At 41.5% G+C, this 119,141-nt stretch overlaps 3 protein-coding genes and 1 long non-coding RNA gene across 12 annotated transcripts; 2 read left to right on the top strand and 2 right to left on the bottom strand.

Moving 5' to 3' along the window:
* Positions 1–3,797: 3,797 nt before the first annotated feature.
* Kpna1 (karyopherin (importin) alpha 1) lies at positions 3,798–57,646 on the bottom strand. 3 transcript variants are annotated; one of them, XM_030248989.1, is made up of 15 exons: positions 57,426–57,645; positions 40,619–40,752; positions 37,984–38,091; positions 31,519–31,618; positions 27,947–28,041; positions 24,925–25,047; positions 21,545–21,676; positions 20,690–20,778; positions 20,147–20,246; positions 19,286–19,449; positions 17,681–17,759; positions 11,287–11,412; positions 9,637–9,764; positions 7,504–7,682; positions 3,818–7,213 (listed from the first exon to the last, which is right to left on the bottom strand). In XM_030248989.1, the coding sequence occupies exons 8-15, from the start codon at positions 20,737–20,739 to the stop codon at positions 7,026–7,028; spliced, it is 1,014 nt and encodes a 337-aa protein (XP_030104849.1). In that variant the 5' UTR covers positions 20,740–20,778; positions 21,545–21,676; positions 24,925–25,047; positions 27,947–28,041; positions 31,519–31,618; positions 37,984–38,091; positions 40,619–40,752; positions 57,426–57,645; the 3' UTR covers positions 3,818–7,025. The 3 variants fall into 3 exon arrangements, with proteins under 3 accessions (XP_006521877.1, XP_030104849.1, NP_032491.2); XM_006521814.4 differs by lacking the exon at positions 24,925–25,047 and having other exon boundaries at positions 3,798–7,213; positions 57,274–57,646; NM_008465.5 differs by lacking the exon at positions 24,925–25,047 and having other exon boundaries at positions 4,772–7,213; positions 57,426–57,571.
* Positions 57,605–74,183, top strand: Gm15564. 3 transcript variants are annotated; one of them, XR_003951858.1, is made up of 3 exons: positions 59,085–60,210; positions 73,414–73,447; positions 74,064–74,183. It is a non-coding gene; the product is annotated as a predicted gene 15564 (long non-coding RNA). The 3 variants fall into 3 exon arrangements; XR_001781900.2 differs by lacking the exon at positions 59,085–60,210 and adding an exon at positions 57,605–57,882 and having other exon boundaries at positions 73,414–74,183; XR_876052.2 differs by having other exon boundaries at positions 59,087–59,688; positions 73,414–74,183.
* Positions 68,313–102,464, bottom strand: Parp9 (poly (ADP-ribose) polymerase family, member 9). Of its 5 annotated transcripts, XM_030249338.1 has the most exons (12): positions 101,874–101,964; positions 99,799–99,901; positions 97,532–97,565; positions 94,982–95,165; positions 92,580–93,433; positions 87,156–87,371; positions 83,909–84,127; positions 80,873–80,930; positions 76,570–76,959; positions 73,148–73,284; positions 71,169–71,343; positions 68,331–69,099 (listed from the first exon to the last, which is right to left on the bottom strand). In XM_030249338.1, exons 5-12 carry the CDS (start codon positions 92,781–92,783, stop codon positions 68,705–68,707), a joined length of 1,794 nt encoding a protein of 597 aa, XP_030105198.1. In that variant the 5' UTR covers positions 92,784–93,433; positions 94,982–95,165; positions 97,532–97,565; positions 99,799–99,901; positions 101,874–101,964; the 3' UTR covers positions 68,331–68,704. The 5 variants fall into 5 exon arrangements, with proteins under 5 accessions (NP_084529.1, XP_006522818.1, XP_030105198.1 ...); NM_030253.3 differs by lacking the exon at positions 94,982–95,165 and having other exon boundaries at positions 68,313–69,099; positions 101,874–102,464; XM_006522755.2 differs by lacking the exon at positions 94,982–95,165 and having other exon boundaries at positions 68,329–69,099; positions 97,424–97,565.
* On the top strand, positions 101,907–114,419 carry Dtx3l (deltex 3-like, E3 ubiquitin ligase). The gene is made up of 5 exons (NM_001013371.2): positions 101,907–102,240; positions 104,307–104,557; positions 107,135–108,658; positions 109,344–109,561; positions 111,566–114,419. Exons 1-5 carry the CDS (start codon positions 102,057–102,059, stop codon positions 111,633–111,635), a joined length of 2,247 nt encoding a protein of 748 aa, NP_001013389.2. The 5' UTR covers positions 101,907–102,056; the 3' UTR covers positions 111,636–114,419.
* Positions 114,420–119,141: the final 4,722 nt, after the last annotated feature.

The raw sequence follows: 119,141 nt of genomic DNA, 5'->3' as shown, positions 1-119,141 counted from the left end.
ATAATAATAGCTGCCTGTGTGTGTACTTTGCGAATGCAATACCTACCCTCAGGGTCAGGAGTCCCATCATCCTGGAAATGGAGTTACAGATGGTTGTGAGCTGCCTGTAGGTGCTGGAAGGTCCTCTGGAGAACTGCCAATGATCTTAACCACTGAACTACATCTGAAGCCTGGACTACGGTGACTTCTGATATAGAGATTATATCATCAATTCAAAAACTTTCCATTTTTATTAACTCACCTAAAGCACATTGAATAACAAATTTTAGGCTTTATTTCAAGTAAATATATATTTTTCTAATGACTAGAAAACCAAAAGGATATAATGGGTACAACCTAGGAGCTAAACCAGGATGGTGATGGACCTTTAGTTCACTACACACACAAGCACGAGGGACAAAAGATGCGCAGACTTGGTACGTTGGTAGGATTAAGACATGACTTGAACTTTGAAGGGTAAAACGCACTTTTTGATGTGTAGGATACCTTGTGTATAAATAGCATTGGGGACTCCCAAAAAGAAAAGGCTGTAAGTAAAACTGTTTGTCGTTACTCATGGTCTAATATTAACAAACTGTCCTAACAAATTACTAGGATCTGCTTAGCTCTCAGGAAGGAGATTTGGTGACAGTGTTCACCAGGAAATAGTAATCCTAAATGGCAGCAAGCAGAGCAGGATCCTGAGCTCCTAAGCAGTAGCATGTCTTCCTTTAAAAAAAAAAAAAAAAAAGATTTATTTATAATATGTAAGTACACTGTAGCTGTCTTCAGACACTACAGAAGAGGGCATCAGATCTTCTTACAGATGGTTGTGAGCCACCATATGGTTGCTGGGATTTGAACTCCGGGTGCTCTCAACCACTGAGCCATCTCACCAGCCCGCATTTCTTCCTTTTACAACAAGCTACCCTTCGCGTAAGGGGACCTCTAGGTTTTGCTTTGTTCACTGAAAAAAAAAAAAATCAAAAATCTGTTTCTCCTTTAAAAAACCATTTAAAAAAAAAAAAAGAAACATGTGCCAGACTTATATGGTCTTCGAAGATTACTCCTATCTGGACTGTTTTAACTGGTTTCCTCAAAGCAGCTTTTGGGAGTAGAAATCCAGTTCCCAAGCCTCTACCCAATCTGGAAAACCTATTCAGACTAAACAGGAAGGACTGAGCACCGCCTGTAACTGAGTAGCTTTAAAAAGCTGCGCTCCCGCGCGCGCGCGCGCACGCACACACACACACACACATATCGTGCTATCCTTGTAAAACCACATGCTTATAGCTTGCTGCCCACACCACTCCCCCCGAGCCCTGCACTATTTTGTCCTCAACACTGGTCTTTTGTGTTTTATTTCTCCTTACCTACATAGTTCAAATTGTTGAAAGCCAGTGTTCCTTATTACAGTCCCTGTTCTGGACTTCACTGACTTGCTTGGGCTAAGGGAATATGGGTAGAGATGTGTAAACACTCTGCAAACACTGCAATCACAAACGAGCATGTATACTCTGTAATTTTCAAATGTGGGTCAAGTTGGAATTATGGATCAAAAAGCAGAATATTTGCCTAAAATTCTCAAAGCTGCAAATTCGGCTCTCAGCAGCACTCAAGAGTTGCGTGTGGTGGTGCCTACCTATAATTTCACCACTCCGCATTGGAAGCATGGGGGGCCAGTTCAAACTTAACAGCTACAAAGGAGTTAAAGCTAGCCTGGGCTTCATGAGAACCTCACCTAAAAATACTGTCACACACACACACACAAACACACACACACACACACACCCATACGGAGGTGAATAGTAGACAAAAAATCATTCAAGCTTTGTAGTAAATCTATAGAGTCCACAATTTTTGTATTGGATATGAAACAAGAGTTCACAGAAACTGAAGCTGTTTTGATTTAAAGTTCTTTTCACAAAAATACTGGGCCAGTAAACCTCACAAGGAGTGAAACTGTCAGAGTAAAGAATATACCAACTTTTTCTTTTCATTTGTTTTATAAGCCTAGAGGAATAAAAAAAGCATTCTTCTGCAATATATATAATATGTGAAAACCGGAAACCTCAACAGCCTAGCCACTGGGCTCCCACCTCAGGTGGACGTACAGTAACAAAACTTGTATCAAATGCACTGCAGTGTGTGCTACTTGCAGAATAAACCAGCAGCTTTTCCTCTTCCTTACTGCTTTGATGTCACAGACTCCTGGTGTGAAAATGTTTTTCATAAACTTCAGGACCCTCTCTCTATCCTCAACAGTAACTACAAATGAAACACTCTGTTGATACATTTGCTTTTAACAGTTGTCAATTCTGGATTCAGCTGTGCACCCATTACTACCACAGGTGTATACTCCTCATCCACTATTTATTGAAAATTGACCGTGTGCAAAGCATTCATTCACCCACGGCTGGCAGAGTGCATTCAGTACAAAGTATCAATAGCCATTCTAGATCAAGTGTACAAACACTCTGGAGAAAGGGCACAGGATCTATGTTTAAGAGCAGGCTGGGCTAGTGTCACACCCATGGTGCTGATCAGAAGAGCTGTTACTTTGCACCCCAAAGAGTTTTCCTACGTCAATATCTGTTTTCACTTCTGTCACTAAATTCACAATCAACTGCCTGAATTTCTTTTAAAGTGTTGCACTTGTCTGAATGTTAGTACTGCAGAAGGGGAAGGATGCTTAGGAACAAGGGAGTCAATTCATCTATCAGAATATGCAAATCAATGGCAATTGTGATTATGAGATGGAGCCACTTCAAAGTATCGCCAGTTAGGAACAGTTGGGAACAATGGTCTGATGCAGAGCTTGCAAGGCTCTCTCCTCTGGACAGCCACCATCTATCTAAGCCAAGTACTCCATTAAGTTTTGAGCCTCTATTTATAATACAGTCGGAATTATCCATCTTAAATAGCAACTAAAGGACTGATTAAGGGAATGCCCTGAAACAAAATAGACACTAAATATGACTTTTTTATTATTTGACCTAAAGGAGGACAGAAATTTGTCTACACTTAGCTGAAAACAGGACCTAGTATTCCTTCATTCTTTCTTACCTCAAGCTTCTGGATGATCTTATGACCAATAGTAATTTGGTACTTTGAAAAAAATTAAGGTTTGTTTTTATCTGGAAGTGCTTGCTCATAGGTATGCGTGCACACCATGTGTCCCGGGAAAGCCAGAAGAGAGCTCCGGATCCACTGTAGCTGGAGTCAAAGCAAGATGGGTGCTGATGTGGGTGCTGGGAGCCACACTCCCATCTTCCTCGAGGGTAGTGACTTCCCGTAACAGATGACCTCCTAACACAAGAGGTCTCCCTCCAGCTCTAGCAATGTGATATTTTTAAAACATTAAACCTCTACTTTATTAAACATTACCCTGATGTCTTAGTACTCATAAGCTGTTCTTTTGTAACAATAAAGAATATAGAATATCATTTATATACAGGCAAATATTATATTTAACTAATTTTGAATGATAGGAGTCTAAATACTTCCAACTCTGCAGACAGATAGTTAATTTGTCTACCTCAAACAAAAAAAAATGGCTCTACTAATTTAGGATTTCAAAATGAAACTGCAAGTGAGCAAACTTTCTAATTTGGAAGGTATGTATGCACCCTGAAAAGAAACAATCCCCGCTCAAAAACTGACTCCTTTTTCTTATGGCACATTACTCAACACACTTTCCAACTTAAATAAAAAGTTCCAGCCCCTAAAAACAGCTAAAATGGCTTGCTTACTGATATGAAAATTTCCCCCAAATTTAATCAGACATAAAATAAATCCCATAACCCAAGGAAAACCTGTTTTACAATACAGCCCCACGTTTGGGGTCAGACAGCTGAAATGTTTATTTAGCACTACAGAAATCAATCAAAGTTGCCGGTAGGTAGTCATGTACAACAGAATTTGGTTGACAAATTATACTTACATATGTTTTCTTAGGCATAGTCAGCAGCAACTGGAATAATTCAGATTTATTATAGGACAGTAAGGCTGAGAAACACCCGGAGTCCAACAGCTTAGTCTGGTGTGTGGAAGAAACAACCCTGGTGCAGCAGAGTTTCCAGCAGGGGGCTAACGAGGGCAATCTAAAGATGGCTTTGACTGGTGGCAAGAACCCGTGTCCCACAGCCAAGTCTCCTAACTGTGTTCTGTACCTGGCATCTGAATGTTCTGGGGTGTTTCTCCACCCGGCTCTTTACCTTTTGGTGCTTCAGGTACCAGGTACCTTTACATCTCAAAGTCTCTGAATGCTTCTTTAAAAATCAAAGTTCTCAGTATAAAATACATACTTGGAAAGTCTGGAAGGAGACAGAGAAGGAAAACAACAAAGCCACTTTGCCCTGATCACTATCTAAAATCCTTAAGAGGTTTTATGTTATAAATACTAACATGCTTCTGTAATAAGTAACACCTTTCTGATAAAAATCTTCAAAAGATTAAATTAATAGACTTTGCCAGGTGAAAGACTAAAAATAGGATTTACAAGTAACCCCTAAGATTCCACTTGCGTTAAGAAACAAAAGTCTTCTTTGTAAGTACTCAGTTCCAGAACATCTGAACTTGCCAGGGTTTAGCTGAATGCCATGTTTACACTGAAACAATCATTTTACTATAAAAACAAAGTTCAGAATATTTAAAGTTCATGAACTTCTGGTCAGGCTTAAGATAAAAGAGCTCACACTGATTAATGGACCTGAACTCATTGGGCCACCCTGATATTGCTACAAAAGTTCCAGCTGTATGCTCTTGGTAAGGTGAGGTGACAACTCTGTGTGCTTTCTATTTCTTTTCATTCAAACTCCTTTATAAGATGCAAAGGTTTTAACTATCCAATAGAAGGTACATAATTTAAAACATTCTATAGAAATAACATGTTACCAGTAATTTACAATTTAAAAAGAAATCAGCCACAAGAAAAGTCAAAGCTAAAAACAAGATTTTTACTATGAATCAGTGCTTCTATTACCTTCTCAAAGAAGTGATACTGTAATGTGATGTAAAGGCAACATTGAAAGTTCATCTTTAAATTAACCACCTAATTTAACCCTAAAATTACAAAGAATCAGTCTTGTACAGGTCAAGTTCAGTAAACTAACATGTTCTCTCAGCACAAAGCAGCACTAGAAAACAACAGGACAGACGGGAGTTGACTAGTTTTGTGGTATCTGCTCCATTGGTAACAGACATCAGACAGCATCCATCCCAGAGCAGACACAAGTAAAGACTAGGGCAAGAATGCATCACACTCTTGGCTGAGAAATGTCCTTTGTCTCTGGAACTTTCTAGTTTGAATGAAACAAATTTTTCAAAGTAAATCAGGTCGTGTAAATTGGCTGCTTAAATAACATCATGATGAGGTATGAGAGCTCTGAATATTCCTTACATTCAGCAGGATTTACCAGAGATGTGCAATAGCTTGTCAGGGCAACTTCTAGATAGCTTTTATCTATTTTGGGGTTATGATGAATTCTAGAAGAGTAGTCTAAAAAGATTTAAAAGGGTATGCTCTGAAACAGACATGAGCAACTTTTCCTTCAGAATTCATTTTGAACAGAATATCATTGGGGAAAAAAAAAAAGACTCCTCTCTCTGATAGTGTGTCCCAACATTGAGCCAAGATGGCCAACTAGCACCGAGAAGTCACATTGAACTCATTTGCAGTTCTCTTGGCAATTATCCTTTTTTTCTTGTTTCTTTCCCCTTCTAGTCCAAGCACAAATGTCAGTGAACACAGTACTGGAAGCGCCATTTGCAGGTACATTACAGTCATCATTAAATAAGCAGGAGGTGGGCATGTTCTTCCTAGGGGAGGTAGGGTACTAGTAGGAGATGAAATAAAAACAGGGGATACTGAGGTTATTGGATCACTGCCCTTTTAGTCTAGAGGTCACACTGAGGAGACTAGTATGCTTTTAAAGATAAGGATGCTGCACAGCAAAAGCATGTATGCAGCATGATTACATTAGAATCGAGCTGCACTCAACAAAGGAAAAAAAAATCCCTAAGTAACATTTAAATATGTGTTATCTGCCAGTCACGAAGAGGAAAAGCACCTAGGGTGACTCCAATTTACCAGGCCCTTGGTCAGGACCACAAAGCCTGAGGATCATTTGTAATGCAGAAACACAGCCTCTCGTCACACCGGTTTAAACAAAGTGATGGGTTTTATGTTCTTAGTCTTTAATTGGATTTTTGAACATGGTTTTACTTAAGGACTTTTAGCCTTCATACCAGCGTTAAAACTGAACCACTTCCAAATCCTAAGAAACAAAAACAAAGAGAAGCAAAAGCCATACAAACTAATATATGCTTCTCTCCTTCCTGCTTTAAGGAAATCTGCCAAGCCAGGATCACATTTAAAAGTCAAAGTGTTAATTCTTCAGCATTCCTGACAACTAGAAGCACATTCACTGAAGGCTGAAGGTGAGGGATTGGATGGTTTAACTTTAATATCTGAAGAAAATGACTCCATTAGAGGAAAGAAAACCATCCCATCTCAATAAGGATTAATGCAAATGTGGCTAGAAAAAGCCACCAGGTACTCCAAGGGTTGATTCACTGTGGAAGAACTCGAGAAGAGTACTCTGATGTATACACAAGTCTAAATATCTCCCTTGTAGTTGTGTAAAATTCAAGATAAAGGTTTTAGTTTTATCTTTCAATGTCATTTTCCCCACTTTACGGAATGAGGAAGAGTCCTCTTTTTTCCCCCACAAAAAAGGGAGCCACATTAGTATGTGTATATATTCCCATGACTCTAATGTAAGTGCGGATCTCCAAAGCTTAGGGATTTTTCCATAAGAGAGTGGGCCGTTCTGGTTACCCTTGTAATAAAAGGGTATTCCACCACAGAGAGCCAGAGGTTTTCCAGATGTGTGTAAGAGAGCAGGTGCGCAAGGCAAGCAAATGAGCGCAAACAGTATTATGGAAAACATTTGAGAGATTAGCTCCATGAGGACTGTGGGCTCCACAAGAGGACTTGACTGGATAGCCTGGTCTGACACAGGAACAAGAAGGAGAGGATTGCTTCAAAGCTGGAAACCTTCCATAGGAGCTTCACACTGCTGGAAGATGTACTGCTGCTGGCTAAGATCAACCTGGGGTGCGATGCTGCTGTCCTCATCTTCGGTCCCAAAGTAATGCTCAATAAGATCAAAAGCCTTTTGATAGATCTCCTGGTTTTCATGACTCTGTAAGAACTCAATTTTATCCAGACCTAAAATGAAGGATAAAGAATCTTTCTTGAAAACCTCAGTAACTACATTCTTAATTCTACTTTATTGATGTAAAGACTCTATACATACGCATCAGAAATGATTATTGCCATTACATCCAAAGCCCAATATTATAAATTAACATCTTAAATTAAATGCACATTGCAAGCAGTTTCTGGCCCAAGGAAGCAAAGTCTCACTACTGTTGTCTCTGTGTCACCCACTACTCCCATGTTCATGTTTTCATATGATTATTATTGTTCATTTCCCTCATTCTCAGCCAAACTCTTACCATATGCTTCCTCAATCAAAGCACAGTAAGGATTAATGCCTGAGCCGTTTCGTTTGGCTTCTTGTTCTCCAAGCCTCAGGATGTTTTCTAAGCCATTTAGGGCAACCTGTACAATTTTTGCATCCATGACAGTGAGGAGATCACAGAGTGGCTTGATACAACCCAGTTCTACTAGGTACCTGAATCAACAAAAAAAGGACAATTTAGTCATATAAAATATTTAATTTTGTGATTTTTATTGAACTGTGAGGCATCTTCAAGCTTGCTGTAGAAATAAAAATAAGCTGTCAACTATGGACCTTTAGAGAGGAAAGAGTTAGCTCACATATCTCAACTATAGTCTGTTATTGAGGGAAACCTCTACCTATATACCAAAAATACCACTTCTATGTACTGGTTGGGGCCATCTTCCTCAGTCCCAACCAGTACATAGAAGTTTGAAGAGTTATTGTAGTCATTATTTCTACACGTAAGCACACTTCTCAAATACAGGCTGTGTGAACTTAAAGAAGAAAACAGATGCAGGACTCTACAGCTCTATGTCTTTCAACTCCAGCAGGGAGTAACGTGATGCAGACAGTATAATGAATATAAGACAGACTACTACATCACACCCAGGGCAGATATGCACGAAATCCCCATCATCCTAATCTCTCAAGTTGTATATGGAGAAAACAGAGATAACTGAGGTAGGTGAAACCTGTATAAACGAAATGTCACTGTGAAACTCAGTACTCATCTTTATATCCTTTCCACACTACTTTAAACTTAAAATACATATATAGATCTCTAGAAGGAAGAGAGAACACATAAAATAACATTATACTCTTACATGATAAAGATGAAAATCACTTCTGATGATATGGAGACTAAGAAAATAATCAAAACCTATTATTGATTATTAATTTAAAAAAGAAAACACAATAAACTAAGGATAGAGGAAATATGATAAAGAGCCTTAACAAGAAGTGTTTACCTAACTAACATCATATTTGAAACATTGCATATGCAAACCTAAGCATTATTTTTAAAGAGGATTTTAAAAGGAGTATAGAAGAATGGAAGTAAAGTCTTCCATTACTGTCTATGCAGGTTAGGAAACACACGCACACGCACTGATGAAAACACACCTGGATAATAAGTATAGAAAGTCTATGATATAAGGCATGATATAAAGCTCATACACAATTTAACTGTTTATACTCCAGTAATGAACACCTAGAATCTAAAAGTAAAACCCTAATAGCAGTGGTGTAGCATTAGCAACAGTAAATCTGGTAGGGCATGGTGATTACACATTGAGACCCAGGCTTGAGTTCCAGAACAGCCTGGTCTACAGAGCAAGTTTCAGGAAAGCCGGGGACGCACACAAAAATTATGTCTTGAAAAAAACAAAACAAATAAATCAAAATGAAAACTGAAAATAGATGAGGAAGGCTGTATGATGAGACAGCTCCACATCTAAGACTGTTTGCTACTCTTCCACAAGGCCCACGTTCAATTCCAACACCCTATATTATATATAAGGTAGCTCACAAGTGCGTGTAACTCCAGCACTAGGAAGTATAAGGCCCTCTTCTGGTCCCCATGGATGTTACAATTATGAGGGAGGTTCACACACACACACACACAGGGGGGGGGGGGGTTGTCTTTTTTACACACATAGGAGAGAGAGAGACCTTTTTAAAAAACTGAAAAGAGAGAGAAAACAAGTATTAAAAGCTAAATGTAAGGGCTGCATAGATGGCTCAGAAGTTAAGTGCACTTGCTACTGAAAGACCTGAGTTTAGTCGCCATCACCCATACCAGGTAGCTCACAATCACCTGTAACTTCAATTTGTCTTGTCTTCCAGACACTTCCACTACATGCACACACATACCCACACACATCACTCATACATGAATAATTAGAATTGTAAAAATATATCTTAAAGACTAAATGCACTTCTGAGTTTAATTATAACAATGATAATTTCCCAAAGTGCCAGACTTCACATTCAAGAAATTCCTTTCACATTCACAGTCAAGAAATTCCTTTCTTAGTGGTCAAGGTTTTAGATTATATATTGGGGATGGGGAGAGGTTAAACTTGTTTTCCTTTAATTTGCAAGATGCTACCTGGACAGTACTTACTTGATCTGCTCAGCTGATCCTCCAGAAGTTGCATTTGTGATGGCCCAAGCAGCTTCCTTCCTTGTCCGGAACTCTGCTGTTTGCAATATACTAATAAGAGCTGGGAACATGTTAGCATCTATCACAGTCTGAAATTGAGAAAAAGTTAAAAGAACAAGGAAGTTACATGATTTTTAAAAATATTACTAATTGACATTATAACTTGTTTTATTTTTTGTTTTGCCTTTTGAGACCAAAACCAGTTCTGACCTGGAACTTGCTAAGTAGACAAAGTCCACACTTCACAGTTCTAACTGCCTCTGCTTCCTGAGTGCTGGGATTAAAAGGATAACTTTGAACTAACTTGACAAATGATGTTTGTTTTTCCTGTTACCATTTTTCAATCTTTATTTTATTAATTATTTATGTATGTGTGAATGCATAGACCCAGCTCTGGCTCTCTCCTTCCACCATGGGTTCTGAGGATCATATCCAGGTCTTGCGGCTCACTCAGCAATGCTCTTACCTGCTGAGCCATCCCACAAGCCCTGTTACCTTTTTAGGAGGCTTATTTATTCTTACACCATAGATAATACTCTTACGGAGTGTGTGGTCTTAAAAAGTCATCATAAGAGATGGTTCAGTAAATCAAAGTTCTTGCTGTACAAGACAGGCCGAGAGCTATAATTCCTAAAAGCCATTAGAAATAGCAGATGTGGGGGCAAGCTCAAAATGAGGTCACAGTATTGCCTACCTGTGTATGAGACAAACACAATAAACAAATAATGGTGAAGTGTATTTAATTACCTGGGCCAGGAAATGTTGATGCAAGCATTTAATCACAATACTAGAGAGGGCGAGGCAGACAGACTCTTTGAGCTTGATGGTAACTTGGTCTACATAGTGAGTTTCAGGCCAGCCATGGCTGGCTACACACTCACACCCTATAATAATAGTATTTCTTTTTAACTAAATGGCATATTTTACTCAATTCTGCAAAAGGGTATATTTAAAGAAAACAGACCCTCCTGGGCCTGGTGGTGTTCATCTTTAATCCTGGCATTCAGAAGGTAAAGGCAGACAGATCTCTGGGAGTTCCAAGGACAGCATGGTCTAAACAGTGAGATTCAGGCCAGCTGGGGTTACAAAAGGCCACTAATAGTCAATAAAAATTTTAAAACCACCTAACACATGGGTTCACTGGAAAATATAATTTAATAAGTAAAGCAAATATATTTAGCATAAAGTCCATTAAAACACTTTGAAAACACAAGTACTTTTGGGGGCGACCTTCAGTAAATCACCAAACTTTCAAGGTAAAGAGAAAATGCATGGCTAAGTAAAAACAGCAAAAGACTAACATCAGAATAAAGAGAAAACAGACTGAGAAAGTAACACTGGAAGTTGACAGTTCTACAAGAAATGTTGACATCTGCATATTAAAGGCTGACCAAAGGCTGGAGAGAGGGCTCAGCTGTTTACTGCTCTTTAGAGGACCTAAGTTGGGTTCTAGTCCCCACAGATACTTATGACTGCCTGTAATTCCAGTTCCAGGAGATTCAATCCCTTCTTCTGGTCTCCAACAACATCACACACACAAACAAACAGTAAAGCAGGCGCACACAATGAAGCTCTCATACAGGGATAGAAGAGCAGGGACGGCAGCATTACCTGGATCTGTGCCCTATTTCCAGCTGTAATATTAGAGATTGTCCAACAGGCTTCTTTTTTGATAGATTCCTTTGGGCTACTCAGCAGATGCAATAAACTTTGAAGAGCTGAGCAATTCAAAATTACCTAAAAGAAAGAAAAAAGTTAAGTTTTAATTTTGGCATTGTTCTCAATATATCATTTGATTTTGCATTTTTGTTATTTGATTCTTGAGACAGCGTGTTATGTAGCAGGATGGCCTCAAACTCAATGCCTAATATAAGAGGATCTTGAAATCCCAGATCTTCCAGTATCTACTTCCCTGAGGGTTAGTAAATACATCTTTAATTCAACAAACTTATTTTAAGACAAATGTAAAAGGAAAAAAAAAAAAAAACCCTCTAACATTTTAAAAAATAACTTTATATGCATAACGTATTTTTAACTTGCATTGATTCATGTATGTATATAGGCTTGAGTGAACCACAGTACATATGGAAATCAGAGAAAAGTTTGCAGCAGCTGACTCTCTCCTTTCATTTTGTCCTAGGAATCAAACTCTGGCCAGCAGGCTTGGTGGCAAGTACCTTTATCGTTTTAGCCAAATCACCAACCCAATTAAAAAAAAATTAGTATGAGTCTGAAATACATTCTAAGGTTATTAAACTGGTTTCATTGTGTACATTCACAACCACGGGGACATGTGTGGTGGTACACATCCCGTAATCAAGCACTTGGGAGGAAAACATAGGAAGATCTTGAATCTTTGAGTTCCTTGAGGATAACTTTATCATTATAGTCAACTGGCTCTCCAAGAAAACAAAAACAAAACAAAACAAAAAAAAACTAAAAAGAAAGAAAACAAAAACCCATAGTACAACATCTACAATAATGATAGTATTTAAAAACTCTAGCTCTTCGCTTCTTCGTCTCTTCCTCTCTTTCTCTTCGTCTTTTCCTCTGCTCTCTTCCTCTGCTCTCTGCCTCTCTCTCTCTCTGCGTCTCTCTGCGTCTCTCTCTCTCTCTTCCTCTCTTGCTCCTGAGTAAGCAATAAAGCTTTGCCGCAGAAAAAAAAAAAAAAAAAAAAAAAAAAAGGGGGCTGGTGAGATGGCTCAGTGGGTAAGAGCACCCGACTGCTCTTCCGAAGGTCCAAAGTTCAAATCCCAGCAACCACATGGTGGCTCACAACCACCCGTAATGAGATCTGATGCCCTCTTCTGGAGTGTCTGAAGACAGCTACAGTGTACTTACATATAATAAATAAATAAATCTAAAAAAAAAAAAAAAAAAAAAAAAAAAAAAACTCTAAAAGGCATTGGAGAGATGGCTCAGCAGTTAAGAGTGTCAGTTCCCGGCATCAGCATGGTGGTTTACAGCCATGCACACAACTCCAGTCCAGAGGATCTGATACTTTCCTTCTTGTCCTCAAGAGGCACCAGGCTTTCATATGGTACACATACATAATGTGCACACAAAACATACAAAATCAAATGAATTAAGTCTTTTCTAAAACAACTAAAATTGGGGTCAGGTGTGTGGCACATACCATTAAACCCAGCACTTGGGAGGCAGAGGTAGGTGGGTTTCTACTGAGTTTAAACACAGTTTAGTCTATACAGAGGATAGGATTATAGGGCCAGCCAGGGAAACGTAAAACGTCTCCACTGAAAAGGAAAGGGGGAGGGAAGCTTTCCTGTAGGCCTATTATGCTAAATAATGACATTCTAAGCCTTAGGGGCTGATCTTCTAGAGGTCCAAGAGGGTTTGACCTCTGGACTCTCTCTCTACCTTGTACTCAATAAACCAATATATACCAAAGTCTACAAGTTACAAAGAGTTAAAAACCAAAACAAACCTAAATAAAACAGCTTTCAAAAGCAAAGGAATCAGATCAGAAACTTAAAATTATATAGATTTTATCTATAAGTACAAAATAAAAGGTAATCTAATGGTTTTACTTATTATACAAGTAAAATAACCCAAATGGATGGAATGCATATTTAAAAAAAAATAAAAATAAGAAACTTACCCACAAAGTAGCAGGAAAAACAAAACAGATCAGCACAGTTCAGGCTGATCTGGAGACGCTGTAAGCCTTTTCAGACATACAGCATTAAACGACAGGCAAAAATTAACATTCCATCTAATAAAAATTGCACGTCAAAAAGCCTAAAATTAAAATGTACACCATATCATATGAAAAACTACTTGTTACATGCACTGGCAATACAGCTAAGAGAGTAAGGTATTTGCTGGCAATTGGCCTGATGACCTCAATTCAGTCTCCATGACCCATATAGTAGGAAAAACAGAGACTCCCATTAAGTTCTCCTCTGACTACCATGTGACATACACAGATATCACACCAACACATGCACACAAAGACCCAAAATAGATGCAAAATAAAACTACAACAAATAACTTATCTTAGTTATATGAACTAAAAGGAAAAACCTAAAATAGAAAATTTCTTTACAAGTACCAATGAATCAAAATTAAAAACAAAGCCATGCATTCCCTATTAAATGTACTAACTCAAACAATAAAACAGCTAAAAGTGTCTTTCAATTACAAAAAGAAGAGTCTGGTGGTAGTGGCGCATGCCTCTTAATCCCAGCAGAGGCAGGTGGATTTTCGAGTTCCGAGGCCACCAAGGTCTACAGAGTGAGTTCTAAGACAGCCAGTGTTACACAGAAAAATCCTATTTGGGGGGACAGAGGAAGGTCAAGGAAGATAAGAATTGAGGGAGGGGGAGAGGAGAGGAGGGGGAAGAGGGAAGGGAAAAAGGGAAAAGGAGAAAAGCAGAGCAGGAAGGGGCAGGGTGGGGCAGAGATTCATTTCTCATGTTGCTGGGTATCAAGAGCCTTCTTACTGTGACCTCATAGCACAAAGATGAAGAGCCAGTGGGGACAAAATTCTATTCTTACACGACAGAAAAGTAAAAGACTAAACAGAACTTTCTAAAATCAATTTTGTCACAAATATTGTTTTTATTTTATTTTTTATTATTTAAAAACCTTTCAAATAAATATTACCTATCAAAATTAATGAAACCTGAAGTCTATCAATCTCAATAAACCTCTATGTAGTTAAAGCAGCCATTCTGAAGCTATTAGTTTCACACTCTCAGTACTAAATATGTTATACACTCATTCACCACCACAAATCCACGGCAAAGTTAGAATAAGAAAACAATTAGCTTTATTTATTCTTTCATAGCTTATGACTGAAAATCTGGATAACCTAAAAAAAATATCTTAATGTAATCTACCAAAATTAGGCCCTTAAGATATAAACAAACAGACCCTTGATGAGCAATCAGACTGAAACTGTTTTTAAAAGCCTCTCCTCAAAGGAAAGCCAAAGCCAGATGAATTCATTAGTCCTAGGAAAAGATCAAGGAAGACTTCATAGCAGTTTCTCTTTATTTGTTCCATAAAACATAAAGGAACACTACCAAATTTATTCTACAAAGCCAGCATTATCTTGACATCGAAACCAGATCAAGACATAAAAAAACCAACCAAACAAACAAATCAAACAAAACCCTACAGAGCAACTTCCTTGTAGTAAAGGATAGATATGCAACACACCTATAGTAACATGAAATGGAGACAGACTGAGAGATTTCCTCAAAAATGAAGGACATATGTACACTTTCCCCTCTCTTTTGATAATTGTGCCCAAAATTTTAGCTAAAGCAACTCAACAGTACAAAGACATAAAGGGGATTGGAACAGGAAGGGAAGAAATCAAATTCTCCCTATTTGTAGATAGGATTCTGGCTTGGTTTTGTTCTTCTGTGTTTTTGTCTTTATTTTGTTGTTTTAAAGCAGGGTCTTACTGTGCTCTAACTGGCCTAGAACTTCCTATGTAAACCAGACTGTCCAAAATTCAGAGATCCACCTGCCTGTGCCTCTCACACAATGACGGTGTGTGTCATTGTGCTCAGTCCTGGATCTAATAAATACATTAAAGTTGCAAGTTACAAATTCAATAGAACTAAACAAAGAGCATTCACTTATACCAGCAATCTACTCTCATTCGAGAAATTAGAAAAAATACTCCATTCAAAATAATACCCCCTTGCATACGCCAGCAAGATTTTGCTGAAAGGACCCTGATATAGCTGTCTCTTGTGAGACTATGCTGGGGCCTAGCAAACACAGAAGTGGATGCTCACAGTCAGCTATTGGATGGAACACAGGGCCCCCAAGAGAGGAGCTAGAGAAAGTACCCAAGGGGAACAACAATATGAACTAACCAGTATCCACAGAGCTCATGTCTCTAGCTGCTTATGTATCAGAAGATGGCCTAGTCGGCCATCATTGAGAAAAGAGGCCCCTTGGTCTTGCAAACTTTATATGCCTCAATACAGGAGAACGCCAGGATCAAGAAGTGGGAGTGAGTGGGTAGGGGAACAGAGTTGGGGGGAGGGTATAGGGGACTTTCAGGATAGCATTTGAAATGTAAATGAAGAAAATACCTAATAAAAAATTGGGAAAAAAATAACGCTAAAATCTATCTAGGATAGTATTTAGCCAAGGAAATGTGAGACCTCTACAATAAAAAGTCCAAGACAACGACAAAGAAAATTTCAGAAGATACTAGACAACGAAAACAGACTCTGGATGGGCAGAATAAATGTTGTGAAAATGGATATACTACCAAAACTAATTTCAAAATTAATGCAGTATCTACCAAATCTCTTATGCCGTGTTTCTCAGCTTTAGAAAAAGCAATACAGGGCTGGAGAGATGACTCAGTGGTTAAGAGCACTGACTGACAAAGGTCCTGAGTTCAATTCCACACAGTAGCTCACAACCACCTGTAATGGAATCTGAGGCACTCTTCCAAAGAATACAATGCTAATATAAAAAGCACAAAGAATAAAGAATCATTAGCAACAAGAGTAAGGTTATAGTTATGGGGAAAGCAGTAGCCAGGGCAAAGATAGGGGATGAAAGAAAAAAAAAAAAATCCATGTGTTAACCTCAGAGCTAAAAGCAGTCAGGCAAACTGCAGTGAACAAATAGGGCAAGAACAAAGACCATGGGTGCCACGGGGAGACAGTGAGAGCATTCTGTTGTGTGAGGCTAGGACTTGGACTCAGGACTGCATACACACTGGTCAAGTAAGTCTATCACTGAGCTGTATCTAAGCCCTACAAACTTGCCCCAACCCCAACCCAAAGTAAATACATTAACGTGGTTAAAAAATCCAAGATATGAGCTGGCGAGATGTATCAGTGCATAGAGTCATTTGCCACAAAAATCTGCAAACCTGGGTTTGATCCCTAAAACTCATTTTAATGAAAGAATAAAACTAACCCAACAAAGATGTCCACCCAGGAGCTATGGCACAAGTATGCACATGCACATAATATACAGACATACAGTATTTTTAAAAATGTTTAAAAAAAAATAAATTTTAAAAATTTAAAAATGTATAAGGACTGCCTAGGTAAGATTCCTTTCCCTTCCTTTCGTTTCCTGTATTCCAACAACCCAGTTATCCTCTGAGATCATCAAAGATAACCATTTCCTATGTATTGTCCCAGAGAAATTTTATACAAGTACAATCAAATATATATTTCCTTTGCCTTGTCTAAGACATCTACACTACACAATGCAAGGGATGAGCAATGATAGAGTACCAATGATAGATCTAGCAAAAGAGTGAATGAAGAGTAGAATCAAGCTAGTACCTGCATTACTGGCATGGGCAACTGTTAAAGCCAAATACTGAGACTGGAAACTAAAACAGATAAAGATAAAGAGGGGGGAAATGAGTTCCCTTGTAGATAGGATAAGCTCAAATTAAAAACACTGTAACTATAACATCTGAGAACACAAATCTAATTGCGTTCCTTTTAGAGATTAGAAAATTGAAGTTGAAGCTGATTGATACAGCTAAAACCTAATTCTGATTCTTATAGCCCATGTACATAAGGGTGATGACTGAAGTTACAGAACCCAGGAATGAGGCTGAAGAACTGCTCCTTAGAACACGCCCACAACAAAGGAGAACACGGAAGGTTACTGTGGATGGCCTGTCTTGTTACTAAAAGTAGAATGGACACTGGGAACTATGAGGAAAGAGTCTTTCTTACAAAAACCTTAGCATATACAAAAGGAGGGCACTACCAGAAAGCATATATACTACTAGAAATCCCATTTGGTGCTTCTAGGATGTGCTACAAATAAAAGCAGAAAGAAAACTGGCTTAGGAAAAAAAAAAACTTTTTTTTTTTCATAAGAGAACCTACAATTGCTACAAGTCACAGGACTTGTAGATACTGAGAATATTAAACACTGTGTCAGTGGGGATGCTTGACAATACAAAATTCAATAACAGAACTATGTTTGTGAAGTCAATGGACTCACTTTACAGAAATCTTACCACTTGTTCATACCTGTGTCTGAATATCATCCCCTGTGACAATGTTTCCCACAGCCCGCAAAGCAGGAGAAACTACTTTATAGTCATTATGCCTGCAACCATAAAAGAAAAAAAAAATGTTAGAGACAACAGTTCTATCCAAAATCTTTTCTTTGGGGATGAAAGTCAAATTAAGGAAGATGTGATTCAATTTTAGAGCAGAAAGGCACTTTATGATTACGGCTATTTAGGGAATCCACCACGGCAGCAGAACTGACCATCACCTTAAAAAGCAATCATTCTCCTTATTTTTAAAATTCTTTTCTAGTAATCTTTACCAGGTACTTTAGCACTGAATTCCACACTTTTACTCTTTGCTACAGGACCTCTCTCCCCCTTACTTGGTCTGGAGCTGCTGAGGTGACCGGGGAGGCACAGGCAACATTTATTCACTGCACCTATTTCTACACTTCAGCAAACTTCAAAACCCAAGTGAGATTCCCATCTCAAATACTTTACTGTTTCCACTGAACTAACAGGCTGCCTTAATGGTCAAGAAAGCTTTCCATAATGCCTGCTGTGTATATGTGGAGACAGATATTGAGGACAGACACCCATGTACCTCCAAGACCAACCCAAACTCTCTTGTTTCACATTTAAGATCTAATGACTAAAATGACGCATGACAAATGTTTCCCAGATTTTTTTTCTTTTTGTTAACTTGTGACAATACTACACTGCTGGTCTACAATCAGTCTTTGATCACTATAACATACAAAACTGTTTTGTACATCAATTAATGTCATGTGGCTTATAACTTTACTATTTCACCATCATAGTATGGCTACATTTTCTTCTAAGTATTAGCTAAAGATTTGGTTAATATAGTCTTAAATTATTTATGCCAAGAGTAAATCTTCCATGCTATCACCAAAAGCATTACAAAAATATGATCTAGTCTGTTTTTTAAGTAAGAAATGGCGATTTATCATAACAATATGCCTTTGATTTCTAGTACCTGGCCTTAGGCCTTCCAATGTGAGTGGAATAACAGAAACATACAGACAACGCTTTTCAAAACATTCTGCTCAAGGACTAATAATGGTAGAAGAATACAGTCTTCATTAGGTCTCAAAAGGGAACTAAAAATGGCATCAATATAAACAAGAGGCAAATGGCCAATGCATAATAAATCAGTAAGATTTATAATCAACTAATACCAGAGTGCTAGGGATGTGGAAAAATATAGTGTACTAGTTAGCATCAGCTGCTAATTTTTAAGTCTCAACTGAGGGGCCACCTGGATCAGAGTATACCATGCTGTGGCTGTGAGATAGATAGTCTTGGCTGATGACTGATCATCAGGAGGGCAGGGCCCAGTCCACTGTGAACAGCATCAACCCTAGAGGTAAACTGGCTGAGCATGAGTTGAGCAGCAAGACCGACATGCCAGTAAGCAGCAGTCATCCAGTCTGTACTTAGTCACTTGTCTGGCTTCCCGCAGTGACAGACTGTGACCTGGAGGGAAAAGTTAAACCCTTTCCTCTCCTCATCTAAGGTCACTTCTAAGACTTTGAGTCATGGCATCAGGAGGGAAAACCTAGGAGTGCAAGAGACACTTTCTTAAAGATCATCTTACATCAGAAGTTCCACAAGCCTCCTGCAGACTCCTGCATCGATGACTGCTTGGATTTTATCATTGGGTCCATCTGACAGGTATGAGAGAGCCCAGCAAGCATCAGCTAGTACATCAGTGTCACTGACAAACAGTAACCAAGAAAGGACATTCAGACAGGGAGAAACCTAGGGGGAAAAAAAGATGATTACAACTTCTGGAGTGAGCTAAGACACTCATGAAGCCTACCAGACAGACAGACGCTGAGTGAGTTATGGAGTGGTTTACAATTCTAGCTAGGCACTGTCAAGTGTCTGAAGAACATTTCTATCTCTGACAATGTAGTCAGTAGGTATTCAGTTTACTACACTGAGGAAGTCAGAACACAAGACGAATTATTTCAGGAAGAAAACGTTTATGCATTTATCCTTAGAACAAGGAGGTAAAGAAACTTCCACAAATACTACAGCTGAGAATTTCTGTTGCAGAACTTCGTTATCCACAAAAACTGCTAAAGCCCTAAAAGTAATAATAGACCCTCATACTGGCACTGAAAAATTACCCTAAATTAAAGCAAAAACAAACTACCAAAAGCATTTTCTATACAAACCAATACATTTTCTAACATTCTAAATAATTTTATCAAAAATTATCTTAGCCAGGTGATGAGGACTCATGCCACCCTAGCACTCAGGAAGCAAAGAGAGGCAGACCTCTGTGAGTTCAAGGACAGCCTGGACTATGAAACAAGTTCTAGGACAGCCAAAGCTACAAGAGAAACACTGTCTTGAAAAACAAAACAAAGCAAACAAAAACCCTTTTCTGAGAACACTAGTATTTAAGAGCATTTTTCCTTTAATAATTTCCCACAAGCACACGGTTTACCTTAGCAAATTCTGGAGGTGGGCTCTTCCCTCTACAGAGATTAGATAAAGCCCATACTGCATTCCGGGTCATGGTCAAGCGGTTTTGCTTTGAAAATAACCTACAAGTGTAATGGTTCCATGGTAAGTCTTAAGATACTAATTGTCTATAAAGGAAATAATTAATACTACTGATAAAGAATGTCTCTAGCTTTTCTCCAGAACAATAAAGATTAACTCCCTTTCTTTATTATTCATTCTCTGAAAATAAACTTCACTAATTTTAATTCAGTATTTCAGCAAAAGACATTAACAGTATAACAAGAAGAAACTTGCTGGGCAATGGTGGCTCACGCCTTTAATCCTAGCACTTGGGAGGCAAAGGCAGGCGGATTTCTGAGTATGTTCCAGGACAGCCAAGAATACAGAGAAACCCTGTGTATTCCTTTCTTGAAAAAACCAAACCAACCAACCAAACAAACAAACAAACAAAAACAAAAAAAAAAAAAAAAAAAGAAGATACTTATGACATCCGCAGATGTAATAATTCTGAAAAGATACTTACTGCAGAAGAGGAGGAAGGATATTGCAGTTTAAGACATAGTCCCTGCACATGGTACTATCTCCAGCAATGTTGCCAAGAGCCCAAACTGCCTATAAAGGAATCATTGATCAATAAAGTTGCATACTTTCATTCCCTCATAAGTCTTTAAAAGAGATGCTGGCATACCACAGTAACATTTTACAAAATCATATAATAATTCACCAACATTTTATATAAAGACTATTATTAACTCTTAAAATTGTTCATCAAGGAGTCAAACCAGTTCCTGGATTAGAATTAGAATTATGTGACTATGTGGAACAAGTAAAAGGAGCAATTGCTCCATTAAAGTAAAAGTTTTACTAGTAAAAGAAAACTTTTTCCAGTGCTGGGAATTAAACTCAGGACTTCACACAGGCTGAACAATTGCTCCGCCTTCTAAGCTATACCCCCAGTCTGGAGGCAATTATTTTTAAAGAATCCTATTCTCGCTTATAAGTAATATTTTATAGTCCTTTGCAAAGAACAAGGATTTAAATGGCTTACTTGGTAGACTAAAAATGTACTTAAGGTTGTTTTTAGTAGAACACTCTAGCGTGCAACCGAAATAAAAATATAGAGATGTTTATTAAACTTGTGAAGGTTTAATAAACAATGGTTTCATAGGTGTACATGCCATACTGTACACTTTTATAAATTAAAAAAAAAAAAGTGAGCTAAAAGCTGCAAGAACCCCATGGTTGGAAAGGAAGTACTAGAGACTTTATTTTTCCTATTTAAACCAGTTATGAATCACTGTCATGGAGTAAGCTCAGTGAAGCTGGGTATGACTGGGAGAGTGTGAGCTCTCTCATCTGTGTGATCCTGGGGTCTTACCTGCTCCTGGACATCTTCAAACTCTGAGCTAAGCAACTCGATGAAAATAGGCACAGCTCCTGCCTGAATCACATTCCGGGTCTGAAGAGAGTTTCCTGAAGCAATATTTGTCAGGACCCAAGCTGATTCAAACTACAAAGACAAAAGTTTCATTAACTTACTAAAATTTAGAAGGTTATTTACATAAAGCGATACAATATTTTGCACATTAAAAAAAAAAACCTGAAATCAAACTGGAACTATTATTGGCATATTGTAAATTCCATGTTCATCTAAAATAATTTCCAGAATATCTCAGTCTATAAAGGAATAATCAAAGGTATCTAACATTTCAGACCAAAGTATAGTTACCATGAAACCACAGGGAAAAAACGTAGTTCCTAAGTTGATAGGAATGATCTCTAATGAAAGGAACAAATGACAAATATACTTCTATACAGTTAACATACCATTTCATTAACTAAAGGGCTAAAAGGGAATAAATAATTTACATACATATTGCACACATAATCTCTGGACAATGGGAAATGACCTGGAGCTCTCTATGTGGACCACACTGGCCTTGAAATCAAAAGGTCTGCCTGCATCTGCCTCCCAAGTACTAGGATTAAAGACAAGTGCCACTATGCCCAGCTAAAGATAAGTTTGCTTATAAGAAAAAGGAAAAGGGGGAAAAGGAAGAAGATGAAGAGGCGGTGGCAGAGTTGAAGGGAGTAAAAGTTGATCTAGTATTATAGCACTGGTAAGCAGAAATGAAGTTATTGCCAACAACAATTACAGCATGTTACAAATTTCAGAGATCCCTAATTTTCTCTTTAGCTTAACACTAAGAAATCAAAAATGAATATATCCCTATATTCGATCAAGACCACTGAATTTTAGGTTAAATCCTTCTACCATTCTCTATTCTTTAATGAATAGTGTATGTAGTAGGAAAAAAAAGTCACATTTCTATTTAGAGGTATAACTTTGAATAAAAAAAAATCAGTTACATGACATCAAAAATATACTTGTGGATATTTTCTAAGATTTAAATCAGTTAAAAGGCATCTGTCATAGGGAAAATTAAACTATCAATCATTGAATGCAGCAGAACAAATCCATGTGACTGATGGGTAAGTTTACAGCAGAAGAAACAAGAAGGTGAAACCTGTGTGTCTTTCTTGTCCCTTAGGGTTCTTTTATTTCCTCATTTTTAAGAGTAATGTAACCAGCAAAGGGTTCCATCTATGTATAATGACCTGATTTGGTCTATAGTCGGGAAAATGTCACCAGAACTAAAAAGCGGCCAAAGACACTCTGAAAGCAGGAATGTTTGGCTAGTACTATATAGCATACATACATGCAACTACATCAGTAAAAACTGGGGGGTTGGGAAGATAAAAAAATTAAAGCCGAAATATCATGGGGAAAAAATAAAGCACCTCATATATTTATCTGTAATTAAATTATTAATTGAAGAAATGTTCAAACTATTTTCAATCTCTCTGAAATATATACATAGAAATTTCATTTGCTTTTAGTTCTACTACTACTACCTAGGGAAGGTTCAAACAGCATACCACATTATTTATCCTATACAGGAGGGGTTGTCTAAAATGTAGTTTATATAACTCAACTTTTAAAATTAATTGGTCAGGGGCTGGAGAGATGGCTCAGAGGTTAAGAGCCCTGTCTGCTCTTTCAGAGGTTCTAAGTTCAAACCACACGATAGCTCATAACCATCTATAAAGAGATCTGTACCCTCTTCTGGTATGCATGCATATATGTATCAGAACATTGTATACTTAATAAATAAATCTTTAAAACTAATTGGTTAAAACACAAGTCAAATGATGTAAGAAAGTAGCAGAATGTCCTATCAGAAGGCAAGCTTAAAGTTCAAAAATTAAGGGCTGGTTTAGAGCACTGACTACTCTTCCAGAGGTTCTAAATTCAACTCCCAGCAACCACACGGTGGCTCACAAGCATCTCCAATGGGATCCAATGCCCTCTTCTAGTGTGTCTGAAGAGAGCAACAGTGTACTCACATGCATAAATAATTTTTTTTTAAAAGTTAAAAAATAATTACTATAGAGTTCAAGTCAAAAGAAGTTGAAAGCTCTAAGGAAAAGTGATCTGGAAAGAATAGTCCTATCTGGATACAACAAATCCAAGAGAAAAACCACTACAGTCAGATTTTGATGAAAATCACACCAATACCCTGATATCATCAAGAGCATGTTATCGGTGGGGGGGAAAAAAAAATCAATTCCAACTGTTGTCAGGGTTCATACTGCTGGCTTAGTTTAACATCAAAGGTCTCTGGGAAAAATAAGATTAAAAAACCTACTTGGATAAATAAAACAGAAAAACAGAACTGCAATGATGATTAGAAAAATGGAAAAGTGATCAACAGCTAAACATGGATGGTAAACAAGAGATATGCTTGTGAGAGCTAACGTGCCAGTTACGCTTGTATCCACTACATAATCATAATGGGAGCCATCTTTGAATGCAAAAAAAATTCCACAATGAAAATGAAAATGAAAGTAAAAAGTAGTTTTGGATACCAAGCAGTCCCAGCACTTGGGAGGAAGAGGCATGCAGATTTCTGAGTTTGAGTCCAGCCTGGTCTACAGAGTGAGTTCCAGGACAGCCAGGGCTACACAGAGAAACCCTGTCATGAAACCTCCCCCCTTCCCCAAAAGGAGTTTTCGTATTTATTAAAATGAGGTGCAGCCATGTGTGTAGGAGATATGAAATGAGAAAGACAGAACTCACTTCAGGAATGTAAGCCTGCTAATGTCAACCACTATCAAATGTAGGTAAATATTTTTTAAGCTTGGATGTGAGCTACCAGATGTCATTCCCTCATAGTACTATAAGCTCCATTTCACTGAGATAGGAAGCTTTGTCTTTTAGATTTCAACCTTGGATGCTAGGTAAGACTGCAACCAGAAAGATCTCATGAAACAGGAAAGCTCACAACTAATGGTGACTACAAATACATAAGATGACAGAAACAAACAGTAATAATAACTATGTAAGTAATTGCATTAACTCAAGAGAACAATAAACGGAAAAGTGAAAGGGAGTAAGTTTCTAAGAAATGTTATCACTAAAAGGAACAAAATCATTACAGCCTTATACTACTGTATTCTTAGCAGTCCAAAAACTGCACCACAGAAAACAGCCTACTGTGTAGCTACAACTGCTTATAAATTATTAGCTACTGATGTTTTGCACAGGAACTTGCTAAATAAGAACTTATTGCTACAACTGCAACCTGTGCTCTTCAGGTTTGAGTTTTCTCTCTGTCCTCTTTCTGAGTCTCTACCTTCTGGTGCTTAGTTCCTTTAATAAGGAAAATGAGAATCCAAAGCTGAAGTACTTCTGACCTCCTATCAAGTTTCCCACTCCAGGTTGAGGTACGCCTGGCTCCCTTTCTCCATTTGGATCAGGACTCTGTTGCTGGCCACTTTGCCGGTTCCACTCTGGTTCCTAGCAAATGCCAGGCTCACCTGGAGAGCAAGTGAAAAGAAAGGCTCACATCAGAAAAATAAACCCAGGTTATCAAACTCTGCAGAGAAGAGCACCTGAGGTTCTGAGCAACCCTCCAGGAAAGGTAGAGATCAGTAAAGATGGGAGGGGAAGAGGGTGAAGCTTACTGCAGTTTATCATACTAAGTTTCCAGACGGGACAAGAGAGTCGAGAAAGGGGGAAAACTAGGCCAACTTCATTCAAATTTGCAACTTTTGGAGGAGTGGCATCTAATGTTTAGAAGCAGGAAGCAATTTATTATATCTAGGATGTTTTTATATAGGGTTTGACAACAGTGTCAAACTTACAGAAGATAGTATTAATATGCTAGGCCTGAACTCAAACAAGTGAGCCCATAGACACCTCAGAGAGCAGACTAGTGCACACCAAGGTCAGAGGGAGTCACTAAGCTTGACCATACTCTTAAGCTAAGTAACAGAAATTCCACAATCCTAGATTCTACCCAAAATTCATCTCCAGTTTGAATGGCAAGAGAATATCTGGGTAGTGATGTCAAAAGAGAGGTATTTTTAGCTCCCTTATTAGAGATACTATACTGGTTTGAGTAGACAAAATGGTAGTGAAGTTCACTAAAATTCAATTTAGCTATGGGATGAAAAGAATTAAACGTGGTCCTGGGATTTATTATTGAACCATGCAATTTCCTTTGTGCCATGTACTACCAGTCTCTTTTTAAAAGAGAAATGGCAAAAATCTTATCCAAAGACACGCTATTCACATCTCGAGAAAGCAGGCAGGTATAAATATGCTACCTTATATTTAGTGCTCTCCATAAACCACAAAGCTTTCCAGAACACATCTATTTATTTGAAGCCATAGCAGAGCAAGTATGTCTCCCTGACATACTTAAATCTCGTACTGCTTTAGAGGTGATGGGTGTTACCCAGTACTCACACTAGAGAGAGAATAGTGTGCTGTGCTTCACACGCAGAAGGAAAGCTGGAGACAACAAGCACAAACACTAGACTGGTTACCTCTCAGTCTTAGAGAGTTAAGGCAAAAGTTTATGAAGTGATCACTTGAGAGGAATCATTTTTTAGTCTCTGATCCTAATTACTAATCTGAATAAGGGTAGAATCTAGAAATTTAGATAAAAGCAAATCAGGACCCTTTTTTTTGTTTTGTTTTTCGAGACAGGGTTTCTCTGTGTAGCCCTGGCTGTCCTGGAACTCACTCTGTAGACCAGGCTGGCCTTGAACTCAGAAATCCACCTGCCTCTGCCTCCCAAAGTGCTGGGATTAAAGGCATGTGCCACCACGCCCGGCTGCAAATCTGAACTTTTAAAGACGTGCACCTAAACTCTAACCAATTATGAATCACAAAATGATAGAGGACTTTATGTGTCAGTCAGGAAAGGGAGCTATATATGAACACACTACACTTCTTATAAAGTACAGGAGAATGTACAAACAGGGAGATTTGTTTCTCAAGGATTATCATTTTAAGTCTAGAAGACTCTGCCTTATTTTGTTAAGTGTATTAGTTAGTGGGCCTCTACAATCATCTAACAAAAACTAAAAACTGCCGATCTGATGGTGTAACTGGTACTGTTCAACTACACTCATTCCCAGATACTGGGGAGCAACATTTTTATAATTAACAAAATGGCTACCTTCCCTACCTCCCTTTTCCCACAACCCATTTCTAATGATAAACTGCAGTAAACTCCTCTTGTGGTCCCTCTTGGCAGGTTGCTTAGGGGCTCAGGCTCTGTTCTCTGCAGTGTTGGTTGTCTGGATTTCCTTTTTTCTGAGAAAATCTCTCTTTCCTTGCTCTCAGTGTAAACATGATTTTTCAACTGTCTGGCGACTCTGGTCTTAAATGGAGACCAGAATTATAATCCAGGAGGCAGCAAGCAAAACAGAATCTTAATTCAAATAAACACAGGGATTGGCAAAGGTCAAACTGGAGAAGAGAAACTGATAGGACAGAGAAGTACTCTACCTTTTCTGGATTTCTTCCTTCTCCTCTAGAAGAAATTCACCACTGTAAATAAGGATGTAAAGTAAAGAGAAGGATGGAGCAGAAAGAGAGAAAATATCAAGACAAAGCATTAAGACTCAAGAGGCATCTGCAATGGCCTAGCCAATAAGGAGCCAGGGACATGAAATATCATTTATAAAACGCCTCAGTCATGAGTAGACCGAGGTGAGAATTAAGTCTTTCTCCCATCTTGTGATCTACTTGTGATTTAACCAAATTTTATAGCTGTCTGAGCCCTACTTTAGTAAGAACTTAGGGGTTATAGGTATTTGTCAATAATTCAGATATTAAAGGAATCCTGCACATACCAAGGATATACAGCTACTGAACAATCAAAATAGTAGCAAAAGTCTAGCTTTACTCTAAGAATAAAGTAGTATTTTTAGAATTCCAGATACTCAAAAACGGAGCTTGATAGTTGGCCTCTGATACTGTAAAAATGATTCAATCCTAAGGCGGTAAACTCTCTGTACAAAGTTCTCATGGTAAAGTCTGTCAGAACTTTTGGTGTAGGCAGGGGATAAATTAAGACCAGGTCTGATTACTGAGTTTCTGGGACAGTCCATGTTATGTATATCATCTTGAGAAGGCTAACAAGTAGTGTGTCTCTTGTCTTTCTTTGTCTCTCTATCAAAACTTTACACAGTTTGCATAGGATCCTCTCATGCAGACTCCTACTGCTAAAATTCAAATAAGATACAAATTCTGTAAATATCAATTACGACCTACATAGTTTTAACAAACTTATACAAGATAGTTATCACCAATACCACTTTAAACAAACAAGCCTTCATATAGATTATAATAAGTAACTCATAGACAAAAAGGTTTCTAGAAAAAACAAAGTTCTACCACAAGAAATGAAAATATCCGCACCTGCAGTGTACAATTTTCTTTTCGTTTGAGGAACTCCACAAACCTGGCCACTACTCCTGGTGTGTTGATGACTTCATCAATTGGAGGATTAGGTTCTGTTTCCCCATAAAATAAAATAAGAGATCTCAATATAATGACTGTATAGATCAAAGTTAGTCATAATACCCCTCTCTTCATTCCCTGACCATCTCTCATATTAAAATCTATCTCCCCCCCCCCCCAATAAAAACAAAGGTTAAAATTGAGTTTGGTCAAGTTACAGGACAGCTTGTGTGCTACAATAAAGCCCTATGTTTTTATGATTTAATTAGTTAAATGTTGATTTGGAAGGAAGGAGTTTTGGTAACGTGTCCTTTGCTTGGTTCAACATTTTTATCAACACTCAAACACAGCAAACTTGATAAACACTAAAAATATACTAGTTAATATTCTGAATTACAAAAACATTGCATAAAAAAGGAGGAATAAAATTTTGGTTGGTTGGTTGTCAGTATAAGATATAAACCCTAGGCCTTGTGTGCATCGCAAGCAAGCAGTCTATAAATAAGTTACTTCTAAACAGCTGATTGTTTTTAATTATATTTTAAGATGTGGTCCTTCTATGCTGGGGCCTAGCAAACACAGAAGTGGATGCTCACAGTCAGCTATTAGATGGATCACAGGGCCCCCAATGGAGGAGCTAGAGGGATCTGCAATCCTATAGGTGGAACAACAATATGAACTAACCAGTACCCCCCGGAGCTCGTGTCTCTAGCTGCATATGTATCAGAATATGACCTAGTTCGCCATCAGTGGAAAGAGAGGCCCATTGGTCTTGCAAACTTTATATGCCTCAGTACAGGGGAACGCCAGGGCCAAGAAGTGGGAGTGGGTGGGTGGGGGAGGGGGTGGGGGAGCGTGTGGGGGACTTTTGGGATAGCATTGGAAATGTAAATGAAATAAATACCTAATTAAAAAAAATGTGGTCCTTCTATATTACCCAGGTAAGCTTTAAATTCTGAGACTCCCACTTCAACCTCCTAGAGTGGTAGGCAAGTCCACAACCATCTTAACAACTACATATTTTTTGGACCTATTTTAAATTTACTTATTTATTTCTGTTTGTCTCTGTATGGACCCACTGGCATGGCACATGTGTGGTGGTCAGAGAATAACCCACCAGAGTTGGTTCACATCATGTGGGTTCCAGAGATCAAACTCAGGTCAGCAGTCTTGGAGCCCGGTGCCTTTATCAGCCCAGTGGCCTAGCCACTGTAATTGTCTAAAGGCTTTTTTAAAAATTCTGTTATGTTCATTGTCCTGATTAAACTGTCAACTAGACAGAACCTAGAATTTCAACTGAAACACTGCCCACAACAGACTGACCTGTTGGGAGAATATCATGATTGTTAATTGATATATGGGGATCCTGCTCAATGATACACAGCACTGTTCTCTAGGAAGGGAAGGTGGTCCTGAATAGTGTGAGAAGCAAGCTTAGCATAACAAGCCTGCTGCCAGCCAGCAGGTCCCCCATAGCCATGTGCCACACTTTTTTCTTTTTTGAATTGTGTTCTTTGGCATGAAACAGCAAAGCAGGCCTGCCTGCCTTCAACTCCTCCCTTTACTCCTTTCTACAATGAACTGTAGGCTGCAGTGACTTATCCCCCATAAGTGTTGCACATATGAACACTTGATCCTGAGCTAATGACAACTTGAAAGGATTAGGAGGTGTGGCCTTGCTGAGGACAGGCTTTTGAAACGTGAGGTGTAAAACACATCATGTGCTCTCTGCTTCTTCTCTATGGTTTGAGATGGGAGCCCTCAGCTACTACTCTAGTCTCCTGCTGCACACCCTCCCTCCATCATCATGGGTTCATCTGGATCTGTAAGACCCAAACAAGTTCTTCCTAAACAAAGTCTTAGCACAGCAATATAAAAGTAACTAAATCATATAAGCCCTTTGTCCCTAAGTTGCTTTTGATCAAGAAGTTTTGTCAAAACAACAACAAAAACCTAAATCATTTAAAACTACAGTTCCAGAAAAGTTTCTTTGCTAAAAAAGTCAGATACATAACTATGCCATAACCACTACTGTTCTCTCAAACTGACACTGAAATGGAGTCTTCTCAGAAGAAAAAAGCAAATCTCTTGCTATCAATTTCAGTAATAAACACATCTAAAGAAAACATTCTAGTTATTACATTTTAAAGAAGGAACCTGGCAAACAAGAATACATGTAGGAAAGCAATGGTCATAAAATGCCTTTATATGGAAAAACCATGCTAAAAACGGACATGACACAGAATTTTACTAAACTGTCATACTAAATACCACTTCCTTTGTTGTTGTTTTTTAAGCACATTGGTGTTCTGCCTAGAACAGGAGCTACAGATAGTTGTGAGCTGCCATGTGGGTGCTGAGAATTGAACCTGGGTCCTCTAGAAGAGTAGCAAGTGCTCATAACCACTGAGCCACTTCTCCAGTCCTAAATACCACTTCTTTTACGTGACAAATTACAATGGTCAATTTTTTAATACAGTTATCTCAAGATATAAATACTTTTAAGGACCCAGATATAGCTGTCTCTTGTGAGACTATGCCGGGGCCTAGCAAACACAGAAGTGGATGCTCACAGTCAGCTATTGAATGGATCACAGGGCACCCAATGGAGGAGCTAGAGAAAGTACCCAAGGAGCTAAAGGGATCTGCAACCCTATAGGTGGAACAACATTATGAACTAACCAGTACCCCGGAGCTCTTGACTCTAGCTGCATATGTATCAAAAGCTGGCCTAATCGGCCATCAATAGAAAGAGAGGCCCATTGGACTTGCAAACTTTATATGCCTCAGTACAGGGGAACGCCAGGGCCAAAAAGTGGGAGTGGGTGGGTAGGGGAGTGTGGGGGGAGGGTATGGGAGACTTTTGGGATAGCATTGGAAATGTAATTGAGGAAAATACCTAATAAAAAATATTAAAAAAAAGTTAACTGCAAATACTGAGATACATGTATACATATTTCATGTATTATATAGTCTATAAGCACATATAATATATATATTTTCTAATTTATTATTTTCTGTGATTTTTAAGTTTTCTATAATAAACATATTTTTACACTTGGAAAAAATAAATAAATGCTTTTAATAGCATGATTTTAAACAACCATAATTTAATAGTATGGTTCACTATTTATTATCAGCATTTTAATACTGCTCAGAATTATTTTTACCTGCCCAGAGTAACAAGTACTATATACCAATTCATTCTAATTACAATAAAAAGGATTTATCCCATTCCATAAAAAAATCTATACTTAACTTTCAGTGGTAAAATGCTAACACTAAAATCAATAATTACCATTCAAGTAATTTTTTATAAAGAGCAGAGCTTTTCAACTTCATTCAGCATAAGCCATTATTACTTACTATGACAATTCCCAAATGAAAGTAATGTTCCTTTCTGGTAAGATCCCAAAAATAAGGAAGGAAGTATTTCTACTTAAACAACATACTCCAAAGGAAAGCAAAGGGAAAGCCTGTAGAGGAGAGAGTATGGACAAGGAATATATATATATATATTCAAGACTTACCTTTTGAAAGTAGTTTCCTAAACTTCTGTGTTGCAGAGAGCTGCTGCTCTGGGCTATTCGAGAATATCATATCAGTCATGTCAGAGGTGATGACACCCCCCTGGATTATAGACAAAGAGCAAACACAACACAATATTAACTCAGGTCAGTGGAAAGACAACATAAAATGCTATCAAATTAATAATACATTTTCAAAAGTTATACAAGTACACAAAAACCTTTAAATCCAAAACTGCTAAGAGCATACCGACACGACTCTAGTATTAAGAACATCTTTAATCCCAACACTCGGGAGGCAGAGGCAGGCGGATTTCTGAGTTCGAGGCCAGCCTGGTCTACAGAGTGAGTTCCAGGACAGCCAGGGATACACAGAGAAACCCCATCTCAAAAAAGAAGGAAAGGGAAAAAAAGGGGAAAAAAGGGAACAGGGAAAAAAAAGGGAAAAGGGGAAAAAAGGGAAAAGGGAAAAAAAGGGAAAAGGGGGGAAACGGGGGAAAAAGGGAAAAGGGGGGGAAAGGGGGAAAAAGGGAAAAGGTGGGGGAAGGGGGGAAAAGGGGGGAAAAAGGGAGGGAAAAGTGAAAAAAAGGGAAAAGGGAACGGGAAAAAGGGGGGAAAAGGGAAAAAGGGAAAAAGGGAAAAAAAGGGGAAAAGAGAAAAAAGGGAAAAAAGAAAAAGGGAAAAAGAAGGGAAAAAGGGAAAGGGAAGGGAAAGGAAAAAGGGAAAAGGGAAAGGAAAGGGAAGGAAGACAGACCAGCCAGCCAGGAAGGCACTGATAGTAAGAAAGCCATTTAATTAGTAGATACTTAAGAAGACATTATCATTGTTCACGTAGCTCAGCATATGGCTATTATTGCTATCAAAACAAAATACGAAAAATTTAAAGGTTGAATTAGAGAGATGGCTCAACAGTGAAGAGCACTGGCTGCTCTTCCTGAGGACCCAGATTCAAGTCCTAGCGCCCAAAAGGCAGCTCACAAGCACCTCCAGTTCAGAGCCATTCCTCTTCTGGACTCCCTGGGCACCAGGAACCCAAGTAGTGTTTAGGCATACAAACAGACAAAACATTCACATGCATAAAATATAAAAAGTTAAAGTTCTTTTTCATGACCTCTAAATCTAAAGCACCGCCTATGTGTTCTATCGGTCACTTCTGTTCTGTTCTTTTTATATATGAACAGGCAGCATGCACCTCAGGCTGGCCTCACACTCTCTATTTACCCAAGGGTAACCTTGAACTTCTGATCTTGCCACCAATTTCTGAGGGCTGAGCTTATAGTCATGGCCACCAGACCAAATTTATGTGGGACTGGGGATTGAAGGCAAGGCTTTATAGGTAAGTACTCTGCTACCTAAGACATCCCACAGCCCCAGCCTATTTAATCACATACCAAACTCCTATTACTAACAGATAGTTTCCCTAATTATTTGTTAATATCTGGGCTTCCAGATTAGTGCTCCTACCAGAAGCTACAACAAACATTCCATTGAACTTGAAGCTCAGACTTCCCCCTGGTCATTTTGGGCTTCTAATGCCCTTAAACCAACAGGCTAAAAAAGGAATAACAGTGTTAGGAGGGGTGATAGATCCAGATTACCATGGGGAAATTGGATTACCTCTTCACAATGGTGGTAAGCAAGATTATGTCTGGAGTGTAGGAGATCCCTTAGGGCGTCTCTTAATACTACCATGTCCTGTGATTAAAGTCAATGGGAAACTACAACAGCCTAATCCAAGCAGGATGACAAAGGACACAGACCCATCAGGAATGAAGGTATGGGTCAATCCTCCAGGAAAAGAGCCAAGACCTGCTGAGGTGCTGGCTTCTTGATACCCAATAACCCTGTCTTTTGTGTTTATTTTTTCCAACAGATGTATAGAGATATAAAATTGTACAATTAATAGGGTAGCATTAAGTACTTCTATACACATTAATCACTACTACTGATGGTTGGTTGTCATTCAAGAAATGTCCCACTAATACTTAGTAAAGGAGGTTGTAGTGATCTTGCAGAAACCACAGATTCTAACCAGTGCCAAATTAAAAAACTGAGTCTGACTCCTGAACAAGTGTTTAGGGTCTGGAGAGATAGCTCAGCAGTTAAGAGAACTAACTGCTCGTCTGAAGGTCCTAAGTTCAATTCCCAGCAACCACATGGTGGCTCACAACCATCCGTAATGAGATCTGATGCCCTTTTCTGAGGTGTTTAAAGACACTGCAGTGCACTTATGTATAATAAATAAATCTTTGAGTCGGAGAAAGAAGAAAAAGTGTCTGAAGACAGCTACAGTGTACTTACATATAATAAATAAATCCTTAAAAAAAGAAACAAGTGTTTAAGGGACTACTACATGTCTTCATATATGCAAAATATGTACACCTATGTGTACATAATAGTGTTATATACAGTAAACAACTATCTTTTTCTTCCTTTTTATATACCCTCACTTTCAGATTTATATGATGGTATTTAAGTTACAGGACATCAAGAAGAAGAGTGAACATTACATAAAGATTTTTGCATCCTCTCCTAGGAAGAAGGTTGGTTACATAAAAGCTATACCATTTTAGATGAAAGCATGTCTTCCTTATCTTCCTTATCTTTATTTGAAGCTTCATATGGTTTAGGAAAGTATATGTATGCCTAATAAGTAGATTCTGATACTAATTTAAGTGTCAACCAGGTTACCTAGACAAATATTAGTCTAAATGTTACTCTGAAAGTATAGATGTGCTTAATATTTAAATCAGGACATTTGAATAGACCAGATTATGATTGCTTTTCCTCATGTGGGGTGAAATTAATTAGCTACAGGCCTTTTAGACTGAAGTTTTCAGAAAGAAGAGAATTCAGTCTCAGACTACAACAAGACTTCATGAGTTTCCAGCCTGCTGACCTGCCCTCTAAACTATTTGGTTGCCAGCTCCCATCATAAAGTCCCTCCCTCCCTTTCCCAGCCCCTCTCCGTGGTTCTTTCTCTAATAAACTCTGACTAACACATCTAGAACACTGTTCTCTGAAGAGATGACTGAGAAGTTAAGAGCTCTTGCAGAAGCACGCAAGTTCTGGTCTTAGAACGCACATGGGGGCACTCGCAACACTTTTAACTCCCACTCCAGGGAATCCGATGCTCCTTCTGGCCTCCTTAGATACAAGTGTGTACTCACACAGAGAGACGTCTCAAAACCAACACTACTACACTCACTTAGTATCCCTTTTAGTAGTTGGAAAGACAGACTGCCTGTCGGTTTGTCTGTTTTTCAGTGTCACTACGGCTGGCCTTGAACTCAGAGATCTGCCTGCCTGCCCCACCAGAGTGCTGGTGCAGCAGACAGATCTTCTAAAGGTCTGAGAAAGATTTATGGCAAACTGATTAAAATGTTGGCCACAATTTCTATGTTTGAGGAAAATCCAATCCCTCTTGGCCTAGGCAACTGTAACGTTTCTCACATAAGTCTTACCAACAATCCCTTAATACATTCTCATCAAATTAATGTTTGAGATCACCATTTGTGGAGCCTGGATGCAGCTCATTGGCTGAGCTATTTCAGTATACACAAGTTCCTAAGATCATCAATAAGATGCAAAATTGTTCCAATTGTTTTCTAATGAAAACTGGATGGATATAATTATTACTACTCAGTCGGAGATAAATATTAGCATTCTGAAATACTTCCTTAGTTATAGCTAATATATATATACATATACACACACATATATATACATATATACACACATATATGTATGTATGTGTGTCTATATGTGTGTATATATATATATATATATATATATATATAAATATAGTTTAGCGCTCATCCATGTCTTTATTCATTTTTTTATTTTTTTCCACTTATACTTAACAATGACCTTCTATTATGAAAATAGTCTGTCTTCCAAGCTGTGGTCTACATTGAGTTATGTTTTATTTTATAGTATGAATATGGCTTGAATTTATTTTGAGACATATGTACAACTTTGGGCCCATTTTCTTTTCATCTTTCAATTTTAACTGTTTCAGTGTTATATGATCAGAATGGTACATTAGTGAGCCTGTGTTATCTGTGATTTACTTTGGAGTTCTCTCAATTTATTTTTATAAAACAGATATAATTGGTCAGTGTGTCATCACTTCATCTTGAGGTACCAATCTCAACCTAAGCTGCATCATGGACACTTAAGCTTCTCTCTGTTCAGAGTTCATTCACCTCAGATAAGTTTCTTTCTTTTGGTGGGAGGGAGGTTGGGGTAGGGAGGGTTGAGACAGGGTTTCTCTGTGTAGCCCTGGCTGTCCTGGAATTCAGTTTGTAGACCAGGCTGGCCTCAAACTCAGAGATCTACCTGCATCTGCCTCCCACGTGCTAGGGGGTTATTATAGGCATGCACCACCAATTTATATCTAAATTTATATCCAATAAGTTACAAAAACATGAGCTCATAACTATTATTGTCTCATAAGTTCAGGCCTTATCTGCTTCAAGATTTATTTATCAGAATATAAAACTCAAATGCCATTTTACCACAGAAAGCACAGTTCTACAACAATGATATAAAGAAAGAGTACAGTTCCAGTGAAATGGGGTGTAAGCCAGAGACAGGAAAGAAATAGAAGTGCATCATTACCAACTGAAAGGCCAACCTCAACAGTCTACACAAGATGTAATTCTAACCATGCTATCCTGGCACAGGCAAAACTATGGAGAGAATAAAATAATTGGTGGCTTTGGGGGCGGGGTGATAAATAGAGGAGCTTTAAGGCATGATCCTACTAAGAGAGGACCTAAAAGTAAACAAATCCCAGGCTCCAGGTAAGAAGGTATGCTAACAGTGGCCCATTAACTAATGTACCACTCTGATACTTGGGCTAAGGAAGGGAGACGCTATACACGTAGGTAGTCAGAACAGTACAAAGAAATCTTGTACTTTTGGTTTGGTTTGGTTTTTGCTTTTTATTTTTTACTGTTTTGCTGTGAAGCTAAATTTTCTAAAAACTTCACTCTATTAAAAATTCCAGAAGGAATTATATACTCTGTCAATCTAAAAGGAACCTTCTTTTGTTACATAACTGGAGAGCTACACAGTGACATAAAACACAATAGTGTACCACACACCATCATTTGTATAGGAAAAAGGGAAAACATGTGTTTTCTTTCACACAGAGGTTCTCATAAAGAATAAATAATGAGTATTAGTGACTACCAGGAGAAGATATTTGGCGACTGAAATGGCAAAAACTTTAAAAAAAAAAAAAAGCCATATACAGGGCTGAGGTGGCTCAGAGGCAATGCTGTTTGTCTAGCCTGAAAAGGCTGATTAAATCCCCAGCACTACAAAGATGTATTTTATTAAACTGTATTAACAGCTCAAAATAAGGGGCTGAAGAGATGGTTCAGCGGTTAAGAGCACTTGCCTTTCTTGCAAAGTACTTGGGTTCAACTCTTAGCACCAACATGGTGGCTCACAATCACCTATAACTATCTCTAAATCCAAGGAATTCAGCACCTTCTTCCAGCCTCTAGGGACTTCAGGCACACAGATCATCATATGTGCAGGCAAAACTCATATACAAAGGTAATAAATATATCTTTAAAATATATAGACTTGCCATGCAGTAGTGGTCCAGGCCTTTAATCCTAGCACTTGGGAGGCAGAGGAAGATGGATCTCTGTGAGTTTGAGCACAGCCTGCTCAATAGAGTGAGTTCTAGGACAGTCAGAGCTACAGAGAAACCCTGTCTCAAAAAAACAAAAATAAGAAAAAAAAAAAGAAGAAGAAACAGGAAAAAAAAGAGAAAACATATACTAGTTGCTCATTATAAAGGGATCCAATGACATTTTCATAAATACATATTTTATATAATTAAAATTATTTTATTATAATGCCCAGAAGCTCCGCAGATCTTAGTTTCTGTCTAATTTCTGTATCTTTTATGTAGCACCCAAAAAAGTTCCAACAACACTACCTAATGCTTCTGATACAGAATCTAGTTTTCCAAATGCACGTTGGTTCTATTATCACAACTTTGGGGAGGGTGCACGTGCCATAGGTGCGTGTGGAGGTCAGGACAAGAAAGAGGGAAATCAGTGCTCACTTCCACCTCATGAGTCAGAGACTGAACTCAGGTTTGATGGAAAATGCCCTGGAAGTCACGGAGCCACCCCGCCTTTCTGAACTTCCACCTAGGATGTACTTTCTGTACAGCACACACCCTTCACTGTATACATTATCAAGTACAATGAGATGTTTCAACACACGTGTTTTACAGTTTTGTTTTGTTTTTGAAACAGTGGCTATGAGGCCAATGAGGGCCTGGGACTATCCTCCTCCTTCAGATTCCCTAGTACTGTGATTACAGACAGACATCACGAGGCCCAATTAACTTAACCTTTCTATTAAACTGGAAGGAAAAAAACCCACTATCTCTTACCTTCATCACAATACCAAAGAGGTTTTTATTCTCATACTTACTGGTGCCATCTCCATGTTATTTATCTGGGCCTCATGAAAGCCACCATCAGACATAACTTCTTCTTCTGTTTCTTCTTCTGCTGTAGCAACATTTCTTCTCTTGAATAACTGAAAAGTAAAAGAATATTAGTCATATAATTTTAACAAGAGAATTCAACACCTTTTTAATTCTAAAGCTTTGTGCTGCCTTTAGTGTTTCCTGGTGAGAAGACTTCAGACTTCTTTCTTTATAATCTTACAACTGAATCAATTAACTACCACACTATCTATGCCAGTACCCAAGAGCATAAAACTTAACCAAGAGAAACCTAATACTGCATGGCATAAGTAAGATGACGACGACGACAATGATGATGACGTCAACAACCCACATGGATGAAAACAACTTTTTGGGCTCGTTGAGGCCATTTCCCTCAACACTTAGTAAGAAACAGCACAAGGCAGTCTTCTAACAGTTCAAGAAAAAATGACAAAAACACTATTAGAATGATTCAATACTTCATCTTAAAAACCTTCAAGGATAGTATATTGAGGTTTCTAGAGTTGCCAATCTCTAAGAATCAATGACAACAAAGGATGACTATATGAACAGTATCTTTTAAAGTCTCATTAATTTTCTGAGGCAATACTTTATGCTGTCTAAGTCTTCAAAACCTACTACTAAGCTTGTACCACACATCACAATTTGAACTAGCTACAAATTAATTGTAACAACCATACTGGACAATCAGCTCAAAAGTTTAGGAATTCAGGGAGATAAAAGCAGTGTTAGATGCAGCTAGAACCTGAAGCTCTACAGAACACACTTTCAACATTACTGGTTCAGGTGATGTTAACCACCTATGCGACTCGGGATAAGTAATTCATAAAATGCTTAGAATGGAGCTGGGTACTCATGAGATAGAAGCACAGAGATCTTAGTGAGTTCAAGGCCAGCCTGGCCAGCCAGAGCTATACAAGGAGACTACCTTCACAAAAATGCTTAGAATGGTACCTGATACAGCAAATACTCAAGAGTTAACTATTATCCACACTTCAAAATATTAATTGGTTCACTTCACTAATTGAGAGCTGTATAGTCATTTATAACAAAAAGTTATACTAATTTTCCTTGTATAGTCAATAAAATTTGCAAACTAAAAAATGTGACTTTTCTATGATAAGACAGAGAAAAGTGACAGAGTGAGGCTTTTCTATGCGTGTAACCTCAGAAACAAAATCCTGTTGTGGCAGGTGTAGTGGCACACACTTATCCCAGCATACAGGACACAGAGGAAGGCAGAACTGCTCTATGTAGACAAGCCTAATCCAGGGCTATACAGGCTACATAGTCAGGGAAGGAAGGAAGGAAGGAAGGAAGGAAGGAAGGAAGGGAGGGAGGGAGGGAGGGAGGGAGGGAGGGAGGGAGGGAGGGAGGGAGGGGAGGTAAAGGGTAAGGGAAGGAAATAAATTACAAGGAAGGAAAGAAGATGCAGACTCAAAGTTTCCAACATTCAGAAATTAAGCACATCAGAATAGTTTAAAAATAAGAAAAGAGAAATTAAGACCATATAGTTTGTCATCTGATTTCAAAGATGTGAATTGTTAATTATGCCTACCACAATGAATAAATTTTCTTTAAAATATACCAACATTTATCATTATAGACTTCAGAATTGGGGGAAGTATTTAAAAAGAAAATGCACAAAAAAGTGATAGTAGCATTTAGAAACCAGTCTGAAGGAAAACAGTTTCAACATTCTAAGAGAATCTGTTTGAGGGGCTGAAGTTGAAAGACTGACAGGAGTTCAAAGACAGAATCTACACAGTGACTACCAGGCCGGTTAAAGCTATGAGGCAAGACCCCAGTTTCTACATGACCCCTACTCAAAAATCTACTAAACTCCTAACTTTAGCAAAAGGAGGGAGTTAATGCCTCTAGAAAAGCCATTCTCACCTGTGAGTCTCAACCCCTTACACAGGGGTCACCTAAGTCCACAATGAAATAAAAAATACTTATATCATGATTCATAACAGTAGCAAAATGCAGTTATGAAGTAGCAACAAAATAATTATATGGTTAGGGGTCACCACAGCATGAGGAACTGTATTAAAGGATGGCAACATTAGATAGTTGAGAACCACTGCTCTAAAAAACAAATGAGAGTAAGGAGAAAAGGATCATTGTAAGAAAAAGAAGAAATTCCCAGTAAAAAAAATCTCAATACAATAGCTACATAGCAAGTCCACAGGATAAGCAATATTAACTGATCCAAGAGAAAAAAAAATTATGCTGGGGAAGGACCCACCCCACCCCCACAGACACACACACACAAATTAAAGCCAAAAATCTAAAGTTTACAAATACAACAGAAAAGAAAAGTTGTGTTCCCTGAAATTTTACTTCAAAACATTAGGCATTAGAACTGTACAGAGACATGAAGCATCCACAGCACACAGATGGTAGTCACTCAGGTTAAGATATGGGTTTAAGTTCATAAACCCTCAAACTCTGTTTATCTTCAAACTTCTCAAACATTTTGTCACACACAGGAGGCAATGCTCTGTCATGAGACTTCAGTAACACACACAAATGAGAAGCACACCGCACTTTTAGAGGTGACTGACAGCTGGGAACGGAGCATCACAGGCTTACCTGCTCTTCTCTTTTCTGCTTCCGTAACTGCAGTCCTTCTTCCTCCCTCCTCCTGCGCATCTCATCAGGATTCAGAGATTTGTTCTTGTAACTTTTCAGGCGAAAGTTCTCTTTTCCTGGTGTGGACATGATTTCTAGTAGAAAAGAGAGAAAACAGATGAGTTTTAAGAGTTTTATTATTCAATGAGCTCTGCGTTTAACTAACATACATACATACATACATACATACATACATACTATAGGCACACACTCAGGCTCACCAAAAAGGTTATTTTCAAATTTTCTTTCACTTGTTTCTTGGAGAGCGGACCCCAGCACACTATATGGAGGCCAATCAGCCTACACATGGACCTTGGGTTGCCAGGCTTAGTGGCAAGCATCTTACCCCACAGTCCCATTTTATATCTAATAGCTTTATTAAAGTATTCGACTCAGCTGGGTGTGGTGGCGCACACCTTTAATCCCAGCACCCCGGAGGCAGAGGCAGGCAGATTTCTGAGTTCAAGGCCAGCCTGTCTACAAAGTGAGTTTCAGGACAGCCAGGGCTATACAGAGAAACCCTGTCTCGAAAAACAAAAAAAAAAAAAAACAAACAAAAAAAAAAAAAAAATCAACTCAACAGTTCTTACTACATTAATGGGTATGTACAACCATCATCACATTGAACTTGAGTATTTTAGATATTTCATTTAACAGAATCATGTGACATGCAATCTTTTGTTGACAGGCTTCTTTTAGCCTAATGCTTTTTAAGACTGATTTTCACTGTAGCAAATTATCAATATTATATTCTTTTCTATGGCTAACTAATATTCCATTGTATATCTCTATAACAAATCTCTCTCATCACTAAGGAACATTTGGATTGTTTCTACCCTTTGGTTATTATAAATTACACTTTTATAAACATTTATGAAGGTTTTGTACGGATATATTTTCATTGCTTGTGCATATATAGTTATGAGTGGTCTTGTGGGTCACAGTAATTCTATGCTTTAATCCCTTGAAAAACTGCCAACTGCTTTCTGGGGTGGCCTTATCATTTTATATGCCATCAATGAGCTACGATTTTCTACATCCTAGCTAATAAAACTAATTTAACTTCTTTAATTTAATCACCCTAATACATATAAAGTGGTATCTCATGGTTTTGATGTGCAATCTTCTGATGACTAATGAAGTACCGCAGATTTCACAATTATTATCTAAGTATGTATCTCTCAGAGTCTTTATTTCTAAACTGGGTTTCTTGTCTTCTCATTCTTAAAAGCTGTTAAGAGTTTTCTGTTTTTGGGGCTGGTGAGATGGCTCAGTGGGTAAGAGCACCCGACTGCTCTTCTGAAGGTTCGAAGTTCAAATCCCAGCAACCACCCATGATGAGATCTGACTCCCTCTTCTGGAGTGTCTGAAGACAGCTACAGGGTACTTACATATAATAAATAAATAAATCTAAATCTAAAAAAGAGTTTTCTGTTTTTTATACATTACAGGTAAACTTTTTTTAAATTTTTTTTATTTTTTTTAATTGGATATTTATTTCATTTACATTTCCAATGCTATCCCAAAAGTCCCCCACTCTTAAAATCTGAATTTTATGGGGCTGGTGAGATGGCTCAGCAGGTAAGAGCACTGACTGCTCTTCTGAAGGTCCAGAGTTCAAATCCCAGCAACCACATGGTGGCTCACAACCACTCGTAATGAGATTTGATGCCCCTTTCTGGTGCAAATAAAGATAGCTACAGTGTAAAAAAAAAAAAAAAATCTGAATTTTAAGATAGTTTGGCGGTTAAGAGCAGCTGTCGCTCTTGCCAAGGACTTGGATTTGGTTCCCAGCACCTGCGCAGTGACTAGTGTCCACAGTCCCAGCTCCAGCCCATCGGAAGCCCTCTTCTGACTTCCCAGGGCACCAAGCACCCACATGGTCACGCAGACATACATGCAGGCAAAACATTCATACACATAAAGTTTTTATATATTCATTTTAATGAAAGGTCTAATGTATTTCTTTTCTTACTCATACTTTAGCTGTCATATGTAGAAATCCTTAACCTTACATTCCTATGAGTTTTATATGGGTTGTTTCTTAAAGTGGTCCATTTCAAGTTAATGTTTGCACATGATATGCAGTTGAACTTTATTCTTTTGCATGCCTATACAATTTTCCATATGTTATTTGGTGATCTTTCAATGATCTTGGTTGGCACTTGCTATAGAATGCATGCTTGTGACTGCCCAAAATTTGTATAAGAAATCCTAAGTTCCAGTATGAGGTGAGTCCAGTATGATTTGGTCATGATAGCAGACCCCTCAGAAAAGAGATCAATTCCTCTATAAAACACACGCCTAGTTGTGCATGGACAGATAGATCTGTGAGTTGAGGCCAGCCTGGTCTACATACTTTGTTGCAGGACACCAGGGCTACAGAAACTATCTCTGAAAGATGTGACCAGGCTTTACTTGTCCCTCCTGTTGAGTGAAAAGACAGCCATCTATGAACCATGACACAACCTCTTCCAACAGTTAAGTGTGCCAGAACCTTGACCTTGTACTTTCTAGCATCCCACACTATGAGAAATGAATTTCTGTTGCTTGTGAAACATACAGCTGCCTGACAGTACTCTTGCTGGTAATTAGTCTGTCATATATATACAGTTTAGTTTTATGCCTTTCAATTCTATTCAATTGCTCTTTGAATTATCAATACCTTATGTAAGTTTTAGAACAAGGAAGTATATGCATTCCTCCTTGTGTTCTCTTAGAGACTGCCTTGGCCATTACAGATGTCTTGTACTTCCACTTCAATTTTCAGAACCAGTCTGCCAAGTTCTACAAATCAGCTCAGATTTTATCAGAACTGTAATGAATATATAGCTTGTAATGAAGATCAGCTTGGAAGAGTATTGCTACCATAACAAGCTAAATATTCATTTATTAAGCAAGTTAATTTTCTATGTATAGTTTTGATTTTTCTAATAATATTTTTTTAATCTTTATTTCAATGTGTATGTGCCTACTTGTATGTACACCATATACATGCCTAGTGTCTCCGGACACCAGAAGAGGGGGTTGGATGTCCTGGAACTCAAGTTACAGACAATTGTGAGCCACTATGTAAGTGCTGGAAAACAAACCCAGGTCTTCTGCAAGAACAAGTGCTCTGCACTGCTGAGCTATCTCTCCAGCTCCCTATATATAATATTTATACACCATTCTGAGTATAAATTTTATTTCTTTTGCTAAGCATTCCTCAGTATTTTTCTTTTTTCTTTTTCTTTTTTTCCCTAGTGAATCAAATTTTAATTTTATTTTAGGTTTTCCACCAAGCATCTATAGAAATATAACTTATTCTTCTGGGGTTTTGGTTGGTTGGTTTGTTTGTTTGTTTGCTAGTCTGTTTTTGAGACAGTGCTTGAGGTATCCCAAATTGGCCTCAAACTCCACTTCCTAAGGACTGAGATCCTAGGCATGGACCACCACACCCATCTTCAAATGATCCTTACATATTAACCTAAACCATTCTTCAATATTGCTGCATATATTGGTGTTAACAGTATTTCCGTAGGCATACAAGATCTTTGCCTGCAGAGCTCCCTTTACCTATACTTACTAATCTTGATACCTTTACTTCTTAACTCTTCTGGTTAAAGCTGTCAATACAAAGCTGAACATAAATAGGACACAGACATTCAAGGAAGGCAGTCATTAAGCATGACTGCCTACAAAGTATTTTTTTAAAGGTTTTTCTTTTAACTTACACATACTGTGTTATTGTGTTTGTGTGAGTGTATGTTATGGTACTTGGATGCCCAAAGTCCAGACAAGGGCATCAAAACCCCAAAAGCTAGAGTTTTGAGTACTGGGACCTAAACTAAGGTCCTCTGGAAGTGCTCTTATGTTTTAGTGTGAGCTCAGCCATGTCTCCAGCCCAGGAAGTGTTCTTAAGCACGACAGCCTCTGCTTCCCATGGACGTGCTCTACTGCATTGAGAAGCACCTTTCTATTCCTACACCGCGTTCCACTGCTGAAGGAATCTGGATTGTTTGCTTGTTGTTTCGAAACAGGGTTTCTCTGTGTAGCCCTGGCTGTCCTGGAACTCACTCTGTAGACCAGGCTGGACTCAAACTCAGAAATCCACCTGCCTCTGCCTCCCAAGTGCTGGGAGCCATCACGCCCGGTTTGTTTTTTGTTTTTTGTTTTTTTTAATTTGGATTTTTGTCAAGTGCTTTTTCTACATCTACTGAGATGTACTTTTTGGTTTTATTTTACTAACATACTACACTAGCATGTGTTAGACTTTAAACCATTCCTGCATCTCTAAGAAAGAAAATCCCACTTGGTGTTAAGTCTTTTTCACTGTTGGACTCCATTTGTCCTCCCTCTGTTGAGAATTGTGTTCAATTATGATACTGGCCTGTAGTTTTCTTATGACTACCTTATCTGGCTTTGGTATAAGAGTTTAGTATGGTCTTTATAAAATGAAAGGCTTTGTAAAGATTTAGTACTGAGTCTTCAGATGTCTGGTAGAATTAGGAGTGAATCCAGAAGACCTAAGCTTTTCTCTGTGAGCAGCTTTTCTATAGCTCCACACCTTTTATGCTTTCATCTAGCCTTTGTTGTGATACAACTGCTGATCATATTTTTATAATCCCTTTAAAGGTAGCTAGCTAGTAATGTCCCCAACTTTGCTTCAGTTTTTTTATACAGTAACCACCCCCCTTCCCATGGTTTTGCTTTCCCAAGTTTCAGACACCATAATCAACCACAATCTGAATCTAGAAAATTCTAGAAATAAGAAATTCATACGCTTTACACTGTTCAATCATTCTCATTGTTGTTCAAATCTCACACCATCTCACTCAATATTGTCAGATGAGTAAATCACTGCTTTGTCCAGTATATATGGGTATAATGCTATATTCATTACCTACTTGTTAGTAACGAAACATTTTGGTCATCACATCAACTGTTGGTATACTGGTTCAGTATTACCCAGTTTCAAATGCCCATTGAAGGAAAAAGAATGTCACCCCACAAGGCCAGGGAGGAACACTATACCTGATTTACAGTTTATTTCCTCACTGACCTACTACCTAATAGTTCTGTCCACTACTGAAAGTCTAGTAATGAAGTATCCTCACTCTGTAATTTTTCAGTTATCCTTTCATTTATCTCTCTCTCTCTCTCTCATCCTTTCATTTCTTTCTCTCTCCCCCCCTCTCTCTCTCTCCTCTCTCTCTCTCTCTCTCTCACACACACACACACACACACACACCTCTTTACTATAGACCTAGTAAGACCTTGTCTTTGTTGGGGTCGGGTGGGGCCGGGGGGTGTACAGCTAAGGAGATGATTCAGTGTTTAAGAATGCATCCTACTCTTACAGAGGATCCCAGAACCCATGTCAGATGGATCACAACCACCTATAATTTCAGTTCCAGGCTATCTGACAACCCTGGCCACCACTGCAAGCATCTACACAGACAGATGCCCCAGAGACTTGTGATCCCAGAACTTGGGAGGCAAGATCAAGATTTCAAGGTCACCCTCAGCTACATAGCAAGTTCAATACCAGTCTGTGCTACAAAAACAGAGCCTGCTCCAAAACAAATTTTTCCAATTAAATTTCTAAAAGTAACTATTTAGTCATTCTTTTTCCTAAAGAAAAATGCTAACTTTAGCTGAGTAGAAATCTTTTAAAAATCCTAAAGACAAAAAAGTCAGAACTTGTTTGTAGGCAGTAATAAAGACTGTACAATGTGTGGCACACACCTTTAATCACACTCAAGAGGCAGAGGCAGGCAGATCTCTGGCCTGCCTGGTCTACAGAGTGAGCTCCAGTACAGCTTGGTCTATACAGAGAATCTCTGACTCAGGAAACAAAAAGCATACCTATAATGCCTTTGCCACTGCTTTGAGTAACAGCTCTACTCTCTGCCAATCTATATCCAAAACTCACTGTCTAAAGATGCTATTTTTATTTTATTCAAACATTATATACTTCCAGCATGCTAAGTCAGCCTATCCCTCCTGTAAACCTAAAACATATCCTAAATGGGCTAAACATTTAATAGCTACAATACCAATAATGGGACACCACGAAATACATTTTTAATGCATATTGATATTTTATCTGCATATATGTCTGAATATCTATCATATGTCTGCTTGGTGCTCACAGAGAAAAGAGGGCACTGAATCCATCCCCTGGGACTGCAGTAATAGATAGTTGTGAGGCATCATGTAGGTGCTGGGAATTGAATCCTCATGCTCTGCAAGAACAGCCAGGGCTGAGCCATCTCTCTAGCCTCCAAATGCAAACTCTAATTACATTATAAGAAATGACATACCATCTTATTAGAAAATATTTGACTTTAACATGGAAAACTAAAACTATAAGAATGCACTGCTACAAAATCAGAAAGACTTGAGTTACATATAAACCCTAAGAAGTATGAAGCATATATAGACTTCTAAAGAGTTGTAGGTTCCTAATAATGCTGAGTGTAGAGAACTATGAAGCTGAACACCTGCAAATGCAGAACACACAAGATGATTAATACTACCCACCAATCAGGGAGCTTCACAAGGCCTTCAGGTACCTCTTAAGATACAGAAGCTAAAAACTAGGCTGCCAATTGAAAGACACTGAAATCATCAGACTGTTTCACCTGTTCTCTGAAGCTCAATCAAGCCATCCTCCTAACCCCTGCAGATGCTTTCAGCGAAACTAAACTACAAAGTCCGAAACACTGCTTTTCAGTGCAAGCTGAATAAGCCACATCCACAAAGCTTCAAATTTGGTTTTGGCACTACATTCTAAAGTGAACAGATGGGAAGTCTCAATAGAGAAATACAAGAATGGAAACATAAGAAATAAGAGAACAAAAGAAAATGTTACCATCCACGCACACACAACCCATAATTAATATTCTCAAAAGGGGACTGGAGAGTTTCCCCAGTGATTAAGAGCACTTGCTGCTCTTACCCAGGACCTGACTTTGGTTCCCAGCATTCATGTCAGACAGTTCTCCACTTCTAACTGCAGCTCCATCCAGGAGCTCCAACATTCTCTTCTGGCCTCTGAGGGCATTTCACACACATATGCGCTCGCTCTCTCTCTCTCTCTCTCTCTCTCTCTCTCTCTCTCACTCACACACACACACACACACACACTGGTTTTTTCTTTTTTAAATCTTAAAGATTAAATACCAAGAACAAAACTAACAGAAAGATGATATACATCTTTTTTGAGTTTAAAATCAACAGACCATTAAAATACAATGTCTTCCTCTCTGAATGGTGCTACATGCCTGCAATCCCATTTGCTGGAACAGGGGAAGGCAAAATCAACCCCTAGTTTGAGGCCAGTCTAGGTTAAACAACAAATCTCACATCCACAAGGAATTTCAACAAATCAGAAGGCAAACAAGGAACAGCCAAAAACAAAAGGCACAATTAAAAACAAAACTAAATGGATGAAAAATCTGCTCAAATTCATCAGCTGTAGGCATTTTTTTAATTAGTGATTGAGTGGGAGGGACCAGCCCACTGTGGGTGGAAGAAACTCCTAGGATGTTGGTCCTGTGTTCTGTAAGAAAGCAGGCTGAGCAAGCCATGAGAAGCAAGGCAGTAAGCAGCACCCTCCATGGCCTCTGCATCATCAGTTCCTGTCTCCAGGTTCCAGCCATGTGTGAGTTCCTGTCCTTCCTTCAATGAACTGTGATATGGACATGTAAGCTAAATAACTGCTTTCTTCCTTTTGGTCATGGTGTTTCATCACTGCAATATTAACCCTAGCTAGGACAAATGGCAAATGCTCTTAACGTCTTTGCCATCTCTCCAGTGCCTGCTGCAATGTTTTACTAAACATATAAAATCTTCTGCTTTTACAGGAAATATGATTTATTTTAGAAAACAAAGACTTGTAATATTTTTATGTAGTGCATCCTGAGCAGATATTAAGACAATGTATCTCTGCACTGTATCAGAAGGCTTGATTTTTAAATTTGCTATGTAAGTCAAAAAGAAAAATTCTTCACCTTGAATTTTGGCTTGGTAGAATCAGGACAGAATTTCCAAGCACTTCTGAAAAAACTATCAGCATAGTGCTACCGTTTTGTACTAGGTATTTACATGAATAATAGTCTCCACACTATTAATTATAAAATCAAAATAATCAAGCCAGCGCGGTGGCGCACGCCTTTAATCCCAGCACTCGGAAGGCAGAGGCAGGTGGATTTCTGAGTTTGAGTCCAGCCTGGTCTACAGAGTGAGTTCCAGGACAGCCAGGGCTATACAGAGAAACCCTGTCTAGAAAAAAAAGAAAAAAAAATGCTGAAGATGTTCTACACCTTACAACATCAAACATTCGGCCAAGATTTAATATTTCATATAAAAATAAACACACAACCGACTCATACAAATTTGCTTTAGTATTTAATAAATGGTAAAAGTATATTTATGTCAAAGAATCATTTTAAAATAATTTCTGGGGGCTGGAGAGATGGCTCAGTGGTTAAGAGCACTGACTGATCTTCCAGAGGTCCTGAGTTCGATTCTAAGCAACCACAAGATGGCCCACAACCTAATGAGATCTGATGCCCTCTTCTGGTGCATCTGAAGACAGCTACAGTGTACTCATATACATAAAATGAATAAATCTTTAGAAAAAATTAAATAATTTCTTTGTGATTTATTATTAGAAAATGCCTGATCTGTCTTCCTTTTTGTATTATACCTACATACTTTGACTGCATAAAAATTTCTTGGGCAGGCCAGGCGTGGTGGCACACACCTTTGATCCCAGCACTCAGGAGGCAGAGGCAGGTGGATTTCTGAGTTTGAGGCCAGCCTGGTCTACAAAGTGAGTTCCAGGACAGCCAGGGCTACACAGAGAAACCCTGTCTCGAAAAACAAACAAACAAAAAATTTCTTGATCAAAAATGGTCTCTACCGGAGTTATACACATACACCTTGATATATATTTTACAACTGTGACTATTCACAGCTGAACCACAATGAGTACTATGATTCCACAATGCTACAGCCAAGAATAAAAGTGGGGCTCAGGAATTCAAGGCAGATAATTTAAAGTGTCCTGTATAATCTGGCATGTCAAAGTTGAGATGCAATCAACTTTAAAAATTCTTCTTACCTAAGGGACAAGAAATAATAAGTTTTCCAAACCTCGGAGATAAGATAAATTTCCAGTTTTTAAAGGTCCATAAAATGCTTTTTAAAAAAAAGATTTGGGGCTGGTGAGATGGCTCAGTGGGTAAGAGCACCCGACTGCTCTTCCGAAGGTCCAGAGTTCAAATCCCAGCAACCACATGGTGGCTCACAACCATCTGTAACAAGATCTGACTCCCTCTTCTGGTGTGTCTGAAGATAGCTACAGTGTACTTACTATAATAATAAATAAAAAATCTTTAAAAAAAAAAAAAAAAAAAAAAAAAGATTTATGTAAACATGTGGATGTTTTCTCTGCATAGACATTTGTACCCAAGAAGATGGTATCAGATCTTAAAGACTGCATTGACAGAGTTGTGAGCCACTATATGGGTGCTGGGAATTAAACTCAGGACCTCTGGAAGAACAGCCAATATTCTTAATCACTAAACCACCTCTCCAGCCCTGGAATGCTCTTTTAAAAAAAGAGGAAAGAAAAGAAAAAAGTAGGAGGGAAGGGGCTGATGAAAACATAACTCAGTTCTTGTCTACCATGTTGGGGTTCCAACATTACGAAAAACCTTCAGGTGCTGGAAAGACAGCACAGGGATTTGGAACACTGATTGCTCTTCCAGAGGAACTGGGATCAATTCTCAGTACCCTCTTCAGATGGCTCACAACTCTCTAACTCTAGTTCCAGAGAATATGACTCCCTCTTCTAGCCTCTAGGGGTACCAGGTACTACACAGACATACACGTAGACAAAGAAGCACCCATACACATAAAAATAAAATTGAAAAGACACTGGAGAGATGGCTCAATGATTAAGAGCATTTGACTGCTATTGTAAAGGTCCCGAGTTCAATTCTTAGCAACCATATGGTGGCTCACAACCATATGTGATCTGATGCTCTCTTCTGGCCGAGATGAAGCTACAGCACTCATATACTAGTATACATAAAATATGAATAAATAAATTTTTTTTTTTTTTTTGCTTTTTTCGAGACAGGGTTTCTCTGTGTAGCCTTAGCTGTCCTGGAACTCACTCTGTATACCAGGCTGGCCTCGAACTCCAGAAATCCGCCTGCCTCTGCCTCCCAAGTGCTGGGATTAAAGGCGTGCGCCACCACGCCCGGCTTGAATAAATAAATTTTAAAAACAAACAAAAAACTGACACACACACACACAGAGTGTATGAAATGTCAAAGGTTAAAAGTAGTATCCTAAAAGTTTTGGGACATTGAGAAAAGGGGGAAACTAAACCTCAAAACTGGGAGGTTGGGGAGATATTTTCAAGCATGAAAACTTGAACTTGGATTCTTAGCACTCAGGTAAAGGCCAGATATGAAACACAAATCAGTAAGCCCAGGGCTGAGGTAGAGTGATTCTGTCCCAATGTTTGGCTCCTGGTCCAGCAAGAGACGCTACCTTTAAATACGATTGAGGGCTGGGGCAGTTAAGAATGTGCTCTGCAAAGGGCACAAGTTCAGTTCCCAGCATCCACATACAACATTGCACAACTGCCTGAGACGACTACGACAAGGACTGCAAAGTCTCAGGAAACTACCACCTGTTCTCACATGCAAATACCTAAAAAGACTCACACATAATTTAAAAAAAAAAAAAAAAGTGGGCTGCAGAGATGGCTCAGTGGTTAAGAGCACCACTGCTCGTCCAGAGGTCCTGAGTTCAATTCCCAGCAACCACATGGTGGCTCACAACCATCTGTAATAGGATCAGAAGCCCTCTTCTGGTGTGTCTGAAAAGAGCAACAGCATACACATATACATTAAATAATTTTTTTATAAAAGAACATATTCCAAAGAAATTAATAAAGAAAAAACAGGGAGAAAACATAAGGACGACATACAGAAACATCCCTAGACAAAAAAACACCAATCCAGACTGGGTTAAAAAATAAAGGAGCAACAACTTTTTGGAGCACACCTCTAGTCCCTCCCAACACTTGGAAATGAGAGGCAGAGAACCTTGAGTTCCAGGACAGCCTGGGCTTAATAGTGAGACTACCTACCTCAAAAAGCTAAAAACAAAGGATAATGATTCCAAGAAAGAGCTCAAGAAATGAAGCCACTCTACACCCCAAAACATACTAACTCCTATCAACTGGTTAGTGGCAGGAAATTATCTCATAGTTAGTCTATATGGTTTGGCTGTATTTACAGTTGTATTAACAGATCCTATGATAACTACATTGGCAAGGGATAGACAGTGTAAGTTTAGGTGAAGCTGGTAATATAACACCAAGGAATATTTTTTTCTGAGGAAAATCAACACGAAAACTATTCAAGCAAGAAATAATCCAGAGCCTGGCATGGATACAGACACCTTTAGTCCCAGCGCTTGGGAAACAGAGGCAGGTAAGCAGATTTCTGAGTTGGAGGCCAGCCTGGTCTACAAAATAAGTTCCAGGACAGCCAGGACTACACCTGTCTCAAAAAAAAGAAAAAGAAAAGAGGGGAGGGGGAGGGGGAGGAGAGGAGAGGAAGCAAGCCAGGCTTGGTGATGCACATCCTTGAGTGAGCCCAGCACTCTAGGTTGCAAAGACAGGTGGATCCAGGTCTGTGACTATGAAGCCAGCCTGATCTACATAGCAAGTTCCAGGCAGCTAGGACTACAAAGTAAGACCATTAAAGATAATTAATAATAATAACAATAACAACAACAATAATAATAGCAATAGGGGTTAGGGCTATAACTCAGTGGTAGCTCATGTGCCTCAGCATGCCTAAAGACATTCATTTAAGCCCCAGAAATAAAAGAAGGAAAAAAAAAAAGAGAAGGGGGTGAGAGGAACAATAAAACTAGGCAACACTTAACAGAAAAAAATAGCACATAAAAGTAGAGACTGGAACAGGGGTGGTAGCTTTTTCTTGTTATCCTATTTTAAAATTGAGGTAAATTTAATGGTCATAAAATAAGGAACTTAAGACAATCTCTTAGCTGTAAATAAGCTCGGACTCTAGTCTACTCTAGTGTAAAGACTGAACTGCTGATAAAGCCAAGCTTTAAAGATTGGTATAAACATATTAAAACAGCCTTACAGCTTGAATCTTGGCCCACCACTTACTGTGAAGTGGGACAAGTTACCTAAACAGACAGTAAGACAATCTCCTTCTCAGAGTGATTTTGCAAGGATATCTGATGTACACAAGGTTGACCCAGAATGAATTTTACTACTTTCTGTGAGTCTATTCCTCAGCGAGAAGCCCTCATCCTGACCCCAAGCTGTCTTGTTGGTCACAAAGCATAAGAGACATGGACAACTCAGCACATATCCTTATTCGTGCTGGAAAACTATTCATGATGAGCAAGCAGACTTATCTTTGTATATGAAGGGCAGCATTATTCTTGTCATATGAAGAGGATTATCCCCATTATCCACATTCTGGATTATTGCCAGCTCTCAAAAATTATTCCAATTAGTCTACAACATTGGGGCAGAATAAGGTTTTTTTTTTTTCATCAGTCCTCATTTCCACATTTTCAGTGGACAACTTCACAATCCTAACACAAGTCCTATCTGTACTGCATTAAGGGAAGAGAAAAAAATCAGCTCAATTCAGCTAAATGAATTGTTACAGCCAATGTTTTCTTCGTTTATTGCACCTAAATTCACAAGCCCCACAAAGTACAAAGATAACAAAACAAAAACAAGAATATTAAAGGATTATTTTTATCAGTAAGTCAGTTGCTGAACCAATAAAAGGTCTTCCTTTTGGTTTGATTTATGTAAGCCAAGTGGGCCTACTTTGTGCAGAGGATAACTCTGAACTTCTGATTTCCTATCTCCTTCCCAAATGCTAGAGCTAATCCTAGGGATGAAAGGATATAATCCTACTCTCCATTCATGGGAAAGATAAAATGATAAAATAATTGAAAGCAACAAAATATCTCAGAAAAATGACTACTGGTATAAAACAATTTTTGACACAGTAGAAACTGAAGAAAATTACAAATATTGAACCCACTGAGCCTACCAGTCAACACAGAAACAATACTGCTTACAAAAAAACATTAGTTTAATACAAGAGATCCTGCATTTAAGGGAGAGGGGAGGGAAGAGGCAATGACTGGAGGGGGTAGCTCAATAAAGAGACTTCGCTGCTCTTCCAGAGGACCCAAATTTGATCCCCAGAATTCATGTTGGACAGCTGACAATTGCTTGTAATTCCAGCTCCATGGGATCCAACACAACCCTCTTCAGGCCACCTCCACAGGCAACCCCACACATGCAGCATACACTCATATGCACATAATTATTTTTTAAAAGAGAAAGCCAAGGCTGGGGAGATTTCTCAGTGGGTAAGAGCTCTTGCTGGCAAAGGATGAAGATATGAGTTTCACTCCCAATATCCAAATTAAAAAAAATAGGGGTATGGATGTACATGATGTAAACCCAGTATTGGTGAGCAAAGATATGCAGACCTCTGCTCAACTGCCTGACAGCCAGCTTAGCTGACAAGCCACAAGCTTCAGATTCAAGAGGCCCTTTCTCAAAGCAAGCAGGAAAGATTAATACAGGAAGATGCCCAAAGTCCTTCTCCAACTTCCACATTCACAGACATGAGCACAGGAACCTAGACAGTCATATGCTTGCAACCCTCATGTATATACCCCACATACACACAAAAAGAGCCTACCACTAGAAACAAAGTTTTTTATTTTGTTTTTGGTTTTTTGTGGTTCCCTTTGGTATGTGTCATGTCTAGTTAAAGATGTGTAACATTTCATGACAACATCCAAAAAGCATATAATGCAAGGACTGGAGAAATAATCCTGCAACAAAGAACTAACCTAGTATGTATAAGACCAAGAAATGGATCCCTGGCACCACAAAAATAAAAACAGCATAATTGCCTGGCAGAGGAGGACACACCTTTAATGCCAAAACTTGAGTTCCAAGACGGCCAAGTCTACATAAAGAGACCCTAACAAAAAAAAAAAAAAAAAAAGTATAATCCAAGTGTAGGTAATATCTTTATTCTCTTTACTTGACCATAGGTTTTCTAGGTCTGATTTTGTAGACCTTTTGGGAGGGTTAACTACAGGCCTCTGGCATGCTATACTCCTGCAGGTTTTGCTTTCTTGTTTTGTGACAGGGTAAAGTTCTAGGCTAGCTTCAAAACTCAGGATCTTCTGGCCTCTGTCTGTGCTAGGATTATAGGAACTAGCTACTATCTCTTACAATGCATTTTGAGACAGGGTTTCTCTGTATAACCCTGGTTGTCCTGGAACTCACTTTGCAGACCAGGATGGCCTCGAACTCAGAAATCCGCCTGCCTCTGCCTCCCAAGTACCGGGACTAAAGGCGTGCGCCACCACACCGGGCTTTACAATGCATTTTTATCAGCAAATATTTTTTTCCCTAGAACAAAGTCTTCTTCTAGAGGTTTCTGGACTAGAAAGATGGTTCAGCTGTTAAGAGCACTTGCTGTTCTTGCAGAAGACAGGTTTGGTTCCTGGTACCCAAACTCAAACCATCTTCAACTCCACTTTTAGAGACTCTAACACCCTCATATGGCCTCTGCAAGCACCAGGCACCATCATGATGCACTTACAAACATTCACACACTTAAAAAGGAAATAAAATATTTATAAGAAACAAGCTATTCTTTTTTTTAAAAATATTTGTTACTATACATAAGTACACTGTAGCTGACTTCAGACGCACCAGAAAGGCACCGGTGTCAGACCTCATTACAGGTGGTTGTGAACCACCATGTGGTTGCTGAGATTTGAACTCAAGGCCTTTGGAAGAGCAGTCAGTGCTCTTACCCACTGACCCATCTCACCAGCCCAAAACAAGCTATTTTTAAAACTAATACTGTGTTCTTCCGTGCTTTCATTTATGCTAGGAAAAGCTAATATCTGCTTCAAAGTTGCTGTAAATTTGCTTTTATTTCTTTACTTCTTCTCAGGCCTCCATCTTAAAATTGTATATCACATAAACGATAATCCGCCAAGAATAAGTTATTTCAGCAAAACTAAAAAGCTAAACCATTCTCAAGTTCCTTTCAAAATTTAGACCTTTCAGCCTTTAAAATGGAGAAAGGAGGTCAGGTGTGACAACACACGTCTTTAATTTCAGAATTCCAAGAGCAGAGGCAGGTGGATCTCTGAGTTCAGTGGCAGCCTGGTCTATGTAAGAATTCCAGAGCTATGTAATGAGACCCTATCTAAAAGTAAGTATATAAATAAGTAAATGTTGTACACATCATGAATACAAATTTATACTAACACCCGCACGTGCAGGCATGCTGTAACCCCAAACACTTGAGAGGCTGAGGCAGGAGTGTTTTGAGTTCAAGACAACCAATGTAATGCTAGGCCAGCCATGACTAAATAGTGAGACTTGTCTCAAAAACAAAGAAAAGGCAACCTACAGGCAAGAAGGTTGGGACTAGTTAGTACCTACTTTGATATCTAGACTGATGGAAATTTTGAACTGACTGTGTAGTTTCTGTGTGACTCTGAAATCCTGCCACCCCGAAGGCCAGGGCAGGATAAGAAGCTCAAAGCCAGCCTACCAAACAAAACCCAACCTCAAAAAAAAACAGGCTGGGCAGTGGTGGCGCACGCCTTTAATCCCAGCACTTGGGAGGCAGAGGCAGGTGAATTTCTGAGTTCCAAGACAGCCTGGTCTACAGAGTGAGTTCCAGGACAGCCTGGTCTACAGAGTGAGTTCCAGGACAGCCAGGGCTACACAGAGAAACCCTGTCTCGAAAAAAAACAAAAACAAAAACACAAAAAAAAGAGGAGGAGGAGGAGGAGGAGGAAGGAGGTGTTTGACGGAACTCTTTTAAGAGGGAAAAGGCCAGACAATAGTGTTTAATATCTCAAAAGCATTTCTCGGTGGCTGATTCCTATAGTAATTTACCAAGCCGAAGTTTAAGCCTTAAAATCAATTCATGTGAAACTTTTCATTGAAAAGTGGTTTGGAAGCAGCTGCATTCAACCCACACATTCTTTCTTGCCGATGTCCCTGATCCCAGTCACCCTCCAGTTTTCTGCTCCCAATGCGAGCCTCAGCTAAGGCTTGGCGGTTTCCCTCGCATCGCCGGCTCACACAGCCGACCAACTTGTCATTGCTATAATTACCACACCCCCGTCAGCAGCTCCAGGCCCGCGTAGTTATGACATCTGTAAACTGCAAGCCTCCCGTCTCCACCCCCACCTCCCTCCAAACACCGGCCCCGGTGGTAACCTGCCAACTCCCCGATCGGCCCCGCACGCCTCGGCCTCAGCCACCGCACTCCGCGCCGCCCGCCCCCGCCCTCAAGCTAGCGCGGCGCGCAGACTCCGCGCCGCCGCCCGGCGCCCCGCAGTCCCCGACGCCGCTTCCACCGCCGCGCCGCGCCGCGCCGCCCCGCCCCGACCGGCGTTCCTCACGGCGAGCACCAGCGTTCCCCACCCCCACCCCGCTCCGCCGCCGCGCGGCCGTTAGGACCGCCGGGCCCGTGACGCACCGGAGCGACGCGAGGGTCCGGTCCCCGGCGCGCCCGAGCCAGCTCCGGCTTCCGCCCGCGTCCGCCTTCGCCCCGGGGCCTCCCTCGGGTCCGCGGAGGGGGACCCAGAGCCGCCCGCCGAGGGGGAGGGGCCGCGAGGTGCCCCCACTCACCGGCTCCAGGCGACCGGTCCCGGTGCCACTACGAAGAGGGAGACGCTCGCTCTTGGCCCGCCCGCTGCGCCTCTTCTGCGCACAACCTTGACCAGCCGGCGCGCACCACGGCGGCGCTCACCAGGCCTCGCTCTCCGCTGCCGCTCACAGAGCCGCGAGACCCAGCTCAGCCGGCGTGCGCACTGCGCCTGCGTGCGGGGGCCGGCCGGCGCGCCTGCGTGCGCTTCTCCGCCGCCTGCCGCAGGGGCTGCCGGGAAGCGGAGTCTCCGAGCGTGGACGCCCTAGGCTAGCGGCGGCCAGGGAAAAGGCGGCGGCCAGGGCGTGGGTCTCTGCGGACCAGGTTGGCAGTCAGTAAAAGCGCAGACATATAGAAGTTATGGAAACAAACTTGTCCTTACTAAGCTCTTCCAGAATGGACGGATTCCCCCTCACATCAATATAGCTTCCCTCTCACATGGTAGGTACCTCACAGCCGAGCATGCTTATTGGATGAATGATGGCATGGTTGGAGGCTGAGGGAGTATTACAAAATACGTCAGTGTCTCACGTTCAAAGAATTCACATGCAACCCGTTTGCAGGAACTTTCTGGGTATTCTCTTCAGTTCTCACCCATCTTACCCGGTAATTTATTAGTATCATATAACATTAAATCGCTTTTTGAGCCTAGCATGACGGTAACGCACGCCTGTATTTTCAGCTCTAGGAAGTCTGAGGCAGGAGAATGGCGAATTCTAGACCAGCATTACTACGTAGAAAGACCCCTATCTCAAAAACGGCAATTTCCAGCGAAAATATTTGCGTTGCTATGAGAAGGCACGCTAAAACAAAATATTTAGGGAAATGACTTAACCGTTACATGATAGAATTTTTTTTTCTTTCTGGGGAGTAGAGCGGTGGCTTCAAAGGAACACTTTAAGACAGCAAGTAGAGGTCACAGGAAAATCACAACCACAGGACACGGTTTAACAAGTCAGTTTAAAAGGAATACTGAGGAGCACCGGACATGAATCTGTAGAACCCCCGAAGGGAGACCCTCACTCAAGTCTCAGGGATCGCGAGCCCAGAAAGCCACAGTCACGCTTGCTGCAAACACACGAGGTTTTTAATGGCACACAAACCAGCATGCTGAGGTCGAGACCCATACACCACGCAGGGGTAGAGGAGTCTGACCCCAACCCTATTTTCCAGCAGGTTTATAAAGGTAAAAACCAGAACCTAGGGGGAGGATGGGAGAGGAAACAGGGGAAGTCTAGGGGCGGATATTTACTTCAAGGCACCTGGGACATTGAAACATTTTGTGGTTGTTTTTCCCAAGAGTTCCAGGGAATTAGGCCATCTGGCCGGGGGCGGGGGCCCATGTTCTCAGGGCAGTCATTATTTTATTTTTTTACTCTTCATTTCCCCACTTCTTCTTGTGAGTAGCTCTAATCTTAGAGCGACCCCTCTTCTTCTTTCGGCAAAGTCAGGTACTGTTGTCGGAGCACCATTACCTGTACAACACTAACCCTGTCTTTTACAAAAGCCACTAACTTATTAAGAATGCAAGGTCCAAAAGTGAGCAAAAGCAAAAGGATGATTAGGGGACCGGCAAGGGTAGAAACAAGGGTGGTAAACCAAGGAGACTTATTAAACCAATTTTCAAACCAGCTCTGTCTATCTTCTCTTTCCCTTCTGCGCTTGTCTAACCGGCTCTTCCTATCATTGTGAAGCAGAATTCACCAAGCGTTGGATTGTTCACCCACTAATAGGGAACGTGAGCTGGGTTTAGACCGTCGTGAGACAGGTTAGTTTTACCCTACTGATGATGTGTTGTTGCCATGATAATCCTGCTCAGTACGAGAGGAACAGCACCTTTTCTGGGGTCTGATGAGCGTCGGCATCGGGCGCCTTAACCCAGCGTTCGGTTCATCCCGCAGCGCCAGTTCTCAGGGCAGTCATTATTTTACTTTTTTACTCTTCGAATCAATACATCTATAAATGTAAGACAGGAGGAGAAAAAGGACCACATGGGCTAACTGCTCCCACCAGATTGGCCTGAAGGCTCGTCGGTGGGGTGTTTTCCTGACTCACGATAAATGTGAGACTCACTGTGGGCGGTGCCACCTCTGGGCTGTATAGGATAACAAGCTGAGAGTAAGCCAGGGACCAAATTCCTCCATGATCTGCTTCAATTACTGCCTCCAGGTTCCTGCCTTGAATTCCAGTCCTGGCTTCCCTCAAAGATGCACTGTAAGCTGAAATGCCTGCCCCCAAGTTGTTTTGGTTAGTTTTATCATAGCAACCGAAAGCAAACTAGAACAACTTTCTCGATCCCTCAGTCCTTCTCTCCCTTTCTTCTCACTTTCTTCCTTCTGCGTCAGTATCATCTTCTCCACTAAGAGTGTGCTTGTTTACATGGAAGCTGAATTTGAGCAAAGCAGCTTGGGAGAAAGTGTTCTATCAGAGAGACTTAGGGGTTAGTGTTGCCAATTTGACCCAAGCTAGAATCCTCTGGAAAGAGGGGACCTCAATTGAGAAAATGCTTCCAGGAGATACAGTTTTAAGGAATTTTCTTAATTAGTGATTGCTAGGGAAGGGCTCAGCCCATTGTGGATGGTACCATCACTGGGCTGGTGGTTCTGGATTCTATAAGAAAGAAGTGTACTAAGCCAGGAGGAGCAAGCCAGTAAGCAGCATCCCTCCATGGCCTCTGTATCAACCCGCTGGAGTTCCTGTCCTGGCTTCCTTCAATGACTGCCTGACCATAGCTGAGCTGATATCTGATCATTATATTCTGCTCAGGAGGTAAGACTCATTCAACCTTGTGGAGGTTGGTTATTCCCTAATCCACCCTTACTCCCAAGTAGATACAGTCGTGAGCGTCCTAACCAAAAGTCTAGGTCTCTTCTCTTTGGCAAGGCCTCCTCAGCCCCATGAGGCAGACAAAACCTTGATCATTGGATTTGCAATCCTCAGTCACTGACTGCTTGGGAAAGCAAGGACAAGTGTGGGGCTCTCTTCTGTGTCTTGCACTACCTCAGTACCTCTTCATTAAGGTTTTTAGTAGTGGAAGGGTTGATCCACCTCCACTACAGTAGACCACAGCTGCATAATGACTTTACACAGAAACATAATGCCTGTACACATATCTGGTCTTTTATGTTTCTCTGTTTTTTATTTTGAGAAGTACAAAAAGTAACAGTATTTTTGCTATTATGAATATTCTCGTATATATACTGTGTAGAAGGAAAATGTCTTACCTTAGCACATTGCATCATTTTATAGGACATTACATCATGTTTAAGAGTCTCTTGCCTGTGTGTGTATGTATGTACGGCATATGTGTGAATGCCTGGTACCTGCAGAAATCAGAAGAAGGTACCAGATCTCCTGGAACTGCAAATGCAGACAGTTGTGAACTGTCATGTGGTTAGTGAGAGGCAAACCAAGGTCCTTAGCAAGAGCAGCAAGTGCCCTTAACCACTGAGACATCTCTCCAGCCCCAGGACACTGTGTCTTCAATATTACTAGATATGACAGGCAGAAGTCTTAGGATAACACTCCTCCGACCCAGGCACTGCTGTGATCTCTGATTCTTGGTGCTGCTCTGTATAATCACCACCTGTATTAGTCAGGGTTCTCTAGAGTCACAGAACTTACGGATAGTCTCTATATAGTAAGGGAATTTGTTATGACTTACAGTCTGTAGTCCAACTCCCCAACAATGGTCAGCTGTGAATGGGAAGTCCAAGAATCTAGTAGTTGCTCAGTCCCACATGGCTAGTAGACTCCAATAGATGTGCTGGCAAGTAAATGCAAGCAGGCAGAGAGAGAATCTTCCTTCTTCCAGTATAGGTCTCCAGCAGGTGTGGCCCAGATTAAAGGTGTACACCACCATGACTGGATCTGGGACTTGTTTTGTCCCAGGCTGACCTTGAACTCAGAGATCTCCTTGCCTTAGTCTCCTAGGATTCATAGCCACTGTACCTCAAGATCTCCATGCCAAGATCCAGGTCAGAAACTTGTATCTCCCAGCCTCAAGATCTGGATCACAGGTGAGCTTTCCAATTCTGGATTGTAGTTCATTCCAGATATAGTCAAGTTGAAAACCAGAAATATCCATTACACCACCCCTTGAATATCTATAGGACCCCTTACTAGCCAACAGACTGGACTAAAAGATAGAAGGCCTCTGGTGATGACATTTCATTTAGTAGTGCTTTGTGTTTATGAAACTAAAAATTCATGCTAGCCTTAAGTTGTCATATTGTCACTTGCCTATAGAAGGCCACCTGGTAGGGCCTGCTGATGGCCTCTAGGACCTGAATAAAGCTAGCATTCAGTAAGAATCTAGAGCCTGCAATCATATAATCACAAGAAATGAATTCTGCTAATAGCCTGGGTGAGCTTGGAAACAGAATCTTCCTGACTTGAGCCTTCACTAGAGAAACATATACTTTATTGCTGCTTGATAGATCCTCAGCAGAGGATCCAGGTAAACTGTGGATACCCTCTGTGAATAGGTTTGAATAGATATGCCCTTCTACCCCTCCTATCCCTTTCATAGGCTCACATGTTTGAATGCTTGGCTCATGCGGAGTGTATTAGCCAAGGTTCTCTAGAGTCACAGAACTTATGAGCAGTCTCTATATAGTAAAGGAATTTATTGATGACTTACAGTTTGCAGTCCAACTCCCAACAATGGTCAGTAGCAGCTGTGAATGGAAATCCAAGAATCTAGCAGTTGCTCAGTCCCACAAGGCAAGCAGGTGAAGGAGAGATAGACTTCCTTCTTCCAATGTCCTTATGTAGGTCTCCAGTAGAAGGCGTGGCCCAGATTAAAGGTGTGTGCCACCACACCTTTAATCCCAGATGACCTTGAACTCAGAGGTCTCCCTGTCTTAATCTTCTGGAATCCATAGCCACTATGCCTCAAGATTCAGGTCAGAAACTTCTATCTCCCAACTTCCAGATTAGGATCACTGGTGAGCCTTCCAATTCTGGATTGTAGTTCATTCCAGATATAGTCAAGTTGACAACCAGGAATAGCCACTACAGGGAGTATCACTATTAGGAGATATGGCCTTGTTGGAGTAGGTGTGGCCTTGTTGAAGGAAGCATAACTGTAGGGGCACGCTCTTAGGTCTCCTGTGCTTAAGCACTACCCACTGAGGAATTCCAGTCTCCTGGCTGCAAGATGTTTCTCCAGGACCCTGCTGGCCTGCATGTTGCAATGCTCCCTACCATGATAATTTATTAAACCTCTGACACTGTAAGCCAGCCCCAATTAAATGTTTCCCTTTATAGGTGTTGCTTTGGTCATGGTGTCTCTTCAAAGCAATAAAACCCTAAGACACCCTCCCAGCCAAAAGAAACTCCAACATAACCAATGGGTGTTAAACCACTATGTTTGTTCATTACACAGAAATCACAAACTAATACACCGAGTATTGCTGGGTTATTTCACCATGATAAAGCCTACAAGCAGTGTATAGGTTGTTTTCCACACATGCTTGTGAACATTTGGAACATAATGTGTATACACACTTATCTCGCAGCTCATCATCTCTTTGTAAACTTTATTTCATATATGTTACTACTTTTTATCACTCTCTCTTTTTTTGTCTTTCTTCTATGAAAATTAAAACCCAACTGACCACATACATACTGATACTATTTTTAAAAACAACAAGAAAACTTCAGGTTGAGAGTAGAAGATAGCTTGGTCAGGAAAGTACCGGCCACTAGAGTCTGAGGACCTGAGTTCAATCCCAACATCCAAGCAAAAAAACTAGGTATGTTGATTTGGGCTTTTAATCCCAGCTCTGGGGAGACAGAGCCAGGAGTATCCCTGGGGCCTGCTGGTCAGCCATCCTGGATGAATGGCCTAGTCAGCATGCCCCAGATCTCAGGGAGAAACTTCCTCTCAAAAACAAAACAAAAAACCAAGGTGGACAGTTCCTGAGGAACTACACATAAGGCTGCCCACACAAATGCACGTACTTTGACGTGGGGGCACACACCTTTAATACCAGCACTCTTCGAGATAGAAGAAGGAAGATCTATGGCCTACATTGTAAGTTCCTGTCTCAAAACCACTGCAAGTTGAGCTGGGAAAAAACCCGCCAACCTAACAGATATAGAAATAAAAGACAGAGCTGGGCGGTGGTGGCACACGCCTTTAATCCCAGCACTTGGGAGGCAGAGACAGGTGGATCTCTGAGTTCGAGGCCAGCCTGGTCTACAGAGTGAGTTCCATGACAGCCAAGGCTACACAGAGAAACCCTGTCTCAAAAAACCAAAAAAAAAAAGAGAGAGAGAGAAAGAAAAGACAGTACAAATGTGGATTTATGTTATTACTCAAACATAAATATAGAAATAGACATTTTAATTAATAATTAATTAATTAATTAAAGGCATGCAGTGGCAGTACATGCCCTTAATTCCAGCACTTAGGAGACAGAGGCAGAACTGAGTTCCAGTATAGCCAGGGCTACATAGGAGAAATCCTGTCTTAAAACAAAACAAAACAAAACGACAAAGAGAAAAGAAAGAAATAAATTTACTTGGAATTATATAATCTACTATATTTCCTTTTTGTTACATACATACTGATACTAAAAACAACATAGCGACAGGTCTAGTTAAAAATGGCAGCTAGTGGCCGGGCAGTGGTGGCTCACGCCTTTAATCCCAGAACTTGGGAGGAGGCAGAGGCAGGTGGATTTTGTTTGTTTGTTTCTTTCTTTCTTTCTTTCTTTTTTTTTTTTTTTTTTTTTTAGACAGGGTTTCTCTGTGTAGCCCTGGCTGTCCTGGAACTTACTCTGTAGACCAGCCTGGCCTCGAACTCAGAAATCCAGAAATCCATCTGCCTCTGCCTCCTGAGTGCTGGGATTAAAGGTGTGTGCTACCATGCACAGCTGGCAGGTGGATTTTTGAGTTCCAGGAAAGCCTGGTCTACAACCAGGGCTACACAGAGAAACCCTGTCTCGAATAACCAAAAAAAAAAAAAAAAGGCAGTTAGTAAGTACAGGAATTAAGTAACAGGTATAATTAAAGTGTGGCTATATTTTATAATGCTCCTATCCCTTTGCTTCAGCAACTTATTTTAATTCTTGGTTGCCCGTTTAAACTTTGTAGGATATTTCTCTATATTCTTTTTTTAAAGATTTATTTATTTATTTATAATATGTAAGTACACTGTAGCTGTCTTCAGACACTCCAGAAGAGGGAGTGAGATCATGTGGTTTCTGGGATTTGAACTCAGGACCTTTGGAAGAGCAGGCGGTGCTCTTAACCACTGAGCCATCTCACCAGCCCTCTATATTCTTTTTGCACACTAGTTTTTATGCAGTGGTGCTGGGGAATCAAGCCCAGGGCTTCACACAAAACCAACTAAGCTCAGCCTCTTAGTCTGTACTTTAAAGTATATAAATATAAGAAGAATATAAGCACAATAAAAGAACTAATTAAATACATAGTGTCTGTATTAAATTTTAAAAAAAGATGTAGCCGGGCGTGGTGGCGCACACCTTTAATCCCAGCACTCGGGAGGCAGAGGCAGGCGGATTTCTGAGTTCGAGGCCAGCCTGGTCTACAGAGTGAGTTCCAGGACGGCCAGGGCTACACAGAGAAACCCTGTCTTGAAAAAAAAAAAAAAAAAGATGTATGTCTGTCCTGAGAAGGTTGAGTATTTTTATTCTTTCTGTTTCCTTTTTCATTAACTGCCTGGAGCCTTCAGGGGATCTCTCTCTCTCTCTCTCTCTCTCTCTCTCTCTCTCTCTCTCTCTCTCTCTCTCTCATATGTAATGCTAAAGCTGAATACAGTCAAATACGAAATTTTGACTTGCAGCTCTGCTTTTTTGCCTACATAGCAGTGGTTCCTATGGTCACTGCAAAGGAATGACGCCAAGCTAAGTTTGCTCTCAAATAGTACACAAACAGAGTCTTGAAGGTTTGATTTACTGACAAAGCAGGTTAGGAGCTTCTTTAAAGGCATTCTGATGCCCGTTGTATGTCACCGTAAGTTAAACATCTTTTCTAGGGCTAGGATATTGTCAGGGGTAGAGTGCTTACCTAGCATGCCTAAGACCGTAGGTTCACTCCCTAGGACCACAAAATAATAATAATAATACCCACCATTCATAAAACCTCTTTCCATGAAGAAAATTGTTAAGCACAGATGTGATCTAAAGTTGCAAACTTGAAGTTAAATTTTAAATAGGTTTAAGTAAAGAAACTTAGGAAGTACTTTACCTTGCTTGCCTTTTTCTAATGACTTTTTATTTTTATTTTTACCATAACACTTTTTTTTATTAGATACTTTCTTTATTTACATTTCAAATGTTATTCCCTTTCCTGGTTTCCCCTCCAAAAAACCTCTCTATCCCCTCTCCCCTCCCCTTGGTCACAACCCCACCCACTCCTGCTTCCTAGCCCTGGCATTCCCCTATACTGGGCCATAGAACCTTCACAGGAGTAAGGGTCTCTCCTCCCATTGATGACTGATTAGGCCATCCTCTGCTACATATGCAGCTATCTAATGAGTTTTTAAGATATATTTATTTTATATATGTGAGTACACTGTCGCTGTCTTCAGACACAGAAAAGAGCAGCAGATCCCATTACAGATGGTTGTGAGCCACCATGTGGTTGCTGGGAATTGAACTCAGGACCTCCGGAAGAGCAGTCAGTGCTCCTAACCACTGAGCAATCTCTCCAGCCCATCTGAGGACTTTTTTTTTTTTTGAGTGTAGAACTAATCCTATTTCCAAAATATTAATTAATCCTTCCCCACTGCGTTTCACTACAGTAACCCTGATCAGCTCAGTTAGCCCACCACCTTCTGTGTTCCACATGGCGTCTTCACAGACGACCGACCTGTCCTCTCATTCTCAGCTGTCAACACATGCAGCCGCACTGTCCTGACAACCACACACCCTTTGGCTGTTCTTTTTTATTACTATTTGTCTTAGTTAGGGTTTCATTGCTGTGAAGAGACGCGTAACCAAGTCAACTCTTACAAAGGCAAACATTTAATTGGGACTGGCTTACATTTTCAAAGGTTTAACCCATCATCATCATGGTGGGGAGCATGGCATCCTGCATGCAGACTTGGTGCTGGAGGAGCCAAGAGTTCTACATGTAGATCAGAAGGCAGCCAGGAGGAGAATCCCTTCCACACTGGGCAGAGCTTGAGCATAGGATCTCAAAGCCCACCCCCACAGAGATGCACTTCCTCCCAGACCACACCTCCTAATAGTGTCACTCCCTGTGGGTCAAGCATTCAAACCATGAGTCTGTGGAGGCCAAACCTATTCAAACCACCACACTATTACATTTACTTTTATTGGAAGAGGGTTGTGGGAGTTGTGTGGAAGTCATACAACTTGAAGGAATCAGTTCCTTCCTTGAATCATGTGGACCCCAGGGGTCAAACTTAGGTCATCAAGCTTGGCAGCAAGTGACTTTACCTACGGAGCCATCTCACCAGCAGCCCCACCCACATTTGTTTTTTAATGAGTGTGTGCTAGAGATTGAACCTACAGCTACGTACAGGAGAGGCGAGCACTCTATCACTGAGTACATCTCTAGCCATACTGCAATATAGTCTGTTTGGGGAAAGCCAAGGAAAAAAACCAAAAACAAATAAAGAAACAAAAAACCCAGCTGTGTTCTGCAAACAGACTCAGAACTCCGTAAGCAGTAAATCTGAGATTTCTAGATACCTAGAAATGGTTGGCTTAGGAGTATTACAGGCTCTCAATGGTCCATTGTCTTGGCCCTGTGGAGTTCCTTACCTTGTGTTGATGGACTCAGCTATGGCAGACCCAGAATGGGACCTCTCAAGCAAAGGACCAGGGTAGGAGACCCTTCAAGTCAATAGTATGAAGCCCAGATTTTAGGACAGTAGTACCATATTGTAGAATAAGCATGTTTCTTACAAGGAGAGTACAGCTTAAGGTAGGAGCAGAAGGGAAGGTTCTTTTTTTTTTAAGATTTATTTATTATTATATCTAAGTACACTGTAGCTGTCTTCAGATGTATCAGAAGAGGGCATCAGATCTCATTACAGATGGTTGTGAGCCACCATGTGGTTGCTGAGATTTGAACTCGGGACCTCTGAAAGAGCAGTCAGTGCTCTTAACCGCTGAGCCATCTCTCCAGCCCGGGAAGGTTCTTATGAGGAGTTGAAGATTGAACAGTGAGAGGTCAGAGGTTTAGAACGACAAATAAATATAAATGTGGCAGTAGGCAATATATAGGTGGTAAGATCAGCCTCTCTATTACAAATAGCACCTTAAAGTCAAATTCAGGCGCGCGGGGTGGATTCAGCCGTTCTCTTTTGGATTTAGTCCATACAAGCGCTGTCCTCTGCCTACGACACGTCCTAGCTCTGCTCCCCCTTACCTTCTGGTCTCTGTTCCTCCTGAAGCTTCTTCCGAGCCCTCGATGTGTTTGTCCTGCTCTCACCTGTAATCCTCCTTTAACTGTATCTATTCATATTGGTCCATGTGTCCACATCTGCCTTTCTGGTTATTCAGGACAAAATGTTTTGGGGATATTTGCCTTGCTTAGCATCCAGAAAGTGACTGAAGCACTTGTAGGAACCAATCAACGCTTGGAGTTAATCCTTAAGCCACATAGTGGTTGAATGGCATTGGATTTTTGTTTGTTGTGGGGAGGGTGGGTGTTTTGTTATTCCATGACAGGGTTTCTCTGTTTAGACGTGGCTGTCCTGGAACTCCCTCTGCAGACCAGCCTGGCCTTAAACTCAGAGATCTCTCCTGTCTCTGTCTCTCAAGTTCGGGGACTAAAGGTGTGCCCCACCATACATCGAGTGGCATTGTTTGATATGACTAAACTCTTGATGTCCCTTGAGTTTGCATCATTCCATTTCACACATTCACGATTCACAGCCAGTTACTCAGACAAAGGTGATTTATTTGGATATCCAAAGCACTTTATAAAATTATATAGAAAACCTGAAATCATCCTGTTGTCCTAGTTTGTGCTATCATTTTAGAAAATAACAGGCTTGAAAAAAATATCCTTGTTCTATATAAAGTATTCTTGCTGTCACCTATAGGAAAGGAGATGAAAGATGTCAAATAGAAAAGACAGTGAGGAAGTTTTAGCTGGCATCTGCCCAGTCAAGCCCAGAGGTAAAGACAAAGGCACTATGATGCTAGTGTGTGGTCGGTGCCTTTAGTGACCCCATCATTCTGAACAGGTAACCTGTTATTTATCATTTTGTCAGTTCTCTCAACCCCTTCTGCTTGTTAAACTGATGTAGACACTAAACAGAGCTGCCATTTAAGACCCATTCCCAGGACTGCAGCGAAGAGACCATTCCTGGTCCTGATGAGTAGCCCTGTGACCACATCGGATGCTGTGAGAATGTCCTATCCTGTGTGCAAGTCCACAAGTACAGGGGCATGGCCTGCATGCCATTAAAAACAACAATGGTTTCAGGGCTGGAAACATTGTCAACTACGCTGTCATTGACATCTAAGGCCCCAGGACTCAATGGTGGAGGGATGATATTTGAGGAATTACCCTGACAGAAGGACCCTGTGAGTACTTCTGCCTCAAACACATAGATTAGCTTGTCTGTGCTTGAGGTTTTCTTGACCTTGTCTGCTAGATTTTTGAGGCTCTTGGTGAAATATATGCCGGCTCCATAAACTGGGTCTGAAAGAGAGAAAAAAAATATGTTCTAGTAGATGATATCTATTTGGGTGCTAATATGTATCCTCTCTCTAGACATTCACACAATTGATGTCTTCCACCCTAAGTAGCTCCCCTGGGGCAATATCACTGATACCATCGACAACAGTTTTTATGTGGGAACACACAATTAGAATTTACAGAGAAGTAGCTGGCTTTCAAAGCAATTTCACATTGATTAGATTCAATTAACCTGTAATTTGGGTAATATTTTCATTTAAAGAATGAAAATCTAGATTCGGAGATTATGATTCAAGTCAATATTAACCAGGCAGTTGGCATCAGTAAGGAAATGTGTTTTTCTTAGAACATTGGCAGGCTACACAAGCTACAAATAGGTCTATCTATCTCTCCAGCTACTGAGACTACAGCCTTTAAATAGCACCCAGTAGGAACAGGCGGCACTAGGACAGGAGGATAGTTGAGTTTGAGGCCAGCCTGTGCTACAAAGGCAGCATGAAAATCAAAAAGAGAAAGGGTACTGGGCAAGAAGGCAGAGTCCTGGACATTGTAAGAGAAACAATGGAAATGGTTTGTTCAAGAAGAGTAACCTTTGTTTAGGAGAACATAGTCCTTATATCCCTTGCAAGGTATCCTAGTCTCTTACTGTGGCCTGGTACAATGTAACACCCACTATGTATCCTCCATTGCTTTGAACTATGTTTATACCTAGTATAGTATACCAGAAAAGTAGCCCTTCTTCTTAATGCAGCTTAGTGACATGTATTAGCACCACAAGGCCATGGCTCAGTCCTCAGCAGTGAAAACATCATGTAGAGGGGACACACTAACGCCTCTCTGAAGCGCTAGTGTCATTCCTTCTTTCTATCCCTTCTACACTGAACCAAATACTGCCTTAGTCTGGAGCAGCACTGGGAATCAGAAATGCAATATAAGCCACATGAGACACTTCAATAGTTTTATAGAAGCTACACTAAAAAAATAAAATAAAATAAAAATAAGGAGCCAGGCACAGTGGACTTAAAAAAAAATAGTTACTCATTTTTATTTTATGTGTGAGTGGTTTTGCCTACATCAGTGTGCCGGTACCAAGTCTGTTCTTGGTGTCTGGATAGATCAGAAGAGGGCATCAAATCTCTAGATCTGGAGTAACAGATGGTTGTGAACCAGGTAGGTTCTTGAAATCAAACCTGGGTCCTCTGCAAGAGCCACAAGTGCTCTTAACCACTGAGCTTGCTGAATTTTTAAAGGAATCCTATTGCTGGAGAAACTGTAATCTGGCTACAATAATCTGTTCTAGCCTGTGAGGCAGTCCAATGGCAGTCCCCTCTCTAGGCAGCAGACCTAGAAAGGGACAAAGGCTATTGAGCAATCCTGTCCAGCAGCACACAGTAAGTGTTCTGTGTTCTCCCTCTCCTGTTTCAAAGTGGGAGTTATCACTACACATCTCCCAATCCAGTTCATACCAGTAGCTAATAAGTAAGAGGGGACACTTCATCTGCCAGATTATACCTGCTTCACTGACAGGAAATAGAGGACGGAAGGGTCCAGCATGATGGTACATGCCTTAAATCCCAGGAACAGTACCAGGGAAGGTTACTGCAGCCAGATCTCTGTGAGTTACAAGACAGCCGGGACTACATAGATTCTGTCTAAAAAAGGTAGGGCGGGGCACAAGATACAAGTTTCTTCAAGTTACTTTCTTAAGTAACTAAGTTACTTTAAGGTAAATGTTAGCTTCTAACTAAGGAAGGAGGAGTTGGTATTATCAGTGAAATGAGAAAGGTAAGAAAGGGACACATCAAGGCGCCCTCTGCAGATAGGATAGCTAGAACACTGAAACGGGAACAAGGTTAAAACGAGCACCATAGATCCTGCTGTCCATTCTCCCATCAATGTATCGCACACAAACAAAAGACAGAAAAGATAAAAGAGTGACCATTTCTAAAAGACTTCACTCCTGAAGCCCAGGGGAGAAGGATCCCTCCCCGACAGTCACCCACTGACTCTGCTAGCCTGTGCCCAAGTAGGCAGCCCTGAAGACACGCCCAGAGGACAAGCCTGACACCTACTATAGGATGTCGAATACATTCTGTGGAAGCCGACTCTGCACACCGTATTGCAGAACTGATGTGGGACCTGCTGAAACAACCTTTGGCTCCCAGATCCCTTTGGCGTCCTCTCTTCCATCATTTTCTTCTTCTCTTGGAAGGCAGCCAGCAGCACCTTATTGTCTATCTGCTCCACCTGTAAGCAAAGAAGAGATTTGATGCTCTGAAAAATGGCTACTTAAATTGTTTCCCGCACTGCTTGAAAGATACATGTGCTACGTGGATAGAATATATGAAGCTTGCTGTTCAGTTCTCTCCTAATCTGGCTTCTCTCTCTGTCTCTTCAAAATATCCTACCCCCTTTTTCAATAAGTGCATTTAATAATGTCAGTTGTATGCCTTTAGACCCAGAAGTAGAGACAGGGGGAGGGGTCAGAAAGAGATCAAGGACAGTCTCAGCTACATATGCAAGTATAAAGCTAGCCTGGGCTACGTGAGACTCTGTCTCAAAAGAAAGTAACTTAATAAAGATTTCACAGGCTTGGGGGATGGCTCAGTTAGTTGGTAAAGTGTCCCGCTTGAAAACATGAGGACCTGAGTTCACTCCTCAGACTCTACATTTTAAGAAGCCACACATGTGATATGTGCTTGTGATCCCAGGACTGGGGACGACACATGTCCCTGGGGCTCACTGGCTGGCCAAGCTTGCCCAATTAGCAAGTTCCAAGTAAAAGCGAGAGACCCCGTTTTAGTTACTATTCTATTGCTGTGAAGAGACACCATGTCCAAGGCATCTCTTATAAAAGACTGCATCTAACTAGTGCTTGCTTATAGTTTTTGACGTTTGGTCCATGATCATAATTAAAGGAAGCAGGCATGTATGAGAACAGTAACAGAGACCAAGACAGGCTGGCATACCTTTTGAAACCTCAAAGCCCACTCCCAGGGACCCACCTCCTCCAATAAGACCACACCTCCAAACCCTTCTGAAATAGTTACACTAACTAGGGACCAAGCATTCTAATGTATGAGCCTATGGGGTGGTGGGGGTGGGGGTGGGGGCGTTCGCATTCAAACTACCACAGACCCTGTCTCAAAAAAAACAAGGTGAGCAGTGGAAGAGAAGAGTCCTAAGGCAGGACAACAGCTAAGGTTTCCTAACCTCCACATACTAGAGACCTCAAATATTAGTCTTTCCTGACAGTCTTTTATGAGAAGGAACTCAAATCTTATCTCCCATACCTAGTAAGACTTTTATACAAAGCTTTAATCTCCTACCCCATAAAACTTTTTATTTACAAAGGCCAGGCAGCTAGGAGCTTAAGTAATTTAGGCACTGGCACTTCCCTGCCCCCATTTCCTTCATCTCCTTTTCACAGTTTCTTTGAAAGCTAGCCAAGCCAGCAACAGTGGAGGTCAGACTCCTGTCAGTGGGGACAGGACAGTCTCCACCTGTGTTAGAATGTAACCGAGTGAGCTCCCCCACCCAGCTCTTCTTTCTGAGTAGCGTGCACCCTGCTGATGAGAAGTAAAGTTTTGCCTTGTTGGGACACTTTAACTGGAGAAGCCCTTTATTTAGACAGCATACACACAGCATGCCTACCCTGCTTCACACACAACTCCACTGTGTCATCAGCATGTGCAGTCACTGGTACAGAAATGACCTACAGGCATAGTATGTGTCCCATTACAGCTAATGGCTTAGTAAGATAAAAGTGGGTTAAACAGAGGTAGCACGGCAGGCTAAACACCGTGTGCTTTCCACGGTAGTTGTCGATGACAGGTAGACACTTCCTCATAAATCTTGAGTCTGTGTCTCTGCTTGTCTTGACATCATGTCTGCCTCCTGATTCTAACTCTACTCTTCAAGGCCTGTATTTCTACCCAGTCTTATTCCAGACTCCAGGTGACTGAGCGGCTGAGTCCTTGGCAGGAGAATTTTCATTTTGGCTATAGAACCAGTTAACAGCTAGGTAAACCAGAGCCTTCTTTGATTATACCTGCACAACCCACAAGCCACACTTTTCAAACTGTTTCTTTCGGTCCTGAAGTTCCTGAGTTAATGATGCTGGGTATCGTTGAAATGTGTACGATTCTTCCATTTTATCCAGTTTTTCTTGCTGGTTGGTCCCCTGTCCTAAAATAATGAGTAAGAAAAAAACCTTGTTTCAATGCTCCATGAACACAGGGGGAAAAATATGTTAACTCTCTCTCTCTCTCTCTTTTTATTTTTTTTCCTCTATCTACATGTACACCTGCATGCCAGAAGAGGGCATCAGATACTACAACCTGGCCATCAGGTAAAATACAGTTACCCGTTAATGCTGCATTTGCAGAAGTGGACATGTTCCATTTCTTATTGTCTTCTCTGCATGGCTCTAACTTTGTCTTAAGGCTTTTTGTATAATCCATGACACCACAAGTAAATCCGACAGTATGTGTTTCTATTTATTAATTTACAACTAACAGTAGAAAGACAAAACATGGCTTATCAAAGTGATGTGACCTGAGCTAACCATGGTGACTCACATCTGTAACCCCAGGGAGGCTGAGGCAGGATAACTGTCCTAAGTTTAAAACTCACCTGGGATACATAATCAATTTCAGGAAGGCCAGGGTTATAAGGCCTTATCTCAAAAAACAAACAAACAAACAAACAAAAAAACCAAACCAGGTCAGACACAGTGGCTATTGGGATTTGGAAGATGTTGGAACAGGGTGTGGAGGTGCTTATTTAACGTACCAAAGCAGAACTGGTCTCTAGGTTCTACCAGCATCTCTCAGTCCCTACCTGCTACAGGATATGGCTGGCATATCCTGTCCTCTATCCTGAACTTCCCAGCCAATGAGCTTGGCTTCCCCTCCCCAGGAGGCTCTTCCCTATGTAATCCAGACATTTTTTGTTCTCTCTTCCAGCCCCCCCCCCCATGCCTGCTTTCTCTCCGTGGACCCCACTTTTCTGTCTCCTCCTCTGCACAGCATCTCAATGAATTAGCCTGAGAGCTGTACCCAATAAACCTGCCTTTATATACTTTACTTTGGCTTGAATTGGCTCATTTCATCAGCACAGATAACATCCGTGGCAGAAACCTGTTAACTAAGCACTCAATAGCCACACAGGCAGGAGAACTAGGAGTTCAAGGCTATCCTTAAGTATGTAATTGTTGTGGCTAGCCCTGGGGCTAATTATATTTGATGTTAATTCCGTTCTCCCGGTCCAGTAGCTGCTAACAAGGAATGAGTCAGCACTCAGGTGATTTCCTGTAAACCTGCTTCCCACCTTAATTTGTAAAATAAAGGAGAGCTGATGATTGGGCAGATAAAAGGGAAGGTGGAAAAATAAAAAATAAAAAAAATTTAAAAAAAAGGGAAGGTGGAGCAGAAGGAGGGGGAGAGAGAAGGAGAAAATGTAAGAGGGAGAGGACAAGAGGAGGAGGAAGAAGGAGAAAAGCAGAGCAGAAGCACATGGCCTGGAGAAACTGCAAGTTCTAAGAGGTCTCATAAGCTGTGGAAGATGGTAGTGTAACGGTAGATCTGCCCAATCTAGGCGCACAGCTTGTAATCATATTAACTGTGTTGTGTTTTCATTGCCTGGGGATATTTGGGAGGAGATTTACTGCAATGAGTTCAAGGCCAGTTTCCGCTACTTGAGACCCTTTCGGAAAGGAAAGGAAAGGAAAGGAAAGGAAAGGAAAGGAAAGGAAAGGAAAGGAAAGGAAAGGAAAGGAAAGGAAAAAGGAGGGGAGGGGAGGGGAGGGGAGGGGAGGGGAGGGGAGAGGATGGGCTGGAGAGATGGCTCAGCAGTTAAGAGTACTGACTGCTCTTCCGGAGGTCCTGAGTTCAATTCCCAGCAGCCACATGGTGGCTCACAACATCTGTAATGAGATCTGATGCCTCATCTGGTATATCTGAAGACAGCAACAGTGTACTCACATAAAATAAATAAATCTTAAAAAAAAAAAAAGGAAAGAAAAAAGAGGTCTGGATATAACAGAGTTGTTGGAAACAGGAACAGCAGCAGCTGTGGCTGTTGTACCAGATAAGCAGAAAATCAAGTCAGTCAAAATTTGAGCATGTAAAGGGGAGAGTCTTGGGAACTGGCCCCTCTAACTAAGGAACTATGGTATTTGATGGCTACTAGGAGGAGGAGTCCATTTTCCTCAGGGATGTAGCCCAGTAAGTTGCTCATGGTCCACTGGATAGCACTAGATTCACCTGCATATGGAAGGCTCCAATTGAACTCAGTGTACTTTTTTTAAAAAGACATGAAGTTGGAAGGGAAATGTGGAGATTTCAGGGCTTTTACTGGCCTCACTTGAGGTTTAATAATAATAGAATAATAATAAAGACGCATAGACATCTATACAGTTTAAAGCTGTTGGCCTGTCTGCTGGGGCTATTCCTTAGCTAGCCCATCTAAACGTAACCCAAATTACCTGCCATTGATTCTCTCCACTTGCCACTCAATGTCTCTTTCCTGCTGTCTTTCTGCCCAAGCCTCAGCCCTCAGGTCTTTATTACAAACTCAACCAGTTGGCACTGGGAGATACATGACCTTCCCCACAGCAACTTGCCTTTCTTTTTGAGCAGGTGAGGATGTGACAAGCATTTACATATCCCGCTAGCCTGGTGCAGCCTGGCCCAACAATTAACAATTGAGAACGCACACAGTAAATACAATATTAGTGGGTCATCCCAACAGGGAGGTCTAAGAGGAACTGGGACAGAAGAATGGGGGTGAATATGAATGCATTGTCTACATGTATGAAAGTCTCAGGGAATAAACAAAAACATTTACACCCCCAATCATGAAAAGCAAATAGCCTAAGTCTGAGCCAGAACGGTTTATTTTCTTCACTCAGTCTGTTATCCACAAAGACCCAAATATATGCGACCAGAAGGAACACTTGGGAGAACTGACTGCTTTGTTTGAAGATGGGATAGTATGTAGGGCAGGTTAGTCTCCAACTTACTTTGAGGCTAGGGTAGACTTAAACTCCTGATCCTCCTGCCTCTATCTGCCCTGTGTTGGGATTGCACCTGGCTTTGGGAGATTGGGGTTCACCATTTCGCTCCTTTCTGTTTCCGTTCCATCTTCTCTATTCACAGAGAGCACTCTGGAATATTATTGGTTTGACCTGACTTAACAAATTTACTGTCCATACCTACACTAATCTATACCAATACCAATACTAACCCATACTAACACCTCCCTCATCCCTTAGTTCGAAGGACATTTACTTCAAATTTAAGAAACTTTTTTCCTCATTCAATTTATTTATTTTGAGACAGTCTCACCATATATGTAGCCCTGGCTGGCCTGGAACTCACACAGATTTACCTTACAGGTGCCAGGAGGATAAAGGGTGTGGTGTCGCACAATTCCTAGCAAGGGCTTTTAACTTAACATGCAGTCACTCACCTGACAAGCTCCAAAGATTTTTCTCCCTTTTTCCTGCCACTTCTTCCTGAACGTCACACAGCATACATTCAATCCTCATAACTGCGTCAATGAGGTCAGCCTGGGGACCTTTAATCTCCAAAGTGGCCGTTCTTGGACTGACAGTCTCTGAAATGGAGACTCTTGTGCTGGTCTGGAGCTCAGACAGCACGTCGTGCTCTTTTTTCCCAAGATAGAGAATATGATTATTCTCAATGATGTGGTGGTCCAGGGAGACCAGCAACCTTTCAATCCATTCCTGGGCCTCACACATCTCTCCCACTTTTACACCCATGAGATTGATGGCAGGAGATCCAGCTTCAAGGCCGCCTCTTCTTTGCTCCCCACTGGACCACTGCAGGGCTAAAGCACCTATCAAAAAACAGATATGGGGGCTGGTGAGATGGCTCAGTGGGTAAGAGCACCCGACTGCTCTTCCGAAGGTCCAGAGTTCAAATCCCAGCAACCACATGGTGGCTCACAACCATCCGTAAGGAGATCTGACTCCCTCTTCTGGAGTGTCTGAAGACAGCTACAGTGTACTTACATATAATAATAAATAAATCTTTAAAAAAAAAAAAAACAGATATGGAGGGTAGTTGAGTACTTAAGAAACACAGAACATCACAGCCACTATACACCCCAAGGATATCATCACCATTGTCAGCCACAGCAGCTAAGACCCATCTACCTGTAATGCTACACCAGATATAAAGAGAATCTACATGCTTAGCTTATGGCCTCCTTAAAAAAACATACCAATTAGCTTAGAAGGCAATGCTTTATCCTATCTATCCTCTGATGTGTGTGTGATTTGCCATTCATAAATAGGTGAGTTTACCTATTCTTACCTGCTAAAGTGACATATTCCTTACCCTCTTGCACCTACCAGATTTAAAATCAAACACCTAAAGCAACATAATTCAAGGAATAAAATTTATTTTAAAAAACAAAAAAGAGTGTGGTGGCACACGCCTTTAATCCCAGCATTTGGGAGGCAGAGGCAGAGGCAGGCGGATTTCTGAGTTCGAGGCCAGCCAGAGTGAGTTCCAGGACAGCCAGGGCTACAGAGAAACCCTGTCTCGAAAAACCAAAAAAAAAAAAAAAAAAACAAAACAAAACAAAACAAAACCAAAACAAAAACAAAAACAACAACAACAAATCGAAGTTGGGAGTGGTAGCATGTGCTTATAATTGCCATATTTGAGAGGCAGATTTTTGAGGCTAACCTTGGCAATAGGAGAGCCTGTCTCAAAATAAATAAATACATAAAATAGAGGGATATCTAGAAAGAGCTAGGGAGAGAATTAGGATTCATTGTATGGAATTCTCAAAGAATTAATTAAAATATTCATTTTTTTTAAAGTAGCAAACCTGTAGCCAGTTACGCAAAACGTTTCACAGAAAAGCAAACTTTATGGCTTGCATCTATGTGAAAAAAATGTTTATGTTGACTGCAATCAGAGAAATAGACTATCACCCACCCACCAGGCAGAAATTTGGAAGTTTTGCAAGGTTCGTTGTGTGTGTGTGTGTGTGTGTGTGTGTGTGTGTGTGTGTGTCCGGAGAGTTAGAAGATCAAACTCAGGTGTTTAGACTTGGTAGCAAGAACCTTTACCCACCGAGCCATCTTGAAGGTTCACATTGGAACTGCCCAATGGAAATAACTGGATGCCCTTCAATAATGGAATGCTATTGTACTGATGAAAAGAAATTACCTTTACTTGACTGAGTCACAGAGAAAAAACAAGTTGAGAACTATTCCAAACATTGTTCCAAGAGCTTTACAATTCTATTTAAGCCTCACAATCCTATGAGACAGGAACTATTTAGTCCATCTTACAAATGGAGTCACTTGGGCTGGGCGTGGTGGCACATGCCTTTAATCCCAGCACTCGGGAGGCAGAGGCAGGCGGATTTCTGAGTTCTAGCCAGCCTGATCTACAAAGTGAGTTCCAGGACAGCCAAGGCTACACAGAGAAACCCTGTCTCGAACCCCCCCCCAAAACAAACAAACAAACAAACAAACAACCTTGAAGAGAGGAAACAGGGAGCTGAGTAGAAATAAAAGCAAAAAAAGCCAGTGTTTAGGACAACAACAGGGCTGGAGAGCTGGCTCATCGGGTAAGAGTACTGACTGCTCTTCCAGAGGTCCTGAGTTCAATTCCCAGAAACCATATGGTGGCTCACAAGCATCTGCAATGGGATGCAATGAGCTCTTCTGGTGTGTCTGAAGGGATCAACAGTGTACTCACATACATTAAATAAATAAATCCTTTAAAAAACAAAAGGACAACTATGGTGAGAAGGGAATTCTAACTGGTGGCATAGCTTTTCCTGTTTTCAGTGGTTATTGGGGCATTTACATTGCTTTCTGGAAGGACACGAAAACAATATAGTGATACTTCCTTGAGCCATCATTTTTAGGAGAGAAGAATTATTTCAGATCACTAAATTGTTCAAATCACCAAGGGTAACTGTTCTAAGAACGAAAATGCATTCAATTAACTACTTATTATATAAATATGTCTAATGAAGATGCGCTTCTCTTCATCCCTGATTAGTATAACCTTCCCTTGATAACCTAAGATAATCCTTCTCAAACATTATCAATGCTAATTATATTCCTAATTTCTTAATAAAAATAAATTCTAGGGGGCTGAAGAGATGGCTCAGCGGGTAAGAGCACTGACTGCTCTTCCAAAGGTCATGAGTTCAAATCCCAGCAACCATATGGTGGCTCACAACCATCCTTAATAAGATCTGATGCCCTCTTCTGGTGTGTCTGAAGACAGCAACAGTGTACTCACATACATGAAATAAATCTAAAAAAAAAATAATAATAAAATAAATTCTAATTTCTTGACTTTTTTTTTTTTGGTTTTCAAGACAGGTTTCTCTGTATATCCCTGGCTGTACTGGAACTCACTCTGTAGACCAGGCTGGCCTCGAACTCAGAAATCCACCACCTCTGACCCCCACCCCCACCCCAGTGCTAGGATTAAAGGTGTGCACCACCACGCCCGGCTGACAGATATTTTTAAGGACTACTGAATAAGTCATGATCCTTGTCGCTGTGCTTCGGGTTAAGGACATACAGAACTTTCATATTCCCTTTTTGCATTAGCCTAGCCTAAAACTCCACCCCTGCCTTGCTCCTCTCTATTCCATGAAATAAACACGCACTTTATTTGTTTGCTCTTGTGGGTTTTATTCATGTCAAGGACTGCCCTACCACCATTGATGGCTGATGGAAATCTATACATCCCAAAGCTCAGCTTCAAAACATGTCCATGAAGCCTTTCTTGATCCCTCCCAGTCTGAAGAATTCCTTCCCTCCTCTAGTCTACCTGAGGAGTTTGTCTATCTTCTCTCTCTCTTTTTTTTTTTTTTTTTTTTGGTTTTTTGAGACAGGGTTTCTCTGTATAGCCCTGGCTGTCCTGGAACTTACTCTGTAGACCAGGCTGGTCTTGAACTCAGAAATCCGCCTGCCTCTGCCTCCCGAGTGCTGGGATTAAAGGCGTGTGCCACCATGCCTGGCTCTATCTTCTCTTTATTTGCCTCCTGGAACTGGTTTGATGCTTTGTAATTTTAATTTACAAAACATCTTTCAATAATTGGAAATGATCAAAAATATTGTCTATTATTTATTTAAACTCTGTGTGTGTGTGTGTGTGTGTGTGTGTGTGTGTGTGTGTGTGTGTGAGTACATACTCCATGAGAATCACTTTTCTCCTTTTCTGTATGGGTTCTGGGAGCTGGACTTTGGTCATGAGGCTTGGCAGCAGGTGCTTTGACCAGATTAGCCATCTTACTGGTCCACAATCACCTACTGTTATTATCACCACTCGACAGACAATAAATATAGGCTCCTAAGAAGCAGCATCCCAAAACTCTCGAGAGTCACCCCTTCTGTACTTCCAGTCTGCAGAGCCATTAAACATTCCACCCCAAAGAGTGAGACAGAACTAGCCTCACAGGTATACAGCATCCAAGACTGTTTGAACCCACCTATCCCAGCAATCCCAAACCTGTGAGAGCAACTAGTTTTTAACTCTTTAAAAAGTTTAAAAAGACCTGCTTGACTAGGCCAGAGTTCCTGACTCAGAATTGGTAATGAGAATATAAGGACCCAGGTACCCCACCTCTTCTTTATAAAAGAATCTCATGTAGCTCAGGATGGCCTCAAACTTGCTTTTATGTGAGTCTGACCTGGAATTCCTGATTATCCTGCCTCCACTCATGTGTCCCGCTATGCCTATAAAACTCTTCATTTCTTACTCACCACTATTACCGCTGAGATTCAGCTCGTTGGACCTTTTTGTCATTTCAGCATAAAAAATCTAGAATAAGCAAAGCAAGAGAGTCATAGAAGAGTGGGCAACCGCGGTAATAAAAATCTCTACCTGAATACATCATACCACTGTCCTAGTAGACTCCATTCCCACTGCTACAAGCCCTAAGGCAGCCTTAGACAAGCCAAGAGAATGTGTGCAGCAGGTTCTCAGCCTGTGGGTCCCACATCAGGTAGCCTGAATATCGGATACTTACATTGCAATTCATGACAGTAGCAAAGTTATGAAGTAGCAAGGAAAATATTTTTATGATTGGGGGTCACCACAGCATGAGGAACTGTATTAGAGGGTTGCAGCATTAGGAAGGTTGAGAACCACTGACTTAGAACACCTGAGAAATTAGTACAGGTAAAAATGAAAAACAAACAAACAAACAAAACAAAGACCTGGTAGAATTGAGACAAAATACAAGCTTTCATTCATTCAGATATTAATGTAGATACCAAATTAAAGCTAAAATAAAAATATAGATCACTTCTACATGTTATCAACACACCAAACTGTTTTATATGGGTTCATTATTGTAAACTACTTAAAACTGGAGCTGATTCAGTGAGCATTCACTATCTGTTCTATATGGTAATTAATGTTACAGACAACTTACAGAAAAAAGACTGAGTATTTCTAGGCATACCCTTTAAGACAGAGTTGACTTGAAAGAATCCAAATCTCTTAGGAGTTTGGAAACACTTTATCCATTATTGTTCTTATTCAAAGTTGATAAAATAGGCAGTAATAAACCGGGCGTGGTGACACATGCCTTTAATCCCAGCACTCGGGATGCAGAGGCAGGCGGATTTCTGAGTTCAAGGCCAGCCTGGTCTACAGAGTGAGTTCCAGGACAGCCAGGGCTACACAGAGAAACCCTGTCTCAAAAACCCAAAAAAAAAAAAAAAAAAAAAAAAAGGCAGTAATTACTTTACTGACAAATCATAGTACTAATAAGATAAAGACTAGAAGACTAGATTTTGCTTTATATCTATCTACACTTCAAAAATGAAGAGAGAGAGGGGGAAGGAGAGAGGAGAATGAGAGAGTAAGTGTGTATATGTTTAGACAGGTTTTTACTATCTTGCTATCTAGCCCTGGATGAACTGGAACTCATTATAGCCTCGAACTCAGAGATCTTCGTGGTGTGTGTGTGTGTGTGTGTTGGGTTTTGGAGTCGGGGTTTCTCTGTGTAGCGCTAGCTGTCCTAGAACTTTCTCTGTTATCCAGGCTGGCCACAAACTCAGAGATCCACCTGCCCCTGCCTCCAGAGTACTACTAGTATTAAAGTCGTGCTCCACCCTCCTCAGATCCACCTTGCCTCCGCTTCCAAAAAAGTGGAATTAAAGGTGCACACCAACACACCCAACTCAACAATGAAGTTTCTTAATCTATAGAACATTTCCTTTATAAACTATGCTTGTAGCTTCTATTTCCAGAGCAAATAAAATCCCTTGGTCTTACTATATTTAGTTACCTGGAGAGATTATAATAGGTTGTTCCTGGTCGTCCCCACTCAAGAATTTGGAAATGAGATAACATTATCCACTGTTAAGCAAACAGTAAGAGAAGCCATATACAATGGATAAAAGTCAGTTCTCTGGTTATGTCATTTCAGAATGCAGGAGATGTTGCAGGGTTAGAAATACTTAGGCAAAGCTTTCGAATGAAAAGTGACAGAAACTGTAACTTAGCCACTAGCAATAACGTTTATGAAAGGAGTAGACAATAAGCAGATGGTCAGCAAAGAGCCTAGAGGGCTTTGGTGGAGCCAAGGACAAGACTTGGCAGTGTCTTTCCAGTTCTGTCCACCAGTGTGGAACACCCGATTCTCATGAGACATGCCAACAGTGGGTTCTGGAGACTGGTTTCTTTCTCTGAGACAAAAACACCTGGCTTAAGTTAATATGAAAGAAATGTTTGTTAAATGACCTTCTATTGCCTTTTATAGATACCCAGTTTTTTTTTTCCATTTTTTATTAGGTATTTAGCTCATTTACATTTCCAATGCTATACCAAAAGTCCCCCATACCCACCCACCCCCACTCCCCTACCCACCCACTCCCCCTTTTTGGCCCTGGTGTTCCCCTGTACTGGGGCATATAAAGTTTGCAAGTCCAATGGGCCTCTCTTTGCAGTGATGGCCGACTAGGCCATCTTTTGATACATATGCAGCTAGAGACAAGAGCTCCGGGGTACTGCTTAGTTCATATTGTTGTTCCACCTATAGGGTTGCAGTTCCCTTTAGTTCCTTGGGTGCTTTCTCTAGTTCCTCCATTGGGGGCCCTGTGGTCCATTCAATAGCTGACCGTGAGCATCCACTTCTGTGTTTGCTAGGCCCTGGCATAGTCTCACAAGATACAGCTATATCAGGGTCCTTTCAGCAAAATCTTGCTAGTGTATGCAATGGTGTCAGCGTTTGGAAGCTGATCATGGGATGGATCTCTGGATATGGCAATCACTAGATGGTCCATCCTTTCGTCACACTTCCAAATTTTGTCTCTGTAACTCCTTCCATGGGTGTTTTGTTTCCTATTCTAAGAAGGGACAAAGTGTCCACACTTTGGTCTTCGTTCTCTTGAGTTTAATGTTTTTAGCAAATTATTAGATACCCAGTTCTATCCAGGAAAAAAAATCAAGAAATATCTTGGAGGAGGAGAAGGAGGAGGAGGAGGAAGAGGAGGAGGAAGAGGAGGCAGCAGGGTAGAAAGAATCAACCCATATCAAAAATAGGTTGCTTACCTTTAAAGAATAGAGAGAATAAATGCCAACAAGGAAATAAGAAAAGCAAACATGAACATGGCTTAGATGATGACCTTTGCGATTAGGCCAAGGGTGTGTGATCTGCAGAAATGAAATGTTAGAATCCCACCACATTGTGGGATCCTTACCTAGTGTGTTAGAACAGAGACACTAATTGGTCATTGGTAGGTAATGAATGAGCAAGCTGTTAAGACTTTCCCAAGACACTAACTCACCTTGTACGTCTCCACATCTACTGGAAAGATCACAATCTTTACAGTTAGCGTTTTTTCCTTGTGCTCTTTAGCAAATGCAAAAACTTCCTCAAACATTATCTGAGCTGCTGTACTCTTCTTCAAATCCATCAATCCTGTCCCGAGAGCAGGAAAGGAAATGGAATTTATATCTGGTTTAAGGCATTTTTCTAGACAGGACTTCATTGCATCTTTCAATATCTGTAAGACAAATACAAGTTCCAGATCAACCTTTAAGACAAAAATAAGACTTCACTTACCCTTCAGTTCTACTCAGATTTTACCATGCCAGCCTGGTTATTTAGTTTTAGGATAGCATGGACTACGGAGGTTCAGACTAGCCTGAGCTATACAGTGCCAGTATGCACACAACATGGGTGTGTCCATGCATCCTTAGAGGGCTGCTAAGGCCCCACGCCACAGAAACCTACGATAGCTATAAACCAGATAGTGGGAAGCATAAGGGTTAAGAAACTGAGGCAAGTGAATTCCACCCACGGCATTTGAGCACTGTGATCTCTTCCAGTTATATACCCTCGATCATCTCCCTAGCTCAGGGAGTCAGACAAGCATCAGTGTGCCACTCACCTGCCGCTCCCAGGTCAACAAAGAGACAGTTCAGTGAGAGAGATGGAGACTAAAAGAAGAGAACAGTATCCCTTTAATATTATGACGATCCACTGGGTAGCTTCTCCCAGAGAAGTGCCGAGAGCTAGGAAGACTCAGACTTCCATCAACTTTTTTCTTTTTCATTTTTTTAAGATCAGGTCTCACTACACAGCTCTGGCTGGTCTAAAACTCACTATATAGAGTAGGTGGCCTCAATGTCTGAGAGCTCTGCCTGCCTCTGCCTCACAGGGTCTGGGATTATGTGAGGAAGTCTGCCTTAGTGGGATAGCTTTTCTGAGCTGGGGACAAAATGGGGGGCTCCCCTTACCAACAGGGCTTCCCCTTCCCTGACCTTCTCTCGGGACCCGAATTCCACGCCCTCTACCTGAGGGAGGTCAAGTAGTCCTTGACAGACCTACAAGTTCAACTTCCTCTTTTCCAGATAAGAACCCAGCCAGCCACCTGAGATTTCTGGACTGCCTCTCCATGCAAAGAAGGCATTCACCGAACTTTAAACCCCAGCCAATTACTTTCACTTTTCTATAAACTCCTTTCTTACTCTCCAAAATCCATATATAGCCCTGGTTCACTCTGAATAAAATGTACGTGTACAAGCCTACCCTAAATAAAGGTATGTATACAAGTCAGGATTGTCTAAGAGAGCTGTTTCATTGAAGATGGACAGAGAAGGCCTTTGGCTAAAAGAGCTATATAACACTAAGACCATCAGAGTGCTCCCCCCCCTCCACTCATTCCCAATTGTACTGGAATCCTGCAAAATTCCACCCATAAATGCCCTGAGAGGGAGAAGGCAGAGGACACAGAACCACAGCTGGACCCCAAAACGCATACCACAGCTGGCACTCAATGTGGGGCACAGCCAACTGACCTATACAACAGGAATTTTAAAAAAGTAGGCCGCATGCCAGGCTAATTTTCCATCAACTTTTCAATATTGCATTGAATTGCTATATAGACAGGGAGATTGTCTGTGGGAAAACCTTGGAAAGATGAAGCATAGAGAATAATTGGAGATCCAATCTAGGATTACAGAACTAAGAGAGGACAAGACATGGCACAGGTGAAGAAAAAAAGAAAAGATACACAAGGCAAAAAAGATTAAAAAATGATACTAGTGTAAGAGCTTATAATTCTGGCCCTCAGGAGGCCCACACAGGAGGACTGTCATGAGTTTTAGGTTAGCCTGGACTACAGAGTTTCAGGCTAGCCTGGGCTATACATTGTGACCTCATTTCCATAACAAAAGAAAATAACTAAGAGTGGTGGCATATACCTTTAATCCCAACACTCGAAGCAGAGACAGGTCAATCTCTGTGAGTTCAAGGCCAGCCTGGTCTCCATAGTAAGTTCCAGATAGCAAGGACTATGTAGAGAGAGACACTATTGAGAGGCCAAACCTACTCCATCTTGGGACCGGTCTCCACCTTAAAGAAAATAAGCCTGAGAACTTGACCTGTAGCAGAACTCAAGCTTCACCCATGTACTAGGAAGGACCTCAGGGCTTGTCTTGGCCAGAGTTACTCCCTAGCTACTTCCTAGCAACAGTTAATCAAAGATTAGTCTGATTGTTTCAGATGTACTTTCAAACCAGTTTGTGATTATATACCGTCTTGCATCAGAGCGCCCATCTGTTGGCTTACAGCCGTTCTGTTATATGCTTGCCAGACTGGAACCCCATCCTTCACCCCATCACTTGCTTCAAATAAAGAGACTCTATGCTATTACATCAGAGACAGCTCCTTGGTGGTCTTTTGGGGTTCTCCATACATATGGAGAGAGAGAGAGAAGGCACACTAGGAATAAGCATTTCTCTACATCTGTGTGGACTCCCTCTACTCACTAATTTTCATGTTTTATGGGAGTCAGAAGAAACTGTAGTAGCTTTGACTCCAACTCCTACTGGAATTTAACCTGTGAAAGGAAATACGGAGAAGCTGAATCCCCTGCCTCATTATAGAAGGATAAAGCAGACCATTGTGTATTATAGAGCAAGACTGCAAACAGACTGAAGGGTTCTGGGTTTCAGTGCCCACGTGCAGGGTACTCACTTAGACCTTTCAAATCCAAGTTAAGAGAACTTGGGGGTAACCATACTTACTCAGCCTCTCAGCCAGTCATAGGCGTGTTTCCAAAAAGGAAACACATCTGTGGTGGTTTGAATATATTTGGTCCTGATAATAGGGACTGACCCTATTAGGAGGTGTGCCTTGTTGGAGTAGGCGTGGCCTTGTTGCAGGAAGTGTGTCACTGTGGGGACAGGCAATGAGATCCCCCTCTTAGCTGCTTGCAAGACACTCTTCTCCTGTCTGCCTTTGGATCAAAATATAGAACTTTCTGCGCTTCCAGCCTCATGCCTGCCTGGGTGCTGCCATGCTCCTGCCTTGATGATAATGGACTGAAGCTCTGAACCTTCAAGCCAGCCCCAACTAAATGTTGTCCTTTATAAGAGTTGCCATTGTAAGAGTTGTCTCTTAACAGCAATAGAAACCCTAACTAAGACACCATCTAACGATTTTTGATAAACATAATCAAACAATGGAAACTTATCAAAATGCTTGGATCGTGCAAGGGTACAAATTTAGGGTTATTTTTAACTTACCTGGTATTTGTTGATTTGGGAATGCCATGCCACATGGAAGACATACTGACAGGACAATTTAAATCCTTTTGTGACCCACACCTCTTGATAATCTGTGGACAGGTTAACCTTGTCAAGTTCCTTTTCCATTTCAACCCCTGCTTGTCTAAGAATCGACTGTGCCACTCGTCCTGATTTAAAATCCTGCATGTATCCAGAATTAACAATTACATCTGTCTGAAAAGGGAAGAAAACACAGGATTCATTGTTAAATCCCTCCTTCTAAAATAACTAATTTGTACATCCATAAAAGTTTAGAAAAATACTTTTTGAAAATTCCAGATCCAAAAATTGGTTTTGTAATAGAGACATATACATTTCATTGCTATGAGGTTGTTCACCCTATTTTGAAATGATGTACATATATAAAAAATATTATCATTACTCTTACCTTTTGTTGAATTATACTTAATATATTTCAAGATTCTGGTCATTCCGTCTAACTCCTTTTGTTTGAAAGACTCTATTTTCAGGCTGGAGAGTTGGCTCAGTGGTTAAGAGCAATTGTTGTTCTTGCGGGGGACCAGGGTTCACCTCCCAGCTAGCACATAAAAGCTTATAACTCTACTTCCAGAGGATCTGAAGCCCTCTTCTCAGCTCTGCAGTCACCAGGCATGCATTTGGTGGCCAACACACATGCAGACAAGACACTCATACCCATAAACTACTAAAATTAAATTAAAAAAAAAAGATTTTATTTTCAATAGATGTGTATATCTCTGTGTGGGTTTGTATACATGAGTGTAGTGCCTGCAAAATCCCAGAGAGGGCGTCAGTCTCTGAAGCTGGACTCAAAGAGTTGGGAGCTGCCCGATTTACTGGGTGGAGACAGAACTCAGGTCCTCCAATAGAACAGTCACACCCTTAACAGCTGAGCCTTCTCCCTAGCCTCTTTGGTTGGTTGGTTCTTTCCTTTGTTTTTTTTTTTTTTTTTGGGGGGGGGGGTGCAATATCTCACCATGTAACCATGGCTGGCCTGTTACTCACTATAGAGACCAGGCAGACCTCAAGTCCACAGAGATCCATCTGTTTCCATCTCCTCAGCGCTGGACTGAAAGGCAGGCACCGTCATAACTTGTTTGTTGTGGTTTTGCGATGGTGTCTCCTGTAGCCTGGATGACCTCAGATGTCCCAGATAGCTGAAGAGGAACTTAAATTTCTGATCCTCTTGTTTCTACCTGCCGTGTGTTAGGATTACAGATTTATGGGCTCTAGGGACTAAACCCAAGGCTTCATGCTGTTAAGCAAGAAATACTCTACCCATTGAACCGTATCCTCTAGCCCTTCTATCTTTTTACCTGAATGTGTGCCTTCTTTTTTTTTTTTTTTAAACAAAACAAAACAAAAACTGGGACACAATGGCTCCAGAATAACCTTGAGCTATACTCATCTCTTCAGAGCTAAAATTACCAGCATACACAGTCTACTCATCCAGCTATTATGTTGTTTCCCCAGTGCTAAGGACTGAACTCAGGACCATGCACATGCTAAGGAAACATTCTACCCCTGAGCCAAATCCCTAGGCCAGTAAGCCCAGGGTTCTTTTTTTTTTTTTGGTATTTCCAGACAGGGTTTCTCTGTATAGCCCTGGCTGTCCTGGAACTCACTTTGTAGACCAGGCTGGCTTCGAACTCAGAAATCCGCCTGCCTCTGCCTCCCAAGTGGGATTAAAGGCGTGTGCCACAACTGCCCTGTGTCCCATGGTTATTTTCAAGACACATCCATACGGATTTTATTCTCTGCCTTATCTCTGTCACTTCTTGTTGTTTCTGTGTAGGCTGCTTGGTAACAAAGAAAAAGTGTCTTAGGAACTTTAGGAACAGAAGACATCTCCTGTCTTTATGTTCTCATGTCCAAGGTTAAAGAAAGTATAAACAAGGCCAAAAGGACTTTAGTGAAACAGAGCTTTCTTTCTGTATGGGTCACCAAACACACTTACCCAACTATTCTATAGGCAGCCACTTAACCAGTTCATCTTCAGCAGCCGTTCTCAACCTGTAGGTCATGACCCCTTTGGAGGTGTCAAATGACCCTTTCACAGCGGTCGCCTCAGGCAGATATTTACATTGTGATTCATAACAGTATAACAGTAACAGTAAATTACAGTTATGAAGTAGCAACAAAAGTAATTTTACAGTCAGGGGTCACCTTAAGATGAGGAACTGTGTTAAAGGGCCACAGCTTTAGGAAGGCTGAGAACCACAGATCTACAGAAACAGCGTACACATAGACATCAACTGCATTTCTTACTACTTTGTCTCTGAACTCTGAGATCAGTGCTAAAGTGAGCTGCGCCCTTAGAGCTTCAGTACTCTGGCGGTTTGAATATGCTTGTCCCATAGGGAGTGGCCTGTTAGGAGCTGTGGCCTGGTTGAGGGAAGGGTGTCACTGTGGGGCTGAGCTTTGAGAGCCTCCTCTTAGCTGCCTGGAAGACAGTCTTCTCTTGGCTTGGATAAAGATGTAGAACTTTAGGCTCTTTCAGTCTCATGTCTGCCTGCATGCTGTCATGCTTCCTGTCATCATGATAATGGACAGACTGAACCTCTGAAACTGAAAGCCAGCCCCAATTAAGTGTTTGCCTTTATAAGAGTTGTCTTGGTCATGGTGTCTCTTCATAGCAATAAAAACCCTAACAAAACAAGTACCAAAATTCTTATCATCCATCAAAGGAAACTTAGGTACTTCTGTGGACTTTGTTTTGTGACAGGGTATCACTGTGTCATCTTGGCTGGCTTGCAGCTTGTAGATCAGGCTGGCCTCAAATTTAGATCAAGTCTTCTGCCTCTGCCTCTGCCTCTGGGGTGTTGGGCTCTAGGCATTTGCCAAAGTACTCCTTTTATCATGGACATTAATGGTTTTGCCCTGAAAAAGCAATCTGAATTTGCCATTGGGGGGCACTGGCACCCTTCAGAAGATGTAAGGTTCCTGATGCTGCTAACAATAAATGAAGATGATAAAAAATCTGGTAAAAGGATGCTATTTAATAATGTTTCTGCTTGGTGCTGGCGAGATGGCTCAGTGGGTAAGAGCACCCGACTGCTCTTCTGAAGGTCCCGAGTTCAAATCCCAGCAACCACATGGTGGCTCACAACCATCTGTAAGGAGATCTGACTCCCTCTTCTGGTGCGTCTGAAGTCAGCTACAGTGTACTTACATATAATAATAAATAAATCTTAATATAATAATATATTATTATTAATAGTCTTTTTTATTTTTTTAAGATTTATTTATTTATTATTATATGTAAGTACACTGTAGTTGTCGTCAGACACTCCAGAAGAGGGAGTCAGATCTCCTTACAGATGGTTGTGAGCCACCATGTGGTTGCTGGGATTTGAACTCGGGACCTTCAGAAGAGCAGTCGGGTATTCTTACCCGCTGAGCCATCTCACCAGCCCATAAATAAATCTTTTTAAAAAATAACATTTCTGCTTAAATGTTAAATGCCACACTAACGACTCCTCAGATCGTTCACTTCATGGAGTCTCCTCAGCCTTCGCTCTGATATCTCATAGGCTGTAAGCGCTACTCTCCCTGACAGTTAATTATAATTTGATTGTGGGGACTGGAGAGATGGCTCAGGGGCTAAGAGCACTGACTGCCCTTCTAGAGGTCCTGAGTTCAATTCCCAGTAACCACATGGTGGCTCCCAACCATCTGTAATGGGATCTCATGCCCTCTTCGGGTATGTTTGAAGACAGCTACAGTGTATTCATATACATAAATAAGTAAATCTTTAAAAAGATAATAATAACTTTAAACTTCAGTGTGTCCAGCCAGGCTGATCATTTCCTGTCTGTCTCTCTGACCAAGTCACTCAAGCCTCCCTGATAGCCTTCCTCCTGCTAGTTCACAACTCCCCCAACCTAAGATCAGCCTGCTTCTCCCAGGGCAGGCAATCAAACCCATGCTAAGCAAGCATTCTGCCACCAAGCCAGCCAGCCCAGGGGTGCTTCTAGAGGGGCACCATCAGTAGGGCTTTCTTCTCTGCCCTGTCACCGTTACTTTTTGCTACCTCTGTGTCCCTGATCCTTGGGCTTCCACCTCAAATTACTGTGATTACAGGGACAGGCCACCATGCCCTGCTGTATTCCTAAGTACTATTTTTTGTTTACTGTTATTGATAGTTTGCTTCAGCAATGCCGAGTGACTTGTTTCCCCAGTGAGATTGCCAAATAAAAGTTTTTTTTTAAAGATTAAAAATAGGCTAGAACTAGAGAGATAAGTAACTCAGTCAGTAAAGTACTTGCCAGAGACCGTGTGAAAAAACCCAGATGTGGTGACAAGCACTCACGATCCCAGCCAAGACAAGTTCCCTGGGGCTAGCTAGCCAGTAAGGCACAGCCCGCCTGACAACTTCCAGACCAATGAGAAACTCTGTCTCAAAAATAGAAGGGTAGACAGTACTTTAGGAAGACAACCAAAGTTAACCTCTCCACATGTGTGCACATGTGTGCGAACCCTACCCCCACCTCCAAGCATGCATAGACCCACAAATATACACCTATCAGCACACATATTGATACACATACACACTCATACACACATACATACACACACCTACATACACACTTACTTACTTACTTAATTAATTAATTAATTTCAGTGCTTAGCCGAGGCATAGTAGCCTTTAATCCCACCTTGGAGGCAGAGGCAGGTGGATCTCTGTGAGTTCAAGACCAGTCTGATCTACATACCAAGTTCCAGGATAGCCAAAGCTCTATAGAGACCTTGCCTCAAAAAAAATAAAAATCTAGTGTTTGAGGCTGAGGCAGGAGGATCATGAGTCTTGGATGACGTGGTAGAAAGCAAACATTGTTTCAAAAATAAACAAACAAGAGGCAGGCGGATTTCTGAGTTCGAGGCCAGCCTGGTCTACAGAGTGAGTTCCAGGACAGCCAGAGCTATACAGAGAAACCCTGTCTCAAAAAAAAAACAAAAACAAAAACAAAAAAACAAAAACAAAAAACAACAACAAAAATAAACAAACAAACAAACAAAAATAAAGAAATAAGAGAAAGCTTAAGTTCTTTGGGATTAAAGAGTATTCTAATCGCTTCTGGTTCCTAAGAATCAGAACCTAATCATTATAACTCCCACATGACCGTGTGCCACACACAACTGTAGCCATCTCTTGGATAATGACTCTGCTTTCAGATGTTTAAGTGCTGCTACGTGTTTTAAAGGAAGGACTGAAGACGGAAAGAAAGAAAGCCTTTGAGTTAGGATAATGAAGCTAGTCTCTAATCCAGATGGCCTGGCCCTGACAGTCACACACTCTAATCCCCAAAAGATACATCTTACAGCCTTCCACTTTAAGCATCTTAGTGATTAACCATTAATTCCAGGACTCCCCTCTGCCAGGGAATAAAAACAAAAACTTACTGTTTGCATTTCAATACAGCCTTGGACAATCTGGAGAGTCAGGCCCCGGCCGATGCGAAGAGTCATGGTGGAAGCAGGGTCAGTTTCTGGACCCCCCCAAGAGCTCAGGTCCCTCCCTAGGATGCTTTCTGAGGCGGATTTAAAGGACGCAACAGTGGGGTCCTCATTGCTCACCAGATGAATCTCTCTCAAATTACCGAACATTTGCTTGTCTTGGAAATAAAGCCGGATAGTTTCTAAAATTATGCTTGTACACAAATCCAGAGGGAACTGGAAAATTCCAGAGCTCAGGGCTGGAATTGCTACTGTCTTAATGCGTAGATCATATTTGGTGACATAATCTAGAATGTTCCTAATGGCAAATTTCAGTAATTCGATAGCTGTCTGGCTGTTCGTAACTGTCCACCGAGGTCCAACCGCATGGATAATCAAATGGCAAGGAAGTCTCCCCGCACCGGTGATAGCGATTCCACCAACTGAGATTTTACCAACGTTGGCAATGATTCTTTTGCTCTCTTCTTGGATTTCAAAGCCACCAGTTTTCACCAAGCTTCCGGCCAGGCCACTTCCATGCAAAAGGTTTTCATTGGCTGCGTTCACCACAGCATCAACAACGTGTCTGGTAAGGTCATCCTTCCAGACAGATAACTCTATCCCAGGGATCAGGGTCCTTCTGAAGACTCTCTGAGCAGGAGAGCTGCTCCCTGCTAGAGTTGGACAGCTCAGGGTAGAGATGCATCCAAACTTATTTTGGAGGACTTCACATAGCTGACTCTCATTGCTCTTTAAAATTTCGAAGACATTGTGTTTAATGGGAATTTGCCATCTATAATGTTCTTCAAGAGAATTGTTGGCTGGTAAAGGAGAAAAGACAAAAGAAGAAAGAAATGAACACCAGTTCCTTTGAAAAGGACATGGTTCCTTTCCACACTAAGAGGCTGAGTTTCTCACTTGGAAAGAGAGATGAACTTCACGACCTGCCTTACCAACACTGCTTTGCCCTCCACCCCCCACCCCCACCCCCCAAACACACACATTTGGAATCAAGCCAAAGATATATAAGGGTTTTAGATGCAAAGCCACTTGAAAAGGGCTCAGCCTTGTATACGGCATTTTGTTAGCAGTCCCTAAATGAGAAAGCAAGAATGTCTTCAATGTTTGTAAAACACATACACACACACACACACACACACACACACACGAAGATGATGTAATTGTGAGTTGGGAATAAAGGGAAGCTGTAGTCATAACGTCTCTGCTTTTCTTTTTTTTTTTTCTTTAAAGATTTATTTATTTAGTATATGTAAGTACACTGTAGGTATCTTCAGGCACCCCAGAAGAGGGCATCAGATCTTGTTACAGATGGTAGTGATCCACCATGTGGTGGCTGGGATCTGAACTCAGGACTTTCGCAAGAGCAGTCCTGGCTCTTAACCACTGAGCCATCTCTCCAGCCCTCTGCTTTTCTTAATGTCTTAGTTTAAGTTTGCTTAGAAGCAAATCTTGAGAAGAGACTTTTGAGTATAAGTACTTTAAGAGTTGATTCTAGAAAACACCAGGGGTTGAAGTTAAGGAGAGAACGTGAGAAACTAAGACAGGAAAACACAAACAACAAACAAACAAGGATACTATGTGTGCTGGTTAGCAAATGAAGCTCATCTATCTCTTAGAGGGCAGAGCACATCGTGTAACTCAGGGCCAGAGCCTTAGAGCAGTCATCATTACAAGAGCTGAGATATGCATCCAGCTTCCACGGGTCACTAGTCAAAGCTGTTCCTTATTGAGAGGAGATGGGTAACATAGGAGCAGCTAGGGGGAGGAGACCGGCAACCTCTGGCTCATGGCACTTACTCTGGTCCTCACAGTCGAAATCAACACAGAATTACAGCACAGTAGCTAAAAGAATTATGCTATGCATACCCTTCCTTATCCCCAGCCCTGGGGAGGCAGAGGCAGGCAGATCCCTGTGAGTTCAAGGTCAGCTTGGTCTACAGAGCCAGTTCCAGAACAGCCAGAAGAACTAGAACTACATGGTGAGATCCTGTCTTTAAAAAAAAAAAAAAAATCACTGGGCTAGCAAGATGGCTCAGCGGGTAAGAGCACCGACTGCTCTTCTGAAGGTCCTGAGTTCAAATCCCAGCAACCACATGGTGGTTCACTACTATCGGTAATGAGATCTGATGCCTTCTTCTGGTGTGTCAGAAGTCAGCTACAGTGTACTTATGTATAATAATAAATGAATCTTTGGGCCAGAACAAGCAGGGACTGAGTGAGTGGGGTTGACTGGAGCAAGCAGAGCTCCTCAAAATTTAATCCCCAACAACCACATGAAAGATCACAACCATCTGTACAGCTACATTGTACTCATACATAAAATAAATAAATAAATAAATATCACTTACTGCATTTTTAAGACTGCAAGATGTGTTGTTCACATCCTTCTTAATTTGTATATACATGGGAAATCAAGTTAGTTCACAGCCTCTATAGCTATTTGGTACTAAAGTTCACCTCAGCAGAAGTCATGGTTCTCAGGACAACCCCATCCAAGGCTGAGCAATGCCACTTATGGCCTATATGGGGCATCTGTAACACAATGGCAGGCTTTCAGGCACTTCAGTTCAGGGGCAGGGGAAGTTGATGGTAGTGATAATACAAGGCCTTGCTATGTAGTTCTTGAATTAGAATCTTCCTTCCTTGAGCCTTTAAACTTTGGCCTACCACCATACCCACCCAGCATATACATCCAGGTTCTGGATAACCCAGCCTGTAGAGTGTCAGTATCTTTTTCTGCAAATCCCTCTTACTGGGCAGGTGGTGGCACACGCCTTTAATCCCAGCTCTTGGGAGACAGAGGCAGGTGAATCTCTGAGTTTGAGGACATCCTGGTCTACAGAGTGAGTTCCACAGCAGCCAGAGCTATACAGAGAAACCCTGTGTTAAAAAGCAAAAAGGAAGGAAGGAAGGAAGGAAGGAAGGAAGGAAGGAAGGAAGGAAGGAAGGAAGGAAGGAAGGAAAAGAAAATTCTTCTTACCTTCAGAAACTGAACTTTTGTCGACCTTGCAACCAAGGTAATAATATACCTAGAAATCACTTAAATATCTGTACTCAATCTGTTTCCCTGCTGTATATATATCCAGTCTGCTAAACTCGCCTTTAAGAAAACAGTGTAACCAACCTTATATGCTTTGCAGTCAGTTTTTAAAACATAAACTAAATGCATGGCTTTATGTATGTGCGTACGCTGTCACCCTCTTCAGACACACTAGAAGAGAGCATTGGATCCCATTACAGATGGTTGAGAGCCACCATGTGGTTGCTGGGAATTGAACTCAGGGCCTCTGGAAGAGCAGTCAGTACTCTTAACCACTGAGCCATCTCATCTCTCCAGTCCCTAAATACACAGCTTTAATCTTAAACTACAATTCTTCCAAGTCCCTGACCCAGAATAATGTGTGTGCCTGTGTGTGTTGTGATAAGCATTTGCTGAAAGCAGCCAACAGGTTGAAAGGAACCTTAAACAAAATAAATAACAAATAAATTACAAAAATAAATAAATAAATACAAAACAAAATAACAATAACAAAATAAAAAACAAATTAACAATAAATGTGAGAAGCAACACATGGATATATGTTGAGAACATCTGTTTGTGGGTCACCTGGGGTCAGTAAAGTAACTTCTTTCCTTCTAAAATTAAAAAAAAAAAAAAAAGAATTCTTAATTCCTTTACCATACTGTCTTTTCTGTGCTGTTAAATAAACAGCTGTTTATTTATAAATGCTGTTAGGGACAGACAACAAGGACAGACAGACATCAGATACACACAAAAGGCAGATTATAGACAACACTACAGACAAATGGAAAACATTGCAAAGAATAAAATTATTCTTTTGTTTGTTTGTTTGTTTGGTTGGTTGGTTTTTTGTTTTTTTTCGAGACAGGGTTTCTCTGTGTAGCCCTGGCTGTCTTGGAACTCACTTTGTAGACCAGGCTGGCCTTGAACTCAGAAATCCGCCTGCCTCTGCCTCCCAAGTGCTGGGATTAAAGGCGTGTGCCACTACCGCCTGGCTCTTTCTCTTTATTCTTTGATGAGATACCAATATAGCCTTTGCCTCTAAGAAAGGAAGATGAATGTCAGAAAACTGGAGCCTTATTTCAGAGACGTTAAAATGTAGGACAACGGGCTGGAGAGATGGCTCAGTGTTTAAGAGCACTGACTGTTCTTCCAGAGGTCCTGAGTTCAATTCCCAGCAACCACATGGTAGCTCACAACCACCTGTAATAGGATCCAGTGCCCTCTTCTGATGTGTCTGAAGACAGCAACAGTGTACTCATACAATTAAAAAAAAAAAGTAGGACAGCAGATTAAGTGTAGTAGTTTACTCTGTTTCTAACCTGAGCTGCCAAGAAAGACTTCTGACGACCTCTCTTACTCAAAAGAAGCCACAACTTAGCAGTCGGTCTCAATTGGCCTTCACACTGATGGCAAATGGCTCACCCCTAGAAACTAGGCAGGTTTACTCTCTCAGCTCTTGGTCAGTCTTTCTGCTCATTTTGGCTGTCGTGGAATGGGTCAGAAGTGTGTCACAGGGCTGGCATGCTGATATGCACCTTTAGTCTTAGTGCTCAGAGGCAGAAGCAGGCCGATCTGAGTTCCAGGCCAGCCACCTCCACAAAGCTAGACCATTCTCAAACAAATAGAGAAAAGAGTCTCTGCCAACAAGGGAAAGGATAGTGGGGGGGGGGCCCAAGAGAACATGTCTTCAGCTGCCACAAGCCTCGGAAGCAATTCCCCTTCCAAAGCACATGCCCACATCTCCACAGCGTCTGCAGTCACACACCTGAACCCCTGAGGGGGGGATAGTCTCCTTCTGAGTGCCCTCTTCTGCGCTGAGGAAAGAGCTCAGCAAAGGCTTTCTTAAATGAGAGGGAGAGAGAGGCGATCATACCTGGTCTTTCGGCGGGAGCTGCCGCCCATGTATCCTGTGAAGAAATGAAACAGCTGCTTTAAAAGCCTGAAGCTGCAAAAAGCAGAGATGACCAATTGCACACACGCCGCCCGCTAAGCAGGAATAGCATAGGTTCTCAGGTTTAGGGTTTGGGGAAGGAAATTTTTTAGTTTGTTGTTTAGATTCATTATTCGGTTTGTTGATATTTTCGTCGTGTTTTTTTTTTCCATTGTTGTTTGGTTTTTGTTTTCCCCAAGACAGGATTCCCTGTGTAGCCCTGAAACTCACTCGATAGACCAGGCTGTCCTCGAACTCAGCCATCTGCCTGCCTCTGCCTCCTGAGTGCTGGGATTAAAGGCGTGTGCCACCACCGCTGCCAGGCTTGTCCTATCGTTTTTTTAATCTGTGTACCCAAAACACTGAAAACGCTAAAAGCTGCAGCAAATACTGAGCCTATCTGTGCCTCTTAAAGAGGTCAATACACTTCGTTTGTTTCACACTGTAGACCAGGCTAGCCTCAAACGCACTATAGAGCCCAGGCTGGCTTTGAACTCACTATAGAGCCCAGGCTGGCTTTGAACTCACTATAGAGCCCAGGGCTGGCCTTGAACTCACTATGGAGGCCAGGCTGGCTTTGAACTCACTATGGAGGCCAAGCTGGCTTTGAACTCACTATAGAGCCAAGACTGGCCTTGAACTCACTATAGAGCCCAGGCTGGCTTTGAAGTCACTCTAGAGCCCAGGCTGGCCTTGAACTCCTAGCAGTCCTCTTTCCCCAGTCTCCCTAGTGCTGAGGTTATGTCTGCTGCCATGCTTAGCTGATGCACTTCTAAGTCAGAATAAGAGAAAGGGCTGGAGGCTAACACCTGAAAAGGCTCAAAGGCCTCAACCGTAGTGAGTCTCAGACCAACGCTCTCAGATGGGTTCAAGTCGTGTGGAATTTCTCTGGCCAGAATAGAACACATGAGGCTGTGAGCCTCTCCAGATGCATCTCCCACATCTGTAAGGACCCACTCACTGCCAGTTGCCTATTTCATGACAAACAGAAAGTGGGAGTTTTCAGATCGACTTAAAGGAGCCTTTCCCCATGCCCACTTCCTGACCCTGTCCTGAGAGACAGCTGCTGAAAGACTAAAGAAAATCCACACCATATGGTGGCATGAGACTGGGTCTTACGTAGCCTAGGCTAGCCTCAAACTTACTACATACTACCAAGCCGAATTTATGCATTACTGGAAATTGAACCCAGGGCTGTATGCATGGTAGGTAAGCCCTTTATCATCTGTGCACAGTCCTAGTCCTGGAGATGATATTTTTTTTAAAAAGGCCTTCCATCACCTTGTTCATTCTGCTAATTATATCAGTATATTATTTATTAATTTTTAAGATTTATTTTATTTATATGAGTACACTGTAATTGTCTTCAGACACACCAGAAGAGGGCATCAGATCCCATTACAGATGGTTGTGAGCCACCATGTAGTTGCTGGGATTTGAACTCACGACCTCTGGATGAGCAGTCGGTGCACTTAACCACTGAGCCATCTCTCCAGCCCTATTTATTAATTTTTTATGTTTTGAAATTTGAGATAGGGTTTTACTCCATAACTCAGGCTAGCCTGGAACCTGTTGTGATTTTTCTGCCTTAACTTCTTGAGTACTGGATGCCCCCATACTCAACTATATTACTATACTCGAGTTTTCCATTTCTAACTCGGAAAAAAACTTTTAAAATTGTAATTTAAGTTTATACGTGTGGGTGTTTTGCCTGCATGCATGTTTGCGTATCACATGCTTGCTGTGGAGGCCACAAGAGGGCGCTGGATCCCCGGAAGCAGAATCTTCATGTGAGGACTGGGAATTGAACCTGGGTTCTCTGGAAGAGCAGCTAATGCTCTTAACCACTAAGTCATCTCTCAGGCCCCAGAAGAAAACTTTGTGTGTGTGTGTTTGTGTGTGTGTGTGTGTGTGTGTGTGTATGAGCCTACGTGAGTTGTGTATACCACATGCATAGAAGAGTCAACAAAGACTAGAAGAGGAAATTAGATCCCCTGGAACTGAGGTTATAGGCAAGATTGTGAGCCACCACATGAGTGCTAGGAAACAAACTTAGGACCTCTACCAGGGCAGTAACTACTGAGAGTATAAAATCATATGAGGGTGCTAGGTGTAACTGAAGGCCCCAGCTTTCTTAATGTTGTGGGGAGAACCCTTCATGTAATAATTGGATTTTTCATGATGAAAAGTATTTATATTTCTGGGTTTACCATGTAATAGGCCATTCTTCAGGTCCCACGTGGGTCTTCAGATATTTATATTTGTTTGTGTTTCCAAGTGTAGTCTGTAGATCGAGGAGATGGTGGCCTGTTTCTGGGAACAGATAGAAAGAACGCAATAAGAGCTGGCCAAAGCGGAGGCAACTTGGGTTTTGGTTACTGTTTTTGAGATAAGGTCACATCAAGTTACTCTTGCCTGGTCTGGAACGTGCTATGGAGATGAAGACACCTGGATACTAGTTTTAAAGGCTTGTGCCACCAATGACTAAAGCCAAGGGGGATCTTCTAGGAATACAACATAGGAGGCTGACGCTTTTGATCCCATTGCTGGGAGACAGAGACAGCTGAGTTTGAGGCCAGCCTGGTCTACAAGTTCTATGACAGCCAGGACTACACAGAAAAAAAAAGACCCTGTTTGGGAAAAAAAGAAGAAGGAGGAGGAGGAGGAGGAGGAGGAGGAGGAGGAGGAGGAGGAGGAGAAGGAGAAGGAGAAGGAGAAGAAGAAGAAGAAGAAGAAGAAGAAGAAGAAGAAGAAGAAGAAGAAGAAGAAGAAATAAACCATAGGAGACCTGAAAGAAAATTCTGCTGTTTAGAGTTTTTCATGTCAATGGTGAGGATGACCATGTGATTATAGCATTAATACTGTTTACCTTCAGGGAATTTTAGTTGGAGTGGGGGGGGGGGGGGCTGGAGGGGCTGGAATAGGAAACGCTTTACAGAAGTGAGGTCTTGAAGGTGTTGGTACACTTAGAAAATGGTAACAAAGTGCTGAGACCAGGCAAACCACCTAAGGAGCAGCCTTCTCAACAGTGGTGCGTCCCACCGGGCGTGTGAAGACTGAGGAAACTGCTTGAACCTGCACGGGCTGTGTTCTGAATCTGTGATAAACAACTCTGACCTAAGGATGTCTGGATAAAAATCTGAAGCTCTGGGAAATCGCACTTTCTCATGATTTTAACCTAGTAGCCTAAAAACTAAAATTATGAAATGTTAGACTCATGACTAACACTTACAATAGTCTCTGGGATGATCTGTAATGTCTTTGCAGTAGAAAAACACTGTACAACACGAGAGCACAGCTGGCCATGCCCATCCAGGAGTCACTCGAATACTAACCCCAAACTGGCCGGACAGGATCCGGGGAGCCTGCAGAGGGCAGTATTGCTTTCACACAAGAAAGACCTCTAAGGTTCCTTGGAGGCTGCAGCTGAGAGGTTGCTTTGGGGTGCACTTGTCTGTCTTGAGGCAAGCAGGCCAAAAGCAAAACTTCCTTTTTCCTTGTCCTTTTATATAGGCTGCTACCAGGACGCGTGACCCAGATTTAGGGCGGGTCTTCCAGTCTCAAAAGACCCAATCAAGAAAATCGCTCACAAGCACTACCCAGCTAGCTGGGGTTTTAGCTGATTCCAGACGCAGTCAAAATGACAACCAAGATTAACCATCACCTATGAGCTAAACTATGGTGTTAACCTTTAGAATTAACACACATAATCCCCACTTTATTTCTGTTGACGCTATAGATCTTACAGACCCTTCCTCTTCCTCTCCCTGGCCTGGAACCCAGCCCTCTGGACTTTAGGCTACTGCTGTCCCAGCCTAGAATACTTTCCTCCCCTCCCCCAACCCCTTAAGATACCTCTTGAAACCTGCTCTTTGGCTTTTGCTTTGTTCACAGGTACTGACTGCTTCTGTGCTCAGTTCCTCGTTACCTCCCTCTCTAGGGACTCAGGGAAGCAAGCCGATCTGTGCTATTCGCTAACTTAAGGCCCTCGAGCAGAAAATCCCTAAGGTGCCCAGCTAACAGGAAAAGTACAGGTCACCAAGCAGGTAAACTCTCTCCACTTGAAATCAGAACCGCATCTCAGTAAATACTAGTTACAACAATCATTTCAAAAAGTACAAACAGGTGAAACTCTTTACCCCTCTATTCCGCTCCACCCTTGAGAGGCCTGAACCTGGGATCCGGGTTCCCGCCAAACTTCCGATCCTGCAAGAATAGAAGGGCGACCTGCCACCGTAGGGAAACTTCCTCTGAGCGCCCACCGCCGAGCGTGCGAACTACTCACCGGGTGATGGCTCTGAGAGATGGCAGAGCAAGACAGGCGGCGGCTCTGCGGAGAACAAGGAGGGACCTTCTGGGGAATCGAAACTGAAACTTTGCCTCTCGGGTCTTTAGGGCAGGGCTCGCCTTTGCTCTTCCCTGTCTGTGCAGCGCCCCTGAGCCCCAAACGAGCCAGACGCGGATAGCCATGGCTTCCAGTCCCGACCCGCCGTCCCCGCTACTCGTACGGCTGCGGGAGTCCATCCCCAAGGCGCACAGGAAGCTCGAGATATACTTCCAGAGCCGGGCCTCGGGAGGTGGGGAGTGCTCTGTCCAGCCCGTGGGCCCCAGCGCCCCGGACACCTACGAGGTGAAGTTCCTAAAAAAAGCAGGTGAGCCGGGGCAGGGGAAACAGGGCAAGGCTCGGGTGCAAGGGTAGAACCAGCAGGTTTCCAAACCGATCCCTGCATGCTTCCGACGAGAGCCCACGCGAGTGTGGCTCTCTGTCTGTGGGAGAGTGCGGTCCACAGACTCCCTCCATCCCACAGTGGCGGAGAGAGCCTCGTATGAGTCCAGCCGCTGATGAGGTCGCGGTTCGACTCCATCTGAGAATTTCCCAGCAGACCCAGTTGAGAGAAGAAACAAAGTGTGGGGGTTGGGATTGAGGAGGAAATCCAGAACCTTGTGCACGCTAGGCAAGTGCTCCACCACCGATCTCGACTCCAAGCCATTTTAATGTTGTAAATAAAGATTCCGTTGACTTATTTTTAAGGACTACAAAAGTAATATATGACTTTAAAGAGGAAAGTCAAAGAAAAATTATCTGAAGATAGTTTGGTGGGGTTTGGTTTGGTTTTGGTTTTGGTTTTTGGTGTGTGTGTGTGTGTGTGTGTGTGTGTGTGTGTGTGTGTGTGTGTGTTTGGTTGATTTTAGAGACAGGGTTATTCCTTGTATCCTTGTCTGTCCTGGAACTAGCTCCATAGGCTGACCTCAAACTCGCAGAGATCCTCCTTCCTCTACTGGGATTAAAGGCAGGTGGTGCCACACTAATGTCCTCAATGGGGGCATTTTCATGCATTCTTTTCTGAGAGTCAGCAAATGAATATACATTCTAAACTTTTTGATCTTGTTTCTTTTGGGGGGCCGGGGGTTTCACCATTTAACTATACAATAACCATTATTCAATGTCATTGAAATGAGAGATTCAAAACCATTACAAAACATAGGTTTCCCCACCACCACCCCTTTGAGACAGGATCTTGCCATGTGCCATTGGTTGGCCTTGAACTCATAATACCCCTACCCCTACCACTACCATTTAAGTGCTAGATTGTGAGTGTGTACCAGCATGCCCAGACTAGAAATGTGATTTCTAATAACCAAATTATATTCCTATGCTAAAACTTAAGCTCCCTTCTTTAGAGTTCTGATTAGCTTCTCCTATCACCAGCCTGCTATTCCAGAATGCCAGAAATAACTGTTCAGGTCCTCTGTATGCATTTGACCAGGAGCCTACAACAGATACCACCAAGGGCCAACTTGGTGAACCAATGCATTACTTATTGCATTGGTATTGGTTATTGGATTTACTTACAGGAATATGGGAAACGACTCAAAGGCAACTGCATCACCAAAGCCCACCTAGCATGGGTGACAGCTCACAAAGCTGGGAACCTGGAGCTCACTGCACACCTACAGGCAGCTCAATAGGTTAGGGAGTGTTCTTTCCAGGTGGCTCAGTTGGTCTAAACTTCCTCCTAAGTGGAGCTTAGAGTTCACTTCCTGCAGGCAGCTTCTCTGGTGGTTTAAGTTTTCTTCACAGCTTGTTTTGTCTAAGAGTCTCCTATGCAGACCTTTAATGAGTCCTCACAGCAGCTCTGTTCTGGGAGTCTCAGGAGGACTCTTCCCAACAGTCTCTATTGTTTATTCATTCAGGGAGGGGCCTATGAGTCTGGTCAGTTTCTGGGATTTCCTGAAGCTATTTTGAGTTGTTTACCTTCTTGCTTAAGGAACTTCTTTGCAGGGTGGAATGTTTCAGTCTTGAGAAAATTTACACAACAGTCCCATACCCTATGGTTTATTCAAATAAAGTCTATGGAAGGCGAACCAATGCATTTATAGTAGTGGCACATGCCTTTAATTGTAGCACTCTGGAGGCAGGGGCAGGCAGATCTCTGTGAGTTCAAGGCCACCCTGGTCTACACCAGGAGTTTCAGGACAGCCAGGACTACCTAAGGTCTCAAAAACAAAAAATAAAACAAAACAAAAAAATGAACAACTAAAAAGCATATGTGAGAACATGGGTAGCTTATGTGAAAGTCCTAAGCTTATTAGGGACATCTCTGGAGGTAGCATGCTCAGACGTTTCTAGAATCAACCTACAGGGATACTGAGGATCAGCTATGTAAATTCTCTCTTATTTCTGTGTGAATGTGTATGTTTAATGTCTCCCCTGAAGATAAGGAGAAAGTGTTGAAAAAGAGCGAACACGAGATGTTGGTCCATAACAAACCTGTGACCATTGTCCTGGAAACTACTAAAAAGCCAGTAGAGGACCTGAGACCCAGACTCCCATCCTTGACACAGCCAGTGGAGACACCAAGCTCCAGACCTCCGTCCTTGACGGGGTCTCTGGATGAAGCACTTTGTGATGACATACATCCCCAGGACGGGCTCGTTTCTAACTCTGTTGACTCAGTTGTCCAAAAGGTGAGTGTTGACAGAGGAGCTGATGCTGCCCTGGCATCTGCTCCTCCCTTCCCCTCGGTGTTTTCGGGCAGCCTTGTGCACCCCGGACTGTACAGGGAGGAATGAAGCTTAGTTGGTACAGGTGGATTAGCAAGATCTCAGCCAGCCTGAGTTAGGGAGAAACAGCCTTCTCTGGACATGGTTTTCAGGGAAACCTCCCTCTTTATTGGGGTGAACAGGGGCTATATAAACCTGCGGAAGTGGGTAGGGGTTTCGGAGGTGAGTGTCATCATTGGCTGGGGGCATAGATGCTGGGGAATGCTTTATTTGTGTGAAGAGGAATTCCAGGTGCTTGCTTGCTGGACATGTCCTTTTAAGGAGAGAGGAAGTTTAACTTGTGATCTAGCCACCAGGCTACAAGACTGCCTCGAGTGGTGGAGGTGGGGGTCATAAGGCTCCTGTGCACTGGGACATCCTGGTTCCGACCAAGGAGGAAGCAGTCCTGGAGTCTGCGGGTCTCCAGATGTGATTTTCAGGTTCAAACGTATCTGGACCTCACTCTTGCTCCTGACTGGCACCCCTGGTCTCACAGCTTTGGGAACCCACAAGCTGGCACTGTTTCTACAACTGCTTCTGTGGTCACCGCCTCTGCCTTTTTGGTCTAACAACCTTGTCCCAGGGGCTAGCTCCAGGCGAGGCACTGGTCTAGGCACTGGACTACAGAGGCACAGAGACAAGATTCCCATCCTCATGCAGCCTGTGTTGGGTGTGCAGACAGGAAGCAATGAGCTGAGTAGAAGTACTTCCAAGACTAAGACATGCAAGAATTAAAAACAGAGTTTTGTCTCAGAGAAGAGCAGGGTGAGGGCTTGCAAGGGGACAATGGGAGAACTTCTTGATGAAGTGACATTTAGCCTGAGGCTTAAATGATAAGAGTGCATCAGCTATTTAAAAAAAAAAAAATGTGTTTTCCAAATAGAGACTATTTTCTGTGTGCCAGGCAGTGTTGTAGGGGCTGGGGACACAGACACATTGCAGACTGCTCTTAGGGCCCTTAGCTATCTAGTAAGGGAAGCAAAGAATAGTAAATAGATTTATAATAAAAGTCTTTCCAGCAACAAGTGCAGGAAGAATAAAGGCAGATATGTGACAGTGGCAGAAACACTCTCATAAATAGGGCGCAAACGAAGAGACACACAGATCCAAATGATGCTTCATCTAAAAATCAGGAATAAATGAAAAGAGAGTAAGTAAGAAAAGCTGTGTGGCTTTGTAATTAGGACATTCCAGGCTGAGGGAAACGCATGCACAGACCTCCCAGGAATTGATGTCTTGAACTCAGAAGTCTCAGTGAGGCAAGAGTAGGGAGCAGGCAGTGAGCAAGAGAGGCACGTGAGAGGCTGGGCACGTGAAAGGGTACTGTGAAGGCAGAGCTGAGGGTTTGAACTTCCGCTGTGGAGCTTCGCCTGATGTTTTGGGGCCCCGGTGGTGCAGGATCCAGATTGTATTTGTCAAGGATCGCTCTGGCTGCTGCACTGAAGCCCAGGCATTGAAGAAGCCAGGATGCAAGGTCAGTGGCTGCAGTGGGCTAGGTGGATGACATCCTAGATTCTAGGTGGTCCTGATGGAGGTGTGGGAAAGACTGATTCTGGAAATACCCTGAGGCTCTAATCTAGAGAAGAAAATGCTCTCTGTGGACTAGAGAGCATCTGGAAAAACTCTGAGTGGGAACCAATCATCAGAAATGTTGCTTTTATATTACATTCAATTTGCCTGTATCCTTTTTATCCAAATCTGGTATTTCTAACTCATCACTGAACTTTTAAAAAACCAAGGTTTAAAAGACTTAGTAACTTTCCATGAGTTAAGTGTTCCATGCACTAGGGTTTTCCTTTTATTGTATTTGGTTTTCTTGTTTGTTTGTTTGTTTGTTTGTTTTTTCAAGACAGAGTTTCTCTATGTAGTCCTGGCTATCCTGGTCTCTATTTAGGCCAGCCTGGCCTCAAACACAGAGATCCTCTGCCTCTTCCTCCTGAGTGCTGGGATTAAAGGCTTATGCCACCACCTCCTGGCTGCTTTGGGGTTTTCTTAAAGTAAGAGAGTAAGTAAGAAAAAAACAGGGTGAGACAACGCTAGGCGACTCCATCTTGGATTTAGAGCTACCTTTGAAGTTCAAAGCTCGCAAACTCTTTCTTGAGAACCACAGCAGCTTCAAGGAGTTGTCTTTTCTCAACCCTTAGTCCTCAAGGGTCAAGCAGACTGTGGCAGCTCTAGACACCGATCTCTTGGCCATTGAGTGTTAGAAAATGTTCATGCCCAGGCTTCCTTGCAAACCAGTTGTATGAGCCTCTGCAATGAGGTCTGGCCTTGGCTTTCGTTGATTAATTCATGTTTAGACACTGCTCCCTCCCCACCGCACCCCCAAGGTGAGTCTAATGTGCAAAGGGGGCTGGCAAGCCTCACTTGTAGCTCCTCTCAGGGGACTTAAGAAGTCAGTCACCGCTAATAAAAAAAAGATGGTATAATTTCTGGGTGCCTTTCTGCAAAGGGGTGGATATTCTGAGACATCTTATTTGTACCTTCTTCTTAAACCTTCAGATCTTTCTTGCTGTGACCGCTGAGCTGAACTGTGACCTGCTCTCTAAAGAGCAGAGAGCATCTATAACCACTGTCTGCCCTCACATCATCAAAAGCATGGAGGGTAGTGATGGAATTAAGAAGGTGTGTGGCAACTTCAAAGATATTGAAAAGATACATCACTTCTTGAGTGAGCAGCTTTTGGAACGGGAGCAGAAACGGAAGGGAAGCGAGCAGAAACGGAAGTGCGCCCCACAGAAACACACACCTCCCGATGTGGAGCGGGAGCCCCCTGATCAGAGCAGTATTCAAGTTCCTGTGCTTCTCCTTGAATATTTCAAGCATGTTAATCCGGGTAGACTAGAGTTCATAGAGTACAAATTTGGTGTAAACATTGAAATCCAAGCTAGTTCTCCCAATATGGTCACTGTAGGCTTCACCTCCAGCCCATTTGGCAACGTAGAAGAAGCAAGTCAGTCCTTTGTCAGAGACTTTCAGAAATGCTCGCAGTCTCTGAAGCAAGATTGTATCTCTTTAGAGGAGCACCAGAGAGCAAAGGAGGTCAGACAGGAGCTGAGTCGCTGCTTCCCAAAGCTCTTGATAAAGGGACAGGGAAGAACGCTGACTCTCCTCGGCTCTCCTGCTGACATTTCAGCCGCCACAGAAAAAGTCTCCCAAGGTCTTGGCCTGAGACCTGTGAAAATAACCGCATCTGGGTACACGACGGGCATCGAGGTCGATTCAACACGCTTTAAGCTTCTAGAGCCTGAACTGCTCCAGGAAATCTCAGAGATCGAGCAGAAGTTTAACACCCGTGGCAAAGTCCAGGAAAAAGGCCAGAAAACCTGCATTCTTTTTGTCCCCAAGGATAAAGACTTAGACCTGTCAGTGCAGTCCTACACAGGTTTTACTGATGCCTTCCAGCGTGCCACGTGGCAGCTGAGGACAGAAGTTCTGTCGCTGAAAGGGTTGGGCAAGGAGAGAGCTCGCTTACACAATACCAAGTTTGCCGACAACTTTAAAAAAGAGCACCCGAATGTGCACTTTGTGACATCTCAGGAGTCAGTGACCTTGACTGGCTTGCCACATCACCTTGCGCAGGCAATGCAGTATGTCTCCAAAAGAATGGGACTGGCACCGTCATCTGGAGAGAAACTCGCTATGGATCAGGAAACCCCCATGGAGATCAGCAGTAGTGACCCCCATGGAGATCAGCAGGAGAATGCAGCCTTACCTGCTCCCCGAGGCACCTCTAGCAGCCCTGCAGCTTCGAAGGGGACTGAGGACTACTGTGTCATCTGCATGGATACCATCAGCAACAAGCACGTGCTCCCCAAGTGCAAGCATGAATTCTGCACCTCGTGTATCAGCAAAGCCATGCTTATCAAGCCTGTCTGTCCTGTGTGTCTGACTTCCTACGGCATCCAGAAAGGGAACCAGCCAGAGGGAACCATGTCTTACTCCACTCAAAAAGGGTCACTTCCAGGTTATGAAGGCTGTGGCACCATTGTGATTAATTATGAAATAAAAGATGGCATCCAAACAGTAAGTGTGCCCGAGGAACATGGGTTTCTTTTCGCTATGCTAGAATTGCCAAAGTCCAACGAGGCATCCTATAGCCTCTTAGATAATGATTTTCCCAGGAAATCATTCATTCTGTGATTGTGGGTCGGTTATAACAGAGGCAGAGATCGTGTTGCATGCTTAGAAATTAGATGCCTTTTTAATTATTTTGACAATGTATTGAACTCAGAGCCTTGGACGTGCCAAGCAAGCACCTATGAGCTATACCCCTAGCGTTTCATGTCGTCTTTGGGGGGCGGGGGAGTGAGACAAGGTTTCTCCATGTAATAGCTGGCTGTCCTGGAACTCAATTTGTAAAGCAGATTGGCCTCAAACTCACAGAGATCCACCTGCCTCTGCCTCCAGAGTGCTGGAATTAAAGGTGTGTACCACCACCACCTGGCCTCATGTCTTTTTATTAAAGATAGAATTCATATGTTAGGATGGGAGGAGTTGGGCAGGTAGTGTTCTAATTTGAAGAGAACTATGAATTATTCAGAATATGAGTAAAATGTTAATATTTTTCTGGCTTTCAATAGGCTTCATCTACCATGAACATAACTTTACTAAAAATAGAGGCATCCATATGTGTACACACATGCACACACCCACATACACACACACACACACACACATACACATATATAATTTTCTTTTCTTCATACAGAAAGAGCACCCAAACCCAGGAAAGGCTTATCATGGAACACGGCGAACTGCATACTTGCCTGATAATACTGAGGGAAGAAAGGTTTTGGATCTGCTCCACGAAGCCTTTAAGCACAGACTGACTTTCACAATAGGATACTCTCGAGCAACAGGAGTCTCGGATGTCATTACATGGAATGATATTCATCACAAAACATCCAAGTTTGGAGGACCAGCAAAGTAAGAGCCTTTTGAAATGTAGTGGTTGCTGAATGAAGTTCAAGGTTGTCAAACACTGCAGTTTGAGGCTGTGGGGATAGAAAGACATTCTAGCAGTAGATGTTAGCCTGGTGTCTTAGTTAGGGTTACTGTAGCTGTGATAACCCAAAAAAAAACAACTTCAGGATGATGGGTTTATTTGCCTTACATATTCTGAGTCACAGGCCACTGAAGGAAGACAAGGCAGAATCTCAAAGGAGGCAGGAACCTGAAGACAGGAACGGATGCAGAGGCCATGAAGGAACATTGGTTATGGCTTGCTCAGCCTGCTTTCTTACAGCATCCAGGATCACCAGTCCAGGGGTGACACCACTGACATTGGGCTGGGCCCTTCTGACATCAATCTCTAATTAAGAAAAAGCTATACAGAGAAACCCTGTCTCGAAAAACCAAAAAGAGAGAGAGAGAGAGAGAGAGAGAGAGAGAGAGAGAGAGAGAGAGAGAGAGAGAGAGAGAAAGGAAGGAAGGAAGAAAGAAAGAGAAAGAAAGAAAGAAAGAAAGAAAGAAAGAAAGAAAGAAAGAAAGAAAGAAAGAAAGAAAGAAAGAAAGAAAATGTCTTACAGGCTTACCAACCACCCAGTCTTATGGAGGCAGCCTTCTTTGTAACCCTGACTGCCTTGGAATTCACTCTGTAGACCAGGCCAGCCTGCCTTCGCTGCCCAAGTGTTGGGATTGAGGTTGTTTGCCACCACCCCCCCCCCAGGAGGCGGTTTCTCAATTGAGGTTTTCTCCTCTATGATGACTCCAACTTGTGTCAAATTGACATAAAACTAGCCAACAGCCACAGCATACACATAATAGCCCATAATGATAATTTCAAAGATAAAAAGACTGGTCCCCCAACCTTCTACCCTGCCATTCATAAGGTATTACTCAGTTGTTTAGTTCTGCTGCAGAAGAAAGGGGTTTCAGAGCCCAAGATGAATACTACCCAAGTTGATTAAATTTAGGGTTTCATGTTTATTTAAAAGATAGATCGTAGGAACATTATTTGCCTTTGATTTCTGTTTTTCTTTTTTAGGTTTATTTATTTTTATGTGCATTCGTGGCTTGCCTGCATGTATGTTTGTGTAAGGGTGTCAGATGCCCTGAAGTTACAGATAGTTGTGAGCTGCCATGCAGGTGTTGGGAATTGAACCCAGGTCTTCTGTAAAAGCAGCCCCTGCTCTTAACCATTGAGTCATCTCTCCAGCATGGCTTTGATTCCTTTTAAGGTCCTCGCCCTCTTCCTCGCCTCTCTCTTCCCATCAGTCCACAATGATACTGAACTCACAAGACTAATATATGGTAGCAGAAGTCTTAGTTATAAAGGGTCCCAAGATGGTGGGAGATATATTCCAGGAAATCTGACTGAATTCCTCTACCTCTGGCATCCAAAAGAAATATATCATGAAGCCTTTTCAGATCCCCCAATTTGAAAAGCCCACAGGGGCTGGAGAGATGGCTTAGTGGTTAAGAACACTGATTGCTCTTCCAGAGGTCCAGAGTTCAATTCCCAACAACCACATGGTAGCTCACAACCATCTGTAATGGGATCCAATGCCTTCTTCTGGTGTGTTTGCCCATAAGTGTATGACTACTACTGCCTCTGTAGAATATGACAGTTATAACATTATGTGCATCAGTACTTAGAATAAGTTAAGAATTTAAGCAATCTGTCTAGAAAACAGATGCTGGTCAGCCAGCCAGGCACTTGGATGACTAGATATTAGTCACTGTCTGGATTGCCGGAGAATGTTTGGAACCCAGAATACTAGATGCTCAAATGTAAGTAGTACCTACAGTTTTTGTTGTTGTTTTGAGGCAAAGTCTCCTTATGTGGCTCAGGCTGGCCTCAAACTCATAGAGCTCTGACTGTTGTGTCACCTGAGTGTTGCGCACCTGTGCCACAATAACCAGCTGTCATACACATTCTTAAGAATTCTTTGGGAAGAAGCTAAAGTGTTTCTTGTTTTCTTCCTGCAGTTTTGGCTACCCTGATCCTGATTACCTGAAACGTGTCAAGGAGGAGCTGAAAGCAAAAGGCATTGAGTAAGGAAACTGCAGGGAAGATGTCTGTCCACTCTCAAAAGACATGTGTCAGGAGGCTGGATAGTACAGACCAAAATCTGTTTCTAGAACGACTTTGTAACATTTTTCATGTTAAGTAGTCTGTTTGCCAGTCTTTTCTAGAGTGGCTGGCACTCTTTCATGGAAGGCAAACTCTACAGGCACAGGTTGGGGGGAATGGCCCTGTCTACAAAGCATGAAGAAATGAGCTCAGATCTGAAATTATCCATGGAAAAGCCTGGTGTGTTGGCATGCACTTGTAATCTTAGCACTGGTGAGTAGAGACAGGAGGATTCCTGGAGCTTACTGGCCAACTAGCCTAGTTAAAACCATGAGCTCTGGATTCACTGAGAGACCTTATCTCAAGAAATAAGGTGGATCGGGACATGGGGGTGCATGCCTTTAATGTCAGAACTTGGAAGGCAGAAGCGGGCAATCTCTGAGTTCCAGACCTCACCTGGTCTACAGTGTCCAAGTCCCAGGACAGCCAGCTATACATAGTGAGACCTTGTCTCAAAACAAATATTAGGAAGACAGAAACAAATATATCTAACATCATCCTCTGTTCTGCATACACACCTACACACACACACACACTGGGGAGCGGGGAGATAGAAAAGAAAACTTTATAGTTTTATAGGATTTCAATTTTTGCTGAAGAAATCTGACGTCATTCTTGTGTTACGGTTGGGGTGTTGGGTGAGTCTGTAATCATCTTCTATGTCCTTACATAATGGAACCTTCCCTGATTTTTGTTTGCTTTGTTTATTTGAGACAGGGTCTCACTGCATAGCTCTGGAACTCAATTTGTGGACCAGCTTGGTCTTGAACTTAGATCTGCCTATATCAGCCTCCTGAGTGCTGGCATTGCCTGGTTTTTTGTTTGTTTGTTTGTTTGTTTGTTTGTTTGGGGGTTTTGGTTTTAGCTTTTTTGGTTTGGGTTGATTTGGTTTGGTTTAGTTCGGCTTGATTTGATTTTGATGTTGGAATTTAAACCCTAGGCCAGTGAGTTCCATCCCATAATTCTTTTTCATGTCCATCTCTGTAGCAATACATTAGTTGTTTATTTTTTAATCTCTTCCTGAACCCTTGTGTAAGTGGGAAAGTGAAACCCTTGTATAAATGGGAACTTTAAAAACAGGTTTGGCAGCCGGACGTGGTGGCGCACCCCTTTAATCCCAGCACTTGGGAGGCAGAGGCAGGTGGATTTCTGAGTTCGAGGCCAGCCTGGTCTACAGAGTGAGTTCCAGGACAGCCAGGGCTATACAGAGAAACCCTGTCTAGGAAAAAAAAAAAAAAAAGACAACAACAACAACAACAAACAGGTTTGGCTGGAAAAGACTCATATTTCCTTCCCTACCCATAGCAAGAGAAGTTTCCAGGAGATGAGGCAACTTTTGGTAATAAATAGAACAAAAAGACTTATATTTTTCAGGACACAGAGCCTAGGAGATACTGTGTGACTACTGCCTGACTCAAGATGCTAGTAGCTCAGCAGAGGAGTGAATAGATAAAAAGATATGTTCCCCAAATCTTCGGGAGAGAGATGACTTGAGACCGTGACATTCATTTGGAAAATAGTTTTCTTACCCCAACTTGTACTGATTAGACACTGACTAAGCCTTGAATTTGGGCTCTACTCTCCCCTGATCCATGGAACCTGTCCTAGAGGATGCACTTGCCCTGCCACAGAAGTGCAACATAGTTTTTATATTCTTCCCTACACATTATGTTGTACTTTTAGAATATATATTGTTTCAAGTTTTAACGGGTAAATAGCCTTCCCTTAGTTTAATATTTCACAGTATTTGCTACCTGCAATGTAGTGGCTTTTTGTTTTTTAATCCTTTGAGCGAATCCCAGCAGTCTGTTATCTCATATATAGTCTTTCTAATCCTTTCCCTGGACAGGAGTAAAGGAGAAAGTTCAACCTACTGTAGAGTCTGGATGGCACATCACAGTTCACTGTAAGTGGTTCTCCAAGTTAGAAGAAAACCACAGCAGGCAATGACCTGGTGATCTGTATTCCAGCCACTCTCCAAAATGGTAGATGACACCCTAACCTTCTCCTTAAGACACATATGCACATACATAAAACCATTTTGGCCAGATATTAATAGGAAGTATTAATCAAGTACTTATCCTGTAAGTACTTAACATTGATGGGATCAATCTGATTAATAGCTCTATTCTTTGAACAGAAAACTCATATACAGAGCACAGTAGTCAATCACTGAGGGTGACATAACCAATAAGTAGAAGTGCTAACTTTTACTTTCATCCCCATTTTGGTTTTTTTGTTTGTTTAGATTTTTTTTTTTTTTTTTTTTGAGCCAGGGTCTCATGTAACCTAGACTGGCCTCTCCCTATGTAGCCAAGGCTATTCTTGAACTCTGACCCTCCTGCCTCACCTCCTGCCCAGGTTCTTGCATGTATCCTAGGCAGAGCTCTCAGGATCTGCTTCCACAGCCTTCCAAGTGCAAGGCCTGCACCATCATAGCTGCCTTCTGCATCCGGTTCGGACCTTTCCCTTTGGATGATTCACCAAGTGTTTATCATTAAGACCAACTGATCATTTTCTGTCTTCTAATCTTGTAATCAAATTTACTCTAAAGAAGAAAAAAATGGTTTCTGTTAAGTTCTGGATCTTTTATTTCATCCAGTGTGCACATGCAAATTCCACGTGGTGGAGGGCTCAATGACATTTGGATTTTTTTCTTTTGCAAGGTGTTATTATCTGCATTAAATAAAGTCAGGTCCTTACATACAACAGACTGTGTGGTTTCCCTCATTCCTTGTTACTGTGTCCTTAGGTTGGACTTCTGGGTGTTTCCTATGACACATACAATATGCAGTGGTGTGTGGAGGTATTTAGGTTGGTGTTTGTGTAGCTCCAACATCTCAAAACAACTCTTTTAATTGTTTTCACTTTTGATTGAAAAAAAAATCATTTTTCTCCATATTTTTTCTGCCTAGTGAATTTAGGTTGCTATAGAGACAAAAGTAGACCACAGAGCCAGTGAGCTAGGTCCGAGGGTAAAGGCACTTGCTGCCAAACTTGACAACCTGGTTTTGATGCCTGGAGCCCACAGAGTAGAAGGCAAAAACCAGCCCTTGCTAGGCACCCCTGACTGGCACATGCGTACCATGCCACCCCTCAGTAAACAAAGGAGTTTTACTTTTATGCATGTGCGTGTTTTGCTCACAAGTTTGTGTGTGCACTGCATGTATGCAGTGCCCGAGAGCATCTAGATCTCTTGGAACTACAGTTATAGACAGTGGAGAGCTATCGTGTAAGCTGGGAATTGAACCCAGGCCCTCTGCAAGAGCAGCAAGCATCCTTTTTAACCCCTGAGCCATCTCTCCAGAACATGAATGTTTCTTTTTAAATAGGCTACAGGGTTCATCTTTCTGGAATTACAAGCATATTTAGTCTCTATTAAACCTGTCGCCCTGCCCCTGCTTAATGAGTGCCAGCAGCTAATTGGGGGCATTCTCCTCTCCAAGAGAAAAAAATTGCTAAAAATCCAGATATTTACTATTTCCTCAAAACAACATCAATGTCTCTTGTGAGACTATGCCAGGGCCTAGCAAACACAGAAGTGGATGCTCACAGTCAGCTAATGGATGGATCACAGGGCTCCCAATGGAGGAGCTAGAGAAAGTACCCAAGGAGCTAAAGGGATCTGCAACCCTATAGGTGGAACAACATTATGAACTAACCAGTACCCCGGAGCTCTTGACTCTAGCTGCATATGTATCAAAAGATGGTCTAGTCGGCCATCACTGGAAAGAGAGGCCCATTGGACACGCAAACTTTATATGCCCCAGTACAGGGGAACACCAGGACCAAAAAGGGGGAGTAGGTGGGTAGGGGAGTGGGGGTGGGTGGGTATGGGGGACTTTTGGTATAGCATTGGAAATGTAAATGAGCTAAATACCTAATAAAAAATGGAAAAAAAAAAAAACAACAACATCAAGATAGAAGTCGGGGGGAGGAAAATCAAACTATCCTTTAACTTTTAAATTTTATTTTATTTATCTCACTGGTTTGCCGGAGTTTATTTAGCATTATTGTTAGTAGTAAGTAGTAGTATTTAGCAGCAGCAGTAGAGGAGTAGTATTTAGCATTATTATTAATAGAAGTAGTGTTATGGAGTTTACCTCAGGAAGACTACAGACTCAATCAGAATATAGTTAATTAAGTTTATTAAAGCTGGTTGCTAGCAGGACAACAATCTCTGAGCCAAACTTGAGATTTCCACACAAAGTGGGGGTGCGGAAGGATTTTTATGGAGGAAAAGCACAAGAAGACTTTGAACGTCTACACAGCAAGTGAAGAACTGTTCTGTCCGCCAAGATTAGGTAGTAAAGGTGACCTCAAAATAGTTCTCGATTGTCTGCAAAAGCAGGTTTCAGAAGCCAAAAACTAGTCTTATCATAACAAGTACATAGTCATGGTGACACATTTCTGGGTGGGGGGCGGGGGGGTTGTTCATTGAATTAGGGAGTCAGACAATGGCTAGTGGGTACCAAGATGGATGCCTATAGCATAAAATGGAGGTTCTGTAGACACCAGTGTCAGTATTTTGATTGACTGGGTCCCAAAGCATCTAAAATACAGTGACTAAGGCCAAGATTAAGATACATATCTGTGAGTTCACAGCAGGGAATACAAAGAGAAAGAGGCAGGAATCAAGATAGCAGACAGCATATCCCTATGGGTTACCACCGCGGTCACCTCACTCACGCCCCGCCCCCTGCTCCTGGAGAAAACACAGCAGACCACTCTGCAGCTTTGGCCACTTGGTAACTGAGCTGGAAAGGACCCTAGGGGTCAAACTTTAGATGCCTCATTTTCTAGCAGAGGGCACTCAGACCTATTTCCAGAAAAACATGAGTCACTGTTAAATACACGTTTATTAAAATGTAGTCCTGGTGAAACCACTGGCTCCTCTCTCTCCAGCACCCCTCCTGTCCACTGTTTAGGTCCCACCTCTTCTGATGCTTCAGCTCTGGCTTCCTCAGAGTTCTCTCACCAGGATTACTGAAGTACCCTCAATGACGCTGTTTCCACCCCTTCTTCATACATTCCTGCCTGCCCCCCTTAAAGCATACATTATTTGTACACAAATAATTAATGGGTCTCATACCGTGCTCTTTGATCATCTTCATTGTCACTGTTAGCCCCCTCTGGACCTCATTTCACGTCCTGATATGCAGTATTTGTTTTTCCGAGTTCAAACTTACTTGCTCAATCTGGGAATAGATTAACCCCTGCAAACCTACATCTACCTCACCACAGGTCACCATAGCCAGCAACATGGACTTAGCCTATGTGCCCATCACTGGATGAACGGCTAAAGAAAACGAGGCTCTCAGGGTTAGAGAGGTAGCTCAGTAGTTAAGAATACTTGCTGCTCTTGATGATTCTTGGCTGCTATGCTCTACATAGCCAGGATTGCCACTAAGCTGACAAACACTGCCCAAAGATCAGCTTCAGACTACAAACTGCTCAGGACATTCAAGGTGCTGAGTTTATATGAGACTGACACGAACATTCTACGGAACTTTGAACTCAAAAATATTTACTCCTAAGATTGCCAAATACAACCAAGCTGGACACTATGGAAAGCTTGGCAGAAATAGCTTCATTCTTTTCATTAGATTTACTGTGTTAGAGTTAAAATCTTTCCTTTTTATTTAAACAAAAAAGAGGACATAAGAATAATACAGGAGGGCTGGTGAGATGGCTCAGTGGTTAAGAGCACTGACTGCTCTTCCGAAGGTCCTGAATTCAAATTCCAGCAACCACATGGTGGCTCACAACCATCTGTACAGCTACAGAGTACTCATATACATTAAATAAATAAATAAATAAATAGATAATCTTTAAAAAATAAATCATATCTCAATAAAATAAATAATAAATATATTTTAAAAAATAATAGGGGAAAGGGTAGATTATATAATCTCCTTTTATAGATCTTTGTATAATGATACAAAATTAAGGTTTTATTTGGTTACATTGGTATAGATCTTTGTAAATGGATACAGAATTAAAGTTATATTTTAGTTAAAACATACTATGTATCAACTCCTTTTAAGGTAATTTACCTATGTAATTCATAAAAAAGCAACATGAGTTTTAGTTCTTTTGAAAGCTACAATAACAAATTGTTTCAGATAATTAAGAAATGCAAATATATAGTCTGTCAAACTTGTATTGACAAGAACTAGTTTAGTTAATCTCAGATGTTTTCTACGTTAACCAGATAGTAAATAACTAGAGACAAGCAACAATTCCCTATTCAAATATACTGAGATACTTACAGGGTCTTCAACAACATCAGAGATCTGTAGAACAAGGCATTTAAAGATTTTTTTAATTAATTTAAGTCTTTTTTTCTTTTTTGGACAATGAGATATTTCAGCTCCTGGCATCAGACCCATTCAATTTCAGAGAATATGATGAACATTGAAGAACCTCCTTATGGAGTTTGCTTCAGATGTGGCAAGCTGCCACTGGGCAAGAAACTGCCCTTGCTTCAACTGCTGACAGTATGCTGTCCAAGCAGGACTCAAAGAAAGTCAATTGCCAAATTCTACCAGGACAAAGTAGAGAAGTCCTTCATAACTTCTGCCTCACAGGAAAAGTTGTCAGATATTCTGGGCCAGTCGACCAAAGAGAGGGATGCTCCGGTGTTAAAGAGGAATCTTGTGTGACTGTCCAGGCAGCCAGCAGTATCTATCATTTCTGCAGTTTTGGAAACTGCTTGCTCTGCACTTCCTGTTTTCTCGGGTAGTATTTATCCTTCTCAGATCTCTGATGGGGTTGAAGACTACATAGCCATAGTCTTAAGTTAAGCTTAAATTGTTTAGGTTTAAGAAAACAATTGAGGCCTAAAAGGATGTTAATTAGGTTGATGAATACAAGTTATAGAAAGTGATTCAGGCACAGAACTTTGCATTCACAGAGACAGGATAGAGAGTAGTTTCTCCAAGGCTGCCAAATACAAATAGACTGGACATTGTGAATATCATTCTTACCAGGTAGTGTATAGTTTAATGATGTAAGAGAAAGAGTCTTTTTTATTTTAGACAAAGGGGGGTGATGTTGCAGGATAGTTTTATCACCTTGTGAACCTTGAGATTGTGAACTGGGAAAACTTGGATTTTGTTGTGCTCAGCCATAGCACACACCTTTAACCCAAGAGCTTTCTGTAAACTACAGTTCAGTAACATCAACCATAGGTCAAAAGGCAGAGCAAGCAACTCATTGACAGAGTGAACTTAAGAAAACCCAGGAAAGAGAACGGAGGATTTCTGAGTGTTTTGCCTACAGATATCTGTGCACCACTTGCATGCCTGGTGCCTGAAAGGACCAGAAGAGGAAGTCAAATCCCCCAGCAATGGAGTTACAGAGGGTTGTGAGCTGTCGTATGGGTGCTGGGATCTGAACAGACCTGGGTCCTCTAGAACACAGCCAATG

The sequence above is a fragment of the Mus musculus genome, chromosome 16, assembly GCF_000001635.26.
Source record: "Mus musculus strain C57BL/6J chromosome 16, GRCm38.p6 C57BL/6J".
Classification (NCBI taxonomy): Eukaryota; Metazoa; Chordata; class Mammalia; order Rodentia; family Muridae; genus Mus; species Mus musculus.
The sequence above is the reverse complement of the archived record's forward strand: the minus strand, read 5'-3'. Positions and strand labels throughout refer to the sequence as shown.

Bases quoted from the DNA above. Each gene is read 5' to 3' on its own strand.
- Dtx3l (NM_001013371.2), top strand. From the start codon at position 102,057: ATGGCTTCCAGTCCCGACCCGCCGTCCCCGCTACTCGTACGGCTGCGG. The intron at 102,241-104,306 runs GTGAGCCGGGGC...TCTCCCCTGAAG, and splicing joins GAAGTTCCTAAAAAAAGCAG to ATAAGGAGAAAGTGTTGAAA. The intron at 109,562-111,565 runs GTAAGAGCCTTT...TTCTTCCTGCAG, and splicing joins AAGTTTGGAGGACCAGCAAA to TTTTGGCTACCCTGATCCTG.
- Parp9 (XM_006522755.2), bottom strand. The intron at 76,960-80,872 runs GTGAGTAAGAAA...GTTTTTTGATAG, and splicing joins GAATCTCAGCGGTAATAGTG to GTGCTTTAGCCCTGCAGTGG. The intron at 71,344-73,147 runs GTATAATCAAAG...CTTTGCTTACAG, and splicing joins GTGGCTTGTGGGTTGTGCAG to GTGGAGCAGATAGACAATAA.
- Kpna1 (XM_006521814.4), bottom strand. From the start codon at position 40,747: ATGTCCACACCAGGAAAAGAGAACTTTCGCCTGAAAAGTTACAAGAAC. The intron at 21,677-27,946 runs GTGCGGATATTT...TTGTCTTTGTAG, and splicing joins AAGAAAATTGTACACTGCAG to TTTGAATCAGCTTGGGTCCT. The intron at 7,683-9,636 runs GTAAGTACTGTC...TTGTTGATTCAG, and splicing joins GGATCAGCTGAGCAGATCAA to GTACCTAGTAGAACTGGGTT.